Consider the following 130,192-nt stretch of genomic DNA (forward strand, 5'->3'; position numbering starts at 1 on the left):
GCAGGGACTTCAGTAGGAGCAGAAGCAGCTTGAGCCAGGCCAGGGACCCACCCCGGCTTGCTGAGTGGCCTTGGGCAAGTCCTTTGGCCCTCTGGGCCACAGTGTCCCCATTTGTGCAATGAAGGCATCGGGCCACAGCCCCTAGGGGTGCTGTCCTGTCAACACCTGTGGACCCTTGTCCTTGACTTTCTGCAGACCTACTGGAGGCCCCCAAGCCCAGGAGCCCGAGGAGAACTGACAGGCTAGGCAGACGCGGTGCCTGTGAAGGCACCAGGCAAATCTCGGCTCAGATTGGGGGGCACCTGCATCTTAGTGATTTCTTTCTCCCAACCTCGCCCTGAAGTGTTACCCTGGGGTCAAAAAGCTGGGGATACCCATGCCCACTCTCAACTGCTCCTCCTGTCCCCACACTTCACTGACACTTGCTCCACACACAGAATGGTGGAGCTCTGGTCCCCACCCCCTGTCAAAGTTGTGACACCCTAACATGTAAGGCCCTGAATGACCACAGGACCTGAAGCTCCCATTCACAGGACGCTGAGACCGGAGGGGAAAGGACTGGCCCAAGGCCGCTCAGGGACAGTGGCTGGATCGGGGCAAGGACGTGGGGTCCTGATTCCTCGCCCAGCACTGCGGGAGAAAAGTGTGTCAGTGTCGGGGGCGTGGGCCTGTGCAGGGTGCCAGGCCTCATCGGGGCTTGCAGACCAGCCTGGGCTATGTGTGGATCTGGTGGCCAGTGGCCTGGCAGGTTCCTCTGGTATCAGTGGGACACTCAGAAGCCCCCTGGGCCCACTGGCAGGAAAGGAGGCATTTGGGGAGAAGGGGCAGGGCGGAGGGGGCAGCCACCTGGGCTGGGCTCCATCTGCCAGTGCTCAGGTGACAGCCTTGGACCCATCGGGATTCCTCAGCTGCCCTGGGTGCACCTTCCCCAGCGAGGTCTGCCCCTCTGGACAGGACTCAGCCTCTCGAAGAGCCCCCGGTCCCACGCCTGCAATGGACGTGATGCGCTGTGGGCCCCAGGGGCGCCTACAACTGTCCGAAGACATGGAGGCTCGGAGGGGGGAGGCAGCCCCCCTTGGGAACGGGGGTGCTCTTCTGGCCACACTTTGTCTCTAACCCAACTGGCCGCACAGAAGCAGGACAGGCAGCCACCCAGCATGCGTGATTTAAACTTCATGTCTCTCCTGTCCACCGCCATGAATGTTTCTTTCAATTTTGAAGACATGTAGATCTTCCCTCCCAATCATCTGGTTCAGGAGCCAGTACCCTAGTCACAGGCACCGGGGGTTTGGGAAGGGCCAAGCTGACCAGGGCAGCCTAGTGCCCCTGGGGTGCGAGTGTGGGGAGGGATGTGGGGGAAAGACCCGTGAAGGAGCCATGACCTGTCCTGTCACAAAGAAGTTCGTTTGTCGCCTCCACCAGTCCCTCCAGACCAGTCCTTGGGATCTGCGTTGCCACCAGCAGCCGGGGCAACGCAGCCCACAGGAGACTTAGTGGAGCCATAGCCTCTTCCCTGGGCGGGTTTGGGTTTCTTAGGGTCCCGACACTCTGTGCAGACCATAACGCAGGGACACGGGGTTTCTTAGAGGCGCTCCCCAGACCCTTTCCCCTGCCGGTTACAAACCCGGCACAGGTGTGCTAAGTTCCTGCTCCCTGACTGCCTAGGAAACCTACAGCTAGATGAGGGAGAGCTCAGCTCATGAGAAAGGTGGTGACCTGTCCCCCAGGGGCTCTAGCATGGGAGACAGAGTGGGACAAGGACCAAGATGACCAGCCCCGGGAGAATTTTATGCAATGAGGAGATAGCTGAGGGGTGGCTACTTGAGGTCAGAGGGCCTCTCCAAGTGTCCTTGAAACAAGTTACTAGGCAACTACTCATTTGCAGGCGAAGGGTGCACTGCCCGTGGCCACCACCAGGGGCAGCATGGAGCATGGCCTGCCTCACAGTGATGCAATACTCCGGGCGACCTGCGAGTGGCGCTGCAGGCTCAGCATTCGCGCTGGGTGGGGACGTGCTGCCCTGGGGTCCAGAATGTTAGCATCTCCCCTACAAAGGCATCAAAGCCAGTGCAGGAAATGTACTGACCATCTGCCCAGGCAGGGGATAGGGGGAATGCCATCCAAGGGCCTGCGAGGCACCAGGAGTCAGCAGGGTTTCCACTGGTGGACACTGGAAGGGGGACTCCCGGCAGAGGGAGCAGCCTATGTAGGGCCCTGAGTGTCGGTCCTGCCCTGGATGTAAGGAATTTGCTCTCAAGATAGAAACACCTTTCAAAGAGCAAACAAGCTCGGAAACAATCAAGGACTTGTCCCAAGCCAGAGCAGGTGACGTCCCAGGACTTGGAACTTGTGTGCATAAAATATGTAAATACATTTCTGAGCTCTGTTGCTAGGCCCTATTGCCAAGAGCCTTCCACGAAACCCTTTTTATCTTCCATCACCATAGGAGGTCATACTCCCCTCAGAGAGGCCAAATAACTTCCCCAAGGTCACACAGCCTTGCGTCCTGACGGAAGCAAGCCTTGCCCCGTGGCCTGCCGGGCCCCAAAGAAGAGGGGCAGCCAGGTGGAATGCATCAGGGCGGGGCGGAGTGGTCCCAGGAAGGGCTGAGCAAGAACAGCAGTAACTGTGCGCCTTCTGCTGTCTGAAGCAGGGCCATGGGGGCCCTAATGAAGAGTGGGGGGCACTCCTGTGGCTAGCAGGGAGACTCCGGCCCTCATTCTAGAAAGGCCCTCTGATATGCTAGCTCAGCATTTCTGTGTTTACTGGAAATTCCTCACACTTCTTCAAATGGGACCTTCACCCCAGCTTGACGCTGCAGGTGTGTGGGTACTGGCCTCCCTGGGGTCCAGCAGCCCAGCCCTCCCTCCCTCCCCTCCCCTTCAGGAAGCCCCAAGGGACAACGGAAAGCCCCCCACAGAACTGTCAGGACCTGAGGCCCGAGGCCAACCGTGCCCATTTTCCAGATGAGGAGCCGAGGGCTTAGGGAAGGGCAGTGCCTGCCTGAGGACACGGGCAAGCCAGGGCTCCAGGGACAGGAACGGCCGCTTCTTGGCCGCCCAGCCCAGTCACCACAGGGACTGCAGGTGGGCACCTAGCTCCAGGCAGGCACAGGGAGAGCCTGGGGGGAACTGAGTGCAGTCAAGCTGCGCCCCCGCTGGTGCAGTGACCAATGTGATGCTGAGACAGGCAGGTGGCCCGCTGCCCACGGCCCTCTGAGGCCCCTGGTCACAGAGGCTGTGGGAGGAGCCTGGTGCAGGTGGAGGACATACTGGCTTCCCCCTCCTGTGCTGTGGGGCCACCTGCAGATGTGGCTCTCGGCCCTGGGCCCTCACCTGCTACACTAGCCCCGTCCCACTGTGCCCAGGAGTAAAGCGAGGCGAGCCCATGTCAGCACCCTGGGCTGCTGGTGAGCGGGCGAAAAACAGGAAGGGACAAGGCAGGCCCTTGGCGGATGTGACCCAGAGCACAGGGGAACTCCAAATACCACCATCCACCCATCCCCCAACCCCAACACCCAAATGGCCCAAGGGCCTGAACTCTTGTAGATCTCAGCAGACTCCAGCTCCAAAATCTATGCAAGTTCAGCCCTGACTGGTGTGGCTCAGCTGGCTGGGCGTCATCCCACAGAGCGAACGGTTGCAGGTTCCGTTCTCGGTCAGGGCATGTGCCCGGGTTGCGGGTTTGGTCCCTGATTGGGGTGCGAGCGGGAGGCAAGGGACCGACGATGTCTTGCTCCCTCTCTCCCGCCCTTCCCCTCTCTCTAAAAATAAATAAACCAAATCTTTTAAAAAAATTCATGCAAGTTCAATACTTTATTCCATAATATATCTGGGTTTGTTTTTATATAAAAATAACAGTTTTCCCTCAGTTTTTGCTCCAAGAAAACATGCCATGCTCACCCGTGTGGCTTCGTGTACCGTCCCCTGAGCCCCTGTCCTGTCGGGCCGACAACCGTGGCCTTGGGGCTGCCGAGCAGACAGGCTAGGGGGCCGAGGAGAGGATGGCAGGCCCGGGGGGGCGGCAGGGCCCCCCAGGCCCGGCCGGGGGTGGGGGCTGTCAGGCCTGCCTGAGCCGGCTCGGTGTCTGCAGCAGCCCTGGGTGCCGCCTTCACTGTTGGAGGTAGGCTTCCAGCCAGACGTTGCCAGACTTCTTCAGGGACCTGGAGGGGGGCGGGGGAGGGGTGTTAGGGATGCTACTGCAAGACACCAACCCCCCGTCCCCCAAGATGAAGGCTGTGAGTGGCGGTAGCCCCCTTCCCCTGCGGTGAGTGGCTGGGTGGGGCCGAAGCGGTGGACTGGGGAATGAAGCTCCCTTCTTGTGAACTGGAGTGGAATCCAGTTCTGGATTGGAATCTAGATGGGGGGAGGGGTAGAGGCAAGGCCAAGTGCAGGCAGGAGCCACCGTGGGCCTGTCCCTCCCCCCGCCCCCCCCCGCCCCGCTCTGTCTGTTGCCTCCTTCTGCTGGGCCCCGTGACCCAGAGATTTGTCAGGCCTGGCCCCTGTCCACCAGTAAGTAGCCCGGAGCAGTCAGGCAGAGGAGCCAGAAATGTCAACGACTTGTTAGGAAACCCCGGGCCAGGTGTTGTCCCGGGGCCGGGCCGGGTGCCGGGGGCTCGGGGGATGGGGCTGGGAAGGGTGGTGAAGGAGAAGAGGAGTGCAAACACCAGGACGGAAGGAAGGGCGGGCGGCCGAGGAGAGGGAACAGCAGGTGCCACGGCGCTGGGGCAGGAGAGCTCCGGCTGGGGAACCTGACCTCCGTTCCCACTGCCAGGGCCGCCCCTGGGGCCAAGCCCGTCGTCATCCCGCGCCGGGGCAGCTGCAGGCCCCGCGGCTCTGCTCTATCTACTTTGGCTCTCGCCCCATCAGAGCTGTCAGAGCATCTTCCCGGAACCCGATTCCTGCTTGTGCCTCCTCCTCCACTCTGCGGCTCTCCCACACACCAGCACCTGCCTCAGGGCTTTTGCACCGCCGTTCTCCTGCCCAGAATACTCTTCCCCCAGACGTCTCTCTCCCTGGCCATCCCTCTCCCCTCCCCCCCGGCTCTGCTCACTTCTCCCTTCAACACCGGCCACCTGCCACCCTGTGACGGAAACCGTGGCCCCTGGCTGGCGCTCCCCGGCTGCTCTCCGGGTTCCGCCCCACCCGTGGGTTTTATGGCTTTGCTTCTTGCCAAAGCACTGCTCCCTGTCTCCCATTTTCTGTGACTGGCTTATTTTAACGGCTTGTTTTCTGTTCCCCACGCTCGGCCAGGCAGGCAGGCAGGCAGGCAGCATCTCGGCCTGTTTTCCTCACTGGTGTGTCTGCCTGGGCCCGGGGGAGGGGGTGGGTGCGCAGATGCAGGGGAGGGAGGGAGGGAGGCCTCAGGCTTGTCGGGACAGACAGGCTGACGGGAATGGCCTTGTGTGCCAGCTCTCCCAGAGGGACCAGTGTGGGCTCAGAGACGGGGCCGGTGGGGCCCAGGGTGGCCAGGGGCCCCGGGGAGCTGCCATGACCCCTCACCCGACGATGTCCACTAGGGCCGTGAGGAAGGGCTTCACTTCGTAGACGAGCCCGTGCTTGGCACACAGCGCCTGGACCAGCGGTGCGACCCTGTGGTAGTTGTGCCGGGGCATCGCGGGGAAGAGGCTGGGGCGGGAGGGAGAGCAGGGGCTGACGCCTGACACGGTGGGGGTGTGCTGGGCGAACCACCACCCCTCATCGCGCAGACCCCCCCAGGGGTCCCGTCGTGACCCCCCCAGGGAAAGACACACCGCTGCCCCGCTGGGCCCCAGGGCCTGCACTCACTGGTGCTCGATCTGGAAGTTGAGGTGCCCGCTGAACCAGTCCATGAAGAGTGAGGACTCCACGTTGCAGGTGGCTGCCAGCTGCCGGGAGCAGGTGAGGGCACAGGTGAGGGAGGCTGGCACCAAGCCCGGGGCCCACAGTAGCCCCCGAACCCGGCAGCCCCATCAGGGCCCCTTCCCTCTCAACTGGGACCCCACCCACGCCAGGAGGTGCTCCTCCGGCCGCCCCCGCTGCCCACCTGAGAGCTGGCCCAGTCCCGGTGCTTCTCATGGCCGATCTCCTTGGGGATGTGGTTCATCTGCGTGATCCACACGAACCAGTGGCTCTCGAGGACCCTGTGGGGAGGCTCGGGCGCTGCCATGTCCACCTCACCACGGAGACCGGGCCTGGGCCTCGGCTTCCTCCTCTGTACAGGGGGACTGTGGCAAGCCCGCCCCCACTGGAGCCCCCCGCTGAGAGGGGCAGGCTCCCCATCAGGCAGAGCCCAGAGCAGCCCGCCCACTGTCCGGAGAGCCCACCACTCTCGTGTCGTTTGATCCGCCGACAGCCCAGGGGGTCTCTGAGGGTGGAGGGCTGCAGTCAGGGCCCCGGCTGCCTGTGTGTGACCCCACCCCCCGCCCTGCCGTTCTGAACTGCCATACCTGACAGCCACGAAGAGGAGCAGCACCCCAGAAACGCTGTAGAAGGGGAGGTAGGACAAGAAGAAGCGGGAGTAGAAGCTGGCGGCCCAGAGGAGGTCCTGCAGAGAGCGGAGGACACAGGTCTCAAAGCAGCCGGAAGGGGCAGGGCCGAGGTCATCCGTGCCTTCTGCCTGATGTGCCTCGGAGCCCTGGACAGCTCCCTGCCTGCTCCCTGCCTGTGGCCTTGGTTTTCTCAGCCAGGGAAAGGGGCAGGGGTCCTGCCCTGCCAGCGGAGCATGGAAGTGAGGGTGCCATGGAGGGGCTGAGGTGGGGGAATCCCACCCCCAGGGAGGACACCATGCCGGGCCCTGGGGACACGGTTGCTCTCCCCCTGCACGCGTGTACCTCACTGTTGCACGCACACATGCCTGTTTGCATTCGTGGACAGGGGTTGCTCCCTGATGCCCCCGCCTCCTGCCACCATGGCTGTACACCTGGGGGGACCAAAGCAGGGCCCACTCACCCTCCACTGCATGCACACCAACATGTAGGCCAGATTCTCCACCTCGAAGTTCACCAGGGTGAGCAGCGGTGGGCCAACTGCAAGGAGGGCATGCGAGGGCTCAGGCACCGGGCCGGGGGCTGGGCAGGCTGGGCAGGTGGGGTGGGGGCGGGGCTCTGTCTCTGCGGGAACGCCAGTGGGACTGGGTGCCGGGCCCTGCCAGCCAGGGTGAACCCACCTCACCCTCCATTCCTCCCTCAGCATCTGAGCCTGCCCAGGCTGACCTTTACCTCACTGCCTCCCGTGTCCCCTCAGCAGGTCGGGGCCAGCCTTGCATGTCCCCATCCTGTCCCCTCTGGCCACACCCCTTGAGTTCTCGCCCTGCCCACCCCAATGATTGCTCAAAAGCTCTAGAGGCCTGGACCACTCTGATGTGAGGGCAGAAAGGAATGCTGAGAGCTCCGGGCAGGGCTGTGGCCACCTCTGGTCTTAAGGCACCCTGGGCAGAGAGGCCGGCTGGGGCGGCCCAGCCGGGCCTGGAGGAGGCTCGGAGGTGCCAGGGCTGAGGGGTGGCTAACAAGTGCCCCTTCCCCAGAGAGGTTCCGGAAGCTGCTCAGTGTCGGCCGGCACGGGCAGACAGTGCAGGCTCAGGTGTGGTCCCCACCCCAGCCACGTCCTCACCATTGTGGGGACACAGGGACACTCACTCAGGAAGAAGTACAGGTGCTGGTGGTTGTAGGGTAAGTATCTTCGTTTCTTCCTGCCGTACTGCGGAGACAGGCGGTGGCTCAGGGGGGCGGCTCTCCAGGACCCTTCCGCCCAGGCAGGGGCCAGGGCCTGGCTGGGACCACGGGACAAAGGCAACTCCAGATTCTAGCCAGTGGGCCCATCATCGCCAGCAGGCTGGGAAGGGGGGAGGGGGTGCCTCTGGGGTGGGAGTCAGCCTGGAACTAGAGTGGGGGGCTTGGTTGGGGGCTAGGGCTGGGCCACAGTCGGGGGCCCCCGGGGGCTACCAGTTCCCGCTCAGCTGCAAGCCCCGCCTGTGTGTGTCGCTGTGCTCCCCACGAACCTCCACAGAGGACTCCCCCAAGAGGAAGACGGGCGCCAAGGTCACATCCGGGTCCTTGGAGAAGATGTTGGGCTTGGCGTGGTGCTGGAAGTGGCGGAAGTTCCACCAGTGGGCGGAGAAGCCCTGCAGGGGAGGAGGGGTCCTCAGGGGCGGGGCCAGGCCGTGTCCACCCCTCAGAGCCTGCACGCGCGCGCGCGCGGGCAGTCCCAGCGTGGCTCCCCGACTCAGCCCCTCGAAGCCCAGCACACACCCCACCCTCACCTTCAGCTGTCCCATCACAAACTGCTGGGCCAGGTTGTTCCACCAGGACTTCCTGAAAACAGAGGCGTGGCCCAGGTCGTGCTGCAGGTACCAGCTCTGAGCCTGGGGAGAGAGGCAGGCTCCAGAGCCTTGACACCTGGCTCCGGCTACAGGGAACCCCGCTGGCTGCCTGGGGCCCCAGGGAGCCCCACGCCCCCGGCTCACCGGGCACACCCACAGCGAATGCTCCATTCTAGGGACCTGTACACCAGCTTCCTCTTTTCCAGAACACCGGGTTTCGGGAGGTCTGGGGACCCGCACTTCTCGGAGCTGTGGGCAGCAGCCCTCTGGCTCCACGCCCTGTGCCCATCCAGGGTCCAGCAAGGAGCTTCCTCAGCTCATTTAAAATACAGCTGGACCCTCAGGTACACGCCTTATGGGGTCTCCGGCTGGTCGTTTGTTCATTTATTCATTCATTCATTCACTCATTCGGCAAATGCACCCAGAATGTTCACAGGTGTCTGTTGGGCAGTTTCGGGGCTGCAAGACAGTGCTGGGGTCACCTGGGAGACAGCCATGATGAGGGTGGCGAGGATGCTGGGCCCCCAGCCGGAGCCAAGGAGGTAGATGACCAGCCAGGCGAGCACCTCCATGGCCAGGATATGGCCCAGCAGGAAAGCGAAGAAGGTGGGCCTGGCCTCGAACAGCTTCATGTCCTTGGCTGCCTGGTGCAGGGCTCGGAAGTCCTCGACCAGCTGGGCCTGCCAGGGTGAGCGGCCGGTCAGGGGAGGAGGGAGTGAGGTCCCAGTTGCCCCAGAAAACCCCCGCAGCCACTTCGCCCACACCAGGCCCAAAGGCTGTGGCCACAGGGGTCAGAGGGACAAGAGCACTTGGCTTGGGGAGTGACCTGGATTGCTGCCTGGTGGCACAGGCTCCCCTACAAAGGGTCGGGGGTGGGGGGAGGGTACGTGAGAAGCAGAAAAAGGCAGAGTGGGCAAAACCCTTAAAGCACGGCTCGTCAAAATCCTCATTGTACATGGGGGTGCTGGGCCCAGAGCAGGGAGGGTGTTGCCTGGGGACAAGTGCTGACCCAGCCAGCTCTGCGGGGGCCGTGAGCTCCTGGCAGGCGTGCCTACAGCTCTTCCTACGGCTGCCTGCCTGCCTGCCTGCCTGCCAAGGAAGGAATGGCAAAGCAGCCCGGACTCCCGGCTGCCGGGGCCCCTTGGGGTAATGCAGATGGAGCTACTACCAGCCACGCCCCTGCCTCCACCCCCTCCTCCCAGGGCCCTCCAGAGACGGCTCAGCCTCCACCAGGGCCCTGCTCACGTTCTGGGATCCATCCTGGCTGGGCTCCTCTGGGGCCAGCTGTCCAATCAGCAGGGGCTGCAGGAACTTGCGTACAAAATTGAGGTCCCGGTGGAAGGCATGGAAGGCATCCTGAGGAAGAGCAGACAGTCAGGTGGGCGGACAGACAGACAGACAGCTGGCAGCACCCAGAGGCAGTAGACGAGGTGGAAGGACCGTTGACGGAAGGGCAGAGCAGACAAGACAGATGGACGGACCGAGAGCTGGTTGGTCAGCCGCCATGGAAACAGCACCACGTGGTGCTATTTCCCCGAGCCTGCCCTGGTCCTCCCCAGCTGCCTCGCCCAGCACAGGGGGCCCTTCTCCAAACCTGGCTGGGTGCGTGCGTACAAATCTGGGTTTGCAGGAAGGTCTCCCTGGAAGACTCTCGGTGCCTTTCATGACTGGGTTCAACTTTTCCAAAACAGAGCGATCTGGGACGCTTTCTGGAACTCACATGCTGTTCTACAGCATGTAAAATGAGGCCTGGGTCAAGCCGTCACATTGTCCCCGCTTCACAGGCACAAGCACGGGGTAGAGGGTGCGTGGGTGGGAGACCTGTACTCGAGGGCCACTGGGCCGCCGGGCCACTGGGAGGGAAAAAATCAGTGGGGGGCATGCAGACTGAGATCTTGGACGTTTGTTTGTAAGAGACATACTCGAACAGTTCCTTTAAAAAGCAGGAGCGGAAAAGCGCTCCTAAAAAGCGCACGTTTTTAGAAAGGAAGTAAATAAATAATCTAGCATTCTCCGTCGTAGCAGGGGCGGAGGTAGGACGCCACGCAGGTGAAGGGGTTAGAGGAGGAACACGGCACGAAGACCGATGAAGGGCTGGAAGAAGAAGACTCCCGTCAGGAAGGGGCCTGGGCATCTCCGAAGGGTTAGTAAACTTGAACTTGACATCTGGGGCTCGCTTACGCTCCCTGATCTAGTCTGGGTGTAGTGGCCTCATTCCTGCTCACAGTCCTGTAGCTGGTTTGGATCCTTGGGCTTGCAGAGTCTCTGAGGAGCTGGCCACAGCCACCCCGAGGCCTGAGCTGAGCTGAGCTGAGCCAGCCGTGACTAGAGTGGCGTTGTCCCCATGGGCCCGGGGGAGGTGGCAGCTGGCTGCTCAAGGAAATACTTTTGAAGAAGATTGACTGGGAACAGAGGTCTCCCATTGTCTTCTCACTAATGAGCCTACCAGCTTTTGATGAGTGTTCAGACAGCAGTGACAGCTGGGCCCCTGTACTTACTGCCAGACATCCCAGTCCTGGGGGAAGGACCCGCGTGGGCCCCACCCCCCACTGGGCCCCACTCAGAGGCCACACCTGCAGGATGCCCGCTCTCTTACTGGCCCAGGGCACTGGCCCAGGACAGTGGGGGAGGGGGAGTGGGAGCGGGAGGGGGGAGGGTAAGATTTCTGGAGTAAACCAGGCCCTGGGGAAGGCTGGCCTGGGGCCCCTCCCTGGGGTTCCGAACAGAAGAGGGAGCTGTGTGGGCTGCTGAGTGCAGATCTCCCCTGGGAGAGCCTGGATGGAGGGGCGGCACACCTGGGAGGCAGGGGCTGGAGGGAAGATGGCTCTTAGGGCTGTGCTGACCCCACTCATCGTGACCCTGAGTGCATCTATGTGGCCGGGACTAGGCAAATCTGGGGACAAATCTAGAGTCTCCAGGGCCATTGTGGCTCTGGACTGCTAAGGGTTTTTTTTTTTTTTAAGATTTTATTTATTTATTTTTAGAGAGGGAAGGGAGGGAGAAAGAGAAAGAGAGAAACATCAATGTGCGGTTGCTGGGGGTCATGGCCTGCAATCCAGGCATGTACCCTGACTGGGAATCGAACCTGGGACACTTTGGTTCGCAGCCCGAGCTCAATCCACTGAGCTATGCCAGCCAGGGCGTTTTTTTTTTTCCCCCTTAACTTTTTCCTTTTTTGGGAGGGAAGAGGTGGGACGGGGGTGGAATAGGTCTGCCTGAGGCCAGCCGGCAGGGCATGGGTTCTCGACTTCCTGCAGAAAGATTTCACGACACAAGTCCAGGTGATTCTGGGAGTACATATATTAAAGCTGGGGACGGTGAAACGGAGGAAGCGTGTGGGGCAGAAGCGGCACCGGGAGAGCCTGGGCGGTGCTCTGCTCTGTCTCCCTAGAAATGTGGTCGGACAGGAGGGACCCACGCTTGGGCTGCATGAGCTCACTGAGAAGTAAAAGCCACAGTGGCAGAAGCGAGCCAAGCGGGGCTGCTGTGAGCTCCCTGGGAGTCAGGGGGAAAGGGGCCTTGCAGGCGGACGCAGGGGGTAAGCCTGGGACCAGCTGCCAGTGGCCGCTGCTGCTCTGGTTGCCAGTTTCCTGAACCCCGAGATCAGAGGGACACACGCCCACGGGAGAAAGGCATGGGCGTGCTCTACAGAGAGCACCTTTTCCTTAATTTTTTCATTGTAGTGAAACATGCATCGAATTTACCATTTTAACCATTTTTTCAGCGTGCAGTTCAGTGGCATTAAGTGTATTCACTGTGCCATGAGACCATCATCACCACCCAGCTCCGGAACTCTTTCCTCCGCCCACCCGGAGCCCCGCCCACCCTGAGCTGAGCCCCGCCCCCAGGAAACACTAACTCCCACCCCGCCCCCACCGGTGGCATCCACCGTTCCGCTTTCTCTCTAAGTGACTACTCTAGGGACCTCGCAGAAGAGCGAGCCTACGATATTTGTCGTTTTGTGACTGACTCGTCACTTAGCAGGTCTTTGAGGTCCATCTCTGCCGCAGCCCGTGTCAGAATTTCTCGCCTTCTGAAGGCTGCAGGAGTGCTGACTCTGCTTCCCTCTCGTTTCCCCTGCAAGTCCCCCGGCAGCGCGCAGCGCCCGAGGCTCACGCACACAGCCACACGGGCACACTCACAAGGACCCAGAGGGGCACACTTGTCACAGAAATGCAGCCGGCGTCTGATGCGTGTGCCTCCACGCACGTGGACACACCCACCGCCCCACCTCAGCACCAAGACTCGGACACACGGGAGCACACTCAGAGACGCACACGGTCAGAGCCCGAGAGAACTCGGCTCAGACAGACACGGCCCCGCGCACACGTGGCAGGTGGCAGGCGCACGAACTCACAGAGCAGGATGCAGGTGCGGTGGGCACCACCCCAGGATTTCCTGCCTCTCAGTCCTTCCTCTCTCCCACCTTGTGTGTCTGTTCTGGGGCCGCCCCGGTGCCCAGCCGACGCCCGGGTGCTCCGGGACCATGGACTCGAGATGAGGTGCTATGGGAGCGGGCCCGCTTCCCTGCCTCCTTCCCTTCCACCCAGATTCACCCAGGCAAGGCCTGGGGGTTCACGGAGGGAGAGGGCGGAGCCAGACCCATCCAAGGGACCTGCAGCTGGTCCTATCCCTTGGAATGAGACGTGACCGTTCAGGGCCGGGGGCCAGGACTCCGCGGGTCCCTGTTGAGCAGGGCGGCTCCTGGGGCTGGGCGGGCGCCACTGAGCCTGGGCTTCTCGCTCTCGGGAGCCAGCAAGGTGGGTCCCTGGCCTCCGCCCAAGTCCTGATGCACTAGCAAACAGCTCTTTCTGGAACACTGGCTGGAGCCATGTGACCTCGTCCTCTCCGCGCCTCCACTTAAGGACCCAGGAGCCCGGAGGAGGACTCCAAGCGGTTAAGCCACTTATCCAGCTCCGTTTTAATGGAGGCTGGACCAGAACCCAGCCTGCCTCCACAGCTGTGCTTCTGAACACTCGGCAGTAGCCCCAGGGCGGCTACTCTCCGGCCAGAGGGGAGGCAGCGGATCTCCCTTGTCCGGGGCGGGGGTGGTCCTCACCATGAGGCCGGTCACCAAGGACCTGGCTGCTGTGAGACTGGGCTGTGGAGGGACAGGAGGGTGGTTCTGGGGTTTCTTGGCCACACTGATTGAGTTTCAGGGCACGGCAGGCGACCCCCCATCACCCACCGCTGGTGAACTCACAAAACCGTCCTTGCAGGGGCCTGTGTGCGAACCCTGGGCCCCTCCCCCACCCAACAGGCTGAAGGAGGCTCTGGGCCTTGGAACAAAGTCAGGAGTGACCACTGGCGTCAAAGCTGTGCCCCAAACAGACGCTGCTGGCGGCACAGCATCAGGCTGTGCGCACGGCGGTGTCCGCCGAGCAGGGCCTGCAGAGTGGGTGTGAGCGAGAGCACACGAGAGCCAGCGCCCGAGGCTCCACAGCCCACCAGGCAGGGGTGAGTCATCCTCCTGGGAGGAAACAGAGGCTCAGGGGGGTGGGAACGCCTGCCCGGGCCAGAGTCAGCAGGGGCACACCTGGGACTGAAACCCAGGTCCCAGCAGGATAGAACCATAACAATAAAAAGAGCCACCAGGGCCCGTCTTCTGTGATGGCCACGCCCTCCCAGGGTACAGCGACCACCCAGCTCCGCCTGGGTCCCTGGAAACCTGCCCCCCCCCCAGCCCTGAGCTCCCTGTAGCAGCTGGTTAAAGGGCAGTGTAGGGGTGGGGAGTGGCACCGGAGCCAGCCTGTCGGGGATGGAAGCTGAGCTGCCACTTATGAGCCGGGCCACGCAGCCACAGAGGTCACCCCCTTCTGTTCTGTGCCTTCTCATCAGTAAACCAGGAACCACAACCGCCCCTCGCGTGGGCCTCGGGGTGGGGGAGGACCCAGTCAGTGCAGGTGGTGCGCGCAGAAGGGGCCAGGCGTCCGGTGAGCCCCCCCCACCCCCGCCCCCGGCCTGACATGCCGCCTCCTGAGCCCACTCTGATGTCGTGCCCTAGAAGGGTGGGTGGGTCTCCAGGGGTGACAGGGACAGGCTGTGGGACAGTGTATCCTGCAGGTCCAGTCCCGGCCAACCTGAGGCTGAGGGATGAATGAGACACAGTGGGGGTGGGGAGCATGTCTGGCCACACTCTCCCAAGATTCTGGAACGTTCCCGATCAGAAAGAGGGTGGGGCAGGGCTGCTGGGGTGGTCTGGGTCTGCTCCCGAAGCCTTTGCCGAGGAGGTGGCAGTGGGTTGTGGAGATGCGGCCATGCCTCCAAGGACGCCCCGGGCGTTTCTCCCTCCCTCCCTGCCCCGGGGCCGGAAGGCAGAGCGGGAACTCGGCCTTGGCATTCAGATGCTTCTTCCCATCCTCTCCCGGGAACTTCTCACAGGAGGCCAACGGGCAAGCGCTATCAGTAACCCCATTTTACAGATGTGGAAACCGAGGTACGAAGAGGCCAAAGGGCACACATCTCTGGACATGGCACGGCCAACTCCCCGCCCACACAGCAGAGCCCAGGTTAAGGACTGATGCCCTTAGGAGGCTGTCCCGTCTCTCCAGCACGGCTGGTGTCCCTGGTGATAGGCTGGTACACATGCCAGGGCCTTCTCCACCCAGCACCCTGGCCTCACAAGTGTCACTGACCCAGCCGTGGCCCCAAAGTGGCCAGGCCCCCTGGCTCTTGGTTGTCTCTCCACCACTAGGCTCAGTTCTTAGCTATTCCGTGAGAAGCCCGTGACAGCTCAGGACCCTCGGGAAGACACAGGAGGGCTACCAGCACCCACACCTCTGCACACTGCGGTCCTGCCGGGGCCCAGCAACTCTGACTCCTCCCCCAGGGAGGGGGCGGGCCAAGGCAGCGATGCTGGGGAGGGGCTGGGGGTGGGACATTGCAGGAAATGCCTGCAGAGCGCAGACAGGTCACACATCATCGGGCAGCAGGGCTTTCACGGCAGCCAGTGTGATGAGTGGAAGGAGACAGTGTGTGGGCCCTGGACCCAGGTCCCCCAAGTTCATGGCCAGCACCCTCTGGGCCCCGCCCTCACTCCAGAGCCTCAGGATCTGCCCTGCCTCTCCCCAACTCCCACCCAGACACAACCCTACCCTCCAAGCCCTACGAGGAAGGTCCTGTCCCTCAAGGGCCCCCAAGAAGGTACCTTTTTATCACCCACATATTGCCTCAGCCTCTTCATCTGCAAAATGGGCTGACACTACCACCTGCCTCATCGGGTAGTTGTCTGATGGCCACACTGAACTATATCCCAGAGGGTGCCCTGGCACACCTGCACCCAGAGCATCCCTTGCCCTCCGCCCTGGCCACACCTGCCCTTTGGGACCCATCATCTCGTCCCTTAGCCCCCTGCCCTTCTCCCGGGAGGCTCTGCCTTCCCCTTCCCTACTAAGGATCATGTTAAATCTGTATCAGATTCTCCCGGCTTCCCTGCTGTGCCCTGCAAAGCCCCCTTACAATAAAACCCAAGTGCTGCTTCCAAGGACACAGAACCCAGTGGGAGCAGCCCTGCCACCCTATGGCCTAACTGCCTGCCCGGCCCACGGCTCAGCTCCAGCCGTGACGACACCTACTGTTCCTTAAATGTGTGGCACAGGTTCCCATCTCGCAGCCTCCCACCTCGCACTGTGCTCCAGCCAGTCCACCTGCCAAGGAACTCCCTCCTTGCAGAGGTGTGTGTGGTTCACAGCTGTATCTCCAGAGGTGAGAGCAGAGTCCGGCACTTAGGATATAATTCAAGAATGAATGAACGGGCCCTGGCTGGTGTGGCTCAGTGGACTGAGCGCCAGCCTGCGAACCAAAGGGTCGCCGGTTTGATTCCCAGTCAAGGCACATACCTGGGTTTCGGACCAGGACCCCAGGAGTGAGCATGTGAGAGGCAACCACACATTGATGCTTCTCTCTCTCTCTTTCTCCCTCCCTTCCCCTCTCTCTAAAAATAAATAAATAAAATCTTTTTTTTTCTTTACAAAAGAATGAATGAATGGAATAAACAGCTAAGGTGGCTAAGTCACAGTGTAGCACGTGGTGAGGAACATATGCTGTGGGTTCAAATCCCAGAGCTAACTTCTAATTTCCACTCACTTTGCTTCTCTCGGCCCCGTTCCCTCATCTGTAAAGTGGGGAGAATGACGATGGTACCTGCCTTACGGGGGTCTTGGGGACTAAAGGAGAGAGTATCTATCAGTCCGGCTTCGGAGCCGTAGCGGGGGCTCGGGGCCTGGCTCTGGCACCCTTCTGCCCGTGGAGAGTTGTGACATCCTGGGACGGGACACACGGTCTCGGGCAGCGGCCAGGCCGCACCCTCCCTGGCTGGCCTAGGCTATCCATGACTTGTAGACGAACCTGGCCTGGGGCCCAGAGCTTTCTCCCCAGGGTACCCGCTTTGTATCCCAGGATGGCCGCAGGCTGACCTCATGGCACAGGAACTCTGGGAATTTCCTGGCAGGAAGGCTTCTGCTGCCTGGACATGGAAACAGCTGATGGGCGGCCAGGGCCCGTGGAGGCGGTTTCAGGAGCACCACTCTGGCGAGACGGCGGCCCCGCCCCCACCTGTGCTCCAGGACCCGGGACAGGAGGCTGCGGTCTGGGCTTGACCGCACAGGGCACTGGGCTGCTCCGGCCCCCGGACTGCCTGGTGGGCCTATTGTGGACAAAGACTGGGGTCCCCCCAACCCCGACCATGTCATAATCCCTTTGGCCTAAACGGACCAGGTATTCCAGCAACTCCAGTCCAATGTTTGGGGCCTGGAGGAAGCTAAGAGATGGCTTAAGGCAACTCCTTCCTGTTGCAGACACAGGTGGAACCAGACAAGGTCACTCAGCGAAGGAGTGGCTGTCCCAGGGCATTGTGCAGTCTGCAGGGCCCACCCACACTGACCAGCCAGCAATACACACTGACCAGGAACAATGATGGGGCAGCCCTGGGGCCACACAGTTGAGAGGCCCAGGGCAGTTCTCAGCCAGATTGCGGTCTGACCCAGCTCTCCCCATCTTACAGATAAGGAAACTGAGGCTCAGAGGAATGACGTGCCTGGTTCAAAGTCACTCAGGGCCCCCAATGGCTGAGCCATGACCCAGCCCCGGGGAATAGACAGGGAAACTAGAAGCAAAACTTCATTGGTGAGGAATCAATGAGAAAGCTGTCAGATGGAATTCTCAGGGTCAAGAGCTAGCTGTATGACGGGGTTCTCCTCTCTCTGGGGGGCAAGAAGGAAAATGCACTTAATAAATGCTCTCTGGCCCTGGCTGGTGTGGCCCAGTGGACTGAGTGCTGGCCTGAGAACTGAAAGGTCACGGGTTCGATTCCCAGTCTGGGCGTATGCCTGGGTTGCAGGCCAGGTCCCCAGTTGTTGGGGGCGTGTGAGAGGCAACTGATCGATGTATCTCTTACACACTGATGTCCCCCTCCCCCCCTATCTCTCCCCTCCCCCTCTAAAAGTAAACAAATAAAATCTCTAAATAAACACACAAATAAATAAACAAACACTCTGTTGCCATCTCCTTGGCTGCCCCCAGCCTGTCTTACAGATCAGAGGTTGAAAAACGCCGGAGAAGGCACCCATAGGATCCTCAAGGAGCGAGCCAGGCTGGGTGGGGGGAAGGGCCGTGGCACCTCTCACCCCCAGACCCTGACAGTCGTGCACACATGTGCAACGTGCACAGACTGTAGGTGTGCACGGGCAGCGTTCGCACACCTACAGGCCGGTACATGGTCGCACACTCACTGGCCCATGGTCAGCTTCAAATCTGTGGCCACCCCCCGCCGGCCCCTCAGCGCCTCAGGACGAGGCTTTCTGTCGGTGTCGAGAGTTTTAGGAGGTTTCTGACTCTCACCCCGCAGCGTCCTGGGGTGGAAGTGGGGAAAAATTCCTCTAAAACAGTGATTTTCAACCCGTGTGCCGCAAGAATCTTTGACACACACAGTATCTGGCTACTTAGGGATACTGACCTCTTTTCCTTTCGGTTATCAAATAAAATAATAACAACGGCCGCCACAATAGTCATCTGGTGTGAATGAATCAAAATTATTTGGATCAGCAGAAAACGTATTCTCTGGCGCTCCGCAGAATGTCAGTCGTTTGCATGTGCAGCGGGACGAGAGGGGCTGGAAATCTTTGCTTTGAAAGAGTCCTGTGAAGAGCACCCAGCCCATGGGAGAGGGTGAGGGGCAGGGGGCAGGGGGCCTGGCCACAGGAATACTGACCCTCTTGGGACAGCACGCCATCTCTTTTGCTGCCTGAACTTCTGAGCCCCGCAAGACCTTCCGAGTCCGCGGTGAGGCCCGCCAGGCCTTATGGACGGACAAGGGCAGAGAGCCTCACGCCCCAACTCCTAGGCCCCCCGTGGGGGACTTCGGGAACGGGCCTGATGAGGAGTCCCAGTTGGCTGCTCTGCCACTGGACTCCAGCCAGATGGTCTCACTTGGGCCAAACCCCACGCCTCCTTGGCCAAGATATGTCTAGACATGTGCCGGGAAGGGGAAGTCGGGGTCCCCAGGGTCCAGCCTGGTCCTGGGGTGATTGTGCTTCCCAAGGAGGCCCACCCAGCCTGGCTGGCAAAGTTCTCGCACAGGCAGCTGCCAGCCCAGGGGAGGTGAGTCACTGACCCTCACTGACTGACATTTACGGCGGCTCTTGGGCAAGCCTGCATACCTCTGGGCTGGGCTCAACCTTTGCTGCCCAGCCCCCGGCCTCGGACCGCACATCCTTGCCCAGCCCCTGGGGTCTCCGCCCTATCCCTGACACCAGCATGAGGGCCTGGTCCGGGGAAGCCCAGAACTGAGAGGAGGAACCTCAGAGCAGCACCGGGGACCCTCTGCTAGGGCAGGTTCTTTCCGCCATGACACACCCACCTCCGAGAGCCCCTTCCCTCAGCACAGCGCAGCGCCAGCCCAGCCCTGGTCCACGGCCGGATATGCAGACCTCCGTGCGGGGACATGGCCCCCTTACCCCTCATCAGTCCCCTGCCAGTCCATCTCAACTCGGGGTCACCGGCCAGGAGGTCAAAGGTCAGCTAGGGAGGGCGCTCAGGCCCCGCAGGAGAAGCAGGGTACAATGCCCACCATCAGGCCCCAGCGAGCGTCAGGCTCCACCCCGCCGGCGGCGGGTTTCCTTACCGTGGCGTCCTCAGCGCCGAGGTGGCCGATGAGGCGACTGCCCCCCGGGTGCCGCTGTGCCCAGCGGCTGATGTCGTAGACGCGGCGCTCGATGACCAGCCACATGTCGCCCGGCAGGTTGTGCGGGCGGATCTGCTCCCAGCAAAAGGTGGGCAGCGGCGCCCCAAGCCGCGCGGGCCCTTCGCGCGGCCCTGGCTCCCCGCCGGGCTCCGCGACGCCGCCCATGGCTGCGTGCACAAGTCCTCGGGCACCGGGGACCTTTCTGAGATCCCCGCGAGACACGGAAGGGAACGAGGTGGTCTTCTCCGGGGCTCCCTCCGCCGCCACCCGCTCCTCCGCGGCCCCGCCTCGCTGCTGCAACCGCCGTACGAGCGTGCGCCGCTCGGCTCTCCCTTCCGCGCAGAACTTTCCTCCCTTATAACCGCGCCGGCGGCTCGCCGGCCAGCCGCCCCCGTCCCGGCCTCGCCGCCCTCCCCGCGCTCCAATCCCGGCGCAGCGCCTGGGCCCCCATTGGCTGCGGGGTGCTCCGACCGCCGGGGAGGACAGTGTCGAGGCGGGCCCGCCCCGCCCCTAAGCCCGCGGCTACCGCGCCCGGCCCTTCCCCGGGACTCTGTCGCTGGCCAGGGCTCTGTCAACTCGCAGGCTCCAGGCTCGGCGGCGGGGCGGGAATGGGGAGGGACAGGGACAAACACCGACAGCCGGCGTCCGCTGCTCCCGCGGAAGCTCACATCTGCTCCTGATGGGCTTGGAACAACAATGAGGATAACGGGCTTCCTGCCACGCATCCTTGAACATTAAACCTTGAGCGCACAGAGTTGGAGACGCTACCTCGGGGTGACGGGGTGACCGTAAGCAGCCTTCAAGCAATGGGCCACCAACGTCTGCACAAAGAGGCCGCCTTCAGGGCTGAGGGACTGGCCCTGTCTGTGGCCGGTGGTCTTTCTGCTGTCGCGGCTGTAGGGTTGAAGATGTTGAGGGGTGGCCCCTGGGGCAAAAGGAACGGAGGGGCGCTGGAGTTCATAATAGGGCACTACCATTCACTAGGGGCCTGGCTCGGTGGCTTGCTTGTTACTGCCCCTGCCCCCTATTTTTTACTTAAATAAACTCAAGCTCTTTTGACAGTGTTGAGTTTTCTACAAATGACTCCGTATCTATTTGGGATAAAGACCCCTGCTCCTAAAAGTTGATTTCACGACTTGAGGCAGATGAAATCAGGCCAAGGTCGTGCTTCAGGGCGGAGGTGTCAAACTCGCTTGCACATCAGAATTACCAGAGAGCGTGTTAAGGTAGGGCTGCCAGGTGGCCAGACTGGGACTCTGCAGGCTGGAGGGCTGCATTTCCAACAGGCTTCCAGGCGCAGCTGGTGTGCTGGTTCAGAAATGCACTTTGGGGCCCCTAAGTACAGTGGATCCTTGAGCAACGAGGGTTTGAGCTTTGGGGGGTATTTTGTTTTTTCAGTAAACATACGGTGGGCCTTCCACATTTTGGAGTTTCTCATTGGAGGGTTCAACCCACTGCAAATGCAAAACAGTATTTTCTATCCTGGGCTGGGAAATCCCGGATGCAGAGGGCCAGCTGAATCCATTGCTCTGCACCATTGTACATCAGGGACTTGAGCCTCCGTGGACTGGGGTGCCTGTGGGAGTCTCGGAGCCGATCCCCTGAGGATACCACAGACGACTGACGTGTTGGGGGACTCAAAAGTTACACGCGGATTTTTGACTGCAAGGGCATCGGCACGCCCTAGTCCCTTTGTGTACAAGGGTCGACTGTGTATCTCTCTGATGGGCTGACATTTTGTCTTGGTCTAACAGTTTGTAGGACATCATTGTAGCTAATATTGGTGGAATAGGCACCCAGGGCCCAGAGAGACGACTGGGGAGGCCTCTGGGTTCTCTTTGGTACCAGGAACCCGGGCTTTGGTTGCCAGGACAACTGGTGATGCCCTGAGGTCATCCCCAGCAGGACTGCCTGAGTCCTTTTCACTGTGGCGTCCTCAAACCTGCTCCAGAGCCTCTGTGTGTGTGGGGGGGGGGGGGGAGGGGCAGAGCAGAGGGGTGTGACTGGCAGCTGAGGCTGGAGGTCACTCCCGATGCCCCTGCACCCACAGCATTCACACAGGGGCATGAGGGTGGAGGAGGCCGCCTCTTGGAGGAAATAACCCTTCTGCACCAAAACACAGAGATATATACTGATGGTTGCCAAAGGGGGAGGAATAGGTGAAAAAAAATAAACCAAAATACCCCGGGGTGGAGGAGTCCATGCTGGTGCCCTCTCCTCCCGACAGATGTGGGTCAGCTAGCGGTCGGAGGAGGAGGCACCCACTGCCCGCTGCACAGGCCTCTGAGTGACGCAGCTGCACGGCGTGTGCTGCACTCACAACTGTAACTTTGCCCTGGAAAAGCATATACGCTTATGCCAAAAACGTGGATTAAAGCACTAAATATAAGATCTGAAACCATAAAACTCCTTAAGGAAAATATGGGGGAGCCCTGGCTGGTGTGGCTCAGTGGACTGAGCACCGGCCTGTGGACTGAAAGGTCGCTGGTTCGATTCCCAGTCAGGGCACAGGCCTGGGTTGTGGGCCAGGTCCCTGGTTGGGGACATGTGAGAGACAGTCAACTGGTGTTTCTCTCTCACACCGATGTATCTCTCCCTCTCTTTCTCCCTCCCCCTTCTCTCTAAACATAAATATATTTTTTAAAAAAGGAAAACACGGGGCAGAAGCTCCTTGATGTTGGAGTTGGCGACAGTTTTGTGGGTCAGACACCCAAAGCCCAGGCAACAAAAGCAAAAAGGAACAAGTGGGATGACATCAAAGCAAAAAGCTTCCACTCAGCAAGAGAATCCACAGCGTGAAAAGGGGACCTATGGAATGGCAGAAAGTATTTGCAGATCATATGCCTGGTAAAAGGTTAGTGTCCAGAAAGGATAAAGAACTCATACAACTCAACAGCAAAAAAAAAAAGAAAAAGAAAAAGAAAAAGAAAAAGTGAACAATCTGATTTAAAAATGGGCAAAGGAACGGAGTAGACATTTTCCCCAAGAAGACATACCCATGGCCAGCAGTGCAGGTTCAAGATCAGGGAAATGCAGACCAAAAGCACAGTGAGCCATCACCTCACGCCAGTTGGAATGGTTTCCGTGAAAAAGACGAGACGGGAGAGAGCAAGAGTTGGCGAGGACGTGGGGCGAAGGGAGCCCTTGCGCACTGCTGGTGGGGGTGCAAATTGGTGCGGCCGCCGGAGAAAGCCGTGCAGAGAGGTTCCTCGGAAGTTCAAATGAAGCTACCGTGCGGTCTGGCCACCCCGCTTCTGGGTCCGTCCCCGGAGGAAACGAAAGCCTGGTCCCGCAGAGGCGCCTGCGCTCCCGGGCTCGCGGCTGCGTCACCCCCGCACTCCGAACACCGAACACCGAGACGGCTCTGGTGTCCATCCGCGGACGAACGAGGACCGCGGATGTGAGACGCGCTGGAGTGGGGTTCAGCCACCAGAAGAGAAAGACGTCCTGCTGTTGTGACCACGTGGGTGAACCTGGAGGGCCTCGTGCTTAGTGAACTGAGTCAGGGGAAGGCAAACACCGTGTGACCTCACTTAGATGTGGAATCTGAAACAACCGAACTCTTAGAAACAGGGTAAGATGGTGGTTAACAGGCTGAGGAGCAGAGGAAATCGGGGGCTGCCGGTCAAAGGGTGAAAACGTTCAGCTGCACGATGAATGACAGTTAATGCCACAATGCACACTCGAAAGCTGCTGAGAGAGTAAATCCTAAATGTTCTCATCCAGCCCCTCCATGGGGGTGCGACCCTCACCCATCCTCAGCGGCTCCCTGGGCCCTGGGCTGCTCTCAGCTCAGGTGTGAGGCAGCTGGTGGGTCGGGGGCGTTTGAGCTCCCCCTACCCCAGCTGCACCTGGAGAGACCAGGGGGAGGAAGGCCTGTGCAGGGGCCCTTGGAGGTTAAGCAAGGACAGGGTTCAGAGCCACACCGCCACCCCAGGCCCTGCGCCCTGGCGAGGAGGAGGAAGTGGCCGGCCGCCTGCCGCCTGGACTCCTGTCCCCAGGAAGCCTGAGCTGTGTCTCCTCCCCGCAGCAGTCCCTCATGATTTGTCTGCAGCCTTCCCTAGGTGGGTTCACCTTTCTGGGCTGCAACCCAGTGGATCTTGAAACTCTCCTGGAGTCAGGGGGAACTTGTTGGGACCTCCTTGTCCCCAAACCCCTGTCAGGGCAACCGAGCCCTTTCTGACCACTTGGGAAGGGAGAGGCACCACTTGACATTCCTGAGCTGCCACTGGGCCGCTGCCAGAGTGTTGGGTTTAGGGAGGAGGGGGCACTTGCTAGCCAAAAGGCAAGGGGGGGTCTGGCCAGCTGGAGCGTTTTGGGAGGGGGGGTCTCCAATATAGCCCTTGTCTCGGCCTCAGCCTGGCTTCTCCCTACGATGAGCTGCCACACAGGCCTCTTGTTGGACCCACCGGAGTCTCCACCCCTACGGAGCTGCCAGCCACTGTCCTGGAGCCAGATGATGCTTGTGCAGGCCCAGGGCGGAGCGGCTCGGACGGGCCGAGTGGGCGCAGCAGTGGCCCAGGCAGGCAAACATATGAGAACACGCCGGGCCTCCCAGAAGGAGCGGTCACAAAGCACAGCCACACAGAACAGGCAAGCCAGAGCTGCAGCGTTTGGCTCTGAGTTCAAGCTCACCACCCTGCCAGCTTGAGTACTGGTCCCTGGACACAGCTCTTCTGTGAGGTGGGGAGGCAGGGCCCGCAGAGGGATCCAAGGCCGCTGGGGCCCTGCCTCCAAAGGCGTCACCAGCAGGACAGCGCCTCAGCAAGGACGCCCCTCAGTGAAGAGAGGCCGCAAACAGACAGACAACAAGCCCGTGAAAAGATGCTCAGCATCACTGATCATCAGAGAAATGCAAATCAAAACCACAAGACGTCGCCTCACAGCCATTAGCACGGCCATTACCAAAAGGCACCGAGGTAAGAAGTGCAGGGAGGATGTGGAGATGGGAACCCTTGCAGGCTGCTGGTGGGAATGCAAACTGGCACAGCTGCTACCGGAGACAGAACGGGAGGGTCCTTGAAAAATTAAAAATAGAACTGCCTTAGGATCCAGCAGCGTCACCTCCGGGTAAACACCCGAAGGAGCTGAAAGCAGGGGCTCAGAGCGACACCTTGCACGCCGTGTTCACAGCAGCAGCGTTCACACTGGCCAAGAGGTGGACACGAACTGAGTGCCCGTCGATGGCTGGGTAAAGAAAAGGCGGCATAAACACACACAGGGACGTCATGTCGTTCCGCCTTAGAAAGGGGAAAATCCCGGCCCTTGCTGCGCCGTGAGTGACCCGTGCCCGCAGAGAAAGGCAAACACTGCATGACTTCCCCTTCAAGCATCTAAAGAAGATTCCAACTTCCTGCAAACAGAGCGCAGAGCAGTGGTCACCAGCGGTGGCGGAGGGCAGCTCTGTAACGGGTCCGGAGTTTCAGACGGGCAAGGTGGAAAACTTCTGTGTGCTCACCACGCAGACATACTGAACACAACTGCCCTGCCCACTTACAAGTGGTTCGGAAGGTCAACTTGTTTTACTACAATAAAGTAAAGAAAGAAGTGATGCGTGGGGCGAGGTGGGGGCTGCACAGGTTGATTCCTCTGATCTTCCCGACTGTCGGATGAGAGGACGGAGGCCGTGAGAGGGGCGACCAGCCCAGGCACCCAGCCCCGGCGGGACACCCGAGGCAGACTGTGACACGCGGCAGCACGGTGATGCGGTCCGCCACCGTGCGGCTGGGCTCCACTCACTAGCCACCGGCGGTGCTAGCTTTCACAAGGTGGCGACCACCCTGGCGGGTGCGGCTCACTGGATTGAGCTCTGGCCTGTGAGCTGGTCGCTGGTTCAATTCCCAGTCAGGACACATGGCTGGGTGGCGGGCCAGGTCCCCTGTTGGGGGTGTGTGAGAGGCAACCAATTGTTTCTCTCGCACACCAATGTTTCTCTCCCTCTCTTTCTCCCTCCTTTCCCGTCTTTCTAAAAATAAATAAATAAATAAAATGTAAAAAAAAAAAAGAGGTGGCCGCAGTGCCAGGGCCAAGCGGGTTATCTACAAAATTCACTTCAGGGGAACAGCCCCTATGTGGCTGATGTCAGCTTACTGTCCCCTCCTAACTCTGAGGGTCAGATCGCCAAGCTCCTTCAGAGACCCCCCCCGACCCCACCCCAAGCCAGGGTAACAAGGGCGGGGGGAGCTGTCACGAGGTAGAAGTGCAGGACTCAAACCTTGATTCAAACCTGACTCAGCCTCGGTTTCGCCATCTCTGAGAAACAGGGAAGGAAGGGCCTGACTCCCTACCGGGAACATGGCGGGTGTTTAGTTAAGAGTCTAGGATGCTGGTGAACGCCGTGGGCTCTGGGGCTGGGATCATTCCCTCCTGTCGTGGGTCCCCATTTCCTCTGTGGGCCTCTCAGTGCCTCCGCCAATTCATCGGCACAGTGGGGGCCATCGTACCTCCGCAGGTTGCCGTGAGGATTCAACGAGCTCGCTCACGGAGAGGGCTTGGAGCCCGGTGTGTGCTCAGAAATTAATTATTGTCAGGAGACAATGGGACCAGGGTGTGTGTGTCGCCGTCCACCCCCCACACCCCTGGGTATCTCAGCTATTGTCTGCTGCTGATGCGCCCACGTGGGCCTGACAACAGACGTGCCCTCTCTCAGAAGCGCCACCTATCGCAGGGGTGCAGGCAGAGCAGGTGGGGATAGTGGGGCCCTGGGCCAGGCCTCTGACATGCTGCCTGGGCCCTGGATGTTCCTGGGCCAGGGGCACGGGCGCTGGGGGCAGGGGTGGGCAGTACCAGGGCCCAGACCATCACCCTCCTTTGTCCCCCACTGCTACCAGAGTCCCCGCCCATGCTGCTCTCGGGCATCACCCATCAACCCTGCCACTGTCCCTCGAGTGCCAGGCAGCCTCCACGTTTTGGGCTCCAGGCCTCCATTAGCCTGAGGTGGTGGGAGACGGGTGGGGGAGCGGGGGATCTGCCCAAGGCCCTCGTGGGCCAGCGGCCGGAGGCAGCCGTCCTCCCGGCCGCAGCAGTGGCTGGCCCGAGGAGAGGAAGCCGGCTCACCCCTCAGCAACCCCCAGCCTCACAAACACCGGGAGGACTCCAGGAGTCCCCCGACAGCAATCCCTTCAGGATTTGGGTTTAATCTCAGCCACGAGGGCAGGTGGGCAAGGAAAGGATTTGGTTTCATTCCTTCAGATGCCCGGGCCTTGGCCCGAGCCCCAGGGCACAGAGTGAAGGCGCGTGGCCGCCCGGCCCCTACCAACAAAGGCTTCCTTTATTCAATAGAGATGGCGCTACATTCCATTCAGAGGAGGAACCCGGACCTGGTGAGGGATGTGTCCAGGTTGTGCCCCGGTCCCGCGTGGGCTGTGAGGGGTGAGGGGGGGGCCCGGGTCCGGCTCGTCCCACCCCAGTCCTGCACGCAGGGCTTGGCGACCTCAGCCCCGGCCGTCTGCACGGCCGCCCACAGCTGGAAACAGGCTCGGTGTCCTGAGGCCCTGTCTGTGTTTTGCTTTGGGAGGAAGGTGCCCCAGTCCTTCCAGCAGGGGTGGGGGCATGGCGTTCTGGAACACAGGGCTCCGAGAGGGAAGGGGGAAAGTCAAGTGGGTGTGGCGGGGGGGGCTTGACCCATCTTTGGAACTCTGGGGCAGTGCTCAAGCAGATGCCAGTTGGCGTGGAAGTCCCTGCCCGCCTCTCCTAGCACCGCTGCCCCATGGGCACTTAGGATGGCAGGCTCACTGGGGCAGTCCAAAGAGGAAGCCACCTGGGACTAAGGCAAGGGATGGCCACAAGGGGGTGCTGGTGGCCCAGGGCTTGGGAACTGGGGCAATCAGGCCACCCAGCAAGGAGCAAGGTTTCTTTCTGAGAAAATGGTAGCAACAGTGCACCTGCAGGCAGCAGCTCCTGGAACTGTGGGTGAAGTGTGCTGGCTGCCCTGGGTGTCCCCTCCAAAAAAGCCGAGCCCTTGAGGATAGGTCCAGGCTCCTCAGTCTTTGGTGTTTTCTAGAGCCTCCTGGTGGCTGCAGTACCGCTGGGGAAGAGAGAAGGGTCATCTCACGAGGTCCTGTCTGTGCTGGGATGGACGTTTGGTACCGGCTCAGTGCTGTCTCCACGGCCTGGCCATTTGTCCCTCTGTGCAGTGTCTGGCTCAGGGCTGGCTTCAGGGTCCTGTCTTCCTGTCTGTCTGTCAGACTCCAGGTAGGGACTGGCTCCCGCTCTGAGCCCCGCTCCGGCCTGGGCCAGGTCCTAGGTCTCCTGGGGGAAGAAGCCCAGCTTGGCCAGTGACATCTCCTTCCGCAGCCTCGTGATCTCCCAGAACATCGGCTCTGCTGCAGGCAGACAGAGAGTGGACAGCTTAGTGATAGCTCAGCGTCATCTCAGGCAGGTGGCCCCCTCTGCTGGCAGCTGGCTGGCACTCCAGGGCTCCCCACTTCCCCAGGACAGAGGACCTCGGTGCGTGGTAAACCTCTCTGAGGCTCCCAGCCGAGGTCTGGCGAACTGCTGAGCACACTCGAAGGGTCTGTGCTGTCCTGGAGGAGGCGGCAGCGACGGTCACTCCCACAGCCTGACACAGACACACGTGTGCACACTGCCACACACTCACACACGCTTTCCAACCTCACCTCGCTGGGACCTTGAGCAGGGAGCAGGGCCACGGTGTCAGTTCAGGTACCTGGGAGGAGGCTGCCCCTCAGGGCTTACCACCTAACCTGCCTTTGGCCTTCCAGAGGGACTTGACCCCCCATGTTGGGGAGGAGAGGCTCAGACTCCAGATTGGTTCAGGAGAAGACTCATCGGGGGACAAAGGTTGGAGGAGTGGGAAGGTAGGCTTTGCAGAATGGGGGGTGGGGACAACAGGTGGATGGAGGACAGGCTGGGCAAGGGCTCAGTGGGAGGCTCTCACTCAGGGGGCCATAAGGAAGCCACACGTGGAGGCGAGGGGACTCCCAGGGGAGGCCCCACATGCAGGTCTTCAGAGGCCAGGCCAGTAACAGGGAGCTGCCCCTGAAGGCTGCAGGGCAGGGAGAGGTTTCTGGGTGGGGGCAGCAGTCAGAGCCAGGTACAGCTGTGACAGTGGCTAGCCTTTCTGGTAGGGCAGGGCCCAAGAGGCTCCTTCTGCGGCTCATCTCAGCACCAGGAGGCCTTCCAGCCCTTTACTAACCCAGAGTCTCCCCCCTCTCGGAGTCCTGGACTGAGACAGGGACAGCAAAACCCTCTTTGGGTGATCCCCGCGCTGCGCGCCAGCCCCATCCCTCTGAGGCGCCGTTCCCCCGCTGGCCACCAGGGGGCGCTCACCGTCCTGCCGCACCAGGCCTTGCTGGATGTAGCGGATGTAGGTGAAGAAGTTGCACACAGCAGTGATCTGTGGGAAGAAGGCGGGAGGGTGTGACCGGCCGGTCCTCAAAGATGGGGTCCCTCAAAAGCCGGGGCAGACCAGAGACCAGCTCAAGAAGCTCGTGTCCTGTCTGATCAGAGCCAAATAATGCTCCCTGAAATGAACAGGGCTGGGCCGTTGAATTCACAGCAGCAGCGCTATTACTACTTCTAAGAAAAAGAATGGCAGCAGCTAATATTTAATCAAGTCCACGCGTCCAGCGAGGCAGGCATGCTTATCGTTCCCATTTTACACGTGGGGAAAATGGAGGCTGCAAAAAACGAAGCCACCCAACAACGACTGGAGGCCACAGGGCCGAGAGCAGCAGGGTGGGAGCAGGAAACTGGGCGGTCTGTTCAGAATCTATGCTCCCCGCACCCCACCCCAGGCCCTGCTTGCTCTGGGTGCTGCAGTGCCTGGCCAGCTGGGCTTCCACCGCGGGTGCTCTGTGATGCCAGCACAGACAAGGGGATCAGCAGTGGCTCGCCAGGCCCAAAGCCCCCCGACCGGCCGGAGGCCTGCTCTGTGCCAGGCCCTGCGTTCAGGCCTGGGCCCTGCCATGGCGGCTCTCATGCTGGGGAGAGGGCACGGCAGATGCCTGCAGGGGCCCCATCACCCCGCTGTTGGGAGTGTTGGCCATTAACTCCCCTTTGCCAATGATGGACTGGGGGCAGTGCAGGGGGCAGTATGAAAGGCTGGCTCCACTCTGGGCTGCAGCCAGACTCCTGCGGAGGCCACACCCTCTTTGCTCCACACCCCCTCACCCCCCAGCCCCTCTGCCCTCACTAGCTCCTGAGACTCACACCAGCCTTCCCTTAGGCTCTGCGTCTAGGGAAACCCGCCCTGAGAGAGGCGGGAGGCAGCTGGCAGCTGCGCCCACAGCAGCCCCTACGGAATGTCCAGCGCTCTGGGGAAGGGATGTCCAGCGTGTGGGACACACAGTCTGGGGAGTGGAGGAAGCTGCAGGGAGGAGGCGATGCCCTTGCTGGGCCCTCAACCCACACAAGAGCCCTTGCCAGGGTGACAAAGTGGGTGCAGGGGGGTTGGTGGCCTGGGCAAAGGCAGGGTGGTATAAAGGAAGTCCAGGGTGGCTGGGGGAGTGGGAGGGGCAGGGCGGGTGTTTCCCAGTGGCCAGTGGGCCCCCACAGGAAACAGAACTTTTTTTTAAAGATTTTTAGAGAGAGAGAGGAAGGGAGGGAGAAAGAGAGGGAGAAAAACATCAATGTGCAAGAGAAACATCAACTGGTTGCCTCTTGCATGCCCTCAACTGGGGACCTGGTCCGCAACCCAGGCATGTGCACTGACTGGGAATCATTGGTTCATAGACCCACACTCAATCCACTGAGCCACACCGGCCAGGGCTGGGGACAGAACTGTTGTCCCTGTGGACTCTGCACTACTTGGTCTCTTCAGGTGGGGACCGCATCCTAAAACTTCACACCCTTCTCATCGCCCATGCCAGCTCTGCCCAGCACAGTGGACATGCGGGCCTGGAGGGAACGAAGTTCTGAATGCGGCTCTGCCAGGCAGGGGAGTGTCTGGCGCAGAGCCTTCTGCTGCACCCTGGCCGGGACTAGAGAGGGGTACAGAACAGGGTTCTGGGCACAGATGTACACAGTGGGGCTGCAGAAAAAAGAGACTGGATTCAGAAGGGGGAGGCCCCAGGTCAGCTGGGTGGCCCCAGGCACGCCCCTGTCCTTGCTAAGGCTCAGGTTCCCTTTGGGTGAACGGGAGCCCAGCTCCACCCCGGGGGCATTCACCAGGGCAACGTGCTCAGATGCTCTGCGGAAGCTGTCAGGACCAGACAAGCTGCCCTCGCTGACCAGTCGGCTGCCCAATGACGGGGCCATCTGCCCAGTTAGTCCCCATGAGAAGCCCCCAGCAGGTCAAGGGCAGGAGACTTTCCCTCAAAGAGGGCCTGTCCACACTGTGTCACCTGTGCACCAAGCTCGGAGTTTTCCAAACACATTCCTTTTTGTTCCTTCCAGTCCCATGAGGGGACAGAGGACTGGGGACCGCCCCACCCTTATCCACCAGCTTGGTGAGGCCCCCTGACCCAGCCTGGGTCCCGGGGCAAGAGAGGGCAGAAGCTGGGAGGCCTGGAGGACCCTTGGCACCCAAGGCTGACCCTCGGGCTTGGTGACAGACACCCTCGGAACCGTCTCCAAAGCCTGGGGCTGTAGCCCAAGCTGGCTCAGGAGCCCCCAGCTGAGCTCTAGCGTCACCCCCTAGATTAAGAGAAACAGCAGAGGTGACGGCTGTACCTCCCGTGATTACATTCTGGCTCGAGAGAAAACGGGTGCCTCAGTCCTTTGGCCACAAAGGGACTGAATTCTGCCAATGGTCATGTGTGTTTAGAAGAAGACCCTGATCTCCAGAAAGGATGCCGCCACTGACACCTTGACTGAGGTCCAGGAGACCCCGAGCGGGGGACCCAGCTAGGCTGTGCCCAGACTCCTGACCCAGGGAGATGAGAATGAAATGGGTGTTGTTTTCAGCCAAGAAGTTTATGGTGATCTGTTACACAGCGATAGCACACTGGCATGCATACCTGGCTTGGCTGTGTGGCCCGAGTCAGTCTCTGCACATCTCTGGGCCTGCCCTGGGGGTCAAGGCCTGGGGCTCAGAGTCCCAGCCCAGGAGGCCCCTCAGGAGCCCAGTGACACTCCAGATGGATGACTCACCCTGGCCCGGGAGGATGGCGAGATGTAGTAGTGGCTCTCGGAGTCCCCGAGCCGGATTCGGTGGCGACAGACACGGGCCAGTCCGCTCAGGGCACAGGTGCTGGGGGGGAGGGGGAAGCAGAGGGGATCATGGGGGCCAGCTGGGGCTTGCCGGCCCAGCTCACACAGGGAGGGTGCAGCAGCCAGGAGGAGGCTCCGCGGGAGGGGCAGGAGAGCTTGGTCACCTGCATGCCAGGGGGGACCAAAGTCTCACCTCCTATAGCCCCTAAAATGCCTCTGCTGCTTTACTGGGCCCCTCAGACCCAGTCACCCCTCCCCCCACCTAAGCAGGAGTCCACTCTCTCCGCCACTTAGTCACCAGGTGTCCAGGCCAGGCCACACCAGCGGGGCCCTTCGACTGGCTCCCCTCAGCTCCTTCCAACCAGCCCTGCCCCTGCCCCTACCATGGGTGCAGGGGTTCCTCCAAACACCCGCATCTGTCTAGCCCATCATCTTCCCCTGCAGCTTACCCACCACCCAAGACATAGCCGTGGAGAATCCTGAGTGAGGGAAGGTTTAACAGGCTCCTTGGCTGGGGGACTTATCAGAGCCTTTGCCGCCTCCAGGTCCACCATGACTCTCTGGTTGGACCATGGAACCTTTTGTCAAGGACACCTTCTGGGGCATCTTTAGATTTGTGAAACGCTGGCCTGCCTAGCAGCTTAAAGCCCAAACCTCATCTGAGGACCTTTACACTCTGGCCCCCCCACACCCTCCACCGCCTCAGTCCCGTCTCCCTGCCCAACCCGCAGCTCCCCGAGGACTCGGCGGGGTTTCCGTGAATGCCCCAGGACCTCATACGTGTACTCATTCTGTTCCTTCCGCCTGGAAGGTCTTCCCTGCCCGGCAAACTGCTACTCGGGGGCTTCTCTGCGAGCTGCCCTGCTGCGGGGAAGTGCTTCCCAGCCTCCGCCCCCTGCTCCACCCTGGCGAGGGTGTTCTGCTCCAGCCTGCTCAGTGCCGGCTTAGGGGCAGGAAGGACCAGATCACAGGGCTGTTGGGTTATTTATTAGCAGAAGGCAGAGCTGGCCATGGACGGACATCACCTAAGGGTCAATCAGGGCCCGGAGCCCACTGTGGGAGAGAGGGGGAATTAAAAAGGGACATGTGTCAGGCCTGCCAGGAAGAGGGAGACCCCCACTCCTGGACTCCCCGGAGAGCCTGGGGGTCCAGGACGAGGGGCAGGATGGGTCGGGGCAGAGCCAAAGATGCCTCCTTGCCCTGCATGAGGGCAGCCACTGTCCCTCTTCTGCCAGGTGCCCCTGTACGCCTCTGGGTGTACACCACGCCCTGCCCACCCTTGGGAACCACACCAGAACTCCCTCGGGCAGGCCTGAGGCTCAGCCCTCCTTGGCCACCCCCTCAGCAGAGTCAAGATGCAGGAGGGGGGCTTTCTCAAGTAGGCAGGAAGGAGCGGACAGAGCGAAGCTTACTTGGTGCTGCCGTATTCGACCGCAGCCACCTTCACTGTGGGCGGTGTCTGCGAAGCCACGGGCTCGATGGTGAGCGTGTTGTCCTCCACGGCAGCCCGAACCAGCGCCGAGAGCTGCGGCAGACGGGGCGGCGGGTGCGTCGGTGAGGGAGGAGCCCTGGCTGGGCTGCTGGGCGGCTGGGCCCAGCGGCTGGCTGCCCTCGACCCCAACTCACCTCCTGCATGGTGAAGTCCAGGCAGGGGCCCACGTCCTCCCGGTACACCCTTTCTAGGAAGGGGCTGTTCTTGTCCCAGGTGGGTGATTCCCTCCAGGCCTGAAACTCTGCGAACAGGGTTGTGTCCACCTGTGGTGGAGGGCAAGCGGGGAGGGGCGATCAGGGCGGTAGGGACCAGCCCGGCAGACACAGGCAGAGCTGAAGAAGGTGGGGGCTTGGGAGGATGCAGGGCGGCCCGCAGCATGCCGGTGGGCCTGTCCCCAGCAGCCGGGCAGGAGGGCTGGGCCCCCAGGAAGAACTCCCTTCTTCCCTTTGCACCAAAGCCTCTCAAACACAGGTTTCCCTTCCGGGTGTGTTTGCAGTTTCCTGGCACTGCCGGGTTGCAGACTTGGGTCCTGGGCCTCGTCCTAAAGACCCACCCCCACCCTGCAACTGTCTCCGTGAGGAGGAGGAGTTGAAGAGTGATGCTGCGGGTGCTCACAGGCACCCCCAGTCACGCACAGGCACATGCACACAGGGGGGAACACACAGCGGCTCTGAGAAGCCCCTCCCTGGCTGGGGTGGGGTGGGTGGGGAGGGCATGCTGAGCGAATGAGGCTGTGGGGCCAGAGGGGTGGCCCCTCCGCGGAGCCATTACCTGCCGGGAAAAGGAGAGAGAGGTAGCGGAAGTGGGGGCTGCCGGCTGCTCCCCGGGCGGGAGCTGCCAGGCTGGCTCGTAGGTGAGGTGAACCGCCTTGCTGGGGACCACACAGAGGAGCAGGGAGAGGAGCGGGGGCAGCCCGGGCTGGGCGGGTGGGGCCAGGGAGGCAGACAGGCAGACAGACAGGGGGAAAGAGACAGACAGGAGGAAGCAGATATCAGTGTCCGGCAGCAGCTCAGAACTCAGAAGAGGGACCAGATGCCCGGGCTGCACCTCCTCCCCAGACACTCCGCAGGTACAGGTACAGGACAGGAAGGGGCTGGGGGCAGCCTGGGCGTCAGAGACCCCGGGAAGTGGAGTCCCACCAGAGCCCTCGTGGGCACACGCTGGGTACAGCCCTGAGCTGCCCTTCTGACACCCACGTCCCTTCCAGTCCTCCAGAGGGCCCCCGGAGTCCCTCTTACCATGTGAGGAAACTGAGGCCCTGACAGGTGTCCCCGTGGCCAAGGATGTCATAGCCCATTGTCCCACCGGGCCCAAGGACTGCACGCACCCAGCTGAGGATGGGGAGACAGCCCCTCAAAGGCCATGCTCGAGAGGGTGCCGAGAACCCTCAAGTCCCGGGGTGTCACAAGGTTGAGCCCTGGGCCTCGAGGCTGTGGCCTCACCGGGCCCAGGTAGCCCCTCCCAGTACAGCTTCCCCAGGCCCAAGGAGTGTGTCTCTCTGCAGACCCCCGAGGGCAGGCCCTCAGGCCCAAGGTCAGCCTCAGGTGCAGAGATGCCATCTACTGCCTGGAGGGGCAAGGGTGGGGCACCAGGCCCCCAGACTGTATGCCTGGAGGCTGAGGGCCAAACGTCTCATATGACGGGAAGCCTGTCCAGCCCTCATGGCCAGAGAACACAGAAGCCCAGAGAGGGCAGGACAGGCTCCAGGTCATACAGTGTCGGTGGCGGGGGGGGGTAGGGGAGGGCAGGGCAGGTCTGGCTCCCAGCAGGCCCGAATGCCTGGCTGACAGTGTCACTGTCTCCCTTTCCTGTGTCCACTGCCTGCCCGCCGCCCCTCACCTCTTTGCCCTCCTTGTCCGGTGTGAGAATGTGGCCAGCAGCGGGGCACACGGCAGGGCACAGGGTGCTGCTGGTGCTCTTGTGGCGTAAGTGGCCCTTGCGGGGCCCGGCCTTGGTGGGGCTCAGCAGCTGCGGGTGGAGCTCGCGGTTGGGAGAGGCTGGCGTGGAGGTGATGACCAGTGTCTTCAGGGCTGTCACCTCCGCCTGCAGCATGTCGATCTGGCCAGAACGAGACGGCGGCCCACCTTAGCCCAGGGTGGACGCCTCCCCGGCTGCCGCCACCTGCCACCCCACTCAGGACAGCAGCAGCCAGCCCCTGGAGCAGCCTGTAAGCTGGGGACTGGGACACCCGTTTCAGGTACAGGAGCTGAGGCTCAGAGGGGAGACCTGGCCCGTCTGAGGTCCCACCGGAAGCCAGGGCTGCCTTAGATGCCTGTGTCGGGGAGCTGGCTGGGCCTGCCCGTGAGGGGCACCCCGGAGCCAGGAACCGCCCAGCCCCTCTTTTCACAGACGGACGAATGGACACCCATAAAGTAACCAGGAGTCACCTACCCAGGCTCACACAGCCCAGCAGAGGTTTCTGCTCTGCAGATGGGGTGTGGGGAGGGGCCAGAAATGACGATGACCCCAGAGGGCATCCTCCCAGCCTCTAGGAGGCCCCAGAAAGGTCTCTGGGCCACAGCGGAATTTCAGTGGTGTACTCTCCGCCCCACCCACCTGGGCCCTGGGCCCTGAGCCCTGGTTAGCGGTTAGCCCATCGTCCCTGGGGGCCCCACTGGGCCCTGCCAGGGTCTGTCTGACTGAATAGGAAGGTGTGCGGGAGCTCTGGACAGGTGGGGGCGGGGGCTCACCTTGCCCCGAGCCTCTTTCAGCTGCTTCTCTGACGCCGCCTGCTTCATGTTTGCTTCTCGAACCATCTTGTGGGCTTCCTGGGGAGAAGCCATGGTGAGCAGCCGAACCACCCCCCCCAGCAGGCCCCGTCCCCAGTTGGCCCCCCAGGTGGCCGGCCACTGTACCTCAAAGAGGCTGGCCGTCAGCTCCTCCAGCTCCTGCTCCAGCTGCTCCCGGACTTTGGACAGCCGCTCACACTCCTCATCCTTCAGCTTTAGCTCCTGGGGGTTATGAGGTGGGTGGGTGGGTGTCAGCCCCACAGGGGCCCCCAGGCCTGACACTGGGGACAGCAGGTCCCCTGCCCAGGCTCCACGCCCCAAGTCATCTTATGGGGGCCTGAGCTCGCCTCCTCTGTTGCTCTACTTCGTGAGGCTCCTACCAGAGGGTGGGAACCCTGCTATCGATCCCTCAGAACTTGGAACAAGCTTTCAGAGAAGCCCGGACAGCTACAGGTCATTTTGGGAGAACAGGTCTACCCTTTGTTTGGACCTCCCCCGTGCCCCACGCAGGCTGCGGCAGGTGCGTGAGCTCTCCAGACGTGGGTGAGGGCCCGCAGCTCCCCCAGGCACCCCGCCCGGAACCGCACCTTCTGGGCTTTGTGCAGCTCCTCCTTCAGGAATTCCGAGCCCTTCTCTCGGATCTCCATGGATGAGCTGCGAAGGCGCGACACGTCCAGCTGGGCGGCTGCCGGGCCCTCCTGGCCGGGGGCCTCCTCCCCTGCAGGGGTCTCCGCTAGGCCTCCTGGCGGTTCCCTGAGGCTTCTGCAGGAGCCCACGCTCTTCCAGGAGACGGGGACAGCTTCGAGGGGCGGTGGGTGGCCCTCGTCCGGGTGGGGCTGCCTGGGAGGCAAGCGGCCAACAGAGGGTGAGGTCTTGAGGCCTAGAGGGCTGTGCCCAGGGACCAGCCTGGGCCTCGGTGGCTGCACCTGTATGATAGGGCACTCCCAGTGCGGCCACCGCCAGGGTTGTCCCAAGGGCAGAATGACCGAAATTGAAATCTCTTGGGAGAAAGGGACTTCCTTCATTCCTGTTTGCTCCCCGCCCCCTCCAGGGCTGTGTGGGGCACACAGCAGTGCTCCACTCGGTCTGTCCAGCAGGTGACCCAGCGGTCAAGGCATCAGAGTTGAGAATCTGAGTTTCCACTTCATCAAGTGTGGACAATCCCAAGGGTCCTACCTCAAGGGTCACCGGGGGCACAGAGAGGTGCCTAAAACCTTGGCAGGCAGAAGGCACTTACGTGGGAATTGCCTTTGTTGTTATTGTTCATGTAAATTGCATGCAAATCTTATGCAAATGAAGGACAGGCCAAAGAGGAAGGACCAGCCAGGGCAGGCAGGAAGATTCTGCAAACAGCCAGGCCAGGCAGGCTCACTTCCAGTCCCCCTGGATCTGTGGGGAGCAATCCCAGCTCTCCCCAATCTGCGGTGTGACCTCACACAAACACCCCTGCTCTGGGCCCCAGGACCCTCCTCCCCTGGGGGCCACCAGCCTATGCTGTCCCCTCCTTCGGCCAATCCTCACTCCAGCCTTTGCCTTCGAAGCAGACCCTGGGGACGGAAGGAGGAAGAGGGGGAGGGAGGGAGAGGGCTTGGCCAGCGGTGGTTTGTGCCAAGACAGCACCTCTGGACTCGCTCACTCAGCAGAAGTTGGCGGCTCCTGAGCCAGCAGCTTCTGAGCGGCAGTGGCTGGGCTGGGGGTTGGGGGGGTGGGGATGGGGGGCTGGGCCAGGCCAGTGATAACAGTGAGGAAGTGGAGGGGAGGGGGCTCGGGGAGGCCCACACAGGAGGGAGGAAACACAAGACCCGAAAGTCCTGGACTGCTGAGGGGAAAGTGTGAAAGGACAGGCTGGGGGCCGGGGGCCTCCTGCTTGTCCTTTGGACTCTGGGACCCTCACCAAGCAGCCCCTCGGTCTCAGTTTCCCCCTAGGGTGACACAAAGGGACTGGACACCAAGGGACCCCAGCAACGAGCCCATGCCTAACCCTTCACGTGGCCCCGTGCAGCCGGCCAGCCCGGCCCGGCCCAGCCTGCCCTCTGCTTTGGAACTCGCCCAGAGAGTGGCCTCGAGGTTTTTCCGGCCGGGCCCTGCCTGGCAGAGATGCGGGGCTTTGATGAGTACAGTGGGAATACACATCCGTCACTTCATTAATGGTCTGTGTGCCGGACAGGCATCCTCCCAGTGCCCTTGTTTGGGCAGCGTCTCGTTGGAAGGGGGTCCCTGCGGCATGAGGGGCTGCCTGCGGTGGTGGCCCTGGGCTGGGCTCTGGTGCAGGGGACTCACGCTCTGCCCGAGTCTACAAGGGGTGCTCTGCCCGTGTTACTCTGCTTAGAACCCTCAACAGCAGTCATGGTATTGTCCCCCTTGCACAGGCCAGGGAGGGGTCCCAAAGCTGGCTGGTGGGCAGCAGTGGGGGGGCAGGCGGCCAGGTCTCCCGCCCCGGCCCTGCAGCTGCCAGTGGGTGGCGGTGTGAGCGGTGGGATCAGTGCTGCTCTGGAGGATCCCAGACCGCTGGGCTCAGGGGGAGGAGCCCCTCGAGTCCCCTCCTTGGCTGTAGCAGGGAAATCTGACCCAGTTCTCACCCCACCCGGCTTCCCAGCCTCTGCTCAGGCCCAGAAACTGCCCCCCTCCACACCCCCAGGAGGAAGGGCCAGGGCTGGGGGAGCTGTAGCTGACGGCAAAGGCAGCGTCCGGCAAGCCCAAGGCCACGCGGGGCTCTGACCTGAGGCACATGGGAGCCCGGGGGAACCTCTGCAGCATCCTCCCGCCTGCGGTCAGGAGTTAGAACCTTCAGGAGGGGCACTAGGGGTCAAGTGAGAAGGCCCTGGACACGGCACTGGGTTAGAGGCGTGCAGTCCGCAGCCACATTTGGCAGACCCCTCCCCACCCCCCCGCACCCATATGCCTGCCCAGGCCCTGGGTCGTGCAGCTGACACCGAAGGTTCTGGAGACTGTCCCCACTGGCAGTCTGGAGGTCAGGGGCTCGGCCCTCAGTTGTGGGGGGGGCAGCTGGCCCCACCTTGGTGTTGCCCGCTGTGAGAGAATGAGCAAGAGCCATAGGCCATGGGTTGGGGCTGACCCACAGGGACAGACAGCGCAGGGCACAGACGGGACCCCAGGCCCCAGACACCCAGGCTCCCAGCGTTCCCTCTGCAGGGCCCGCCCCGCCACGTCTCACGCCGCCTGCCTGGGAGAGGAGGGCCGCCGGCCCCTCCCGCAAGGGCCGAACTTTGTCCACTAGTGTGGTCTGGGCCTCTGGCCACACAGGGAAAGGCTTTAACTCTCCTGCTGGCCCCAAGGGCACAGGCCGGGGGTGTGGCCAGCCAGTCCCCCATCGTTTCCCCTACAGGCTCCCACTTCAGCTCACTGCCGGTGGGGGCAGGGGGTGCGGGGGGACCCTCCTCTGCAGCCGGAAGAGACAGAGAACCCTGGGAGGCCTGAGTCAGAGCCTCTGTGGTCCCTTCCCCGCCCCTCCCTCCCGTGGGAAGGCCCCATGTGCAGATCCCAATGGCAGAAAGTGTGGGAACGGCAGGACCACCCTGTGGTCTCCAGCGGTGCCCTGCCTGGGCCAGGGGTGCGGGCACTGGAGGGGAGGGAAGGCCTCCCCTGTCCTGGGAGGGCAGCTCTAATCCAAGACCCTCTGCCTCCCGTTTCCAGGCTCTGAGGCCAGCTAGCTCGGGCACTCGGCAACTTCAGACTAAGGAGGGACCCCAGGCCCCACGCTCCTAGGCCCAAGGCAAGCCAGGACACTCCTCCCCCACGCACTTCAGCCCCCAGACCGCAGGCCCAAAAACCTGGCGAGGAGGACACGCTTTTGTCTCAGGTGAGCACGGGCTGCCACTTGAGTTCTTCCCTAGTCTCTCCCTCAAGTCCAGCCCCATGCCCTCTGCCCAAACCTCCTCAGTCCCCGTTCCCTGCAGACACCGAGTCCAGCATCCAGGATACAACGCTACCGCGGGCCACGGGGAAAGGGTCTGCTCAGGGGCAGGCTCAGATAGCAAGAGTCAAGGTCGCAGGTAGGTGGGGGCCGTTTCCTAGGGCCCTTGGCAGTTCATACAGGAAAGGCCCTTGGGGTCACTTCCCCTGGAAACACACGAGGGCGGGGGAGGCAGGCCCCGGAACCTCACTCCCCATCCAGGCCTGCCCAGGAGGGCCAGCAGGGCTCTCGTTTCCATCCTCAAAAAAAGGGCCACTGAGAGTTAAGGCCCCGGACTCCACGGTCCCCAGTCACCCAGCAGCCCCCTGGGTGGTCCACAGGCTACCCGGCCAGGTCCACAGGCCAGTCCTTGGGTCAGAAGGGCCCGACCAGGGTCCTGTGTGCCCCTTTCCAGCCCCGGCCAGGCCTTCCTGCCATGAGGACTTCCTGCCCCTCAACCTCTCCCTCCCTACCCACCCCCTACCCACCCCCTACCCACCCCCTACCCACCGGCGCCCAGATGGCCTCTTTGAGCCCAAGACCCCTGAGCCAACGGGGCACACACGAGGGGCTCATTGAACAGGCGAGGGTGTTGTCAGCAAGGGGAGCTCCAAAACTGGGGCAAGAGGAGGGGGACAGGGAGGGCACAGGGCCACTCTCCCTCCACCTGGGGCCACCATGCCCACCGTCCAGCTCGGCTGATCCAGCAGCGGAAACCACTCCCCGCACCAGGGCCCAGAGCTGGGGCAGTGCTTCAGATTGACCCTCCTGCACTCAGTAGGCCCTGGGGACACTGAGGCTGCTGGTCAGGCGACCCCAGCCCAGGGGACACGGAGATCCCAGGAAAGATTTCAAGTGCTGGCTCCCGGGCCCGCCCCCAAGCCCAGCCAGGCTCAGCGTGCTAAGAGGGGCCGAGGCACCAGCTCCCAACGCAGCAGCACGTTGGAATCCTGGGCCCCTGTCGCACACCCACGCCAGCCCACCGCGGCACTGGATGGCGGCGTGCAAGGATTGCGGCGGCTGCGTGCCCCGCCCTCGACACCCGAATCCACACGTGTCACTGTGCGTGAACCACATTACGGCACAGCCGTGAGAGGCTCTCCTCATCCCGGTCTGAAACCCTTGAGGCACCGAGGGTCAGAGAGGGAAGAAGGCACCTCGGCCGGAACACAGGGCACGGAGGCGGCAGGATGGGAAGTGCACCCGGAGAGCTGGCGGCAGTGAGTCATGTGACCTGTCACCCAGAGAAGCTCGCGGGGAGGGAAGGGGATGAATGGCGCTTTCGGAGAAGTGAGGCAGGATGCGGAGTGGGGGGGGTGAGGAAGTTGGAGATCCTGCCCAAGTGGCAGTGCTGGCGGCGGGTTCCACCCAGGGCAGCTGGGCGAGCCAGGCAGGCCCTGAGCTGGCAGGCGACACACGGGCACCGATGCCTCTGAGAGGGGGGCTCGTGGGACCACCAGGGGCTGGACAGGGGGACAGAAAAAACTGAGTCGCAACAATGAATCGAGGTCATCGAAAATCAAGGAAAAGGTGAAGGAGGGGGACAGTAATGACAGGAATGAGGAACTGGGAGGGGGTCTTTCGGGGAAGGGGACGGGGGGGGGGGGGGTGGTGGCTGAGGGAGCAGCCGCACGCAGCCTGAGTCAGATGAGGGGAGGGGGGCTCCAGAAGAAGGGGCAGTGGTGTCACACACGGAGCCGAAGACCAGGACTCCAGGGGCGGGAGGGGGTGGACCTGGGCAGCTCCAGGGACTGCGGAGCAGGTGTGTGCATGGGAGGCGGGAGCAGCAGCAACACCTTGTAGGAGAACGTGGACCAGGAGGGGGCAGGGGGAGGGAAGAGCTGAGAAGGGAGGCCAGAACTCCAGAAGCAGGCGGGCCAGGCCAAATCTCTCCCAGCCCCAGCCCCAGCCCCAGGCCCGCCAGTCCAGCCCAGCCCTGGTGAGAAAATCCAGCCCCGGGTCCCCGCTGAGAGCCGGGACCAGGCCCCAGAGGGCAGGGGCTCCACCCTCCACTGGTGCAGGGCAGGGCCCCCAGCACAGGGCCCACACCCACCTGCTCAGTACTAGAAGCATCTCACACCCCGAGACCTCAGACGCCCAACACGCACACAGTGAGCACCTGCCACGGGCCGGGCACTCCACCAGCCCCGCTCCGCCTGGGCTGCACAGCCTCACAGAGTCCAGCAGCAGCAGCAGCAGCTGCAGTAGGACCTTTCACGCGGCACTCCGATTCGTTTGGTTCCCTTTCCCCAAGCCCGTCTGGGCGCAAACCCTGTGCTGAGGCAGGGGGGTCCAGGGCAAGCGGGACTCTGATGAGGGCGAGTCTCGCATACAGGTGTGCTGATTATGGGACGGCAGAAAAGACCTCTACCTGTTGAGAAGGGGGAGGTGGGAATTCATGGAGGGCTTCTAGGAGGAGGCAGCAGTAAGGGTAGCACAACCCTCTTTTTTCCTGCTCTTGACCCTGGAGCCCCAGGCCATACTGTCTCAGGGAAGCATTTATACAAAGATCTTGCTTCCTGGCTTCCCAGCAATGTGGTCAGTTGGCTCAAATAAACTTATAAAAATAAAAAATAAAAAAAACTGTCTCAGAGCGATAGTCTCCTGTGACTTAGGCCTTATAGACACCTGCCACAGGCTCACACTCCGTAGAATAGCCACGGCCCAGAGCAGGTGAGTGACCTGCCCAGAACCACACACCTGCCTGCAGCCCCTGAGCTCTCTTGCACCTCGCTTGCCTGCCGCGAAAACACAGCCCCCATCCCTGGGAGTTTGGGGTGGTCCCCTCTCATTTCCGGGCAGTCCCTCGGAGCCTGGCCCTCCCTAGGACAGGTACGATGAGTCCCATCTGTCAGATGGGAAAGTTGAGACTAAGGGGCTAACACCCATGTCAGGTGGCTACCTCATGGCAAAAAAAAAAAAAAAAAAAAAAAACTAGCCCAAAGCCCAATCTCTGACCTCTGCTGACCAAGTGCCAAGTGCCCAGCACAGTGTCGGCTGCAGAAGCACCCGAGATGCTGCCCTCACGCCCATCCCCTCAGAGCAGACTTGGTGCCCCAAACTATGGACACGGGGCACTGTGGCAGATGGGGAGGGTGTGGCCCCATTTGGGGGGAGCTGCCCCTGGGCCCAGAGCTATGGCCCGTGCGCAGGAAAGAGGACCCACCTGAGCTCCTGCCAAGTCCCACCACCTGGGACCAGAGGAGCAGCTCTGGGCCCAGGGCCGGAGGTGTGAGCTAGCACTGTGCCATGGCCGGTAACGGCAGACACCCCAGAGAGGCGCCTCAGTTCACCTCACAGGTAAGGTGACCCCTCATACACACAGATACATCGACCCCTCCTCCCAGATTCCTCCTGGTCCAGGATGGAGGACCCTCAAGGTACAGCTGCCCCAGAGCTACGGGGGTGGTGGTGGACACAGGCACAGCAGCTTGTCAGAGTTATGAGGGCACGAGTGACCCCAGCAGGGTCCCTCCAGCTGCTGCGGGTGCTGGGTAAGCTCCTAGGACACCAGGTCCCCAGGGGGTGCTAGCAGCTAGGCCCCCAACTCCCCAGGTGCCCAGCTCCTCATTCGGCCCCCTCATGCTTTGCGTCTGCATTTAGGAAGCACCTACTTCGTGCTCCGCACCCGGCTGGGCCCCAGGGACTCAAAGGTTCATGAAAGAAGTGAGACTGTTGAGGATCATGGGGGGGTCAGTGTGGCAGCCTGGTCCATCCAGAAGGTTCCTGGGAATATGGCAGGGAGATTGGACTGGGGACCGTCTCCAGAACCACGAGTCGTCTCTTCGATTCTGTCCTCAGAGAAAGTGTCTAGCCCTAACCGATATGGCTCTGTGGGCCTGGGCGTTGTTCCACAAAGTGAGGGGCCGCTGGTTCGATTCCCGGTCTGGGCATGTGCCTGGGTTGTGGGTTCTGTCCCAGGTCAGGGAGCATACAAGAGGCAACTGATCGATGTCTCTCCCTTGCACCAGTGCTTCTCTCCCTCCCTTCCCCTCTCTCTAAAAATAAATAAACATCATCTTATACAAAGAGAGACAAGCACAGAGAGACAGAGCCCATCTGGTAGCACCCAGCCTTGTCTGTCCCGCCCTGGCTTGGACGCCTCCAGGGAAGGACGTTCTTGGGCCTGGATCGCTCCTGGCCCCACAACCTGCTCGTCTCACCTAGAGGCCCAGAGAGGGAGGCCACACTCTCAAGATCACACAGCAACCCCGCGGCTGTGTCTTGCCTTGGGCACACCCGACACTGCAGGTCACAAGGACTGCCCTCGCCTCTCCAGGGTACCACCAGCTCACCTCAGCCACGTTCTCCCTAAACCCAGTCTCCTTCCCCAGAGGTACAACCCCAAAGCAGACCTGCTCTGCTCCAGGGTTCCCCCTTTAAGAGTCTCTGGCCTCTCTACACCTCACTTCCACCAGGAGCCCATTCTCTCAGCGCCCCTGCCTCTGGGGGTCAAGCCTGTCCCTCTCCCTCACCCCGTTTCAGCTCAGGCTGTGCTGAGTGCCACAGAGCGCAGTGGGTCTGGCCTGTATCGGAAAACTCTCCAGCTCCCCAGCCTCCCCAGGGGGGCTGCAGCCACTCCCCAGCTCTGCCTGGGAGCCCCGTCCTGGGACCACCCAGCTGGCCCTGTTCTGCACAGGAGCACAGCCCACGTCCACTCGGGTCCAGGACCTGGTCTTTCCCCGCCTGGGGAAAGAGGAAGTGTTTACCCAGCCCCATGGGAAGACCGCAGCCTTCCTGCACATAGGGGCAGGGGGCAGCCAGGGCCAGGGACCACCGGAGAGCCAATGAGCAGATGATATGGGTGCTGGAGGTGAGGCGGGGCGGGTGCGGGGAGCCCACCCCACACCTCTCAGCCCTGCCGCTCCAGGAGCCCCAGATGGAGGCTCAGCAACTTTCAGGCACCTTTGGCAGAGACCCAGCCCCCTCTCCCCAACTGCACTGCTTTCCAAGGGTTCTGCGCGGGGCTACTCTGGGCATGTACCCCCGGACTTACTGACTTGCACCCCTCCCCCCACCTCACTTGCTCTCCAAATGAGCTAGCAGGAGTTGGCGCTGTCACACAGGGGCGGCCTGCCACCCCCCTCTCACACTCCCAACGCCCAAAGACTACCCCCCCTCGCCCGCACCGCTGACCTCTCCCCGCGGAGTGTCCTTCCATCTCTGTTTGAGAGTCGGCTCTCTGGTCCTCGTGCTACAACGGGCTTCTCCGCCGCAGAGAGGACTGGGGAGCCGAACACCCAGTCCTGTGGGTACAGACTCCGCAGGGATCCCTCACCCGCCCAGCCCGGACGCAGCGGGAGGCGACCCTGCTCCGAGCCGCGAGCGCGCCTGGACCTACCCGCTCCACATCCCAGAGCTTTGGGGCGCTCGGGCGTTTGTCCCCGCCGCCTCAGAGATCTCCTAGCACCGCGTCCCTGCCGTGTCCCCGCCGCCGCGGACTCCACCCGGGGCCAGCCGGCCTGTCCCGCTGCCTGTCAGTCCTGGCCGCAGTCCGTCCGTCCCGGACCCCAGCTCAGCCCCTACCCTGCCCTCGGGGGTCACGTGGCCAAGGGGGTGGCCGGAGGACACATGCCCGGCCCCGCCCCTCCGCCTGCAGGGCGCAGAGCTCGAGCGCGCTCCCGGCCCAACCCCACTCGGCTGCTCGCCCCGGACAGTCCGACTGCGGGAGGAGCCCGATCCCCATCGTCCTTGGCCAGCAGCGCTCAGACGCTGCCCGCTGCGCCCTCTCTCCGGTCACCGCCTCCCCGGCACGGGCGCAGCACCCTCTCCCGCCCACCCGGCTCAAGAACCTGCATTGGTTACCGGGCTTTCTGCTCCGTGATCCTTATCGATTGCCACTCTGGGTCAGCAGACACCTTCCAACCCCCTCCGCAGGCCTTCTGGCCATCATCACCCCCTCCTGAGCTCCCTGCTCCGAGTCCGTCCCTGTGCAACATTTTGCCTGGTGGGGGGTGGGGGACGGGGCAGGGGGCAGACCCCAAAACAAGTCTTCTCCGCCTTACTCTCTGGGTACTTGTCCCAGGCAGGACCGACGTGTGGCCCATCTCCAGCCCCAGCCTCTCGTGCCTGTGAACAGTCGGCGCCCAGCCTTGCCTTGGCCACTGTCTTCTCTCTGGAGGAAGGCACCCACCACGCCCACACACCTGCCGGGTCCCACATCTGCAAAACCTTTCCCCTGCATCTCAGGCTGTTGGCCTCCGGGTACCTCAGTCTCTCCGTGCCTCTCACCTACCCTAGGCTCTGACCTCAGCTTCAACTCAGGACTGGTGAAAATGTAACCAGTCCTTCCCTTCTCTCCTGCGGGAAACTGTGCCTCCCACCCCCCACATCTAGAGGAGGACTGGGAGGGTTGGAAGAAGGTACGTCCCTTCTGGATGCTGCCAGCACTCTGGACACTAGTTCCAAGCCCACAGAGCCAGGGTCCCTCGGCTTGCGTTTGTCAGGTCTTCATCTGGGGACACATAGGTATTTCTTTCATTCATTCGTCCAACCACCCTTTCTGAGCACAAACTACGGACAACACAAGGGCTGTGGACCCACAGGAAACTGCGAGACACAGTCTCTGTCCTCCTGGGGCTCCAGGATGGTGGGGGGAGGGGGTACGGGACATACTCTCAAGGACCTCCACTTCTAGGACCCCCGCTTGCCCAAGGCACACCTACCTTGCTCAGTGAGTGATATCTTTGTTCAAAACAGAAAACAGTAGCCCATCCCTCGGTGGGCACAGCCCCCGCCACGGCTCAGGACGTGGTGAGTGGACAGACAGCAGGCTGCAGGTCATGCCTGCTCCGTGGCTCCCTCAGCCCGCACCTGTCCGGTGAGCAGCCCGGGGCATCCCTTCCCACTTTCCAGGAGCTTTCTGCCCAGGCCTCCCGTGCCCTTTGCTCTGCAGGGGAGTTGTTTCCCTGACTGCGGACAGACACCCGCTCCTTCCTGGCGCTCTGTCTCCCCACCCCACCCAGCCCGGCCCAGCGCAAGGCCTGGCGGAAAGCAGACGTCCTCATGATCGCTGACTTGAACCCTTCACCAGAATAACTCTTGAGCATCTGCTGCTTCCTGGCCTTTGCTTTGTTCACTTTGTTTAGGGGAAGGGGGAGAAGATGACTCAAAAGGAGCTCAGGACAGGACCAGGCAGGAGATCAGACCTAGTCCAAGGCCGGCAACCTGGGCTGGTGGGAGATGAGGGGCGGAGGGTGTGCCAGGTCGGGGCCGTGGCTCCAGAGGAAGAATCCTCAGTACGGGAGGGTTGGGGGGGGCGCTGTGGAGGCCCTTGAGTGAGGCCTCCATGGGTAAGTGTGGGGTCACCATTCTGGGAGCATGGACACCCCAATTACCAGCCAAAAATATTCCAGCATCTATGTATCCAGTTTCCTTGCACTCCCAGGTTTCACTAGCTTCTCCCACAGCCCCATAAGCTCTGCTCTTCAGCTGAAAAGGATGGGCTCAGAGAGGGTAAGGAAACTGCCTGATGTCACACAGCCAGGGGTAAAAAGGCTGAGACCCCTTATACCCGTTTTCTGAAAAGACAGCCCAGAAACCAGAGGACTCACTGGAGGCTGCAGCTGCATGCAGCCATGTGACTACTAGGTGCCTAGCCTGCAGGTGGAAAGGGAGAAATGAAATAAGGTGTGTCTTCTGCCCCCAAGCCACTGGCCTCTCCAGATTGCCCCTGCCCCCAACCGGTTTCCCTGGCCCTCCCCATCCCCAGCTTCCGCCGCAGTCCCTTGGCCGGAGGGAGACGTGGAGCAGAACCGCCAGCCTCCACGACCCGGGCCCTGACTGTTCTCCGTCTGCTGTGTGACCCAGGATGAGTGTCTTCTCCTCTCTGAGCCTCGGTCTCTATGTCTGCGTAACCACCAAGTGGAACAAGACCGTCAGGGCCACCCCCCGGCGCTGACCTTGTAGGAGGCTCATGAAACTCCTCCCAGTTCCAGGCTGGCCCCCTGCCCAGAAGCTGGCTACTCAACCCCTCCCCCAGACCCCCTACGGAGCAAGATCTCCCCTCCCTGTCAGGTCACCGGCTCACCTGTCTGGGTCCCAGGGCTCCTCTCCCAGGTCGCCCTCGAGGGCAGGGCACAGACCTGACGGGGCGTAGCGAACGGCCCCCGAGCTCATCACCAGGTACACGGGGCATTTTCCTCGGGCCGGGCACCTGGTGCCTTCCTCAGCGGGGTTCATGCCTGCAGGGCCAGGCCAAGCGTCCCTCCGGAGGCTGCCGGATGGGCAGGTGGCAGAGCCTTCTCCCTACCCCCAGGCTCACACTAACCTTTGCTATCTCGAAGAAGCAGCTGCCTGTGAGGGAGGAGCCTCCCGGACAGGAGTCTATCTCCTTAGAACCATAATTATTAACTCCAGTGGCTCAACAGGCAGCAGCAGAAAATTCTGGGGCCCTCCTTCCTAGGCCTCGAAGGGTGGTAGGAGCCTCGTCTACATGCCCGGGGCCCGGGGCTTCAGCTGGGTCCACAGATGAGGCCGCCTGCTCCCCCCTCGCCCAGGTTAGCATGTTGGAAGGAGGCTGCCCAGCCCTGGCTCCAGCACTCGCTGGCTGTGTACGCTTGGGTAAGGCTGCCTGCCTCCCCCTCTCTAATCCCTGACCTCGATATCCCCTTCAAACCTTTAACCACCAGCAAAAAGGGACAACTCAGTGAAGTAGCTAAGAACACAAGCCTGGCCCTGGCCGGTGTGACTCAGTGGATTGAGCACCAGCCTGCAAACCAAAGGGTCGCCTATTCGAATCCCAGTCAGGGCACACGCCTGGGTTGTGGGCCGGGTCCCCAGTGCGGGGCGGGGGCGGGGGGGGGGGGGCTGTGTGTGTGAGAGGCCACAGATGGATGTTTCTCTCTCACATTGGTGTGTCTCCCCGCTTCCAGACTGTGAACCCCTAGACCTGGTAGCCTCTCTGTGCTTCAGTTTCCCCAACTATGAAATGGGATTTCACCCTCGATGGCACAGCAGGCCGGCTGCTGTTGCCCAGATATGCCCTACAACCTTGCCTTCCTCTCATTAGTCCCTCTTTCGGCAGCCTCCACCCCATCCCGCCCTGCTAATAGACCTACCCCCTCCTCCTGGGAGCCTTCCCTTGCAATTTACTTTCTTCCTGTGCGGGCAGCGGGCTCCAGCCCTCAGACACACGGTCTGCCCTGTGTTACGACAAGTGCCCCACGGTGCCGTTGGACAACCCACAAGCCCCAAGTTACCCCACGGGCAGAGGCTGGCCCCCCCACTCATCACCAAATCCTCTGTGTCCCCTCGCCTGGCACACAGCCAGCCTCAATCCACCCTGGGGGGAAGGGGTGTTGAATGTTTCACCCTGCCTCATTTGGCCAGAATTCGAAACCTAGTCCTGCCATTCCCTGGCTGTGTGACCTTGGGCAAGTCACTTCACGTCTCTGGGACTCAGTTTCCGCATCCATAATATGGGGACAATTCTCCCCCTGTGACGTTGTGAACGGCTAAGAAAGTAACCTTTGTGACGCGCCTGCCACGGTGGAGACTGGAACGAGCCTTTCCTGTCCCCTGCACCCCTGCCTTCCCTCTCCTTTCCTGTCAGCGCCCGAGTTCCCGCTGGGGAGAAGCTGCCAGTTCCTGACTAGCAGTCACACCCCGCCCGCCCACCCGCCGGCGGATAACAATATCTTCCACTCAGGCTTGGGCTTCCCAGCTCTCTCAGCCTAACGCAAACCAGATGCTGGCCTCCCTTTCCTGGCGATGAATTTTCCATGGCCTGCTCCCACCCCCTTCCTGTTTTTGCTCCTCACGGATCCCCCTGTTACATTCCTCGGTGCCCCCACCTCCCTCTGCAGGGCAACCTCTGGGCCCACCTGGAAACAATTAATAGAAAACAGGATGTGTGGAAAGGGGGTTCTCCCCGTCACCCCAGTGTGGCAGGAGGGGCAGTGGCTCAGTCTAGCTGGTGCTAAAGTGTTCGACACACAGTCCTTCCCCTGCCCAGCCCCAGCCATCGGGGGGAAACTGAGTCACGGGTGCTTTGGGAACTGTGTAGAAAATTGCCGCTTTCTGGGCATTTAGGCGCAGCCAGGGCCGAACGGGGAGCCGTGAGGGTCTCGTCCTTGGCTGTGACTTCTTAGAAAAGTCGGGACCAGAAGAGGCCCAGCCCCTTCCTGTGCAGGTGAGGAAAACGAGGCTCAGGGGTTTGTCCCCGGTCACGCGTGAGTCGGAGGCAAGAGGCCGCCAGGTCCGAGCCTGGCTGCCAGTAAAAGCTGCCGCCCGAAGTCGAAGTCACAGAGTCACCTCCGGGGTTGCTGTCTCAACGTCATTCCCTCCCTCCCCGCCCGCCAGCCCCGCCCCAGCGAGTCTAGTCACGAGGGGAGGCTCACAAGGCTGCCTGCTCCGGGCTGCTCAGCCGCGTCCCAGCCAGCAGCCAGGCGGGAGTCTGATGCGCACCTGGCCCAGCAAACCCGGACCTTCCCCTCCAGGGCCTTGGGCAAGCCCACCAGTGCCAGGGCGTTGTTGGGGGCTCTTCCTTCACCCTCTGGGCCCTGTGAACCCCCTCTGGGCATCCAGACCTGCCCCTCCCAGCGAGGACTTCGCCAAGTCCAATAGCCTGAGGGCTCCCCGAAGCCTGGCTTCTGGCCGCCCCTCCCTCTGCCAGCTGTGCGGAGTGTTTGGACAACTGGATGGAATGTTTTGCAAGGAGAGAGTCCCCCCTGGGTCTCTGAGCTCAGATTTCAGGAGTCAAGCAGAGGATGCTGGCTTCAGGAGAAGGGGAAGAGGCTCGAGATGTCGAATGGGGGCCTGGAAGCTCTCCTCGCAGGACGGACCAAGACACTGCCCACCCAGTCCCGGGGTGGTGGGGAGCTGGCGTGAGGCCCGGACCCCTGGAGCAGGGACAAGGAGGAGGGCGGAGGCAGCTGAATGGTGTCAGATGGTTGACAGGGCCAACCTGGTGAAGTCAGGCTCCGGGGACGGCCCGGGCTCCAGGAAGGGCCCGGCCCGGGACAGCGCTTTGAGAATGTTAAGCTCCCTGATAAAGACGGTTCTCTCTGCCACCACCTCCGTTTTACACGTGGGACCACCAGGGCCCAGAGGGGCCAGGCACTCTCCCCAGGTGGGTGTGCAGCTGGGCCGGGATCCAGGTTCCTGATCCTGACCTTGCTTTTCTCACTGCCCAGGCTGTCCCCACTCCTCACTCCCGGCCCCAGACACACAGACACCCAGCCAGGGAACGGTCATCGCCCTCGCTCTCCCCCAGATGACCACGACTCTGGGGCGGTGCTCCGGGTTCACAGAGAGAACACACACATGCTGAGCTCCCCGCCAGCCCCAGCCCACTGGTGGTGACCCCGAAAGCCAGGGTTCACGCATCATCCCCTACTCTGGGGCCAGAGCTCCCCCAGATTCTCTACCACAGCGGCCCAGGCCTCCCCGAGTCCCTTGAGTAGGGCTGAGAGGCTCAAGTCCTTGACCCAAGTGCATGCAAGGGAGTTTGAGCCTCAGTTTATGCACCTTAAAATTGGAGGGTTACCCTTGCCGTACTCTACTTGTGTTTGGGGGTGCTGCCGGTGGGGGCCAGGGGGTGTCAGGGGGCCCCTTTGGGGACTTAAACATTTCCTGGCAACAAAGCCATTAGAGCTCACTTTCATTCACATGAGCAAAGGAGAGAGGAGATTCCTTCGGCCCACACGGGTATGGGAGTCCCACCAAGGTGCCCGGGGGCCCGGGCTGGATTCCAGGGGTGGAACCTATTTGCTCACTCCCAGCTCCCAAGCAGGAGCGCTCAGGCACATGATGGAATTCCAGAAGCATCCAGACCTTCAGGGGCAGATGTGACTAGAGGGGGAGGGTAGACATACCCTCCGGGGCCCAAACCTGGGGACTCTCTTCCAAATGGCAGAATGCGGAGTGGGGCTGGGACCACGCCCGGACATTTACATTTGAGGTCAGACTTAGTTGCCCCTGGCAACCACCAGATGTGGTCCTACATCGCCTTCGGTTCTCCTATGAAAGATGAGGAAACTGAGACTTAAGGAGGGATTAAATAACTTGGCAACAGTGAACAACGGATGGAATTGGGATTTTAACCCAGGTTTGTCTGACTCCAAAACTCATATTCTTATCCCTCTGACACTGCCTTTCTTGGGAGGAAGGGGAAGGTGAGGCTCTTTGGGAAAAGGAGGGCTTGAAGAAACAGCACAATTTAATTATACAGACACGAAGAAAATAGAGATGGAAGGTGGGCATTCTCTGCAGAGGGGCCATCAGGAACAAAGGCTTGGAGTCGGGGCAGAGACGGGCACAGACACGGAGGAGTCAACCCTTCCCTTGGCAGAGCTTCAGCCGAGCTGGGGACAGAAAAGGAAAGACTGGATGGGCAGGCTCAAGGTGAATCATGAAGAGCCTCAGAGGTCGACTTAAAGAGTGTGGACTTTATTCTGAAGGCTCCAAGGAGACCTTGAGCAGAAGAGAGATGGGATCAGAGCCCTGCTTTTGGGAGATAAAATCGACAGCGGTGTGCATCGAAAATACACGCGAACACTTACTAACTTCCAGAGAGGAACCGACTTCCTGAACTTAGAAGCATTCAAAGAGTCCTCAAGAGAAAAATCAATAGATCTGTTTCCTTTAGAATTTAAAACTTCTCGAGCCCTGGCTGGCGTAGCTCAGTGGATTGAGCGCGGGCTGCAAACCAAAGTGTCGCAGGTTCGATTCCCAGCCAGGGTACATGCCTGGGTTGCAGGCCACGGCCCCCAGCAACCACACATTGATGTTTCTCTCTCTTTCTTTCTCCCTCCCTTCCCTCTCTAAAACTAAAAATAAATAAAATCTTAAAAAAAAAGAATTTAAAACTTCTTTATGTTCCTCCATTCTCCAAAAATTAACAAAAATTAAAAAGCGAATAGCCTGGGGAAGATATTCCCAGCAAACGGCAAAGTGTTAAGATCTTTAATGTATAAAGAATTCACAAAAGCCAAGATGCAAAAGACTGGGCACTAAATTAGTATGTCCATCCATTCATTTGTTCATTCACTCAACAAATATTTAATGAATACCTGTGCCAGGTGCTGAGGACATAATGGTGGACAAGACAGAGTTTCTATACTCGTGATGTGTACTGTGTGGGAGAGGGAGTAGTGAAGTAGGAGGCATTCAGACATCTCGCTACAATGCTTGCAGCAGGTATGGGGATGGGAAGTCCCCCAAGGAACTCTGAACCTAGATTTGAAATCTAGGAAATGTTCCCCAGAGAAGGGTGTGGGAGTAGGAAAGGGGGACTATGGATGGAAGTGAGTCTGGCAAGGGCGCCAGGGGCAAGATCACATGGGACCTTGTACACTAGGTCAGGAGTTCGAACTTTGTGCTGGAGGACAGCAGGGAGTCATGGAAGGGTTTCAGCGGGAGTCTAATGTGATCAGATTTGCCCATCCAAAAACGACATGAATGTCTCCTGTGTGTGTGAGTGGAAAGGACTGAAGAATTTCTGCCTTCAGTGAGGTGGTGGACTCGGAGCAGTGGGGGACTCTCCTAATACAGGAAAAGGATGTCCTGGAAAGAGAGGCCATGGTTCTCCTAAGCCCTGTTGTCTAGCCACATCTCCAAAAATCACTTTCCAGCCCACAGAGGAACATGAGAATGAAGCTGGGAGGTTGGCCAGAAGGAGGAGGGTGTGTTGACTCTTGGGCAACTACACTGAACCGGGCCCCTCAAGGAGGGCTGAAGTGTTGGTGGCACCCCCTGGCTCTTGGCAGAAGCAGAGGCAAATACCCTTTGGAGGAAAGTGCCCAACTTTACGTATGAAGGATTCCCATTGGTTAATATGAATCAATGAGCTCACAATCAGATATCACCAGCACAGGAGGAGGCTAGCCACTAGAGTAAGAATTAGCTGAAATGATGCACAACAGATTAACAGGCTATAGGACTTCAGACATTCAGGTCCTTATATAACGTAGAAAAGTCATGTATAAATTTAAGATAAATAAACAATAAGATACTATCAAGGAGAACCAAGAAGATTTTTAAAAAATATTTAATTTATTTATTTTTAGAGAGGGAACGGGGAGAGAGAGAGAGAGAAATCAATGTGCGGTTGCTGGGGGCCATGGCCTGCAACCTAGGCTTGTACCCTGACTGGGAATTGAACCTGCGATGCCTGGTTCGCAGCCTGAGCTCAATCCACTGTGCTACACCAGCCAGGGCACCCAAGAAGATTTTTAAATGGCCAAATGATTGATATAGATATATAGATACACACATACACAACAACAACAATGGGTTAGACTAGACACAGCTAAAGAGAGCATGGGAGTCCTGGAAGATATGGTTAAGGAATTCATCAGAAAGCAGCACAGAGAGTGATACACAGAGATGGAAAATATGGGAAAGATGTTTAAAAGGAGGTACAGAGCATAGACTTATAAGGTCTGTAAAATCCAAGAACATAAAATAAAGCATGGGAGGGTGGCAATATTTGTCTAGTAGATACAGAGTTTGGGAAGAGGAAAAAAGTTCTGGAGACAGATGATGATTGTGGTTGCACAGCAATGTAAACTGTACTTAATGCCACTAAACCGTACCCTTAACAATGGTTCAGATGGCCTTGGCTGGTGTGGCTCAGTAGATTGAATGCTGTCCTGTGAAGTGGAAGGTCATCAGTTCGATTCCCGATCAGGGCACGTGTCTGAGTTATGGGCCCGGTCCTCAGTTTGGGGCACATGAGAGGCAACCCGTAGATGTATCCCTAACACATGGACGTTTCTCTCCCTCTCATTCTTCCCCCCTTCCCCTCTCTTTAAAACTAAATAAAAAAACCTTTTTAAAAAATACGGAAGAAAGGTAATATATTTATATTAACAACTGGACTTTAAGAAAAAAGCCATTATTAAGGGCAGAGATGGCCACTATGCAGTAATACGAAAATGTTGACAATGTTTAGTAAAATAAAAGTTAAATTCACCAGAAAGATGTAACAATTTGAAAAGTAATATGTGCCTAATAAAATAGCCTGGAAGCATTTAAAGCGAAAATCAATAGAGCTATAGGGAAAACTGGATAAATCTGTAATTACGGCGTGAGGTGTTAACAAATCTCCATCAGTTATGAACAGAGCAGGGAAACAGAGCGCCAGGAGCTGGCTGCAGCAGAGACGTCCAGCGTCGGCCACAGCGGCTGCACCACTGAGCTCTGGGTCAAAGCTGCCTGAGAAGCCATGAGATGCCTGTGTTTCCTTCCCCACTTCATGCCACTGAGCACCTCCTTCTTTCCAAGTCCAGCATGAGATGGGAGATTTATCCTCTGAAGACGGTAAAACAGAGAGGCTCTGGGCCAGTATCTGACTGAGAGGATGAGGTGATGGCATACAAGTTGAAAACAGAGACCCCCAACCCTCTTCCCTCACTTGGCAGCCAGGCCTTTACCCTTCAGGCAGCAGCTTGCACGAGCCTTCCCTGAGGGACTCTGGCCACCCCAAGAAGACAGAACTAAAGACCTTAAGACTAGATTTGCCCAAGAAATGCCCAGGAAGAGCACCATAGTGTGAAGCTCAAAGTCATCATGCTTAAAGTTTCCCATCAGTTTTAAGCTTCCGTTCTTAGCAATGAGTAGACAATGAAGGAGAACCTCTTATATGACAGCAATCGAAGCTAGTAAGCAGAAAAAAGCAACTTTCAAGAAACAGAGCCTCAGAAAAAAACTATCATCAATATCCTCAGAGAGAGAAGAGAAAGTATTGCATTCCTGACACAAGAACATGCTTTTCAAACAAGTAAATATTCAGAGAACAAAAAGAACTCTTGGGAATTAATGTTTTTTGGAAAGGATGGTGGCAGAAATAAGAACTGCGAAGAAAGGTTGGAAGACAAAATCGAGGGAATAGGTCTCAAGATAAACAAAAACGAAAGAAAACTAAAGGATTAGAAAATTGGAGGACAAATTCAGGAGATTTAATATCTGAAAAACAAGGATTTCAGAAAGAGAGAACAGAAAAGAGTAGAGGGAATAAGGCATCAAATACATAATTTGAGACCGTTTCCTCAAACTGAAGGAAATGGTTTGTCAAATTGAAAAGGCCCACCTGTGCCTAGCAGAGCCAGTGAAAATACTAAGTGAGATACATCGGTGCACAATTTTAGGAAGCTGGGGACAAAGAGACAATCTTACCAGCTTTAACACCCTTAGCATCCAAGGATCTGGAATCAGAATAGACTTGGATGTCTCGGGGCGGGGGGCAACGGAATCAAGAAGACAATGCCTTCAGAATTCTGAAGGAATATTATTTTCAGCCTGGAACTCTGCACCAGTCAAACTATCGTTCAAGTATATAAGCCGGTCTCAAAAAACGTCACTCTCATTGTACTCTTTCTCAGAAACTACTGTAGGATGCACTCCAACAAAAGGAGGAGTAAACCAGAAGTCCCCCTTCCCCGCTGCACAGGTTAGGAGACAGGAAAGCCACCATAGAACAAAAGGGAAGAGAACCTTCTGGATGATAGTGAGGGCAGATCTTGGGACCCTGCACAGGCAAAGAGGAGAATTAGTCCAAATTGGAAGAGAGACGGTCGAGAGGTCGGTACGCTGAGAGTAGTCATGACCACACAGCTCTGCCACCATCAGTTCGTGTGCCGTCTGTACCATCACCTTGAACTCGTGAAATATCACAGGGTGTGTTCAACCAAAACAGAAGAGTAAACCACAAGAACGAAAGACAGAGGACACAGGAAAACAAGGAGCCCAACCTGGGACAATGGGAAAAATTATTCCAAGGACGAGAGCAAACTCCCTGGACAAAGACTATGCAGCCGCAACAGCAGCACGGAGAGCAACCAGCCCAGGTGGAGAAGAATGATGGGCATTAGAAATGGTGTCTCTGGAAAGTCATTGGAGCTGATAGATCAACTAACGTGATTGAAGATATTGGAAACTGTGGGAAGAATGAACAGTAGGTAGATACAAAATGAACAAACAAACAAGAAAATTAGAAATTTTAGAGAAAACCAAAAGTAGAAAATATAGTTTCTAAAGTGCTCAGGAATGAATAACATTTGAATAAGCATAAAAATGTAAAGGTCAAATATTTCCTTAGTCTTCTTGTCTTAACCCACAATGGTATCAGATAACTAAACCCTCATCCTCCAAATAAGAAGTCAATAGATTAGCCCTGGCTGGAGTGGCTCAGCGAGCACTGGCTTGTGAACCAAAGGGTCCCAGGTTTGATTCCCAGTCAGGGCACATGGCTGGGTTGCAGGCCAGGTCCCCACTAGGGGGTGCATGAGATGCAACCACACATCAATGTTTCTCTCCTTCTCTTCCTCCCTTCCTCTCTCTAAAAACAAACAAACAAACAAACAAACAAGCAAGCAAACAAAATCTTTAAAAATAAATAGAAGTCAATACATTAAATGATTATTAAAAAGTTGTCTGCATGCTCCTGCTACTTAGAAGATAATGAAGATGCCTAAATCCCAGAAGGCACGGCTAGAGGGGGCTGGAGAGGAGCGAGCGGTGGAGCAGTCAATTGCTGTTTCATTATAAGCCTTTTTGTAGAGCTTTGGTGGAGCATTGACTTTTTAAATTATATATGCATGTTACTACTTTGACAAAAATCAAAATTAATTTTAAAAAGAAAAAAGAGAAACCCAACAAGGATGTCTGAGAATAAAAAAATATAAGCCAACATCATCAATTCTAGGCGCCAAAATTCTACATGCAATTATTAGCACACTGAACTTAGCAATGAGTATGTAAGAACAGACATATAGACCAATGAAACAGGACTGATAGTTCAGAAATAAAGCCGTATGTCTACTGTCAATCAGCTTTCCATGCGAGTGCTGGTGCCATCCAATGAGGGAAGACGGTCTTTTCAACAAATGGTGCCGGGACGACTGGGCATGTGCACCCAAAGGAACGAAGCTGGACCTTTACCTCCCAGCACATACAAACATTAACTCAAAATAAGTCAAAGGCCTACATGTAAGAGCTAAAGCTGTAAAAAATTTCAGAAGAAGACAGAAGGGCAAAACTTCATGACCTGGGATTTGGAAAGAGTTTCTTAGAAATGACACCAACACAGAAGCAACAGAAGACACAATCGGTAAACTGGACTTCATCAGAATGAAAAAACTTTTGTGCCTCAAATGGCCTTCTTGGGACTATGAAAAGGCAGTGCATGGAATGGAAGACGATATTTATAAATCACGTCGTACACCTTGCAAGGGTCTAGGATCCAGAATATGTAAACAGCCCCTACAGCTCAACAATAAACAATTGGAAAATGGGCACAGGACTTGGACGGACTTTTCTTTGGTGGAGATACACAAATGGCCGACAGACACACGAGAGGTTTCATGTCATTTGCCGTAAGAAAAATGCAAATCAAAGCCCCACTGAGACCCACTGCACACCCCCTAGGACGTCTGTATTTAAAACAAAAACAGGAAAACGACAAGTGTTTCTGAGGATGTGGGGAAATGAGAACCCTCACACGGTGCTGGCGGGAGTTCGAGCTGGCACAGCCGCTACGGAAAACCATTTGGCTGTCCTTCGAAAAGTCAGCCGTAGAATCACCATCCGACCCAGCAATTCCACTCCTGGATACGTTCCCCGAAGAACTGGGGACAGATGTTTAAACAAAACCTTTACCTAAAGGTACAGTAATGGCCTCCCAAACGGAAACACCGCCTGTATCCCAGGGGTTGGCTCTGACGAGGAGATGAGATTGTTTTTAACAGGGTCCAGTGCGCGGCCTGGCACCCAGTGAAGGCTCAAGATGGGGGGGGGCATTGTCTTTTCTCCTCTCCCCGCCCCCACCCCCAGAGTGCTAAGCACAGCTGTGTTCAGCACGTGGAACTGAAAGCACAGGAACGTTCTGGAATAGTAAAGAGACACCCCGCTCTGACTCAGACAGCGACCTCCTCACCCCGCCCCGCTGCAACTCTGATTCCGGGGACTTGAGGCAAGCCCACTTCTTTCTCTAGGCCTGGGATTTCTTTGTCTGCAAAAGGAGCAGCTGGAGGAGAAACCATGAGGAAAATTCCCATTCTCTCATGGCAAGCCGACCGCTAGCATGCCCATTCGACAGATGAGGAAACCCGAGGCCACGCTGACTTGTACTGAATGAGTGACAGCTCCGGGTCTTCCCACACCCCGTGTGTTTCTCCAGGAGAAGGCCCACCTGTGACGCCCCTTCTCCCCCTCATCTGCCCAGGGGCCCTAGTTCCCAGCAGGCAGGGTGGACGGGGGTAGGGGACGTGGATGGGGGTAGGGGACGTGGACAGGGTCAGTGCCTCACCTGATTGGCCTCACTGGGGCAGAGTCCATGGCAACACGGCAGCTCGGGGATCAGCGTTCTCCCCAGGCTGTGGTTGAATCCTTGGGCCTTGAGTCTCTCGTTGGACTGGCTCTGGCCTAATCCATGCTATTCCATTGTCGCCGGTGGGACTGGGCTCGGTGAGGCTGGACCCAGCCCCGTCCCAGCCTCTCGCTGCCTCTTCTGGTCCCCGTGTCTTTCTGCAGGAGCCAAGGCTCACGAGCTCATCTCTTTGAACACTGAGTCTGTCTAGCCCGTCAGAGGTGAGGGTTACCTGGCCCGGCGGCACAGGTGTTGTCTGACTTGCTTCCAGGCCCCAGGCCGGCAGTACCCCTTTCCTCCCCTGTCCAGCTGTGCCGAGTCCTTCCTTTTCTTTCTTGGCTTCTGCCCTGTTTATTTTGTGTTCATCCCAAGAGAGGGGTGTGGGCTGACGGGTGCCCTATGCAGCACCTGGAGGCAGCCTCCAGGCCTGGCTGGCCCACCCCAGGGCCCCTGCCCACTGCCCCCAGCCACGCTGGGTCCCCTCCAGCTGAGGCAGGCCCTGGAAGGGCACAGTGGCAACCTTCTGTGATGATGCTGTTGCCATGGTGATCCTAGATGAGAAGGTCATAGCATTCTGGCTTTGGAACTTCCACCTACCTGCCCAGCTCTGGTCTGCCTGCCCCAGACACGGCTCTCTGCTGGGGCCCTCGAGAGCATGGGCTGTGCTGCAGGTCTCCTGCAGGTTTCCTCCATCCCTTGAACCTCCCTTCAACCCCAACAGAAACCACTACCCTAACCTGTAAGGCTCCACCCCTCTGCAGAGGGGAGTGTGGGTAATGGAAAGGGCACAGGATCCAAAACAGAAGGCCATATTCCAGTCCCAACCTGGCCCTTCACAGCTGTGTGGCCTGGGACAAGGCAGGCCTTGCATTTCAGCACCCTTCTCTGTGAAATGCGAACAATAATGCCGTATCGAACCGTTGCTCAGTAATTCCTCTGTGACATTTCATGGTCTATTCCCTTGATATGTAATGCCCCTCCATCCTTCTCAGCTGAGACGAACTCCTACTCATGCTGCAAGACCCAGTTCAAATGCTCCCTTTGTGAAAGTTTCCCTGACCTCAGCATAGTAGGCACACACATTAGGCCTTGATGTTCTGTGTCAGAGTTATTTGTCTCCCCAGTTTTTATTTGACTATGAATTCTTTTTAAAATTTTATTTTTCAATTATAGTTGGCATCCATTATGATATCAGTTTCCAGTGTACAATGAGACATTTCTATAACTAACAAAGTGATCACCCCATAAGTCCAGCACCCACCTGGCACCATACATAGCTATTACAATATTATTCACTATACTCCCTGTGCTGTTCATTAAATCCCTGTGACTATTCTGTAACTGCCACTTTGTACATCTTAATCCCTTCACCTTTCCCCCACCATGCCCCCCAACCCCCTTCCTTCTGGCAAGCATCAGTTTGTTCTCTGTATCTATGAAAAATCATATAGTATTTGCCTTTCTCTGTCTGACAATTTTTTTAGCATAGCGTCCTTGAGGTCCCTCCATGTCACAAATATTTCATTCTTTTTTATGGCCAATTAATATTCCCTTGTGCATGTGCACCCATCTCCTGTATGCACGCATCTATGGAAGGACACGGGTGTTACTTCCACGTCTTGGCTACTGTAAATAATGCTGCAGTGAACATAGGAATGCATGCATCGTTTGAATTAGCCTTTTGGATTTCTTTGGATACATTGACTACGAATTCTCAGAGGTAGGCACTAGCATAGTCCCAGTTTGGGCATTAGGCGGTTTGTTGAATAAACTGCTTTGCGAATGGAGGGCAGAAGAGGCCGACTCTGACCCGGTCCTGGAAGGAGTCAGTCCTGGGGCCCCCTGTCCCAGCCTGACGGGTCGGCCAGGGCTCGTTGTGGCTTTCCTGTGTGCCCGAGCTGTCCTCAGCCGGCTGGGAATGTTTTCACAGCCGAGACCCAGTGGGAGATGCCATGGCTTGTGCTTAGTGCTGGCAGGGCGCCCGGAGCACCCAGCTGCTCAGGGTGTTCTGGCGATATCCTGGGGCCTCTAGGAGGGGAAGGGGGCCTGGGGCAGCACTGCCGGTGGGTACTAGTGGGACTTTGGAGATATTGTGAAGAAACCCTCAGTTCAGGAGAAAGGGTTAGGGGGGCACTCCAGTGTCTGCCGGCTCCCTTCCATGGCTCTACACCTCCTGGTCAGGGTCAAAGAGACAAAGGAGCCATCCAGGGCCAGATCCAGGGTCCACACAGATTCTAACCAGTGCAACACAGCCAGGATTCTGGGGCTCTAGCGCCAGCTGGGCAAGGGCTCCCTCCAGTGGACACCATGGGGGAGGCAAAACCCAGAGACCCCACAAAGGCTGGCGTTTCCTGTATTCCTTCCTTCCACTGAGAGAGTGAGCATTTCTGCTCCAGGCGTGGTGCCAGGCCCATGTCTCAGCTTGAATTAAAATACATATTTATTAATCATCTGCTGAGTGGGAAGCTCTCTCAAATGTGTGTCGGGGTGGGGGGAAGACGGAGTACAAGGCAGGGAGATACTCCTTCACAGCAGTGGTTCTCAACCTGGACTGTCTATTAGATTTGCCCGGGGACCTGGGAGAAAACACCAGCACCTGGGCCCCGTCCAGGCTAAAGGATTCTGCAGGGGGTGTGCAGATGCGCCCCGGGTTTGCAGGCAGTCCAGGAAAAATTGACAGGTGGCCAGGCATGTGAATCACTGGGTTTGGAAGAGTTGACTAAAATATTTCTTGTCTAGCCTCCTCACCCGGTTGCTGAGGTAGGTGGTGCTGTCCCATTTTGCAGATGAGGAGACTGAGGTTTGGGTGACCTTTCCCTGGTTCAGTTAAGGAGAGTGATGGGAAAGGTGTTTCCCACATCCCAGTGTGACCATCGGCATTTAGCTGGATAAAGGAAAGAGAGAAAAGGAACTAGACGTTGAGTTTAATAAACTGGGGAGCATAATCCTGTTTGCTTGCTCACCCAGGGAGCTGCAGCTTCACACTCCAGAGGATCACAGCATTTCTCCGCGGAGGGGATTAACACTCTTCCCTCCCCCTCTCTGGCATTGATAGTTGGTGGGGCACAGGGGGCGCTGCTAGACCACAGAGGCCTGTCAGTCTAACTTAGGGGTGGACCTATGAAAGCCCCCAAAAGTTTGGGAAGTCAACTGATTCTTCTGAGAAAGCACCTGGTGCATCTCGAAGCTCTTGGTCATAACCTCAGCGGAACAAAGAAGTGCGAGCACGCTCTCTCTCTCTCTCTCCCCCTGCCCCCAACCCGGTGATGCAACCGCCCTGTTCCATCTAGCGCTCTCTCTCCCAGGAGCACGAGACCACGTGAGCCTAGCAGCTACCGGCGGGGCCCGCAGCAGATGGCGTGGGCTCCAAAGGGACAGAGCTCTCTCTCTTGCTCTTGACTGGCACTTGCTCGCTGCACACGCCTGTTCTCTCCGTGTGGCCCTAGCAGCCACGTGGCCCACAGCCGCACAACTTCACACGCAGGCTCTAGGGGGCAGCCTGAAATGGACTACAGCTGCAAACACACACCAAGCTAGCCGGATGCTGCACTGCACTGAGCTTTAATATGAAGCAGAAGCTCTGGATGCTGGCTTTTGTCTTGGCCTTGCTGTGCACACGGTCGGACTTTTTCCATGGCAGGACGGAGGCAGAGGAGACGCTGGGAACCCAGGGGCAGCTTCCATTTCCACAAGAATAAACCATCCTGCCACCCTACAGTCTTTCGTGCATGGGTCCTTGGATGCCTTCTTTGTGGTCACAGGGAAGAATCCAGTTGAGACCAGCTGTAGCGGGAGGCAATGACGCAACAAATGCTCCTCCAGGGCTGTCGCTGCTCTCTGAGAGACTGCCTCATGTGTCTGTCATGAATAGAAAGAAAAAAAAAAGCCCTGGCTGGCATAGCTCAGTGGATTGAGCTTGGGCTGTGAACCAAAGCATCGCGGGTTCAATTCCCAGTCAGGACACATGCCTGGGTTGCAGGCCACGGCCCCCAGCAACCACACATTGGTGTTTTTCTCTCCCTCTCCCTCTCTCTCCCTCCCTCCCTCTCTCTCTCTCTCTCTCTCTCTCTCTCTCTCTCTCTCCCTTCCCTCTCTAAAAATGAATAAATAAAAAAATCTAAAAACAAAGAAAAAGAACAAGGTCATTGTGAAAGAATTGTAATTTTTTCTAGGCATTAAATTATAGAGGCAGAAATGGCATGCATGAAAATCACCTGCAGTCTCAGCATTGTTACACTTAGGAGTATGTCAGAGAGAGAGAGAGAGAGAGAGAGAGAGAGAGAGAGAGAGGAAGGGGGTCTGGAATTTATTTTCAGGTTCTGTAACAGGGTGCAGCCAAGGGCGGGGGGTTTCCAAATAGGGATTTGTAATGGGGTCCAGAACTTGGTGTCCAGGAAATATTAGAAGAAAATATATATAGGATGTGCTCACCCCCACAAGTCTGGGCTGGGGGGATGGGACACATGGAGCAGGGCCATTGAGAAGAGCTTGGAGGTGGTTGGCTCCACACCACAGGGCCACAGCTGCCCGGATTTACTATGGCAGCCTAGTAAAGCTGGAAGAATGTGGGAATGCTGGCAGGTGTGGCCAATTGTGGGAGGAGTCGGAAATGGCACGGCAGAGGAAGATTGGCGCTGGGATTTAAACCCGGGCGCGGCAGCCATGCGGCGTCTCTTTGGGACCACGCAGCTTGGGCAGAGAAGAACCACGAACTTTTATTTCTTTTTCTGAGATATGGTACCCCGGACTGGGCAGAGGGGAAAGAAAGGACTTTGCATCTGTGGGTGTTCTAAAGGACTTTGGGATCTGAATGAAGACATTAAGTCCTTACTCTTAAGTTTATATAACTCTTTAAATAAGTAATCCCTTTTCACCAATTTCTGGCATTGAGAGACATCTTTCCCTGGCAGTGGGCAAGGTGAACCTAGTATGGGGTGGGGGACCCCTGGAGTACAAGGGTGGGTCCATTTGGTAATAGTATATCGTGCCCCGCCCCCCACCCGAGGTCTGCTCTGTAATCATTCGAGATCAAATTGTAACTCAGGGCTTCTGGACGTGCGGTCAGAAGATCACTGGCATCGTGACCCCACAGTGCTCATTAGAAATGCAGTATCCCAGCCCTGGCTGGCATAGCTCAATGGATTGAGCATGGGCTGCAAACCAAAGCATCGCAGGTTCGATTCCCAGTCAGGGTACATGCCTGGGTTGCAGGTCATGACCCCCAGCAACCGCACATTGATGTTTCTCTCTCTTTCTCTTTCTCCCTCCCTTCCCTCTCTAAAAATAAATAAATAATTTTTTTTTTTTTAAAAAGACAGCATCCCCTCCGTCACAGAACCACACTCCGGAGAAGGATGCAGAGAAAGCCACACATTTAATAATTGTCCCCAGCCCTTCTTATGGCCACTGAAGACCAAGTGCCACCCCTGTTTTAAGCTTTCCCTTAACTTGAGAGGAACATATCCTGGATGCACCACTTCCAGTGGCTGAGGAGCGTCCTCGAGTATGGACTGATGCATTGAAATGTGCAGAGCCAGCTGCTGAGACATGAACCAGCCGCCCTTGGGGACCTGGGTACTCGCTCGCATTTCTCAGGGGCTGGCTGGGAGCCAGCAGCAGGGTCACCGTAGCCGCTGTGTCATCGTGCACCAGGCCTGGCCCCCACACAGCAGCCCCCTGCCCGCCTTCTCCTTCCCTAGCTCACAACCAACCCCCTAGGTCCAGTGGCCCAGTCACAGCCTGAAGAGCTGATGTCACCAGCAGCCAATCAGAGCTTCTGGCTGGTGTACGCAGAATTCTGTCACTCTTACTGAGGTGATGGAATTCTAAAGAGACGCCATCTTTGGAGATGGGGACACTGGGGTCTAGAAAGGGTCAGAGGCCCACCCCCTGGAGGCAGAGCCAGGACTTCCAAGCGTGGCTCCTGGAGCCACCAGAGCCCCGAGGGGCTTGGGCAGAGTCTCCCCACCTGGGGACAGCTCTGGCCCCCCTCCCCACAGCCTTCCCTGGGCTCAAGGGTCAGATGCGAATCCCTCAACCTCTGGACTTTCGGGCCCCCAGAGAATGGCAGGAGTGGCAGGGCCCATGGTGGAGGGGTGTTGCCGGAAACGTCAGCCCCATGCCCTGCCAGGAAGGAATTAGAGGGGTCCTGGTGACTGTGCTGGCTACTGCTTATGGGCAGATTATGAGGAGGAAACACAAGGGCCCCTTTGTGGAGGTGACGGTTTAGGGAGTCAAGTGACGGCTTAGCACCCACAGGGCCAGTGCCAGCCCCTAAGTGTAGGCAGGGACACTGGCCACAGAACCCCAGAGAGTCCCACCAGTCCAGTGGCCAGACGGATGCTTTTGAAGGGTCACCCGACCAGCCTGGAGCTCTGCCTGTGAGTAGAGGTTGCCTGGGGCGGGCTGTGCTGGGGCCTTGAGGGTCGTCGGGATGGATAACTGTCCCAGCACACGTGTGTGTGATGCATACGCACAGGCAACACGTGTGCAGGTGTGTGGGTGCCTGTGTGTCTGTGCAAAGGCCCTGGGTGGGGAAGAGCTTGGTGTGCGCTAGACATAGAGAGAGAGCCAGTGGGGCCGCATCAGAGCAAGTGGGGGAGGGTGGGCGTCACCCGTGGCTCCTGTAGATTTTGATGGGGCAACTCCTTTGAGAGCGCAGTAGGAGCCGCCGCTCTAAGGAAGGACTAGGCAGTAAACAAGCAGACAGTCTGCAAGATACAATTGCAAGCATAACATGACTGAGGGCTGTGTAGGAACATTGGGCAAGGTGAGAAGACAGGAAGTGTGGGTGGCACTGGGACGCGATTTTCAGGTAGGGGTGGTTGGGGACATTCTTTCCGAGGAGGTCACCTGACGTGGGGATGAGCCACGGAGTCAGCTAAGGCAGAGCGTCCCCCAGGCGGGGAGATCAGGGGGTGGAAAGGCCCTGGGGCCACCCTTCAGGAAACACCTCTGCCAGCCCGGCTCTGTTCTGGGCTCTGGGGACAGGACGGTCGGCAAGGCTGAGCGAGCCTCGTACCAATTCTTTCTCCAGAGTGGGCTGAGGGAGCTTGGGGAGCGTGCAGAGGACTGGCCCCAGTGTGCACTGTGGTCATTGTCCTTGTCATGCAATTATAAGGGCACAGACCGAGCTATGTCTTCCCTGCCAAGGCTGTGGGCGGTCTCTGGGTTCACTTCCGACCTCTCCCAGGCAGTCAGAGCTGGCAGGGCCGTGCAGACCACCTCACCTCCATCTCGGTGTCCTGAAGGAAGAGCTGAGGTCCAGAGCAGGGCAGGATGCTAGCTAAGGGGACACATGAGTTCCAGACAGGCTCTGACCAAGGCTCTCGCTCTCTCCCAGTCTCCCCATCGGTGTCTGTATCCGTCCACCAGGACCCAGCCCAGTCAGAGCCTGACCATGACCGTCACCTACTCAAGCCAAGTGGCCAATGCCCGCTTAGGCTCCTTCTCCCGCCTGCTGCTGTGCTGGCGAGGCAGCATCTACAAGCTGCTCTACGGCGAGTTCCTCATCTTCCTGCTCAGCTACTACGCCATCCGCTGTATTTATAGGTACGGGCAGCCAGAGGGGCTGAGGTGGGTCCTGGGAGGGCTGCAGCTGGGGCTCGGAACTCCTGGGACACCTCCAAGCCACCCAGGGGGCCCATGCATGGGAGACTGATAAGGCTTAGCTGAGCTTGTGGCCCAGCCCCGGGGGGGTGGGGGGGCTGAGTGCTGGGGAGGAGAGAAAAGGAGGCAGACTGGGAGGGAGCACCTCGGACACCCATCCCTCCAACCCGGGGCGGGTCCCGGAACCCAGGCCTCACCTGGGACCCCACAGCCAGCCTGCGTTCCTGAATTCTGCCCGCCCAGGCTCACGGGTCCAGACGGTACTTTTTTTTTTTTTTTTTTCAATAACGATGTTTATTTAAACAATAAATATAGGACAGGACCTGGCTGGTAGCTCAGTGGATTGAGCGCGGGCTGCAAACCGAAGTGTCGCAGGTTCGATTCCCAGCCAGGGCACATGCCTGGGTTGCAGGCCATGGCCCCCAGCAGCCGCAGATTGATGTTTCTCTCTCTCTCTCTCTTTCTCCCTCCCTTCCTTCTCTAAAAATAAACAAATAAACATTGTAAATATTTAAAAAAATAAAAAAACAGTAAAAGGAAAGCTTTAAAAAATAAATACATATAGGACAGCTATAATCACAGAATATATGATAAATATATGACAGCATTTTAAATAGAAAAAGCATTAATGACGGAATAGATCGAAAATATCAAATACATAAAAAGTCTTGTGCTCATAGTGACAGTACTAATCACAGAACACATTGGTTTCTTTTGATTGTTACCAGGGCACTAATATAGGTTTTTTTTTTTTTTTTTAAATTAGGCTTTTTTAGAGCGGTGTCAGGTTCACAACGGAACTGAGCGGAAGGCACAGAGTTTCCAACCCCCCCCACCCGTGCACACACAGAGACTCCCCGTTATCAACTACCAGTAGCACAGTGAGCGGTACATGTTACATGAGATGAGCTCACGTGGACACACATGTCATTATCACCCAAAGTCCACCTCACAGTCATGAGGGTTCGCCCTTGGTGATGGGCACTCTGTGGGTTTGGACACACGTGCGACTTCCATCCCCCATTACAGCGTTGTGAACACCGGTTTCACTGCCCCAGAATCCCTCCGCGCTCTGCCTATTCAATCCTCCCTACCGCACGTTTTTTCAAAGACCGAACACCCTTTGTTTCAACCTACTTAAAAAGAACAGCAGCAACTGCCCTTTGGATCCTTTAAAAGGAGCCCCAGGAAATGGTGGAACTGGCAGGGCCCATGGCGGAGGGGGTCTCTAAAAGGACCCCCTCCAGCGGGACCTTCCTTCCTCCACCTCGCGGAAAACCTCCCCGGGGACCTCCTTCGGCCACGGGAGTCTTCGGCGGTCAGGGCTGCCAGGGAAGGAGCCGCCCCGGGCTCAGGCAGTCCGGGCTGGAGCGGGGCAGTAAAAGGGACTGGGAGGCTGCGGGGCAGCCACACGTCTACCCCGCGCCTGGCTGGACCCCGCGCGGTCTCGGCCATCTCCTCCCCCACCGCTTCCCCAGGATGGCCCTCACGGAGGAACAGCAGGTGATGTTTGAGAAGCTGACTCTGTACTGCGACAGCTACATCCAGCTCATCCCCATTTCCTTTGTGCTGGGTGAGCTCCCTTCTGGGGGTGTGTCTAACGTCGGTCCCCATGGCTGCTGGGACCACGAGGCGCTGGCGGGGGTGGGGGGGTGGGGGTGTGGTCGGCCTCTGGGAAGTTCAGGGAAACCGGAGACTGCAGCCAGAGGGGCCGGCGTTAGACACTAGGAAGGATTCCTGCCGTGAGCACTCGAGACCTCAGGTTCTGAGGGCAGCGCTGACATCATGGTCCCCGGAGCCTCCGCGCAAGCGGAATGGGATGGAGGGGGAGGGGGTTTGCTCTGCCTGATTTCTGGAATGGACGGGGACGGGGGCGGGGTACGGGAGAGGTAATTCGAGGCTTTCTGCCTCCATGCGGGGCTCTGATGGCCCTCGCCGCCCGCTGGGAGCGCCTTCCAAAAGAGACGAGGCTGGACCTGCTCCCGTTTGAAAGAAGAAGCAACCGAGGCGTCGCCCTTGCTAAGGCTCTGGCCGCAGCCTGGGCCCTCGCCCCTCGCCCCGCGCCTTTCCTGCCCAGGTTTCTACGTGACGCTGGTCGTGACCCGCTGGTGGAACCAGTACGAGAACCTGCCGTGGCCCGACCGTCTCATGAACCTGGTGTCAGGCTTTGTGGAGGGCAAGGACGAGAAAGGCCGCCTGCTGCGGCGCACGCTCATGCGCTACGCCAACCTGGGCAGCGTGCTCATTCTGCGCAGCGTCAGCGCGGCGGTCTACAAGCGCTTCCCCAGCTCCCAGCACCTGGTGAAAGCAGGTCGGCCGGGCCCCCCACCCCCGGACCTGGGAATGGGCGGAGCTGGGCGCCCCTGGGCTGGGGATTGGGTGGGAACCAGGGGGTCGAGGCCTGGAGGCCTGAATTGGCCCATGGAGTTAGGCACCTGAAGGCAGGGCCAGGCCAGGAAGCTACCCTAGGAGGATAGGGGTTTGAGGTAGGCCTAAGGACCCCTGGGGGTAAGGGAAGAGCAGGGATCGTGGAGTGGGGTTGGGGGCCTTGGGAAGTAGTGAAGAACTAGGGCCCACCTCTCTCTGCCACCCCGCACCCTGTTCTCCTGTACCCTGTGTTTCCAGGCCTGCACATCTGCGACCTCGGTCTCTGGCCTTTCCTGACCGGGTCCTGGTTAATAAGATAGACCCCTCTCATGTTCTCAGCCCCAAGCAGCACATAGCAGGCACTCAGTAATTATTGTTTGAAAGAAGGGGGATGGGAAAGGAGCTCCCAAAGTCCCTGTGGGTTCAGTGGGGCCTGAATCCTGGGGCCCCCTCCTGCGGGTCTCCCCACCCACTGCTTCTTCTCTCTACCCCGCAGGCTTCATGACCCCTGCAGAACACAAGCATCTGGAGAAATTGAGCTTGCCACACAACACGTTCTGGGTGCCCTGGGTATGGTTTGCCAACCTATCTGTCAAAGCGTGGATCGGAGGTCGAATCCGGGACCCTGTCCTGCTCCAGAGCCTGCTGACGGTGAGCCCACTATGCAGATGGGGCTGCCGCAGAGCAGGGGGGGCTGTGCCCCAGGTGGAACAAGGCTTCTCACAAAGAGGAGGCTTGAGCCCCTGAGGGTCTTCCCGGAACTGCCTTGGGATAGTAGGACCTTTTCCAATAGGATTCTACAACCCAGTGTGGCCCTTCCCACAGTCCCCTCCCATCCCCTCCTGAAAGGGAGCCTCTGAGAGTCTGGGTCCTTTTTGACAGATGGAGAGGCTGAGGCACAGGGGGGTTAAATGAGTTGCCTATGAAACACACATCTAGGGCTGGACCGTGAACACCAGACCCTGGTACCTGGGGAGGAGAGCCTGGGAGGGCAGGTGCTGGTCAGAACCCCAACCCTCCCTCCTGCCCCCCAGGAGATGAACACCTTGCGTACGCAGTGTGGTCAACTGTATGCCTACGACTGGATCAGTGTCCCGCTGGTGTACACGCAGGTGAGGGCAAGGCTGGCGAAGCTGCCCCTTTGGGAAACTGAGGCTGGGAGGTCCCAGGAAACAGACTGTGATGGGAAGGACTCACGTAGAGGCTGAGAAAGAGGCTCGTCCTGGGAGTGGGGTCTGCACTGTGCAGGTTCTCTCTAGGGCCCAGTTTGAAGAGTCCAGGCTCCTGTCTGGTGGAGGCCGGGGGATTTTTCCCCCCTTTAAGGAGGAGATCACAGAGACCCAAAATCACAAGAGCGTGTGAGTCAGAGCAAGGCCGTGTCCCCCAGCCTCGGGAGCTTCCGGACCCCAGGTCCCCCCCATCTGGCCCATTCCCACCACCTCCTTTCCTGCCCAGGTGGTGACCGTGGCGGTGTACAGCTTCTTCCTGGCTTGCCTGATTGGGCGGCAGTTTCTGAACCCGGCTAAGGCCTACCCTGGCCACGAGCTGGACCTCGTTGTCCCTGTCTTCACGTTCCTGCAGTTCTTCTTCTATGCTGGCTGGCTGAAGGTGAGCCTCCCAGGACCGGGCTGGGCTGTGGGTGTGGCCAGAGGGGTCACGGCCAGCCCGGAGAGGAGGGTCCCCAGGGTAGAAGGTGGTGCACTGGGTCCTGACCATGGTGCTCTAGTCTCCCCACCTTTTTACAAAGAAACTGAGCCCCAGAAGGGGGCGGGACCTGCCTGCAGACTGAGTCTGAGGGCAACAGTTCACCCAGGGCCTGGACCTGGGCAGGCATGAGAGGCACCGAGGAAGCTCGGTTGTCTGCCTGTTCGATGGCAGACATCCTCAAGAGCGGGATGCCCACCTGCTTGCCCAGAACCAGGGGCCTGCACGGAGTAAGAATGTCAGTGGCAGGCCCTGCTGGTGAGGCACCTTCTCATTGTCCCTGGCCACGGCCATGCGGTCCCAAATTTGTTCCCTCTGCTTAGCAAAACAAAAGTCCTGAGGCTCACTCAGCCCGGCCTCCACCCTTTAGAAGACAGATAAGCACCGCCTCTCTTTACTCAAGCTGTGCCTGGTGGGAAGGCCCCTGTCCCCACCACTAGTGGCTTTTCCAAGGATTCCTCCCCATCACATGCAATGCTCCTTCTGACAGGAATGCTGAATGACAGTGCGCTCTCCATCTCTCTATCATTCCACCCATTTCCCATCCGCTCTCCCTCTCTTCCTTTATGTTTTGATGGTGGTGGTGTCTCCTCCTGCCCCCTCCCTCCTGTCTCATTCCTGTCCATGACACACACACACACACACACACAGCTGTTCCCTCTCCCCCTCCCCCAGTTATCTACAGATCAAACCAGACCACACCATTTTGCTGCTTGAAATTCTCCTGTGGTGCCCCGGTGGCTCGCAGGATGTCCACTTAAGCTTAATGCACTGCACTCGCCACCACGGTGGGGCTTGGCCAGGAGACCTCAGAGGCTAGTGCCCAGGAATCTGCCTGCCTGCTCTACCCTATAATACAGCGCAGCCTCAGCATTAAGTCTGTTGCATTATAAAATAATGAGTAAATGGGGTGGGAGGGGGGAAAGGATTGGGATTAAAAAGGAGAAAACTGTATTTGAACAATGATTAAAATATAAAAAAAAAGTGTTAACAACTTTAAAAAATAAATAAATAAATAAAATAATGAGTAAATGAATGTTTGCACACATGAGTGAGTAACTGAATGAATGAATGAGTAACTGAACTAATGAATAGAATCATGCCACTGCAGGTGAGATGAAGTGAGGGGAGATAAAGGTGGCGACTGGGTTGAGTATAGCTGTGGGCATTCGGCGGGTGCAGGAGGGCTGGCTCAGAGGAGCCAGAAAGGCCCAGTGTCCCGAAGGCAAAGGCGATGTGTTTGGGTGCTCCCATGTGTGGGTGGCTGGAGCCCTTACCCAGCAGCTTTGGAGACAATGGTCAGGCAGGAGGGGCACCTGGGAGAGGCTGAGGGGGTGGAAGTGCCAGGAGCGGAGGTCTAAGGGTGGGAAGCAAGACTGCAAGGGTTCTCCCTGAGGACTTCCAGAGCCTCACCTCCCCCCAAGGTGGCAGAGCAGCTCATCAACCCATTTGGGGAGGATGATGATGACTTTGAGACCAACTGGATTGTCGACAGGAGCCTGCAGGTACGGGGGTGGGAGGGAGTCAGTGCCGTGGACCCTCCCCAGACAGGACCTAGGGAGGGAGATGCCCAAACTGGACCCAGGGAGGGGGGCCAGAGCCCTGACAGGGAATTGCCTCCCCTCTCCCTCCCCCGTGAACCATTCACTCACAGGGTTCTCACCCCAACTTTTGAGGCTTCAGGTAGGGGTAAGTCTCTCCGTTTTGCAAGTAGGGAAACTGAGGTCCAGAAACACAGAAGCGACCTCTCCAAGTCACCTGGCACGTTCATGGTCCTGCCTGGGCTGATCTTTCTGTGGGACTTCTGCCCCTGTCCCGGGCGCCCAGGTGTCCCTGTTGGCTGTGGACGAGATGCACCAGGACCTGCCCCCCATGGAGCAAGACATGTACTGGAATGACCCAGAACCACACCCTCCCTACACCGCCGCTTCTGCCCAGTCTCGCCGACCCTCCTTTTTTGGCTCCACCTTCAATATCAGGTGGGCAGTGCCAGGGAACCATGTGGGTGGAGAGAAAACCCCAAGTTCAAGGGCCAGGAACTTAGAATAGCCTACTTAGTGCATAACTGGGTGCTTCCTAAGCGCAGGGCGCTATACTAAACTCTTTATATATATATTAACTGTTTTTTTTTCTTCCCAATAACCTTGGTTTGTTATCTCCAGTTTTCAGATGGTTAATTCCAGGTTCAGAGAGGTTAAGGAAGTCGCCCAGCCCGCCGCCACATAGCCACTAGCACATGGGGGCCAGGCATGTCTGGTTCGCCTGCACACCTTTCACTCTTACCTGGTACTGCTTCGGGGTTCCCTGGTACCCTCAGTCTGAGCCCCTGTGTCCAGAGATGGAAACCGGGGCCCAGAGAGAGAAGGGACTTACTGGAGGGCAGTCAGTGATCAGCGATCAGTTGGGGTGTCAGGACCTGGTTCCTGACTCCAGTCCAGAACTGCTTTCTGATAAGCCACAGTGTTTGGGAGGGAGTGGTGGTGGGAGGGGGTGGCCCTGCAAAGGATGTGGGGGCTGGCAGGAATGCCCAGCAGGAGGCTGGGTCATCACAGGTACCTTCTGGGTAGACCTTGTGCTACAGAGTAGAGGCCCCAGATCACCCACAGCAGCCAAACTTGCCCCCACACATGGGTCCCGTCTCCCTGATTTGCTCAGAATCCCCTTTGAACTGCTGCTGGGCCACAGTGGGCTGAAGGGCCGCCCCGGACAGCGCTCTCCTTCTGGGGTGAGAGTGGGAAGCACTTGGGTGCACGTCGGGGTCCACACCATCAAGGTTTTCTTCCACAGTATGAAGCTCTGCTCTCTTCTTGTTCTTTGAAGAACCGCATATCCTATTAAGCACTAATTAGAATTAGTTAGAGTTCCCTAGTTTGCGTGAACAAGGTTTGGGGAGATGATCAAAGGAAGGCTTGCTTAGGTCGGAAACATGTCCAGAGGTTGCCTTCGAGTTCTATGTGGTCTGTACTCCAGCAGCTGAAGGCTGGGGAGTCGGAGGGGAAGTAACAGAAAATACCAATGCATAGGCCATGCCTCCGAGGAACCCACAATGTAGTGAGGGAGCGCAGACTCTGGACATGCACTACAGGCCCTGGAGGCCTGGGGAAAGGACAGGACATAGAAGAGAGGGCACCATTGGCCACCTGGGAGCTAGCCTCTAGCTGGGCCTGCAGCTGGGCTTGAAACATAGGAAGAATTTGGACAAGGGCAAGGCCATACTCCAGGGTAGGCAGGCTTTCTCTTGCAGAGTAAAGGCCTCGGGCTCCCAGGAAGCCAGACTTCTGTCCTTAGGGGTGCTGCTCCCTAGTTGGAACCACAGATCCCTGGCTTGCCCAGATCTCTCCTGCGCTTCATCTAACCACCACTGCCTGGGGACTGGTAGCTCAGATTGTCTGGAGTGAGGCGGGTCAAAGGGGAGATGATGAAGAGGAAGCCCTTCAGTGCTAGGGAGTTAGAATGTTAACAGGCAAGAGGGAGCCATAGAGCAATAGTTTGGTGAGCTGGGCCAGGAGGAATTCATCAGGAGGTACAGGATGGATCAGGAGAGAGGCGAGTTGGGGCATTGTGAAGACCAGTGTGTGTCCTTGACCTTGAGCCAGAGGGAGAGAGAAGAAGGAGGGAAGGGGAAGTAAGGTCCAGTTCAGTCCTTTGTCCCCCCTACTCAACCCACAGTCTCCTGCTTCTTTGCAGTCTGCATAAGGAAGAGATGAAATTCCAGCCGCATCAGGAGGAAGAGGAGGAGGAAGGTGCTCACAATGGCATCATTGGCCGCTTCCTGGGGCTGCAGTCCCACGACCACCAGCCCCCCAGGACAAGCTCAAAGACCAAACTACTGTTGCCCAAGAAAGAAGTCCTCCTCCCTGAGGGCCAGCCCGAGAACCTCAGGGGGGCCAGAAAGAGCCCCAGGGACCAGGACGATAGCAAGGCCTGGAGGCTGAAGGGGGAGGAAGCCTTTATGTCCGCCGCGCTGTACGGGCGGTCAGGCTACCACAGTGCCCCACAGACACCGCTCAGCTCCGTCCCTATGGTATTCCCACCGGCACAGCCAGCACCCTCAGGTCTTTGCAGGGTCTCTGGCGCAGACAGCACTGTCAAAGGCCAGAGCCTTCAGCCTGTGACTCCTGGGGCCAGGAAGAGCTTTGACTCACTCCCAGCCTTTGCTGGGGCCTCAATGGAGCGCCTGGAATTGTGTCACGTCAAGCGGAAAACTGTCGAGTTTAATCTGACGGATGTGTCCGAGGCCCCTGGAAGTCACCTCAGAGAACCACATGCACAGTCACGTAGCAGCATACACACCACACTCAGAGATCATCACGATCCTTACTGGGACTTGGAAAACAGGTGTGTCCTCTACCCAACCCAGAATCAGCACACTCTCTCCTTGGACACCTCCCCACCCTCCCTGGCTTCCCTTGCTGAGCCTACCCTTCTTCTATGATTTCCATGTGGTTCCGTCACCCCCTGAGAATGCTAGGCCTATGCCCAGCAATGGCTTGGGACATACACTTGGGCCTGTAAGCATGGGCCCTAAGGAAGTGTTGGGGGCTTTGCTCATTTCACTGAGAGCCTGACATTGCCAGGAAGGAGTCCCTGGCACCTGGGTGAAGGAAGATAAAGCTGCAGGAGGGATGCCAGAGGAAGGGCTACCAGGCCAGGCTGCAATGGGGAGATGTTACCACTGGATCTTGCTCAGTGTGGCAGGCACAAAATCACGGGGCAGAACTAGGGGCTCTAGGCTGTAGCCCCCAAATTCAACTCACGCTCAGGCTTAGCCGGGGATGTGTATACATGCTCCTCTAAGACCACTCAGCAGCCCTGAAACTCCTGCAAAGGGTGCCACACCTTTGGGAGCTGGCAGATGGTCATGGTGAGGGCATGTAGGTCCTTTGGGGTATCTTCTGCTTCAGGGATTGCAACAGGCCTTAAACATGCTCCTCCTACTTCCTTGCGGTCAATCCAAGCTGTCACCAAACCACCAGGTGTTTCCCTTTATTCCATCTGCTAGACATTCAGCCAACTATCCATCTACCCCACCCCACCCCGAGGGAGGGATGTTACTTCCTATTTCTAGACTCCCCAGCAGTTGCTTCTGTGGTCAGAACACACAGCTTAGATGCAAACCCAAAAGGGCTGCCATCTCTCCTGCTTCTAGACCTAGAGAGAAGCCAATCACTGTGGCGTGTTTGGGAGGGTCTTCACGGCTCTGCATTCTCCTGACGCTAGTTGCTGGTTTTCACTCTTTAGTGTCTCAACCTTTACTCCTACTGCAGCTAATTCGGTATTGGAATGAAGTGATCCTCCACATTCATGTGAATTTTCTCAAATTTTCCACAGGGAGGAAGCCCATCCCTAGCCCTTGGGGAACGCTTTACCAGCCTGGTCCTTCCTGCGCGTACACCAGCGGGACACTGATCTAGTTGTAGCCATGTAGCCGTCCACACGGAGAAGTGTGTTCCCGTGACAGCACAAGTTCAAGTCAGCTCGATGGGCACCAACAATCATTAGCTTCAGGACGACTTTTGTACATAAAAATAACAGAAGCTGGAACAAATCACTGGAAATGTGGAATTCAAAACCAGGAGTCTTTGAAGTCCTGCCTGCACTCCACACACCAAAGCCTCGGTATCTTTTTTCACACTTAGGAGTTTAGTTTAACGAAAGGGTGATTAATAAACTAAGGATTTGCACAAATACAAATTCTCTTAGGCGTTTTGTTGTCATCGGTATGTGAGCCCCTCCCCCAAGAATTTGAAGACAACAGCTGGGTACCAAATTACTTTATTTGAAGGGACGGTACAAATGAAGGACGTAAGTGGATGATTGGTACAAGTTATAGAAAAGGTAAAGGTGACTCCGACATGCACGCACTGCTTTGGTGACCCGGGAAGTCACTCCCGTGGTGGCGGGAAGGCAGCCTGAGGCTTAGCTGTCTGCACTGTCTCCCAGAGTGTGCTTGTCAAAGAGATACTCGGCCATGCCAGCTCCAGGGGCCCCCAACCTGCGCAGGTTGGTCACGTGGTCACCCAGCTCTTTGATGGCTTTCACCTGCTCATCCAGGTAGTGAGTCTCGATGAAGTCACACAGCTAGGGAAAAAACGGGGAAGAAAGGTATCGGTCAACTTGCCCAGCCAACTAAGGAAAACGAGTTCCTCCCTGGTTTACTCCCCGGTGGCGAATACTTACATGAGGATCGTTTTTTTCAGTGGCCAGCTTGTGCAAGTCCAGCAGGGACTGGTTCACACTTTTTTCCAAGTGTAATGCACACTCCATTGCATTCAGCCCATTCTCCCAGTCATCGCGTTCTGGTTTCTGAAGAGGAGGAAGTCAGGTCAATGCACCTACAGTTTCCACCAAGTAAATAAACCATGGCAATTCAGCAGGTACCTGCTATGTATGTAACCTTTCAACAAAAGGAACATTTAAGTCTTCCTCGGTAAGTTTCCACCCTTGACAAATTTAACACCCTCGCTCATTACAGTTTGCCTATTTTGGCTTAGACCATGGGCATAAGGAGCACAAAAGCCAAAGTCTCATCATTTAAAAAGGAAAACTGCTAGACACCGAGTGATACCCGACACCCGAGGACTGCCTGATAAATTGGGTAGCATGCCATCCCTAGGATCTTCTGTTCACCTTGATATCCTGGAGGAAGATCCGGCCGCCTCGTTGGTTCTGCAGCTTCATCAGTTTCTCAGCATGTTCCCTCTCCTCATGAGACTGGTGAAGAAAATACTTGGCAAAGTTCTTCAGGGCCACATCATCGCGGTCAAAGTAGTAAGACTACATAAAAGAGGAACACGGACATGTTAGGGGCGGGTTGTGTTCCTGGATTGGTTTCTGTCCTCTAATACAAAAATGAAACCTGATACTTCAAGTTGCAGTGGACTACAAGGAACCTTCAGAATAGCACGGGAATTGCCTCCAGTCTGAACCATCTTCAGGAACGGTATACTGCAAAGTTTTTAGAGCCAGTGTCAAGTTTCACGGGGGCGGGTGCTGGAGTATTTATCCTGCACTGTTAGCGCCTTCTCCCCTTCCTCCCTGATAAACCCATCAAAGGTGTGCTGGCCAGCCTGCAGGCAGACAGAAGGATTTCTAAAATTAACCCACTAGGCAAGGCCACAACTGCAAGCAGAGCGAAGGTAGATAAATGCTACCAGTAGAAAGCAAAAATTTGATTCTAGTTTTTTAGACATTTGCTGTATTCAGGGGTTCCTGAAATGAATGGCAGTCACAGAAACCCACACCTGTTTTCAAATCCATCTGGAACACGCCTATTCTCGGTTGCTTTGCACAATCCTAAAATAACTGAAGGATTTTGGGAAACGGATCTCACCAATTATAGGGAAAAATCCCTTGTCCAGTAATGGTTGGCGGATTTTATCTAAGAACTGAGAGTTCAGTGAGAAGGTTACAATTCTCAGACACAAAAAGGATAAAGAATTAATTACCCAGGCACTAGGGTGTGTGAGTAAGACAACTTGGGGTCCACAGAAGGGGAGATTTCTACAGACACGCTTCAGTTCCAATGAGGCTTAAAGATAAGCAGAGCTGAGGGGTGGAGACAGCTGCGCGGCAGTGATCGGCCCACGAGCCCACGGGAGATAAGACACTTTGCACCAGCCCCCAAGGTTGCTATTTGACACCATTACCCAGCAGGCTCCGCCATGCCCAGGGGGATGGGAGTTGGACCTCTCCACCCCTTAGCTGAGCAAACCAAGGGCCTCAGGGGCACGTGATCAGACTCAGCAGGAGTGGAAATGCAAAAATCCACCTTCCTAACTGCAGAACTAACTGTACAGTTCCTAAGCGACGCAGTCCCAGGATTTTCAGAAAACGGACTCTCCCTAACTATAAAATGGTGCACAGAGGCGGCCCTTGCCTATGAGGAAGCCCTCCCAGGAGGCAGTCGGAAAGGGCGAAGTGCCCAGAATTTCTGCGCAAGACAAGTCTCGAGATACTTGGAGCAGCCTTCCCAAGCATTGGGAAGCATTTTCCCAAAGGGCGCACATGGGTTGGCGGGGGAAGGAGGGCAGGAGACCCCCACCGGTAGCCACAACCTCTGCCCCATCCCCGAGAGGCTGCACCCGCCCTGCCACCCGGGGAGACGGCGCCCGGCCTCACCATGGACAGGTAGACGTAGGAAGCGTAGAGCTCCAGGTTTATCTGGCGGTTGATGGCGGCCTCCGAGTCCTGGTGGTAGTTCTGGCGCACCTGCGATACGGACGTGGTCATGATGGCGGCTGAGGACAGGCGGCTTCGCGGCGCTGGAGCGGTGGCGGGGACCTCGGGGTGGTCCGAGGGCGCGGTGAGGAGGTGGCAGGAGGATGGATCTGGGCAGCTGGCTGGGATGGGGGTGGGTGTCGAGCGCCGGGTTCCGTTCAAGCACTGTTGAAGCAGGAAACCACGGCGACTCTCGGCGAAGACTCTGGCGCAGGGGCCAGCCACCCCACCTTTATAGCAGGAGCGGGCGTCACGCCCGCCCCGACCAATCACGCCTCCCGCCCGCGCGTCGAGCGCCGCCCCTTCTTGGGGGAGCGCGGGGGCTCCACCCCGTTGGCGTCGTGGGGGTGGGGAGGCCTGAGGCCGTGTTGTGTGCGCCGATCGCTGCAGCGGGTGATGGCTGGCCTCTGTGCTAAGCGCTTGCTGGGGAGGGGTTGTTGACCCAGCTCGGATCCCGGACCCCAGTGGCGTCCTGGGTCTTGGAACCCACGGGAAACTGTCCCCGAGGTCCCTAACGGCATTCTAATGCTGTGGGCCTGGGGCCCGTTCATCAGAGCGGCAGAGCAGCCGTTACCACACCCCGGTATTGCAGATTAGGAAAGTGGAAACAAGGGCCCTGGGAGGCCGAATGAGTCTGGATGGGCTGGAAAAGAGCGAGGCGGCGTGGGGGCTACGGCCATCTGGGATCTGCCCCGCCACCTTTTGCAGAAAACAAATATGGCTCCTGGGCACTGCAGTGTATGCAACAAAGACCGGGCGGGCGGCCTTCCCCGAGGGAGCCATGGGGGTGAGTGAGCCACCTGGGTTTCTGAGAAAGTCACTGGTGGTGCTTAAAACTGAGAGATCGGAGGTTAGAAAAAAAACAGAGAAGCGACTTGGATCTGAGAGCCGACCCTGGGTGGCTATTTTGAAATGGCCTCTTTTTTTTCAAGCACGACAGGCACCCGGGACCCTGAGGGGCAGGTCCAATGCTGGTCCGATGCATGTGGCTTACAGCTGTGTCCCAAGCCGGGTGTGAATTCGTGGGTGGCAGAACTGGAGCTAGGCTGCATCTCCCCAGCCTGCTGGCTTCAAGGTTCACTATTCTTAGCCAGGTTCTTCTGCACATAGGTGGGAGGCTGCCCAAGGTCCCTTCCGGGGATGCTCACAAACCTGAAACTGGAAGCTGGACTTACAAATCTTAAAAAAAAGGCGGGGGGAATTTTATGCAAATATTAAAACAAGTTGCTGATGGAATTATGGCACTTGATTCATTTCAAAATGCGCATGTATTACTTTCAGGAAAAATGTACTGGGGATAGGGCTACAAGAGAGTCAGCAGAAAGATGCCAGGAGGAGAGGCGGTTGCCTTACTCAGTCTGGGATCGTTGGTCAGGAAGGGCTTCCAGAAGAAAGTGACCCTTGGGCTAAGTTTGAAGAAGAAGTCAAGGGACGGTGAAGTGGGGGAGGAAGATGCAGGAGGAAATTCCAGGCAGAGAGAACAGTGTGTGGAAAGGTGTGGAAAGGCATGGTCTGCCAGGGTACCTGAAGAAAGTGTGTGGTCTAGGAGTCATGTTGGAGAATGCTGGAAGGGTCATGTAGGGGCCAGGTCAGGAAGGGCTCTGTGCCGTAAAAAGGACTTAACGTTCTATTCTGGAGGACGTGGGGACACTACGGGACTTCTTGCCAGGGAGATACTACCGGCTTGGATTTGTTTTCAGAAACCTTACACTGAATCAACCCCCAAAACTACTAGGATATGAGTACAGCAAAGCCATCAGTGGCAGAGCTTTTCTCTATGACAATAACCACCCATCACAAAATGCAATGAAAGAAAACCTTTCGTTTATATTGGCACCAAAAGCTGAAAGTACCTAGGAATAAAGTTCACGAGAGATGTGAGAAGGAAACTAAATGTTTATTGCTGGACAGGTGAGAAAACTTGCATCAGGGAAGAGACACCATGTTTCCAGACAGCCAACCCCAGGTCTGCAAAGATGTCGATTCTCCTAAAATAAACCCATGACTTCAGTGCAATTTCTATAAGATGAAGTGGTGTTTTGGAAACGTGACAAAATGATTCCAAAGTTCATTGGGAAGAGTAACTGTGTAAAATAAATGATAAGCATCGGAGGGTAGATTTGCCTCCTTGGTATTATGAAAACAAAACAAAACAACTAAAGTCCTGGGAGCGGCTGGTACTGGCACAGGGGGAGAGGCCACAGCAGTGCAGGGCACGGCCCTACCCGCATCGAATGGGAACTTGGTAGATGCGAAAGTGGGATTGCAAATTAGGGAAGAGAGAGTGGGTTCAACAAATTATGCTGAAGCAATCGACAGTCATGTGGAAGAGAATGACTCACTGTACTTCAAAATATATTTCAGATGGGTTAAAGATTCAGGCCTTAAAAAAAAAAGCCCATAACGTTACTGGAAGAATATACAGAAGATGATCTTAGAATTTGGGGGTCGGGAGTATTCTGAGGCTGTCAAAAACCATAAAGGGACAGTGGGCAGTTTGGGCCAATTAAAAATGAAAAAGCTGTAAGACGAGAGATGCCATCCGCAAGGTTAAAATTCAAATGGCCAATTGGATTGATGGTGTTTGTAGGCCGTGCACACAGTGAAGGCGATAAGCACAGTACATGTTCATACGTGTAAGTCACACCTTTCTGATTGCCGCCCCTACTCCTGCACGCACCGTAAGCTGCCTGGGGGCAGGCATTGCTTCCGTCTTCATCCTGGACTCCCAGCACTTTGCAAGGTGCTCGTTGCTTGGTGCTCAGTATTTGCTGAATGAACAGATGCTTTGTGTGATTGAATGTGGAGGCTGGATTAAGGTCAGGCCGGAGGGCTGGGTACTACTGGTGGGGAGGCAAGAGCCCTACTTCCCATTGAGCAGAGGAGACGGAAAGCAGATTTGAGAGACATGGAGAAGTCAGAACAGATGGGATGAGGTGGCTGACTGGGTATCGTAGAGGGTGGAGGTGAGGGGTGCGAGGTGGGCAAGAGAGCCCCCAGCTTTCTTGTCTGGGCTGCAGCTGGCATTGGCTGAGACGGGGAGCACAGGAGAATATGCAGCTTGGGGGGAAGGCTGTTGGGGAAGGCCAGCTAGGTTTTGGACTAGACGGAGCCAGTGTGAAGTTGGACCCACAGGAATGAGGTGGGTCTGTGGCAGAGGGCGGTTGGTTAAACACAGTGGCTGCTGAGAACGTCAGGGCAAAACTAAGGGACAGCTTGGGCTGTAGAAGGTCGCTGGGGGAGGTTGTCTGGGAAGAGTGAAAGGAAAATCTCAAACTGGGGTGTGTGTGTGTGTGTGTGTGTTTGCTTAGGCCATTCCACACCTTCTGGGAAGCCAGCGTGTCAGAACTGGCAACTCCATGCTTCTAGAGTCTTCTGAAGCAGGGGCCTAGTCTTCGGACTTTTGTTTACCAGGATTCTGCCTGCTTCCCCTCGGGCCCCAGCCCCAGCTCCTCGTGACTCTGAGGAGGCGGGGAGTTTGGCGGGCCTCCTGGGACAGCCAGCCTCGGTGGGAGGGGCCACAGGCAAAAGAAGAGCCTGCGGCTTGTTTCTGTAGGACGCTGGCTCCGCGGGGCCTGGGGGCTGGAAACTGCTGTCCCACCGTGACTCAGCACTCTGCTGGTCTGGAGCGGCTGGGCGCGGGCTCCGAAAGTGCTTTGTCAAGGAGGGGCGGAAGGCTTGGCGGGCTGTGACTTAACTGTAGGGCCAGGGAGGGAAAGCACCCCACCCCCCTGCCGCTTCCTCCTGTGGCTGGCTGCCCAGGCTGGACCAGGAACAAAGGGGTCTAGATCACCAGGCCCGGCCCCACGCTGGGTTTTTGCTGGAAGGAGTGGGTGCCATTTCCCTACCCATCTATCTATCCCTCAGTGCTTTCTGGCCTTCGAGGGCGTTTTCAGCAGCTGTTGGGTCTCTCCCTTCTAGGTACTGGGCTGTGGGTTACAAGTTAGGGTTCCACCACTGGGAAATCACAGCCACTCAGAACGTGGAGGCTTAGAAAGGACGGCAGTGTTTCCAAATCACCGTGTTTTACAGAGATGGAGGTGGGAGCCCCATAGAAGGCCAGGGCTCGCCCAAGGCAGAAACCCACGCTCAAATGTAGGACTGGGCCCGTAGTGGAATATGACACGGTCATCGAAGACAAATTTGTTGCTGGAACGTGTCTGTGAAATGATGTTACGTGAGAAAGCAGAGCCCAGAGTGGTTCATGTGGAGCTGGTTACGCTGAAGGAAAACCATAGGACTGGAAGCAAAGGGGAGGATGCTGGGAGAGAATGGACTGAGTAATAGTGTTTTCACCGAATAGCTGATGTTTCACATGTCTGGGATTTCCCCGGAAGTTGCGTGCCAGAAATAAGGGTTTAGGAATTTGAAAATTGAGGAAAAACAAAACAACGCTGAATGAGATTTAGGTACATTTCTGAATGATGCAACCATGATTCAGAGAACTTGTCCTTAAGCCATTTTGTGAAAGCCCATGGGGCAATGCAGGCTCAAAGTGTGGGTGCTCAGGACCCCCCTTTTCCAGTAGGTTAAGGTCAAATGCCTTGACCTGGGGTGTTGGGCAGTAGCAGAGAATGGGAGGCCTCACCGCCCGCGTCTGTGGGAGCTCCCGAGGGCACAGCCCCACACCCGCACCTCTACCAGGTCACACACCCTGACCGTTTTCTGCTCGTCTGCCTGCCCGCTGGACTTTGAACTCCCTGTTACGCTGTGTCCCAGACCCTAGGGCAGCCCAGGGGCCCTTCCGGTTCTTCTGCTTGCAGCCCTCCAGCCGTCCTCTGGGGTCCTCCTGCCCTTGTGCCCTCATGCCCGGTGGGATATCTGGTGTCTTCCTCCGGACTGTAGGCCCCCGGAGCTCAAGGATCTTGCCTTTGCTTCTCCTGCTGCGTCCTTCCAAATGACCTCCTGGGTATCTGCCCACATTCTAGGCACTTCAAAGAGGTCACCTGGCCTTGCTGAACTTTGATTCCTGTGTTTATTTACAGTGTCTGGAACCAGTCCTCCCCCATGTTACCATGGGTGTCCCCCCCCAACTTTGGGTGTCCTCATCACCATAATTCAGGTTGTATCTTGTGACCTAGTACCTGGACACATGGCTTAAGCATGTCACACAGTCCGGGCTCAGCCATGCCCACCCTGGCCAGATCAGGAGAGGCCCTGCTCAGCAAGGGCGACATGTGGGGAGCAGTGGCCAGCAGCCTCAGAAAGAGGGCGAGCCTCGGGAGGCTGTATCAGCAAGGGCAGCCCGTTGTCTGCTGGTGACAGGAAACTTGAGGGAGAAGCTTGAGCACTGGGCTGCACAGAGTTTGGGGGTAGAGACCCCAGCTTTCTTGTAAGGGCGGGGGGAGGTGGGGAGGTGTGGTGCTGGGGAACTAGACCCAAGAGGTCAGCAGCCCTGAGGTTGTGGGGGGAGGAATAAAGGGCAGCTCAGGGCTCGCCCACCTTGGAGGCAGCAGAAGGAAGCAGCTGCAGTGAGCAGCCAAGTGACTCTTCAGCCACCATTGAAGGTCCCTGGTGTGCAATCTGGGCGAGTTAGTTTCTCTGGCTAGGCCAGCCGATGGGGCCCAGTAGTCAGCCGAGTGGAGTCCTCAGTGTCCCATGAGAGGGTCAGGACCCCCAAGACCTCACTGTTAGCCTGGGAGAGGCCCCGGTCAAGCTCCTTAGCCCCTGCCTGCTCTGCCACCTGCGCCTCTCCCCGATCTAACTTGTCTCCAGTCTGCGCTCTCTGGCCTTACAAAATGCACAAGTAAGCGCGCTGCTCTGCCTCCCACTCTCTAGGCCTTAGGGATGGGAGGGTAGCTCTTCCTTGTGGCCCCAGGCCCTGCCCACTTGTGGGCCACACTCAACCGGGTCTCCCTTTCCAGCCAGTCCCTGCGGCCCAGCAGCGGGTCCCCTCACACCTTGGGACTCGGCACAGCTGGTCCCTCTGCCCCTCTGCCCCACTGCCCTCCCCTGACTTTTCTGCCTGAAAAGCAACTGGGCTTTCAAACCCAGCTCACATATCCTCCCGAGGCTTCCCTTGCTCCCCCTGCGGAGTGGAGGATTTCCATCCGTGTGCCCTCCAGCGCTGCCAAGCTACAGCGAGCTACGGTGACCTGTTATGCACCTGCCTCCCACACTGCTCGGGGCGGGGGGGGGGTGTGCCTGTGCCCTACTCCTCTTGGCAGTGCCTCTCCCTTCCCCAGCTCAGGACCCAGCACAGCGCCAGGGTCACGGACTGCCGGGAACCACGTGTCAGATTTCCTCTGAGGCCCAGCTGTCGCCGTCCCTGTTACTGAGGGATGGGCCTCCCCCCCCCCAAACCCCTCCCCCCCCCCCCCCCACCTCACAGCTTTGCTTTTCCCATCTTAGGTAAGACCAGCTCTTTCTCTCTCCCACGTGGAAGATGCCGAGAATGCGTCTTTCGGGGGGTCTGAGGGTGGTTTCCCAGCAGGGACCTGAGGACGCTGTGACTGGCCGGGCCACGGGGACAGTGATGCCACGGTCACGGGCTCTCTGCTGGGAAGACGGGTTCCCTTCGCCTGCTCCCGCGGCCAAGGGAGTGTGTGGGAAGTCAGTCACAGGGGGCGAGGGAGGAAGTGTAGACAGATTGATTCTCCCTGCCCAAACACATGCCCCGTGGTTCCTGGAGATGGGACTAGCGCCTTCTCGGAGCCATGACCATCCCACAAACAGAACATGCCAGAGATGTCACGCAAAGCAGGCTGACACCTCACCATGGCCGAAACGACACCACCTCTGAGGAGGAGGTGGGGCAGGGAGCCTTGCTGAGCAGTCTCTCCTGCTCAGAGGAGGAAACGGAAGGTCAGAGGGGTTCAGTGACGGCCTCGCCTGGGGTTGCGCAGCCAGTAAGAGACAGGGGTGTGATTCAGACCCCGAGTCTAATGGTGGGATTAGTTAACTTCCCGGATCTGGGGCCCCGCTGCATCCACTGCAGTTCTGAAACTCAGCACTGCTGATGGTACCTGACCAGCAGCCATGGGCCCTGGCGGACAAAGGTTTTTGAGATTCTTGCTGCCTGGAGGCTGAAATATCCTTGCGGGTGGAGAAGAGTTCCTGCAGCCCCCAGTCCAAGCGAAGTCCAGCCCAATGTCCCAGAAAAACACAGTTTTCTTGGCAGCAGGACCTTGGGGCTGAGGCACGCGGGCCTTGTGCCCTTCAGAGTCCGGTGTGCTGTGTGTGGGTCTGCTCGAGGACCTGTGAGGGGCCCCGCACTCAGGTTTTGGGGGCTTGCCGGCCATTTGCTTAGCTTCTTTAGAGAAATGTCTATTTAAGTCCCTTTTAAATTGGGTTATTTGGGGGTTTTTTTTTGTTCTTTATATATTCTGGATACTCACCCCTTATTTGATATAGTTTGCCAATATTTTCTCCCATTTGATCGTTTGCCTTTTCAATCTGGTGATTATTTCCTTTTCTGGGCAGAGCTTTTACGTTTGATGTAGTCCCATTTGTCTATTTTTGCTTGTTAACTGTGGTTTGGGGTCGTAGCCAAGAAATCACTGCTCGTGTCATGAAGTTTACTCCCCATGTTTTAGGTCTTGTGTTTAGATCTTTAATCCACTTTGAGTTGATTTTTGTATATGTCTGCTTTATGCCAGTGCCATACTGTTTTGATCACTGTAGCTTTGTTATATGCTCCACAATCAGGAGACGTGACACCTTCTGCTTTGTTCTTCTTGCTAAAGATTGTTTTGGCTATTAGGAGGTCCTTTGAGACTCCATATGAATATTTGGATTTTTTTTTCCATTTCTGCAAAAATGGAAAAAATGCCATTGGGATTTTGATAGGGATTACATCGAATCTTTAGATTATTTTGGGTAGTAAGAACATTTTAACAATATTAAGACTTCCAGTCGGTGAACACAAATGTCTTTCCATTTATTTGTGCCGTCTTTAATTTTTCTCAGCAGTGTTTTATAGTTTACAATGTGCAAGCGTTACACCTCGTTGGTTAAAAAAATCACTAATTTTTTAAAAAAACCCTTTTATCATTGAGAACTTGCGATACTCACCAAAATGTAGAGAATAGTTCAGTGAATTTCCGTGTACATATTGCCCGGCTTAAGCAATGACCAGCCAGTCACCCTCGTGTCTTCTGAATCCCCATCCACTTCCCTGTCCGACCCTGGATCATTTCGAAGCAAATTCCAGACATTATATCATTTCCTCTCTCAGCCTTCCTGTGTGTATTTCTAGATGGGAATGGCTCCCCTTTTGAAACACACCCGAGAAAATAATTTCTTAATAACATCAATTTTTTAGTCAAATTTCATAATTCCTTACTGTTCCACATATGCCTTAAAAAAAAAAACCAAACCAACCCTAATTTGTTTGTCCGAATCAAGATCCGAACAAGATGGGCAAAGGCCGGTACGTCTCTTCAGACTCTTTGGATGGGTGTTCCCTCCGCTTTCTGCCCCGCCCCCCTGAGCACCGCCGTGGCCTGGACCTTGCTGACTACATCTTTGTGGTGGTGTTTACCGTGTTCCTCTGCCCCCTAAGTTTCTTGTAAATTGGAAGTTAAACCCAGAGGCTCGATCGTATTTTGAGGGGCACATCTTTTGGCAGAATTACCGGTGGCATGATGTTCTTTCATCAGGAAGCACATAATGTCTGTTTGTTGTTCTGCTCGTCAGCCACTGTGGGTCTGCTCACTCACTGGGATTCGCAAAATGGTGACATTCAAACCTGTCCTTCCCTGTTTGGCCGTTATGTGGACCGTCTCTACCGAGAGAAACTTTCCCCGGTCAGCTGCTTGGTTGCCCTGAGGCATAGTTCTTAAAGAAAAGACAGAATGAATACCTGATCTTTCCTCTTAACTTACTAGTGTTCTGAATACGCCAGTTCTCTAACATCCACCAAAGGTGACCAAAGAGGTTTTTTAAAATCATCATGAACTCCCGGATTTAAACGTCTATGACACGTTTCCATGAGCTGCAGTTATTATCTGGTTTGACTTCAGCCTGTCTGCCTGTGGGCCCAGTGGCAGCTTGTCTCCCTCACCTGTGACGTCTGTGGTACATGTTTTGCTTTCTGGAATGAGGGGCTGTTTCAGGCTCACTTTGTACTTGCGCTCCCTCTGTTTTGCAATGAGCTGTTTCTCCAAGGAGCTCTGGAGAAAGTGGTATTTAGAGGCCACCAGCTGGGCTCTGGAAGCACTCGTGGCTTCTGTGTTGTTCAGTCACACTGGGACTTCCCCGGGAACAGAGATAGGACTCGTTTAAAAGAAGAAATACGAGTTCATAGTGATCCTTTCCACTCCCGTTCAGAATTTTAGGGTTTTTGCTTAACCTTACAGCTTTTGTATCTGACTCGCCATTCTCCCCTGCCCCAAAGCTCAGTTCTCAAGCACACCTCTGTAGTTATTTAGTTACATTTTTTCTCCGTGGGGTACTCAACCGTCTTAGAGGAACAATCCCAATACTACCACCAAACAAGCATTACTGAAAACTGCTTAAAATTTTGCTTTTGCAGTTTTCTTCTGAAAGTAAACCTCACGAGAAAGATATAGTCAAATTAATGTGGGCTTTTTTTTTTCGTTTTTATTTTTCTATCCTCACCCAAGGACATGCTTATTGATTTCAGAGAGAGGGGAAGAGAGAGAGAGAGAGAGAGAGAAACATCCATGTGAGAGAGAAACATCGATGGGCTGTCCCTTACATGCGCCCCGACCAAGGCATGTGCCCTGGCTGGAAGTCGAACCCACGACCTTTCAGTTCCAGGATGATGCTCCGACCCAGTCTCACTGGCCAGGACAAATGGATGTGTTTTCAAGTTACTCGGGACATTTCCTGTCTGTGTGTTTATGCTACTGACTCATGATTCAGGACCACCTACTTTGTTTTGCTTTCAGTTTTTAGGAACTGCTTTTTAAAATTTAATTTAGTTTTATTAATTATGCAAAATACGCACACGGTCAAAGTCAAATCTGTAAAGCAGGATATGTTTTAAAGGGATCCAGCATCAACTTTTCCTCTACCCCGTTCCTTCTTTTTGTTCAAACCACCATTATTTATGTTTTAATTACTTAAAAAAATCTACATTTTATCTTTCTTTCTTAGATAAACAGTACTTTATACACACTCTTGTCCACCTCGTGTATTTTTGTTCGCAGTGTGTCCTGAGGATCACATTGTATCAGTATGTAGAGGCCTTCCTCCTTCCCTTTATTTGTTTAGTTGTGGTACAGTACATAAACACACACATAAAATACGTAACCTAAAACTCACAGTCTTAAACATTTTGAAGTGTACAGTTCAGGGCCATAAAGTACATTCACACTGTTCTGACCTTCACCACCATCCGCGTGCTTATTAGGACTATTTCCATAGAGAAAATCAAGCCTCCCCTAGTCCTGGTGTCTGCCGGAGGAAAGAGCGGCTGGCGCTGGGGTGTGGAGCCCCTGAGCTCATCTGTCCTACCCCTGAGGCCCCCCGGCATTTTCTGATACAGTGAAATAAACAAACTGTCATGAGCCCAGCCAGGGGCCGGCAGCTCAGAGCCCAGTGGGAGAAGGAAGCGGCTTGGGGCTGAGTGGAGACCTTGGGTGAGGGCGCCAGGGGACCGCTCTGGCTGGTTAATGAGTTACCTCGTCTGGCTCCACAAGTCCTGGGAGAAGAGATCAAGGCCCTCGGCCCTCAGCTGCAGGGGGTATTTTGGGCCTACGTTGCCAGAACAACTGTTTGGATTTGTAACTTCTCAACAGATTTGTGTCCAAAGAGAAGCAAGTTGAAGCTCTTGCGCCCGGACAGGAAGTTTCCTCATCTCCATCCTGGACATGCGGGCGTCAGCAGTCTGAGCGCAGTGACCAGGGCATCTGGCTCCAAGAGGTGATGAAAAGGGAACACAGGGCTGTCTCCTGAAAGCTCTGGGCCCCTGTGGAAAACCCAGCGGTGCCCCAGCCATGAGCCCTGCTTGGCCACAGCGACACGCAGATGGAGGAGATTCCCCGCCTCCGTGATCACCTCTGTGAGGAACCGGATGAAAGGGGAGCGGGTCCTAAGAGATTCCCCAGAGAGCTCCCTGGGTCTCCTGGTCTGGCAGTTCAGTGTACCCCGGGACTCCTGGATTTGCTGTTTCCTCAGCCCCGAGGTTCTCCCCCCACATCCTCCCTGGACTCGTCTTTAGTCTTCCCCTGCCCCAGAATGAACCACACCCCTCCCCTGGGGCCTCTGCCTCTGCCACCCCCTCTGCCTTCGACGCCCCTGTCCCAGTCCTCTGCAAGTCCTCCTCGAACACCTCCATCACACCCTTTGACTCTGACGGTGCTCCTGACTCCAGCCACATCCCCCTTATCTCCCTACTCCGTTCTGTGGTTGGGCCTTGTCTCCACATGCCCTTGGCAGGCAAGGACCACCCCCATCTTCCCCTCTGTGTCCATAGCAGGGCCTTAGACAGAGCTGGGCATCCGTGAAGTGACTCAGAGTCAACACAACAGGATTCGGAGGACCCGAAGCTCAGGAGGCCACAGCCCAGGGCCTGCCGCAGGTCTCTGGGTGGCAGGCAGAGCTGGGATTAGAACCCATGACTCCACTCGAATCCTTCTGCTTCCCAGTCCCGACGAGGGTGCATTTTCTACCCCACTCACGTGGTCTCAGTGTTCTGTGATTCTGGCTGTCAGCCTTGTCGGGGTTGTCACACCTGCTCCCCCGGGGTCGGAAAGCTCTTTGTGTGTAACGTTACTACCCTTGACCCACGGCCCGGAAAACTGGTGCACCACAGCCCCCAGGAACATTGGGACACACACACATTGCAGAAGGCTCAGAGCCAAGTGCGTGGGATTTCCAGAGGAAGTGAAAGCTTGACCTCAGCACCAGCCAGGACACCCAGGCCAGCTGGCCACAGCCCCTCCCCACAGCCAGCTCTGCCCTACAGCCCAGAACAAGTGTACCTCCCCCGAGCCAAAGCTCAGGAGCCCCTCAGCGGACAACAGAACTGGGCCCCCTGTCGGTGCCACTGGACGACGTGGCCCCGGGGGTCTGGGAGGTCTCAGAAGGACTGAGGCCTGGCCGTGGATCTTGCACTTAGAAAACAAAGAGCCACCCCCGAGTCTGTTTCTCAAATGAGCCCTAGGGCAGCCAGGAACGGGCAGGACAGGCCAAAGGTGAAAAGCCAGCCGTTCCTGGACAACTCGGAAGCGGTGTCATGCCTGGTCTGTAACCGGAGCTGAGAAAGGACGTGCCCACCGATAATAATTTTGAACAAGAGTCAAGGCAGCAGCTGGCCTGCGCCTCCAAAATCCAATCTGGAGAAAGAAAACAGTGCCAAGAATGATGGTATTCAGGCCCCCTCTCCTGCTCACTCACCCCCTCACTCTCCGAAATAACTCTTCCCACCCACGGGCACCAGCCTTTTCTGCCCCGTGACTGGTGCGTGGGGGCAAAGGGAGAACAGGCTGCCTGACTGTGTCTGGCTGGCTGCAGTTGCAGGTCATGGAGTGCAAGGGGGTCCAGGTTCAGAGTGATGCTCCCCAGACGTCATCTGCCAGTCAGTCCTTTGGGGTCTTCCGTTAGCTCCCACCCCAGGGGACCTAAGCTTTTTCTCTCCCTCAAAGCACACAGCTGAACTCAGAGCCTTTTCTTCGAGAAGGCTTATGGGCGTGTGTGTGTGTGTGTGTGTGTGAGAGAGAGAGAGAGAGAGAGAGAGAGCTTCCCCAGGGGAAGCGACTCCCCGGCCAAGACCCCGTTGAGCCCGTTTTCGCCTCTCGGACTCGGACAGGTGGCTGGGATGGCGAACAAGCGGCTTTCACCCCGTGAGGGGGGGCCCAACGAACCCTAGACTTTATGTATGAAGAGTTGTGTCTTTATTCTTCCTTGTTCAAACTTCAGTCACCTCCAAAGTACTCTCCAATCCATGCAATACACCTACGGAGGCCTTTTTTCCACCGCTCAAAACAGTTTCTCAGCCGGTTGATTTTGATGCCTTTTAGGGCTTCTGCCATTCTTTTGATTCACCTCTTTCACATGGGCAAAATGTTTCCCTTTGAGGACTTTTTTTCAGTCCGGCAAACTGAAAAAAAAAAGGTTCATTTGAGGTAAGATTGGGTAAATAGGGAGGGTAGGGCACAGGGGTCATGCTGTTTTTGGTCAAAAACTACGGGTTGCTCAGTGCGGTGTGGGCAGGTGCGCTCATGAATCACCCATCATGAGATGGGCAAATGTGTTGAAAGAGTCTGCAAAAAAATTCACCGAAGCTGAACACAGCCTCTCACAACAGCGCCAGCTGGCACACAGATGCAGATGGGATCCTAGAACACTCACCTAGCAGGGAAGCCTGTACTACCAGGGGCCTGCGCTCCGGAAGATGACTGTGTTTTGGGAGCCCCTCCTCTTGCACTGCAGGGCGATGGCGAGGAAGGAACCACCAACACACATAGCGACTTGGATGAACCTCAAAGGCCTTACGCCGGGTAAAAGAAGCCGGTCTTAAAAGGTTCTAACTAAGCTTCCATTTATATGAGGTTCTTGAGGACCAAACTGAGGGGAGGGGCACTAGATTGGTGGTTGCCAGGGGTGATGAGGGGGGAGGGGCGAGGGAGAGCAGGAGAGAGTCTCAGAGATAATGGAACTGTTGTGTGTTCTGATTACGGTGACCGTTACATGAATCTATACGGATGCTAATTGGAAGGACTGTACACCAGAAAGGCTCGATTTTATTGAAGTGATCATTTTTCAAATAAAACCCTGAAAAGTTAATGATAATAATAACGGCTGCCATTTGCTTCCCACACGCCCAACTCTGTGCTAGCTGCAATACATCCATTATCTCTCTTTTCTCTCTCCAACGGCCCACTTGGCATTCAGGTCATGCAGCTTGCTCCAGGCCATGTAGTAAGTGGCAGAGCTGAGACTTGAACCCGTGTCTGTCTGACTCAAGAGCCTGTGGTCTAACCACTGTGCATGGGTGCCCCATTTAGGGGCAGGAGTGGGAAATGATACCAGAGTCTGAGACCCTGGCTTGGAGAGAGCGCCAGAGAGAATCAGGTTTTCTTCTAACGAAGGGGAACTGCCAGGGGGGTGAGGGAGGGCTGGCCCCGGTAGTGGACGGGCCCACAGGGTTGGATTTACAGCCTTCCGCTTCAGATAACTCTTGGAGACCCAGCTCCGCTTCTCTGGCTCTGCCCCAGGGTGGGGGGGGTGGGTGGGTAGCTGAGTGAAACCCTGTCCACGAGAGGCTACGCTCTGGAGGAAAACCAGGGTTGGACTGTTGTCCCAGAAGAAAGAGTTCGTCCACCGGCACTGGCAGAGCCAGACACCGAACTCGGAGCAATATCGACCGTTTTATTATGCACGGCGGCACCCGAGAGAACGGGAGCCGGGGCTAAGGCTCGAAAGCCTGAACTTCCTGATGGCATGTAGGGTGCAGATGACACAGGGCACAACCACGACGCGTCGCGGGGTAGGGCCTCGGGGTCACGCTGTGAGCTCATTGGTTGGAGGTAAGGTGAGGATAGTGAATCATTTCTTCAGGTCTTTTTTTTTCTTCAAAGGTTGTATTCATTTTATTTTTAGAGAGCCGGGAAGAGAGGGAGACAGAGAGGGAGAGACACATCGATGGGCGAGAGAAACGTCCATTGGTTGTCTCTTGTGCGTGCCCTGACTGGGGACCAAACCAGCGACCCAGGCCTGTGCCCTGACGGGCAGTTGAATCAGCCACCTTTTGCTCCGAGGGATGTTGCTCAGCCAACTGAGTCACACCCGTCAGCGTCGTTCCTTCACGTCTTGAGGGCGGTTCCAAGGTCTGTTGTAGTGTCCCTCTGTCCGGTTTCATGGGAGAATAGCCAGGGGGCTGTTCCACCTTGAGTCCGAGGAACTAAAAGATAACTCGGGTCAAGGTGTTCTGTTGAGCCAGCCAGAGGCCTGGACTGCGTGGTTATCAGTCAGGTCCCCGCTCTTGTCTTTTGCCGTCTTGAAGGTTGCTGATTATGGGGCGGGGGAGAGGGGGGGCTAGGTCTCTGAAGGACACACACACACACGCACACACACGCACACACACACAAAGAGAGATGGGTTTCTAGAGATAGGATTAAAACTAAATTTAATCAAGGTTGTAAGGAGCCTTGGTTTCACTGGTTGCAGCCTTCTGCCCCCAGGCCAGGGGTGGAAACGTGGGGATTTTTCGATAAAGGGGCAGTTCTTCTTCCTATTTATATGTCCCATAGATGGGCTTCTTCTCCTCTTTTTTTTTTTTAAAGATTTTATTTATTTATTTTTAGAGAGGGAAGGGAGGGAGATAGAGAGAGAGAGAGAAACATCAATGTGTGGTTGCTGGGGGTTATGGCCTGCAACCCAGGCATGTGCCCTGGCTGGGAATCGAACCTGCGACACTTTGGTTCACAGCCCGAGCTCAATCCACTGAGCTACGCCAGCCAGTCTTCTCCTCTTTTGTTACAGTGTTTCATCCGTTGGCCCAGGCAGGTGGGTGAGGGACCACTGACAGGCTGCCTGGGAATCAGAATCAGTGAGGCTGTCCCACGGAAGGGCCTGGAACAGTCTGTGCTCACTGGGAACGGGCTGTCCCTGGGCTTCTCAGAAACACAGTAATCCCGGGTGCTGAGGGGCAAGTGTCATTCTGGGAAGTTCCCACCCAACAGGTCTTGGTGAACGGAATCCCGAACCCCTGCAGGGCTGAGAGCCGCTCAAAATCACGAGGCTTCCCAGCAGTCAGGTATGGTGGGGGGTGGGGGCTGGGGGAACGCGGAAACGAAGGTGAATCAGAGGAAGATCCCGCCTTGGGCAAGGCAGAGTTAAGGGAAGGGTCCGAGTTCCTAGGCCCTGCTGACCTGCAGCCAGCTCCCTCCAGCCAGCTTCCTGCTGGGGGTGGGGGGGGGTGCACCACGTGGCTCAGGATGGTGAAGGGGGCAGAGCTCAGAAGGCTGGGAGTCCGGCCTCTGAAAAGTGTGAGTTCAGCTCTTTCACACTCCCCGGGAGGCTGAGCGGCTGGGAAGTTCCCATCACTTGCCTCCTGCCTTTCCTGGAACTCTCTGAAGAGCCAGGCCAGAAAGGATCTGCCCAGGGGTCCCCGGAGCTGCAAATCCTCTCTCTCCCTGCCCCCCTGCACTGTCATCTCCCCTTGGGGTGACAGCCTTCGGTGACGGTGACGACAGTAACAGGAGTAGGGTTGGGGTTGAGTGACTGTCATCAGTGTCCCAGGCAATGTTGACCTCCTTGCCTTACCCGAATTCTCTCGACAAGTCTGGGGGGTATTCTGTTGGTTTTACGGGTGAAACGGGAGCGAAGAGGCCGAGTAACCTCCAAGGAGTGGCAGGGCCACATTCCTTCCTTCCGAGAGGGCTTGTTGCCCTCTCACCTGTTTCAGGTAAAATCCACACTCTACACGGCCCACAGGCCCATTAGTGGGGTCTGGTCCCCACTAATTCTCATCTCCCTTTAATGTTTTAGCCAAACCGCACCCCCGGGCCACCCTTTGCCTGTGCTGTTCATTCTGACTGTAAACTCCTGGCCCCTCACTCCTACTCTTCTTCTTTTTTTTAAAGGTTTTTACTTATTTATTTTTAGAGAGAGGGCAAGGGAGGGAGAAAGAGAGAGAGAGAGAAACACCCATGTGCGGTTGCTGGGGGTTATAGCCCGCAACCCAGGCATGTACCTTGGCTGGGAATTGAACCTGCGACACTTTGGTTCACAGCCCGTGCTCAATCTACTGAGCTATGCCAGCCAGGACTATTTATTTATTTTTAGAGAGAGGGGAAGGGAGGGAGAAAGTGAGGGAGAGAAACATCGGTCAGCTGACTCTCAGGGACCGAACCTGCAACCGAGGCATGTGCCCCGACTGGGAATTGAACCGACAACCCAGTTGCTTTGCGGGGTGACGCCCAGCCACCTGAGTCACACCAGGCAGGGCCCCATTCTTCTCTGCTAATCCCTCTCAGGGCCTCCAGGCTCAGTTCCTTCCTGTGGACACACATGTTAGAGGTATAGCGAACATCTCATGTGGGAGGCCGTCCTACCGACCTGAACTTTCCTGTAAGTTTGAAATATTTCATAACTAAAACTTAGACGACCATGCATGTCCATCTGCAGGGCACTGCGGTAAGGGAAATAATGGCCTCCCCAAATGTTTGGGTTGTTCCTTATCCCAGGACCTGTGAGTATCTGACATTACAGGCAAAAGGGACCTTGCAGATGCAGTTAAGTGAGGGGTTTCGAGACGGAGGGGTTAGCTGAGAGAGGCAGGCACCTGAGAGTCAGGAGACGAGAGTGGAAGCTGGACTGTGAGTCCAGGCGCATGGGCAGCCCCTGGAGACGGGAGGAGTCAAGGAACGATGTTCCCCTGGAGTCTCCAGAAGGAACGTGGCCCTGTTGGCGCCCCGGCAGCCCCTGTAGGACTCGTTTCAGACATCGGACGTCCAGGACTGCAAGATAGGAAACTGGTGTGGTTCGAAGTCACTGAGTTTGTGGCAGCCTGCAGCAGCAGCCATAGGAGATGAAGGCAGGCACAGTGAGCAACTATGGTGTTGGTGGTGATACGGTTCCTCAAAGCAGGAACAGGAGGCCCAGGAGGGCACGGCTGGCCCTCCCAAGTCCTGACTCTCCAGCTCCTTGCTTCCGCTAGAGCCAGTCAGCTCTCTGACTTCAGCGGGAAAGTGAAGATGCCAAAGGCCAGTGGAACCAAGAGCCCTGACCTGCGTGGTCAACATGGAAACCCCGTCAAGGCCTCAAACACCCAGTTCCTCCGGCTACAAGACACAGGGTACTTCTGGTCCAGGGTTTCCTGCGTAGGCCTTCTCTTCTGGGTCGTGCAAATGAAAAGACTGATTTTCCAGCAGGTGGACAACCACCTGCTTCTAATCAATCCCTCATACTACTGCCTCAATGTCCTTGTTCTCCTGCTGCCATGGAGGTTGCTGGTCAGAGAACTGTGGCTTCTGAACTCCAAGCCGACTCACCCACCCTGTGAGCACCCAGGCTGCACGATGTGGGTTCTGTGGGAGAGGGGATGGGATCCTTTTGGAGAGTCTGGCCCCACTCACCTGAGGAGCTTACAGTCCAGTCGGGGTACGTGCGACATGTACCTGGACAGCCGTAGAACAAGGCGGGACGTGACTGTAGCAGGGGGAAAGGGGTCTGAGATTCCACACTTACTAATTCAGTTCCTTGTTTAGGCTCCAATATCATTTCCTGTCTGCCCACTTAGGCTCCAGACACCGACAATATGGTCCTTTGTCTTGAAGGAGCAAAGCGCCCAACGAGAGAGACAAAAACATGGGCCACTAAAAACCTCACTAGCAATACCCAGTGGCACTGGGAAGGATGGGAGTGTCCTTGCCTTGCTGAGACAGGGACAGGACTCAGAGAAGAGAGAGCAGGGACCGCTGTGCAGGGGAGGTGGCCTCAAGATCTTGAGCGGGGAAAGGCATGGTGGCATTCTCAGCCGTGGGGGTACAGTCAGAGATGTGGGGGGGGTGGAGGACAGAATGAGATGAGGTATGAAGGGGCTGACAGAAAAGGTGCTCGCAGGGATGGGCGGCTCAGGAGGGGCTGGCATTAGCCAGGTTTTGTGTTGGGAAATAATCTATGTCTGTTAAACCCATGACAAACCACGTGTCCATTTACTGGCATATCTGTGTCCCCGTAGAACCTGCTCAGCCTTCCCTGGCAAGTCTGTCAGGGCAGTGGGGAGCAGGGACTCAACAGGGAGCATTTGTCCAGGGCACAGGCCCTGAAAAGACAAGATAGGGAAGAGACAGCCGACAGGATGGGACGGTCTTATAATTGAATGTGCTTGCTCTGGTTGGGTAGCTCTGTTGTTTAGAGCATTGTCCCAATACGCCAAGGTTGTGGGTTCAATCCCTGGTCTGGGCACATACAAGCGTCCACCAATGACGGCATAGATAAGTGGACCAAGAAAGTGATGTTTCTCTCTCTGTCTCTCTGTCTCTCTCAGTCTTTCTCTCCCGCTTTCCACTTCCTCTGTAAAACCAATCAATAAAAAAAAAAATGTGAGGGGGAGGGCTAACAAGATGAACTCAAGTGATAAGGGTGAACTGCCAGGGCTGAGGAAAGGAGATTATTCCCAGGAAATGAAAGCGACACCCAGAAGGAGTCAGGTGCAGGCACCTTCCCTGGAGACGTGATCTGAACTTCAGCAAGACGCAGCCAGGACTATTTTGTTGGCGGTTGCATAGTGGGAGGGGGCTGCCCCCTCCCTTGATTCCCAGATGGGAAGGTGGGAAGAAGGTAAAGCGGGGCGGGGGGGGCTGCCCTCAGTGTGGCTGAGCCTCTGTGGAGGACAGGGGGCAGGGGCAGGGAGGGAAGGAGAAACAGCATTGCACAAAGCCGGCACCATATGGGTTTAGGATGAATGGTCAGAGAAAAAGAAGGGCTAGGAAAGGAAAGGCAGATGCAAGTCATTGAGTATGAGAGGGACAATGCAGAGATGAAAGCTGGAGGCAAGAGAGGAGGAGGGGAAAGCATGAAGATAACGAACCGTAACCAAGATGGGGTACAAAAAAGACCAGCGCGCAGAAAGCACAGGGTCTGAGGACAGTGGGTCCTGGGAGAGAGCAACAAAGGCCCCAAAGGCAGCGCAGGCTGCACCCAGAAGCAGGTCCCCAGATCTGGTCACACAATGGGGACCGAGAGCATCTTCCAGACCCAGTGACAAGCGCCCTGCTGCCCAGCTGGGCCGGGAAACAGGTCCTGCGATCAATGGAATGTTCCCTGGACACAGTCTCCACACACCGCAAGCCTGAATGAATGAGGAGGCCTTTCTCTGTGGGGTGAGATGGCCAGAGGGTTTCACGCCAGCAGGGATGGAGGTAACCAGGCCACGGAGGTGAGCGCAAGTCTCCATCGAGGTGATTCTGGAGCCTGAAAAGTCAAATGGCAGCATCTGGTACAACAACACAGAATATAAGTCAGAGCCTAGTCCAGTTACTTGTATCATTTCTTAAAAAAAAAAGATTTTATTTATTTATTTTTAGAGACAGGGGAAGGGAAGGAGAAAGGGAAAGAAATATCAGTGTATGAGAGATACACAAATCAGTTGCTTCTCACATGCCCCCAAATGGGGACCTGGCCCACAACTCAGGCATGTGTCCTGACTAGGAATCGAACCAGTGAACTTTCAGTTTGCAGGCCGGCACTCAATCCACTGAGCCACACAAGCCAGGGCTGTATTGTATCATTTCTGATAGTTGCACCTGATCTGGACGAGAGTGTCATGTACCTTACAAGGGACAGTATGATGTGGTGGCTGACATGCAGGCTCCATGCTCTACTGACCTGGGTCCATGTATCTGCTCTGCTACTAGCAGAACCTTGGCCTCAATGTTGTGATCTGTGAAATGGGTACAATGATTACGTGCACCTCATAAGGTGGTTGTGAGTATCAAATGAGAGCATACACATTAAGACCTTAGAACAGTGCCTGGCGCATAGAAAGTGTTCACTCTATGGTAGCCATAATTATGATTTATCGGAGTTCATTAACCCAGGAAGTAGAAGGAGGCCCTGCGATGAGGGAGGAGAAGTAACTTCTGAGTCAGCTGCACGCATGGGCTGCCTACTGAAGCCGGGGTGTTGGGTGTGGCCCTTCCTGGGGATCCACAGCGTTTCAGAACCCAGAGCCTCATCCGTTCACAGCGCCTGCTCTTGGGGGGATTATGCCCTGGGATCCCAGCCTAATGGCTCCTCTGCCTCGGAGATCTGTTCTCCAGTCTAGCAGTTGGACATTTGAAGAAACAAAATCAAGTTTGGGTTCTGTTGCTTGCTAGCATCGTGACCTTCTTTGTCGTCAGTTTCCTCCTGTGGCTCAGAGAGCTGATGCGAAGATCCGGGGAGGAAAATGACTCAGGACAAGCAAGGCTGGGCCCGGAGCAGCACCATGTATAAGCCCGTTTGTAAGGGGACTGCAGCCCCACCTGTGGAAGACGCCCTCGAAGGTGATAGAGAAAAGAGCTGCAGGTAACATCTCTGTGAACTGGAAGCGAAGAAGTGCTTCTTAGAAAAAACTCCAAAAGCACAGTTCGGCACGAGGCTCTGCATGAGTGTGATCCCTCCAAACAGACGACACAGTATAATATAGTGAACAGGTACCAGATTAGGAAAAGGTATTGCAATATCTGAAGCCCCAAAGAAACTAATATCTTAAATATGCAGGAACTCATGCATGTCAACAAGCCAGAGAGAAGATCCTAATGGGAAAATGGGCAAAAAGTATGAATCGGTAATTTTCAGAACAAGGAAACTAAAGGAGTAAACAAATAAGTGGAGAGATGTTTATTGGTTATAAGGTAATTGCAAATTAAGCCAATGAGGCATTCCTTCCCACCTATTTGGCAAAAATGTTTAAATTGAATAATGTCACGTGGGTTAGGGACGGGGAGTTATACGCTCCCTATATTACTGGTGGTAAATGGGGAGGTGGTGTGGCCATTCTGCAGATTCTATCACCTGTCTATCATCTGTCTGTCTGTCTGTCTATCTATCCATCCATCCATCCATCCATCCATCCTGCAGTCTCTCACAAAGGGGCCTAAGGACACATACAAGAGGTTGGTCATCATAGCACAGGGCTGCTTGTGGAGACAGGAAAGTGAATACAATCGGGGCCCTTCCATGGGGGAATGGGTGGGTGAAGCATGGTAGCTGCCTTCTGGGTCATCACACAGCCGGGAGAAGGGGGCAGATGTGCAAAGCCATGCAGGTGGATTTTCCTAACGCCGTGCTGGAAGGAAAGGGGCAGCCTCCTCACTCACCTGAACATATCTGACGTAAAGATAGAACACATGCAGAGAAAACAGCCACCTGGAGTTCCCGAAACACAGACGAGATCATACATGAAACCCATCAGGACGGTTGTTTATAGGGGAAAGGACAGTGGGAATTCTAATGAAAGGAAATGGCTATTTAAAAAGGGGGGCACAAACCAAGGATTTAGCACAGAAACTGGCATGCAGTAAGCACCCCCGAAGTCTTAGCTATTGTGACTTCACTAGAATAGTCCAGAGTCAGAGAACACTGTTTCCCAAGCACATGTTAAATTTATGAGGAGGCAGGGTCCAGCTAAAAAGCAAAAACTTCCACTCTGTGAGAAACAATATCTAAAGTATAAGAAGAGCCACAACCTGGGAGAAAATACTTGCAATAGGCACACCTGATAAAGGCTATGTCCAAAATATAAATATAAATATAAAACTCAACAATAAGAAAACAAAAAATGCGATTATAAAAAAATGGACCAAAGACTCGAACAGACACGTCACCAGAAAAGATACACAGATGGCAAAGAAGCACACGAAAAGATGCTCCACATCATACATCATCAGGGACATGCAAATGAAACAGCAACGAGATGCCACTACACACCTATTAGAATGGCTGGAATCCAGAACCCTGACAGCACCAAATGCTGACAAGGGTGTGGAGCGACAGGAACTCTCATTCGCTGCTGGTGGGAACGCCAAGTGGTGAAGCTGCTTTGGAAAACAGTGTGGTGGGTTTCTTACAAAACTAAAATACTCTTACCATACAACCCAGCAACTGTGCTCCTTGGTATTTACTCAAAGGAACTGAAAACTTACGCCTATGTCCATACGAACCCCTGCACACGGATGTTTATAGTAGCTTATTCATAGTTGCCAAAACTTGGAAACAACCAAAATGTCCTTTAGTAAGTGAATGGATGCATAAACTCTGGTCCATCCAGACTAATGGAATATTATTCAGTGCTAAAAAGAAATGATCTATCAAGCCATTAAAGGACTTGGAGGAATCTCGCCCTGGCTGGTGTAGCTCAGTGGATTGAGCGGGGGCTGTGAACCAAAGGGTCGCCGGTTCGATTCCCAGTCAGGGCACATGCCTGGGTTGTGGGCCAGGTCCCCAGTGGGGGCCACATGAGAGTCAACCACATATTGACATTTCTCTCCCTCTCTTTCTCCTTCCCTTCCCCTCTCTCTAAAAATAAATAAAATCTTAAAAAAAGACTTGGAGGACTCTTAAATGAATATTATAAAGGAAAGAAGCCAATCTGGAGAGGCTATGTATGCCATGATTCTAACTATATGACATTCTGGAAGAGGCAAAACCGAGGAGACTTTGAAAAGGCCAGTGGGTGCCAGAGGTAGGGGAGGGAGAAATGAGTAGGATGAGCACAGAGGCTTTTGGGGACAGTGAAATGACTCTGTACGACACCATAGTGGTGGATACATGCCACTGCATGTTTGTCCAGACCCATTCAGGGTGGGGCCAAAGTAGGTTTACAGTTGTGAGTGTGAAAAATAATACAATAATTAATAGATAATAATGCAAGAATAAACTGTGTTCCACATACACCACCAGGAGCGGACCCAAAGGTGCATTAGGAGCTGGGAGGGATTACGATGTGTTCGTGCAGGTTCCTTATTGGTAAAACTATACCATTCCGATGGGTGACGTTGATCATGGGGGAGGCCGTGCGTGTGTGGGGAGGGGCAGGGGGTGTCTGGGAGATCTCTGTACTTCCCTCTCAATTTTGCTGCAAACCTAAAACTTCTCTAAATAACCGAAGTCTTAAAAAAATAAAAGGAGGCAGTGCCCGGACCTGCCTTGCCTTGGCCGTTTTCCAGGAGCCTAGAAGGGAGCATCTGGTGATGGGTGTGTCCCGAATGGCCGCACACAAGCTGGTTAGTGTCGGAGTCACCGGCAGGACGTTCTGGCCCTCTCCCGAAAGGTCAGAATTAGGGCCAACCACACATCTCCTTTCCTACAGAGAACTCAAGCCCCAGATGCCACCTAGCTGTCCGTACGACACCCGCCTCTCCCCACCGCCCATCAGTGGGAGAGTTGTTGAAATCGGAATTGCAGGCCCTCACTGTTGAGTCTGGAAGTTTCCACCCCAGTCCCCGACCTCTAGGAGGGGGAGGCGCCTGTAGGGTTTGTGGGCCCAGGAGGGGCAGCACTCTTCCAAGTAAGCCGGGGGAAGTGAGTCAGCGCCTCGCCACGGCGGATTTCAAAACAGAAGACACTGCAGACCTCACGGCGGGAAGAAACCCATTGGACGGTGTCGCTACTACTTCAGAAGGGCTGAAGTCAGCAGAGCCGTCGGCAGTCAGCAGACACGCACAGGACAAGACGTGACAGGCTTTGTTTTGGCCACACCCCTCTCAGGCCTCACGAGTCAAGGCAAAGCGAAGAGCCCAGACAGCATGACTGGCAGAAAAGCGACCGTTTCTTTTATTGTAAATTTCACAAAGCCACGTCCTCAACACGCAAGGCGGGCCTTCATGTCACTGGGTGCGCAAAGACCGAGTCAGCTTCAGGTCAATGACCCTGCCCACGGGAAGCAGCCTGCCTGGCACACGTCTGTGCCTCAGGAAGCCGCCGCCCTGTTGCGTCCTTGGCTCTCCGGAACGTGCCTCTGCTGCAGCTCCTCCTTCACTCTCGGGGGCCACAGGCCTCCTGTCTGAACTTCAGGGCAGCAGTGGTCAACCCTGGTTGCACAGTAGCATCACCCGGAGAGCTTTCAAAGATCCCAGTCTCACCCTGGCTGGTGTGTCACAGTGGATTGGGTGCCGGCCTGAGAACTGAAAGGTTGCCGGTTTGATTCCCAGTCAGGACACACACCTGGGTTGTGGGATGGGTCCCCATTTGGGGGCGTGCAAGAGGCAACTGATCTATATCTCTCTTGCATATCAATGTTTCTCTCCCTCTTTCTCCCTCCCTTCCCCTTTCTCTAAAAATAAATGAATAAATAAAATCTTTAAAGATCCCAATCCCGGTCACTGACCCCAGAATCGCTGGGAGCTGGTGCAACATCAGCATCGGTTAAGATCCCCAAGGTTTGAGCAGCACCCACTTTGGAGTCCTGCTTAGAGCACATAATCAGTAAAGATTCATTAAACAGAGCATGAAGAGGGATTCCTCCAGCGGGGGCCAGGGGAGGCCCTTGTCCTGGGCATTTCACTGGGACAGGTTACAAGTGAGAATCATCTGCCCAAGGCACAGGCTGGCTGGTCCTCACGTCCCGTGGGTCCCACGGTGAAGTGGCTTTGCTGAAGGCCCAAATGGGACCCAAAAGCCTCCAAACTCCATACTCAGTGGAGCCTTAGCATCGCTTCTCTGGGACCTGCCATTTGCCCGGCGTTGCTGTGAGGGGACCCCACAAGGACCCACTTCTACAGCTCCATTGGGTGAATGGTGAGGGCCAGGAGCTGCAGCCGGAGTTCCAGCAGAATCGGGGAACCTCTTATTTCTTTTCCCCCTACTTTCCCTTCTAGGCTGTTCCACGGTTCTTTGGGGTGTGACACAGACAGGGTTGTATCTGAAGGGGGAAAGGTAACTTACCATAACTGAGAAGGCACGAGAGGAAGCCAAATGTGAGCTCTACCTGCCAGGGTTACGGGGCCCACAGTGATTGTCGAATCCTCCGGGGCTCTCCTCTCCAGAGAAAACTTCTTGATAGCTGAGACTGAAGGTAACAACAGTGAACACTTCTTTTATTTTTTTAAGTTGTGGTAAAAAAACACACAACATAAAACTTAACAATTTTCATCATTTTCAGTGTACAATTAAATGGCATTCAGTACCTTCCCGTTCTTCTGCTACCCCCACCACCATCCACCTCCAGAACGTTTTCCATCTTCCAAAATGGAAACTCTGAAAAATAAAATAAGATGAAATAAAATAATAATAAAAAAATAAAATAGAAACGCTGCCCCCATTACACAGTGAGTCCCCATTCGCTCCCCAAGCCCAGATAGCCACCGCTCTACTTTCTGTCTCTATGGACATGACTTCTCCAGGACCCTCAGACAAGTGGAATCACATAGTCTTTGTCCTCTCCTGTCTGGCTTACCTCACTGAGCACACGGTTTTTGAAGTCCATCCATGCTGTAGTGTGCGTCAGAATTCCCTTCTTTTTAAAGGCTGAATTATGGTCCATTGTCTGTGTAGACCATATTTTGTTTATTCATTCGTCCAGGGCAGAGACACCTGGGTCGTTTCTACCATGTGGCTATGAGAGAACTGAGCCTTTCTGAGCACCCTGTACGTGCCAGATATTCTTCGGGGCACTTCACCTGTATTCACTCATTTCGTCTTTCCAGCAGCCTGTGGGGTAGGTTCAATCATCACCGCTGTTTTTCAGAGGAGGAAACTGAGGCACAGCGAGGTAAAGCAGCTCGCCTGGTCACTCAGCGAGCATGGAGTCAGGACTCCAACCCTGCGTCTGGTATCCAGGGCCACCCGTCTGGGATTATCACAGCAGGAGCGGACTCAGCCACCACGTGTGCAAGTCATTTTACAGATAGGAACTGAGGACGTACAGTGTTCAATGACTTGTCCCATAGCTACAGAGACCATATTATTTGAACCTCCTAATCAAGATATATAGTTTCATATTTTTAATGTGTCTTGGTAAAAACAACAACAACAAAAAGTCAAGCTGGGAGGCGTAATTTTAAAAGGACCCCCAAAGGCCAGTGAAACTGGCTCATCTTGAGGGTTTGAAATGGGGTCTCCCAGACAGAGCATTCCAGATGAGCTCCGTTTTTCCGGAGAACCCAGGGGTATCCCTCGAGCTGGCATGCAAGTCTTACATAGAGATCCACCAACCTTGGCAGGGTGAGCCTTTTCAGAGTGACAACTCCTGGCAAAAGTGAGTCACAGAAGGAAGACAGGCAGATTTCTGCTTTGTCACGACCTGGGACACAGCCTTCGGTCCCCCAGGTCACAGCCCAGCTCTGGGCCCAGACTGGTCTTATTTTCTGCCTTGGCACACGGGGAGACTGGGGAGGAGGGGAGATGTGGACGTAGCCCAACCCGTTCCCCTCCAGGGAGAGCAGAGCACTGTCCCCTGGCCGGAGAGGACGAGGACATGCTCATTCCAAGGGTTCCCTAGTCAACCTTCCCACCTGCAGGTTTTATACTCTGTGTCACACTTTGCAAAGAGCTTCCATTTCCATAGCAACCGTCCCCCCTAGTAATTCCTCTTTGGGTTCCTGACAGCTAATTTCATTTTGCACCTTGTTGCCAGATACCTTCTAAAATGGAGTTTGGTCATGCCGCCCTCATCCTCAGACACCCACAGTGGCTCCCCACTGCCTGCAGAGTCTGCGCACTAATACCCCTGGCATTATGTGTGCCCCATCACGGAGCCCCGCATTTCCTTGCCAGCCTCAACGGCCGCCTTCTCCCTACACGCTAAGTAAGACACTCCACGCGCTGCCGGCCCCCACTCGATGCCTCTCCTCTTGGCTCTCCGGCTAAGCCCACTCCCTGAAGGCCTCTTCCTTGTACACCTGCCCTTCCTGGCATTTTCTGGTCAGAACTAGCCACTCCTTCCTTAGTGCCATCACTGCAAATAGCCTCTGAGTCGGCTCAGCCCTGCCGACGCCCTGCCTTGGATTCCTGGGAGGTCTTTGCAGCCTTTCCTCTACAGACAATGAGTAGGTTCCTCAAGGGCACTGACCATGAATTCACCTTTGTGAATGGCAGAAACCCAAACTCTTCTATTTATAGACAACACAACACAATATCCTCCCTGGGTATAGCATCCTTTCCTAGCCACCTCCTCTCTATCTGTTTTTTTTAACATATCAATGTTTCTTAAAAGGAGATGGGAGGAAGCTGACGTCAGCCGAAAGTCACCCCATGGCGAACACTGTGGCTGCTGTCGGCGTGAGGCACTAACCTGGCTTAGAACAGAGTGAGGAAAACGGTCGAGAACCACCGCTGGGCAGCCACACTGCTGGAAAGAGCGGCCCTGTTTTGTCTCAACCCATAATATGGGCATATAAGACATCCTGCACTAGGGATTAAGTAAGGCGTCTTGGGGACCTCAAAGGGCCAGTGCAGAATGACAAGAGCAGGTGTTTAGCAAATAGAGAGGTCAGAAGAGGCCATCTCTCATCGGAAAGGCATACTATGGGCTCAGCCCATGGCAGATGGGATGTGGGCCCTGCAGAGTTGCCAAATGCCTTTCTCCAGGGTGATCCCCTCAAAGCAAAACCCAGCACAGTTGTCACACTCAGCACGGCCGGCAGCATTGGCCTTGTTGGGTTTCAAAGTCTCTCCTTCCTTGCCCTCTCCTCCTTTCCCTCCGCTGGCCCCTGTCTCAATCCCCTGTACTTGATTGTCTTTTTGAGTCCCACTCACATGAGTGATATCCTGGCTCCATCTGGGGATACTGTCCCCAGACAACTCACTTGTGGGGCCTCAGCTGCTACCTAAATGCAGAAGAGGCAAGCTCTGGTCTATGCTTTTGAGCTGCGGATTAGAATTTCTCACTCCTAGCTAGACGCCCCCGGGATGAAGGAAGAAATGTTCCTCTACCCTCAAGCTTCTTTCGGCTGCTCTAATAATTAGACGTGAGAAAGATTGGCAAGAGAAAAGAAACATATGTATGGGAGCCCCATATACATGGAGACCGACCTTCACGTGCATGAGAGGTTCAGAGACAGGAGAACGTGTGTCTATGAGACATTCTGAGCTGGGGTTAAGCAAGGTGGCTGGGGGGTTCCAAGGGCCATTGCAGAATGCTGAGAGGAGTTGTTTAGTAAATAGATAGGTCGAAAGAGGCCATCTTCTATTATGGGCAGGGCCCCTAATTCAAGTTCTCCTAGGTAGTTGAGGGAGGGGCAAAAGTTTCTCCTGAGTTCACAGCTAAAGTTGCCTTTAGCTCAAAACAATCCGAATACCACAAAGGCGCATCTTAGGGTGATTCATTCTGAACCCTGACGCCCCAAAGTCACCTCAATTTTGTTCCTAATACTTTAAAAAATCCTCACCCAAGGATATTTTTTTTCATTGCTTTTAGAGAGAGAGAGGAAGGGAGAAACATCAATGTGAGAGAGATGCATCGGTCAGCTGCCTCCCACATGTGCTGGGACCAGGGATCATACGTGTCCCAACTGGGGGCTGAATCTGCAACCCAGTTATATGTTCTGACCAGTAATTGAACCCATAGTCCTTCAGTTATGGGAAGACACTCCCACCAACTAAGGCACGCCAGCCAGGGCCTAACTGAGACTTTTATTGGGAGAAATAGATATGCATTATTGACTCCACTGTCTTCACCCCTCTGCCTCACTGTGGGCAGAGTATACACCCCCACCCCTTGATGTGGGTTTGGCCATGTGACTTTCTTTGGTCAATGAGGTAGAAGTGATAGTGTGCCTCCGTTAAGCCCCTGATGTTGCCATGGGAGGAGCTCCCCCTAGGTAGCTGCAGCCTCCTGAGTCTGGGTGGAAATGAACACCCATGGGGCAAAGGTGCCCCAGCCAACATGCAGCCCAAAGTAAGAACCACGGAAGTGGAGCAGAGCCTCGGGCCCTGCTGACCCCCTAAGCTGTGAGAACACAGGCTTGCGGTTTGACATCACTGAATGCTGGGGTGGTGTGTTACACAGCATTATTGTAGCCATAGTTAGCCAAAACAGTCTTACACAGAGATGACGTGTATAAAATACAGGTGCGCGAGTTAAAATGAGTTATTCTGTGAAAACCCACATAACCATCACCGAGGTCAGGAAATCAACACTGGTCAACACCTCAGAGACCTCCAGGCGCCTCTGCCTGGTCACCACCTCCGCCCTCAGCCCTGCAGGTAATCACAGCTTTCACGGTTGGAACGTTTGATTTTCTACTTTTCTTCGTAGCTTACCATCCATACATGCCTCCCTGAATTAGATGTGTGTTTGTTTTTTATCCTGATGTGACTGGAATCTTCCTGTTTGCATTGTGTGTGTGTGTGTGTGTGTGTGTGTGTGTATACACGCTGTTTTATTTGCTCAGTATGGTATGTAAGAATCACCCCAATTACTACATGCATTTATGGTTCGTTCACTTCCATTGCTGTGTAATACTCATTATCTGAACAAACTCTTGATGGGTATTTCACATCTCCAGCTTTTCATTATTACAACCAACCTTGTGTCATTCCTACATATCTGGGGCCGACAAACTTTTTCCATAAACAAGCAGATAGTTAAAATTTTAGGCTTTGTGGCCACATATGGTGTCTGTCACAGTCTTCTTTATTTACAAATAAATCTTTAAATGCTTTTAAAGGTTGAAAAGCCATTTAAAAATTGGAAAACTAGTTCCTAGCTCTGGGGCCTTGCAAAGAGGGCTTGGGGGCAGGACTTGGCCGGTGGGCTGTGGTTGGCTGAGGGCTGCTTCCTGTGCTCCCTGGCGCATGCGCACAAGTGCTTCTGCGGGAGCATCCTGGCTGCTCACAGGGTTTGCGCGTCTTGAGCCTCCCAAGGTGATGCCCAATCTTAAGGGCAGTACGCAGACAAGGGAAATTTCATCTTCTCAGACAAATGAGTCTGTGGGCTCTGGCTTCACAGAGAGAGTGACCTTCCTGCTGTCCCCGTGGGATATGAGTCCTCTGCCACTCCAACCTTTCCTCCCTCTCGTTCCAGAGGGTGTGGTGAGCGGTGCCCTTGTGAGTCTGGGTGCCCATCAGGGGGAACCAGGGAGGTGGCACCGGGCAGCCCAGCACAGGGAGTCACACTGGGCCTTGAGTCAAGGTGGGGAGTTTGGATTCCATCCTAACTGGAATCGAATACCAATGGGGGCGGGGTCTGAAGCGGGGTGCCGACAGGCCCGAGCTCTGCTTTAAAAGGAGGCTTTGGCTGCTGAGAGTGGATTTTTAGGGAACAAGAGAGGAGGTGGGGAGACCAGAAGGCGGAGAAGGCCACTGCAGGAGTCTCATGAGAGGGGTGGGAGCTGTGGCCCAGCGGCCTAAGCCAGGCCTTGGCCTCCGCCGGCGTCGGCCACCCGGCACTTCCGCGCTCCTCCCGTTGCACATCCTGTACCCCCTTCCTGCCCCAGTCCTCTCCCCTAACCCAGGGAGCACGGTTCAGGCAGCCTGTCCACCGCCCATCCTTCCCTGGCTGGTGTCGCCCCCAGGCTCCCCCAACAGGCAACTAAGTGGCCCCACTTCCTACAAGTTCATAATCAATGTGATACATACCCTAAGTCTGTTTCCTCAGTGAATTTCAGGCAGCTCTCATCTGTGGGATCTATCTTTGCAGTAGTCCCATCACAGGCCACTGAGTGGCATTGAGAGGAAGGAGGAGGAGCTGAATGCGTGGCCAGGCACCCAGGGAGGGAGAGAGGCAGGGCAGATTCCTTCCTCACTGTGGTGGGTGACAAAGCAACTGAGGGCCCTGCCAATGAGCCTACAGGCAGGACACCAAGAAAGAGACAGTTAATCAAGTGGCTGAGCTGCACCAGACGGGGTGGAGAGGCTTTTGGAGTAATTGGCACCCAGGCTGTGCCCAAGGGAGCAAAACTAGAGGCTCCCAGGCTTGGGCCCTCCCTAGAATGGAAGCCCAGAGCATACCTTACTGTTGCTTCACAAAGAATAAGCCTCTCGTATCTCTCCTCCCACCACATTAGCGGTTGTTACAGCCACCTCTGCACCAAGATAGGCCTGGAGGCACTGCTCCTGCTCCACGTGAGTTCTTGGCACTTTTCCTCCCTGTTCCCTAGATAAGTTGCAACACCCAGAGATAAATGAACTAATAAAACAAGGTCAAACCGTCCAATTAGTTGGCTATTGAGATTCTGGAGAAGGAAAAAGGGAGGCTAGAAAAGCTGAGCTGGGTAGAAGGCTGGTAGAAGTTTAATCAAGTTATTTGTTTGTCTTGCTTTTTGGCTAGAAGGTGAAGGAAAGTACGCAACAGTATAGGACTGGTCAGAATGACCGAGGTCTTTCTAGGTAATGAACGCAGCTTAAGTGACTCAGGTCTATATCGGCGCAGAGTTATCTACCCTCCCAAGGGTTATATAACCAGAGACTCTAAGAGCACCCTTGGTGTTGCCCATAATGTCGAGAATGGCAATAAGGAAGTTGCTTCAGAATCATCAGGATCAGCCAACCAGGGTGATAACATCGCCGGTTACAACCAGGGGAGAAGCAGGAACTCTGCGTACTCAAGGAGAACAGTTAGTGCCATCCTGACATAAAATGAGACAGATATTCCCCGTCTGGGATGAGGGGGAGCCTGCTCCCCACCCCCATCTGTAGGTCAGCCTGACCTGCATGGCACACTCCCTGTATATTCCCAGCAGAGGAAGAATGCGGCCAGCTGGGAGGTACAGCTGGGTTCTGTGCTCCCAGAAGAGACACCCCGTGGCTCAGTGGGTTGGGCGTTGTCCTGCAAAGGTTGCCAGTTCGGTTCCTGGTCAGGGCACGTGCCTGTGTTGCCGGCTCTGTGCTCTGCCCCGTCAGAGCTCCTGTAGAAGGCAGAAGGCAACCAATCGATGTTTCTCGTTCACATCAATGTTTTTCTTTCTTTCTCCCTTCTCCTCTCTCTACAATAAAATCTAAATTTAAAACAAAATTATTAAAAAAAAGAAGAGACCTCCCCCTAGAGTAGAACCTGGGCAGCTGCCTGCAAGGTGGAACAGAGCCTTGTTGCATCACCTGCTTTCTTTCTAGAACACTATCTTGCTTCCTTCTTTTTTTAAAAAAGATTTTATTTATTTATTTATTTTTAGAGAGGAAAGGGAGGGAGATAGAGAGAGAGAGAGAGAAACATCAATGTGCAGTTGCTGGGGGCCATGGCCTGCAACCCAGGCATGTACCCTGACTGGGAATTGAACCTGTGATGCTTTGGTTTGCAGCCCGTGTTCAATCCACTGAGCTACGCCAGGCTTCCTTCTGTTTATACGCTAAAACTCTCTTTTTCTGGGAAAAAGTCTAGGTGGTGGTTTTTCATTTTCAGAAACCCTCAAGGAGCAAAACGAGCACGTAAGGCCTAGAGGAGAAACAAACCAGATGCTCCGGCAGCTCCCTCAGGCCGGGCCAGTCCTGCAGGAGGCTCAGAGAGTGCTTGGTGGACGCCGGGTGCTCTGCTTATTCGCTTAGTAGGTATCAGTGCGGTACGAGCACAGCCCGACACTCCAGCGAGCCTCTGCTCACCCAGCTCATCGTCCTCCTCCAGGCTGGCCTGACTTCCTGTGTTCTCTACTCAACCCCGCCCAGAGGCCCAGGGTCATTGTGGATTACTTCCTTCCTTCTCTTTTGCTCTCCTCCCCTCTTCACCATCCCAGCTCCCCTACCACCTGATCCGTCACCAAGTCCTCTCAGTCTCATCTTCCACAGCCTCCAGGGCAGAAGGTTGATAACGGGTCACTCCGGGTGTCCTCATACTATCCTCCCTACTTGTGTGCGAGTCTGAATGTTCCTAAAGCAGAAAGTGAAATTTCACAAAAGAGAAATCAACTTGCTCGAGTTGGTCCCGCTGCCAGGACGGCTCCTTTGCCATCGCTTTGCCTCCTGGTGGTGCCCTGCTGAGCTCCGAGTCTCCAATGGCTCCGTCTCCACCCTGCCCGCCCCCCCCACCACCCTTGGCTTGACAGACGTTCTTCCCTCATTGCTGAGTGTAGCTGGCGGCAGGGTTTCCTCTTGCTAGCCAAGAGTTTCAATTGCTTTTAATTGAAGGAGTTACCAGACATGAGACATGGATAGGCAGTCTGCCAGGCATGCTTTTTACCCCAGCACTGGGGGATCACGCCCGGGTTCTAGGCGGAGCACAGCTACCAGCCCGGCAGGGGGACAGGTCCAGTGAGGAAGAAATGCACAAAAACAGCCCCAGCCCTTGGCCAGTGCTTCCACGTTCAAGGAGATTTGAAGATGTTATCATCTCCTTTGGATCTCAAAACAGACCCATGGGGAAGGGAGGGCACATTTTAAAGTTACTTCAGCCAGTGCTTGGCAAGGAATAAAATGAGCACCTGCCCCGACCCCCTCCCCTGAGGAAGACCCACACGCGTCTGGCTCCAGCAATTTACCGGGCCCGCCTCAGCTGACTCACTTGTCTGAAACGCTGTCAACTGCCGAAGCCAACGGAGAAGAGGAGAGGCTTTGTAGGAAGAAAAGCAGGCACACATGTCAACTTAGGAAGACGTATATTTAAAGGCATGTGTTTTTAACCACACTGCAGGAAAGGGCTGATTCTTTGGAAGTCCAGCCTGACGTGCACAGAGGTGAACTGATTTGTCCACAGTGATTCTTCGTACTAACTAGCAGGGAGAGTACCTGGTCATAGTAGCAGGAGAAAATGCATCTTCTGCATCAGGAGCAGCAAGAAGGGCTTTCCTTTATGGAATCCCTACAACCACCCTGTGATAGGAGTGTGTCCTGTATAAACAACTGTGTCCTTCATATAGATGAGGATACAGGAATGAGTCGCTGCTCCGATGGACTCCATGGCCCCTGGCCCTGTGATCACCACATTGTACATCCCCCAGCTGAGCCAGATCCTTTCCCAGTTGCAGTTGGAGCTGGGGAAACACTCAGATTCCTGCACAGGAGTCTTTTCCATTATGCATTCCCACCATTCTCGCAAATGGTGGCTAGGGCCTTTCCCAGCCCTGGGAGAGCGTGACCAGCAAATGCAGCCTGTGGGAAACTCTGCAGGTCTGTCACAGAGAAACTGGAGGGATGGGGAAGCTCCGGGGGAAATCCAGACAGGAAGGAGGCCTAGGAGACACACCCAGTTAAACATGAAGAAGACGAAGTAAACCAGAGTGCCTGGTGTGCATGCCCGGGTGGTACAACCAGAAAAAGCTCAAGTGTGTAATTCCTGTAGAAGTCAGGGGTCACTACTATTTGGGGGAGGGAGGGGCTTTACTTGGAGGGGGGTGGACCCAGAAGGGACTTTGGGGAAGAGTTCTACTCTTAGATCTGGGTAGTGGCTACAAAGGCGTTCACCTCGCAGTAATTTATGAAAGCCATACATTTGTTTTGCATGATTTTCTCTACCTGTGCTATATTTTATTTTTAAATTCATTTTACTTTGGGGTGTGTACTTGTGTTTTATTTGACAACAAAGTGATTTTAAGAATTCATCCGAGGCCAGTCCAGTTCCACCACATGAAAGCCGCCCCTTCCAGTGTCACTCGTCCATCCCAGCTTTGACCCCATCATGGTCCACGCAGAACCCTCCCGAGATAAACCAAGGCCCAGGTAGATTCATTCTAAGCCAAAGCGTGTGCACAGGCAGGCCTCTGTGTGTGTGTGTGTGACACCCAGTCACATGTGTACAGCCTCCCTCACTTCTCAGATTATAATTTATGCATTATGACTCTTCTTTCAAGTTCAAGTTCATTGCTCTTGTTGGCCACTTTCAATCTTGAATGTCTACAGTTGAGGAAATCCACCCTTAGTCTTAACTGTACAGAAGGTGCTCACACCCTCAGTTTGCCTACTGATTGATCTTCCTTACATGGCACGGAGAGAACTTCTCTCTCTGTTGCTTGTGCCAACTTTGTTACCTGATCCTCTCGTGCGCCTGGTGTTTTTTCCACAGGTGTGCCCCCTTGCTCTCTCCCTTGGCCCTTTTCCTTTCCTTTCTTTATCCTCACTTCTTGCTTCACATACATATTTGCTCCTTTCTGCATTTGAAAAGAAAGTGGGGGAAAAGTCCTTAAAAGGCAGCAGAGAAAAATGGCAATAGACAGACCTCCCACCATCTCTGTCCTGGCCACATGGGGCCCCCCACTGGCCCAGTGCGGGAAGGTCAATGGTCCGGGCTCTCCGCCCACAAAGAGGCACAGGTGGGAGCAGAGGCGGTACCCTGTTGCCTTCTGTAGTCCTGTGTACCCTGTGGAGCATTTACAGAGTCTCTTCCCTTCAACAGGTGAGAAGAACCTTGTTGCAAAGGAGCACAGAGCTCCTCAGCAAAGCCTGGGCAGGAAAGATAAAGTGGAAAAACCCACAGTCAAAAAAGGGAAGGAAAACAGAGTTGTGGCCTTAGAAAAGGGCAAATAAGTGCCTGCTATCCCCTGACACAGCTGCTGGCTCCTACCTACGTACTAAGGGGCTCTCTCCTCCTCTGGTGCCCAAAAAGGACAGAGGGCAACCTTCTTTGTCCAGAGCCAGTTTTTACAGACTAAGCAACCGTGAGGTCATTGCTTTTCCCTTGAGCCTGCTGTTTCTCCTGCCTTCTTGTGAGCTGTTTTCCCCCCTTGGTTTTTCTCTACCCCCATCCCTCCCCACCTTCGTGCGGGAAGGCCCCGGTGAACACCGCCAGACCCGGGTGTGCGGCGACAGCTGGGGCACAGGAGGAACTGAGAACGAAGCCTGTCCGTTCCGCCATCCTGTCAGTTCCCCTCCGAGCACCCGGTCATTTTGACAGTTCTGCGAGCACCAGTCAGAGCACAAGGCTCGCAGACCCTGTCCCCAGTTGTCAGGCTCAGGGGGGGCACTGAGGTGATAGGAGCTCGAGACTGGATTCGAGGGACTGCAGATGGGTGTGGACAGGGCCAAACTTACGTTCCGGCCTGTGTCACCTTGGGGCTTTCACAGGTGGCAAAGTCCCCGGGATCGCTCAGATGCCCCTGTTGCCGCTTTGTGACCTCTGTCTGCACAGTGAGCCTGTCCCTGTTCCCCACTGTTCAGTCAGTGAGTGTGGGAGGAGCAAACTTCCCTCTGCTCTCAAGGTTCTGCTGGCTGGTCTAGTAATCAAGTAGACACGGGAGAGGTTGCTATGAGAAAATAAACACATTGAACACACACATATGTATGGGAACCCTGCCCACACGAGAGTTAGAGACTCCACCCGCCCCAGAGGTTCCAAGATAGAAAGGGAATTGAGACATGTAAGACATCCTCAGCTAGGGATGAGGCACTGCATCTTGGGGGCTTCTAAGGGTCATTGCAGGATGATGAGAAGAACAGAGGTGAGTTTGTTTTGCCCTGTAAATAGGTCAAAAGAAACTATCTGATAATCTCTCACTGTGGGCAAGGTCCTTCATTCAAGTTGTTTGAGGTAGTTAAAGGGAAGGGTAGAAGTTTCTCTTGAGCCTAAAGCTAACATGCCTTTAGGTCAAAGTAATCGGCATACCACACACAGAGCACCTCTCTGGGATAACCTATTCGGAACCCCCACAGATGCCTACTTGCTGAGTACCTGACCTTAACACTCTACAGACTGCCGTGGGCGACGCCAAGAGGTGGAACAATACATTCCTTCCCCTAGCTCTCAGGTGGCGGAATATGTCAAACATGTGGGAAATAAGCACGTCCTGGTTTATGCGGCTAATTTAGCATCAAAGTCAGCACACAATGCATGCCCACGAAGTTCAAAAGAATTTGGGGAGTGTATTACTGTCCTGGGGCTGCCGTTTTTTGCCCTAGGGCTGCCATAGCAAATACCACAAACTGGGTCGCTTCCAACAGCGGGGATGTGCGTCTCACGGTTCTGGAGGACAGAAACCTGAAATCAAGGTGTTGGCAGAGCCCGGCTGCTAGGGCTCTGCGTGGGAGGGTCCTTCCTTGCTTCTCCCAGATTCTGGTGGCTCCAGGCATGCCTCGGTTTGTGGCAGCACACTCCAGTTCTGCCTCTGTCTTCACAGGCGCCTGTGTCTTCTCCCTTTCTGTGTTCTTTTTTTTTTAAAGCTTTACATTTTTTAATTAAATTGATATATTAGTGAATATTAATTTTATTGATATATATTTTCTTTTTAAAAAGATTTTATTTGTTTATTTTTAGAGGGGGAAGGGAGGAAGAAAGAGAGAGAGAGAGAGAAACATCAATGTGCGGTTGCTGGGTGCCGTGGCCTGCAACCCAGGCATGTGCCCTGACTGGGAACCGAACCTGCGACGCTTTGGTTCCCACCCCACGCTCAATCCACTGAGCTACGCCAGCCAGGGCCCTTTCTGTGTTCTTATAAGGACACTCATCATTGGACTTAGGGCCCACCTGGGTAGTTCAGGATGATCTCATCTCAAGATCCTTAACTTAATTAAGTCTGTAAAGACTGTTTTTTCCAAATAAGGTCACAGTCCCAGGTTCTGGGCACAGACATATCTTTTGAGGAATCTCACTGCCAGTGAGATTCCTGAGGTTTTGGAAATGCACTTTCATTTTTCATTCATTCACTCAGTCATTCTTGTTTCGCACCTGCTATGTGTCAGGCATCGTTCTAGGTGCTGGGAATACAGCAGTGCAATCTCTGCTGTTCCTGGAGTTTCCATTCTAGGGGTGATAGGGTAACTAAAGAGTTAAAGATTTTCTGTCCAGTTAGAGTTGATAGGCGTAAGTGATTGATGCATGTGGAAAGCTGTTTTTCCAGGAACAGGAATACGTGACTTGCATGACTCAGGGGGTCAACAAGCAACTCAACGTTTGTGCCCCAGAGGGTCTGAGCCATCGTGTTTCAGGGAAGGAACATCCAGTGATGAAGATAAAGACTTGTTGAGCCCTGACTGGTGTGGCTCAGTGTGTTAAGCATCATCCCATGAACCGAAAGGTCGCTGCTTCACTTCCTGGTCTGGGCACGTGCCTGGGTTGCAGACCAGGTCCCTGGCTGCGGGTGTGCAAGAGGCAACCAATGGATGTTCCTCTTGCACCTTGATGTTTCTCTTTCTCTCCTTCTCCCTCCCTTCCTCTCTCTCTAAAAATAAATAAAATCTTTTTAAAAATTGTTGATCAGTAGATAAAGATGTAATAGGAAAAATCACTGCTGGACTGCAACTCTTACCTGATTAACCTTTTCCCCAAATGTCTTACCTACCATTTCCTTCTTTTTATGAAAAGGTTGGCTTGAGATGAGATGTTAAGATGACTGTTAGGGTACACAACCCACTGTCTTCTCAGACCGCTTGTATCGGAATAAAGTACCCACAAAGATTCATTCAATCCTTGTCTCTACTTATTGGTTCTGGTAGTGACAGGCAGCACAAATGCTGACTTTCCCGATTTCAGGGGGAGGAGGTAGACAATACTGTATTAGACAAATAAACAAGAAAATACTAAAGAATGCTAAGGGCTATAAGGAAAATGCAACAGGGACATGTGATGGAGGGACACCTTTCTGCAGAGGTGTGTTGGGAACCGCCCTGACGGGTATCAGAAGCTGAAACCCCCGCCTAGGCTAAGGCTGAGGGAACGCCCTTGGAACCGTAAGCCAGCAAGGAGACAAAAGCTTATCTCCCTGGCAGGAATGCTGCTTCTGCTGCTTTATTCATAACTGAACCCCAAAAAGCTTGGTCGGTTAGCCAAAGACGGGTAAGATTGCCCACGGGGGGAACGACCTAAGACAGGCACGGTCACTTTGGGAGGCCCCCCAAAAGAAGGATTTGGGAGGCTGCAGCAAAAGGGGGTGATGGACCCTCGCTCCTCGGCTTTGACATAGCCTGAGTCCTCATCGTCTGGGAGAAGATCTCCTTATCTCTTGGTTGCCTTAGTTCCCGTTCTCCACCTAAGCCTGAAACAATGACAGGGTGGTGCAGCTCTGTGCTGAAAAGGGCAGATTTCCCGGGTGATCAGGCCTAAGAAAGAACATGTAAATTCCTGTGAAACCTTCTTTGTTTAGAATGCTCTCAGTTGAATGAGAGGGGTCCAAGGAGGAAGTTAGTTTGTTCTTCAAAGTCTTACAGCTCTTTGACCCCGACTCAATAGACAGGCAGAGTTCCTTGTTTTCTATGGTTCTTTACTTCCCCCTAATGAGTACTGTACTTTACCTGAATTATTATGCAAAATGAGCCCAATAAAAGCAGGTATGGACGGTAAATCGGCACGCTCCTCACTAGAGGGGGTGGCCATTCCGTCCCTACTTCTCCACAGAAACTGGTCTGTCTCTGTGCATGTTTTCTCTCGCGTATTTTCGGCAAGCCATCCGCAGCGTTCCGTGATCACTGCTGGCCGGTGACCCATGCATCAGAGGTGAAATGAGGCTGAGGTCTGAATGGCAGGAAGGAGCCAGCATGCAGGGGCCTGGCCAAGGAAACAGCAAGAGCAAAGGTCGTGAGGTGGGAACAAGCTGAGCATGTTCAAGGAGCAGAAAGATGGCCAGAGTGGCTGGATCATGGACAGCGAGTAAGAAAGTAGCAGGAGATGAAGCTGAAGACGCAAATTGCAGTGGATCACATGGGGCCTGGGGTCCAGGTAGGAAGCTTAACTTGTATCCCAAGAGCCAGAAGAAGCCATTAGGTTTCAAACAGTCCTTTGACATGAGCTAACTTATCATCTGTCTTCTGAGAGGGAAATGGGCTGCAGGAGGGGAAGGGCCTGTCAAAGTGGTCAGGAGTGTGGAGGTTACTGCTGAGGTCATCAAAGGGGACAAAGGTGGCTTGGAACAGGGCGTGGCTGTGGAGATGGAGAGGATGATTCCAGAAGTCAAAAGTCTTCTGCAGGAAGAGATGACGAGACTTTCTGATAGGTTGATCTAGTGGGGTAAGTAAAGGAGAGAATCAAGAATGGATCTTAGGTTTTAGAAGCAAGCAACTGAGTTTCTTCCTTTAAAAACAATTGTGATGAAATTCGCATAAAACTTACCATTGAAAACACTGTTACGTGTACAATTTGGTTGCATTAAGTACACCCACAATATTGTGTGACCGTCACGACTGCCCACTTCCAGAACATTCCCGGGTTTGTGTTTTGTGTGTTGCGCCGTGGGACCAGCCCTCAGATTCCGTGGAAAGCAAAAAGCACAGGGGCTGTGTTGGCGGTCTGCACCACTGCACAGAAAGCCCACTTCTGATGGGGGACCCCAATACCCCCGGTTCTTTCCCGTGGGCTTCCTGTCATGGAGAGCGTGACAGCATGTTGCCTTTTTCTTTCGATTTTGCCTCAGTGAAGCCTAGGAAAAGTCCTGAGCATGATGCTAATGAAGAACTTGCCTTTGACCTTGACTAGGACGCAGGCCCTGATACCCTATACTTCCTGACGCCTCTGGGCACAGGTGCAGGAGAGTTCTGAGTGCAGCAGGGATTGCAATCCTTTTGACATTAACCTGCAGCTTTGTTCCCACTGGTCCACAGGGAGAAATCGGTTACAGAGAGGTCGACGGAAGGACTGCAGGCTGGAGTGTTCTGACATTTCCCACTGAAACCCTAGAGGGGGTGGGACGGAGACTGCAGAGCCCAGCAGACCAGGAGGGAAGAGTAGGGACCTGAGGGGTGGAGGCCGCCCGGTTTGCAAAGAGACCTTGGCCTTTAACAGCTGCCTTTAGAGAGGTCTCTAATGACTTGAAACAACAACGGCAGCAAAGGCCACCTAAGGAACTCACGTTGTGTAATGGTAAACGTGTTATATTAAAATATGATGGTAGAACTAGGAACTCAAAAGGAGGGTTGGAATAAAAATTGATGGAGACTCCCGGAAAGTAGAGACAAGGACAAAAGAGCCTTGGGAGCTTTGAAAAAACAAACAAACAATTTCTGGTCCTTTTCCCAGAATTGAACTCTTAACCTTTGGGGTGGAGCTGAGACATCTGGATTGAAAAGGACAAGTCCTCCAGGAGGCCCTAACATGCAGCCAGGATTGAGGAACGCTCTGCTAAGGTTAAAGCAAGAGTAGACCGGCTGGGGCGTGTAGTGCATCATCAGCTATACTGGCCATTGCTCGTGTTCTGTAAAGTGATGGTAACTAAGGTCCTTCCAGTAAGAGAGCTCCTGCTTCACATCTTTGAAAACACAGGGCATGGTTACGCCAATGAAGTGATAAGGAAACCCTGCTCAGAGCTTTGGATGACTAGGGGACGTGCCTACAGCTCAAGCAGTGGGGTACTGCGGTGTTCCTCCCCGCCATCTCTGACTTCTGGCCTCTCCATTTACATACATTGCTTCTGTCGAATGTGCTGCACTCCCTGGCATCCCTGGGCAAGGACACTGGCCATGTTTATGGGTCTGTGCACCCTATACGGCTCCTATCTGGACTCTAAGCTCACCCTCAGCTTAAAGAGAGAGATTCACCATTCACTTGACTTCTCCCAGAATTCCGGGATCCACCATTCCCATAAGCCTGGGCTTTCAAAATATACAGAAACACCAGACGAAGGGGGGCTGAATATTGACCAATGAGGTAGTCCTCAAACGTCAATGGACCACTGGGAATTTGTCAAGTTCATAAAGATGTACATGTTCCTACCTATGTGTCGAGGAGCAGGTAAGATGCTCTAAGAGTTTCAGAAGTGCAAGGCAGGGTTTCTGCTCATTGGAGGCACCGAGACTAATGTCAACGAGGCAAGGCTTATGCAACTCAGTTGTCGATTATCCTTAGAGATGTTTAAGCGGTTATTTTAAACAAGTGATTCATTTGGGTTGGCCCCTCAACGAGAGGTGGGACATTTTAACAGCAGTGGAAATGGTTCTGAGATTATACTTCAGAACCCTGGAATGTGTGCATCTGTATTTCAAGGGGCCCTCCAGAATAATAACCTCACCTGGAGCGGCTTCCTCATCCTCACGGACCACAGGAGGAAGCAGACAGAAAGCTAACCAGTTCAGTTCACGGGTAGACGATGGAATGTCACATAGAAGTGCTGAACCAAGTTAAAACTACACAGGGAACGCATGGGAGGGGAAAGAGTTCACGTCTTCCACTTTAAAACAACATACTGCCTCTCTTTATAATTGCATGTCAAGTGGAGCGTCTGATGATTACAGTCGAGTGCTGTGGCCCTCTCACTCGCATTCTCTGCGGAGTGCTGCCCTTGAACATCACTGCTGGTCTCTAAATGGTCATCGGCGGGAAGTGTCACTGCAGCTGGTTCTGCCTAAGAGACTTAACCAGGACGTCACCAAAATACAAGGTTCAGACAAAAGACTACAGGAGAGTATTCGACTTCGCTGGGAATCAAAGAAATGTATTCTAGACACAAGCTACTCGTTGTATCTGTCCAACTAATAAAGATCCTGAAGCAGGATGATGGCTACATAGGTGCTACATAGGCAAACGTGCACTTTCATAGATTTCCGGTGGGAAACAGCAACTAAAACAAAAGCCCTCCTGTCCTCACGCTCCAGAGTGTCTTGAACTGCAGTGAGCCACCCGCAAGAAGGAAGTTCGTAGCCAGCGGAAGTGAGACGCCTGGGGCAGTAACATGCACACACACATGGGTGATCAGAGAATAAAAGGTGGTTCGGGCACCACGAGGGCACCTGTTTCTGGAAAAGGACACAGGAAGGGTAAGTGACATGAAGAAACAGGGCGGTGGTGTAACCAGAGGCCGAGAGCCTGGCGATCAACCTCTACCTCTGTTTGCCCCCAAGTTCCCATGATGAGGATGTATTGTTTTAGTACCTTCTTTTACTTTCTGTTTTATGTTAAAAAGTGTTGGGATTATGTCAAAGTCTAGTGGTCAGACATCTCACCTGTTACGTAAGGGGACAAGAGTCTACGTCGCAGGGACGGCTGGACTGTGCACAACAGACTCCCGAAGCATTCCAGAGCATCCCCAGGTGCCTCACAGCCTGCCCTCGTGAACGTGGCTAAACTTACCTCTGGGGAAAACTGTACTACGCTACCAGAGCTTTAATAGCAAAAAGAGCTAAAAAGTTGTTTAGGATTAGATTTCTCATTTCAATGTCTTGCCCCTTTGGGGCCTAATTTCAAGCTCGGGAGAGAGGTTGTGGCAAGAACCTCTACGTCTCCAGCAGCTGTGGTTTCGTGGTTTCCTGTTTTCCTGTAGGTGAGGAGCACACAGTGTGAGGGCTCGGGGGTCCCATGAATGCCCCCACTATCCAGGGAGAGTCCTAGATTGACTTTTACCTGACTAGTTGAAGAGAGAGTCTTATAAGAGACAGCAAAATGCAACAGTGTCGATCAAACAGAACATAGGAACAGCCTTATGACCCAAAATGTCATAGGACTCATACCCTAAGTTGTACCAACCCAGTAAATCCCACCAAGGGCTCAGGTGGGGTGTTTTTCTTTCTTTTTTTTTTTAAGTATCTTTTCTCAGACAATATGATGTAGGATACAGATAAAGCGAGGTGTGAGAATGGCTGTGACAAACTTGTGGTTCTTTACAACCTGATATCTTTTAAAAAGAAGTTGCAGCATTATCTGAGTGGATAACGTTAAGAACCGTTTGGGGTCCTGTTAAAACTACAGACTGGAAGTAGGCTGCTGCCAAAAAGCCACTGAGTAAACGAAAGCGGAAATTCTGGTTTCTCAGAAAAGCAGAATCTCAGTTTCTCTTTTGGGATTATGACCCTCTCCCTTCAGCATTCGCTCCCGGGCCCACACAGCTGTTACAACCTCCAACCATCTGCCTCTGACTTAACTTCCACCTCCCTGGTCCAGCGAGTTTGTGTCCACAGAGGGTAGCGTTCTCTACACCTTCCCCATCCCTTTCTACTACTTCTAGGGCATTTTAGGCCTGAGGAGTACTTTATCGTACAGGAACAGAAGTTACAGATGTTCTCCTAGGAAGTTCTTTGGAGGTTCGGCTTTAAAAGAGGTTACTTTCCTTCCCTTGCTGTTTTCTTACCCAGCTTGGAAATCTTCAGCCTCCACCATCTCTTGAAAGGAGCCATTCATAAGCAGAAGAGGTCTTTTGTGAAGGAACTTCTGTCGCTTTGGCTAGTTCCTTATAGTAGTGGTTCCCGGGATGATCCGTAGGCTGGATTCAGTGGGCGGCAAGGATTTTACTGATTTGCACAAAGTGAGAGAAATAAGAACAATGCGAGAGTTTTTCAAAAAGGAATTTATTTATCTCACTGTGACGTACTCTGAGATTGTGCACTCTCTACTTTTGCATTGAAATGTCTTTTCTTTTAAAATAGGAACATCATGAAAATGACAGGTTTAAAATAAAAGTGTGCAAAATATAAAAAAAAAAAAACCACACTCAGTAACATTAACCTAATATAGATGGCCCAAACATTTTTGTTAATTTTCCTGTTTTGTGAAATCCCAAAGTCCAGAGAACCACCATTACAGAGGATTTAGCCAGAGATTTAATTTGAGATAATTGATTTAATGATGCAGGGGTTCAGCATGACTCACCCCAAGATGTACCACTGTGGCCTGTGAAATTCCTTGAACTGAAAGACAACCAAGACTCTGCAGGCTCACGAGAAAAATGCCTCTCCCGTCAAGAATTTAAATTAGGGGGCCTTGCCCATAATAAGAGCTATCGCCAGGCAGAACTTTTATGACCAGCCTATAGGGCAGGGCGAACCTCTAATTATTGAAACCTGCTCTTCTTATTGTCCTTTGGTGACCTTCCTCCTCTCTGAAGCCCCAGGGCCGCCTCTCCCCTCTGTAGCCCACGGGGTCACATGACCCTCATTTTCCCTTTCTGTCTGTGGATCTCTCGTGTTTGGGGACTCTGACCGTCTCCTGAATGTGGCGTTTCCATATAGATTTGTATGCACATGTAATTGAATTTGGTCCTTTTCTCTGGCTAATTTGCCTCTTATTTATTTGACTATTAGACCGGCCAGAAGAACCTTGAGGGTAGAGAAAAGTTTCTTCCTCCTTTACAATGGGATTTCATTGCATCTCTCTCTGAGGAGGAAGGCTTTGAAGAACGCATCCTCACATTCAGAAAGTTGATGCCCTTGGAAGCAACCCAGCTGTCCTTCAGTAGGTGAATGGGTAAATAAACTGGGGTCCATCCAGACTGGGGAATATTATTCAACACTAAAAAGAAAGGGGCTATCAAGCTGCGAAAAGACACGAAGGGAGCTTAAATGCATTTACTAGGCGAAAGAAGCCAATCTGTAGAGTCTATATACTGTATGAATCCAACTATCTGACATTCTGGAACAGGTAAAACTTTGGAGACAGTAAAGAGGTCAGTAGTCGCCAGATGCTGGGGGCCGGGAGGGGTGAATAGGTCGCACACAGAGGATTCTTAGGGCAGTGAAACTAGTACCCTGTGTGACGCTATTGTGGTAGATACATATCATTATACATTTATCTAAATTATAGAATGCACCATGCCACGAGTGAACCCTGCTGTAAGCCGTGGACTCCGGGTGATAAGGAGGTGCCATATGAGTCCAGCAGTTGTAACAAACGGACCGCTCTGGTGATCGATGTCGACAGCAGGGAAAGCTATGCATGCGTGGGGGTGGGAGGTATATGGGACATCTCCGTACCTTCCATTTAAGTTTGCTGGGTACCTAAAAATGCTCTAAAACATGGGGTCTACTTAAAGAAAAAAAAGAAAGCCAACCTACTAAGCATAATGTTTAGGTAGAGCCACTGTGAGGAGCAGGGATCACCGGCCAGACATGCTTGAGACCAGAACATCAGGCCGTAGGCCTCCAGGAACTTCAGAGACCGCCTCTCCTTACTGAGTGGAGAAACTGACTTCGGTTGTTTCCGGTCCTGGTGCAGCCATTCGCTTGCGGTAGCCACTGACCACCCCGGTCTGTGTCCTGAACTGCAAAGAGCCCTCCTAGGCCTGAAATTCTGTGACTTAAGTCAATGATCTCCAAGTTCAATATAGTAGGAAAAAATGATGGGTTTTTTCATGGGGAAAAAGGGTCAAGTCTGGGAGAATTCAGACAGGCAGACAGCAGCAAAACACTCATTTTTTGCTTATTGCCAAAAATTTGGACATGACTTACAAGTTATTAGTCCAGAGTAGCTTGCTTGGTATTTAGGGGAAACCTAAGAAGAGATTCCTTATTTCACCACTACACCCTTTTTTTTTTTTTTTTTAACTGACATCTAGTTAAGGTGAGGCATTTTTTCTTAAGGCAGTGGACCCAAACGCAGACAGTTACTGCCTCCTAGTGGACACAGCATAGGGCTGGTCTCCAAAGTCAGAGATTGAAACAGGATTTCCCAGCTGCTGCAAGAACTCATGTTTAGAGCTGGAGGGGCCGTAAGAAGCCAACTTTTTCACTTCCTTTACATTGCAGATGGGGATCTTGAAGCTCAAAATCATTCACTGGGGTCCAGGGCCATTTGTCCCAAGTCTGAGCCCATCCTGCTATATCGCACTGCAGCTCCCTGGGCTGCCCGGACTCCGCCTGTTTCTGCAGACTTCCTGAGTGCTGGGATCTGCTTCACCTGCGGCTGGGAAAAAAGATACCACCCCGTGTCAGAACTTTGGTTGCGGGAGGATGCCTCAGACACAGCCATGTGGCCTAATAAGGCAAGCACACAGGGGGAACGCCATGGCACCCATGGGTTGTGAAGGAGGAGACAGGATGTGCCAGAGTTGCTAGCAAACCACCAGAAGCCAGGATGGAGGCCTGGAACCGGTTCTCCCTCACAGCTTTCGGCAGGGACCAGTCCGGCGGACACCTTGATCTCGGACCCCTCTCCTCCAGGACTGTGAGACAATGCTTCTGTCATTTAGGCCATTCTGTTTGTGGCACTTGGCTACAGCAGCCCTAGCAAACTAACTAACAGAGGCTCTGTAGCGCTTTCTCTGCCAAACACCTTCCAGCTGTCAATCACACTTTGATTTTGCAGAACCAAATGAAGTTGCCACTTCTTCAAGGCTGCCGACGACTGTGAACTTTCAGAATGTGGAAAGGACCACGTGAGCTTGGAACCTCAGAGTTATGAGGTGGAAGGAACGCAGTCCAGGTACACTCATTCTGTGCAGGAATTCCTTATTCAACGTCTCCTTCAGCCAGGCACAGAAGAGACTGCTGCACCACAGGGTGCCAAGAAACCAAACGAGGTTCTGTAATAGAACAGAGACTTAGAATGCTGTGGACGGTTAACGTGCTCCACCACCTCCAGTGCTTGGAGCTGCAGAGAGGCGCTCCTTACAAACCTTGAAGTGAGAAAAATGGGATTGTCACCTGTGAGCTTAACGCCGAGAGCACTTACGAGGCATTAGAGTGGAGACGTGCAAAGTCACCAAGCAAAGCAAAAGGAAAGTCAGAGCAGCAAATGCCTCTTATCCAAGGGCTGTACAGGGAAGAATGAGTCTGAGCCAGCCAACTTCAAGTATTCCCTGTTCCGAAGGAACGGTTCTCTCTTAGGTGGCGACGGATGCAGGGAGTACGGCATACCTCTTGTATTTCTGATCCCACTGGCAAGACTGTTCCTGTTAAAAGCTGGATGCATCAGTCTATCATGGCCTCATGCCTGCCTGCCTGCCATCCATCCATCCATCCATCTCTCCATGCTGATTCCATTCACAGGAAAACCCCTGTGGTGCATAGGGAACCCACTTAATTATATCCAGGCTAATTCTGGCTACTCCACACAGTGATTCCTCGTGCTAAATCCTCAATAAAAGAGGTTCTATTATGAATTCATTCTGTGCCCTGCTTATAAAGGAGACCACACAGACCTATTCACAAAAGGGTTTTAGTTCAGTGATTTTATCCTTCACTGCAAGTTGATGAACAGGCACTTTTAACAGCCTTCTGTCTGCGCGGTTTTAGTTGGTATCAGAATTTCTCAGCCATTATTATCATAGGGCAACAAGAAGAAGGAGTGGCTCTTGGAGATTTTAACACCTAGCACTCCCCCCCCCCCAACAAATAAAACAGGACAGAGGACTGCTGCTACCAGCTGTGTGGAAGGGACTAGTACAGAATTAGCCCTCCCATGGTAAGCAACATGTGAAATGAAATTTTAAAAACTTTAGGAAGAATCAAGATTTAAGGTCTAACTTTAATAAATATTTTAAGAAAACAGTCACTTCTGAATCACCTTTTTTAAAAAAAAGATTTTATTTATTTATTTTTAGAGAGGGAAGGGAGGGAGAAAGAGAGAGAGGAAAACATCAATGTGTGGTTGCTGGGGGCCTTGGCCTGCAGCCCAGGCATGTGCCCTGACTGGGAATCGAACCTGCGATGCTTTGGTTCGCAGCCCCGAGTTCAATCCACTGAGCTACACCAGCCAGGGCCTTGAATCATCTTTTTGATGTACAGAGACCACCCTCAAGGGCACCATAAACTTCTTAAGATGTGCAGACTACCAGCCACACTGTCATTGCTGACTTCAGTATTACTTTTCACTGCGGCTTGGCACACCACGAGTCTCAACATCATTTCAAGTGCCACACATACAACTGTACCACATTTTTTAAAAAATTGCCAATGTATACCCATCATGCCAAAACAAGAAAAGATAATTTAGAAGGTTGTGCTTTTTTTAAAAAAAAGGTTTTATTTATTTTTAGAGAGAGGGGAAGGGAGGGAGCAATAGAGGGAGAGAAACATCAGTGTGTGAGAGATACATCGATTGGTTGCCTCTCGCACATCCTGTACTGAGGACCTGGCTCAAAACCCAGGCACCTGCTCTAACTGGGAATTGAACCAGCAACCCTTCAGTTCACAGGCCAACACTCAATCCACTGAGCCACACCAGCCAGGGCTAGAATGTTGTGCTTTTAGGACACAGCAAAGTGTGAATTAGTTTGTTCTTTAATTAAATGGCAAAGCATTGTTTATTATGCAATGACAGCAGCTGTGCTGAATGAGTGCAGCGCACCTCAGCACTATTTCAGGCTAAGCATATGACCGGAGTATGCCCAATGATCCACAGTGATTAGAAAAAACAGAACATTTAAAACATTATGTCTCATCACAGCAGACTTTCTTGATGAAAATAAAAAATGAAAATTCACCTGCAACCCAAGTGAGTTTCCTAGTGCCTTGTTTGTTCACCAAGCAAGGGAAACTATTGTGGGTGAGTTAAGTACATCGTGTTTAATTGCAGCAAAGTAATGTGTCCAGAGAAAATAAACGTGTTTAAAAAATATTAGCCTTTTAGCGAGAACAGTTGCTCAGAGAGCTGAGGGCACTGGGAGCAACATCAGCAGCTCTACGCCAGGCCCAAATGCCCAGTCCATCCACATCTACCCCCTGGAACCTCTCCATGGGACCCTTATTTGGAAAAAGGGTCTCTGCAGATATCACTCAGTCAAGGATCTTGAGATGACATTGTCCTGGCTTATGAGGCACAGAGGAGAGACACACGGAAACAAGAGAAGATGATGATGAGGAGGAGGCAGAGACTGGCGTGATACGACCGCAAGCCAAGGGATTCAGCAACCACCAGAAGCTGGTCATGAACAGACTCTCCCTGAGGGCCTCCAGTGGCAGGGTGCCCTGCTGACACCTTGATTTAGGGTGTCTGGACTCCAGAAACACAAGAGAATTCATTTCTGTTTATTTAAGCCACCAAGGATGTTATAATTTGTTGCAGCAGCTCCAGGAAACTAATAATAGTAGTTGACTGAAAAACAAGTCAAATGACTTTTAGTGGTTTTTCTTGGCTCTAGGTGAATGGACAGATGGCACTAACACTGCCAGCCGTCTATTTGCAGAGTTCCTATGGCACTCTGTGACGTTAGCCCACAGCTACTGTCATCATCACTAGGGAAAAACTGAAAGCCTTCCATCCAAGATTCGGAACAAGGCAAGGATGCCCACTCTTGCCACTTCTTTTTAACATAGTAATGGAAGTCCTATCCAGAGCAATTTGACAACACAAAGCAATAAAAAGCATTCAAGTAATTTTATCTCTGCAGATGACATGATAATACATGTAGAAATTCCTAGAGATTCAACAACAACAACAGAATCCCTGTTAGAACTAGTAAACCGATTCAGTAAAATTTCAGGATACAAAACCAACATACAAAAAATCAGTTCCATTTCTATACCAAAACAATGAACAATCTGAAAAGGAAATTAAGAAAACAATACCATTTGCAATAGCAACAAAAAGAATACAATACTTACAAATAAACTTAACCAAAGAAGTGAAAGACTTAAACACTGAAAATTCGAAAACATTAATGATGAGAATTAAAGAAGACTACAAATAAGTGGAAAGACCTCCTGTGCTCATGGACTGGAAAACAATATTGATAACATGTCTTTACTACCCTAAGCCATCTGCAGATTCATTGCAGTCCCTACCTAAATCCCCATGGCATTCTCTACAGAACTAGAAAAAGAACCCTAAAACTCATATGGAACCTCAAAATACCCCAAATAGTCAAAGCAACCTTAACCAAAAGAACAAAGTTGGAAGCATCACACTTCCTGATTTCCAAATATATTACTAGGCCATAGTAATTCAAAAGCACGGTAGTGTCATAAAAACAAGACATACAGATCAATGGAACAGAATAGAGAGCCTAGAATTAAACCCATGCATATACAGACAACTAATCTTTGTTGGGGGTACCAACAAAGATTACCAATCTTTGGGGGTACCAATATACAATGGGGAAGGGACAGTCTTTTCAATCAGTGGTGTTGGGAAAACTGGGTATGTCTTTTTTTTTTTTATATATATATTTTTTAAGGTTTTATTTATTTATTTTTAGAGAGGGAAGGAGGGGAGGGAGAGAGAGAGAGAGAGAGAGAGAGAGAGAGAGAGAGAGAGAGAGAGGGAGAAACATCAATGTGGGGTTGCTGGGGGTTATGGTCTGCAACCCAGGAATGTACCCTGGCTGGGAATCGAACCTGGGACACTTTGGTTCCCAGCCCGCACTCAATCCACTGAGCTACGCCAGCCAGGGCGGTATCTGTCTTCTTACACCACTCACAATTAACTCAAAGTGGATTAAATACTTACATATAAAACCCGAAACTAAAACTCCTAAAAGAAAACATAGGGGAAAAG

General features: G+C 55.2%; 4 protein-coding genes across 9 annotated transcripts; 1 reads left to right on the forward strand and 3 right to left on the reverse strand.

Moving 5' to 3' along the window:
- Positions 1 to 3,796: 3,796 nt before the first annotated feature.
- Positions 3,797 to 19,827, reverse strand: FADS3 (fatty acid desaturase 3). The gene is made up of 12 exons (XM_028516276.2): positions 19,418 to 19,827; positions 9,544 to 9,654; positions 8,781 to 8,978; positions 8,239 to 8,340; positions 7,978 to 8,100; positions 7,616 to 7,676; positions 6,930 to 7,006; positions 6,428 to 6,525; positions 6,025 to 6,121; positions 5,787 to 5,866; positions 5,502 to 5,627; positions 3,797 to 4,162 (listed from the first exon to the last, which is right to left on the reverse strand). The coding sequence occupies exons 1-12, from the start codon at positions 19,640 to 19,642 to the stop codon at positions 4,111 to 4,113; spliced, it is 1,350 nt and encodes a 449-aa protein (XP_028372077.1). The 5' UTR covers positions 19,643 to 19,827; the 3' UTR covers positions 3,797 to 4,110.
- A 6,899-nt stretch (positions 19,828 to 26,726) lies between these two features.
- RAB3IL1 (RAB3A interacting protein like 1) lies at positions 26,727 to 47,991 on the reverse strand. 6 transcript variants are annotated; one of them, XM_028515956.2, is made up of 11 exons: positions 47,755 to 47,991; positions 36,400 to 36,652; positions 35,939 to 36,034; positions 35,774 to 35,851; positions 34,923 to 35,141; positions 33,855 to 34,001; positions 33,218 to 33,346; positions 33,004 to 33,116; positions 31,532 to 31,631; positions 28,769 to 28,835; positions 26,727 to 27,801 (listed from the first exon to the last, which is right to left on the reverse strand). In XM_028515956.2, exons 1-11 carry the CDS (start codon positions 47,904 to 47,906, stop codon positions 27,719 to 27,721), a joined length of 1,437 nt encoding a protein of 478 aa, XP_028371757.1. In that variant the 5' UTR covers positions 47,907 to 47,991; the 3' UTR covers positions 26,727 to 27,718. The 6 variants fall into 6 exon arrangements, with proteins under 6 accessions (XP_028371757.1, XP_035885454.1, XP_035885455.1 ...); XM_036029561.1 differs by lacking the exon at positions 33,855 to 34,001 and having other exon boundaries at positions 31,532 to 31,628; positions 47,755 to 47,989; XM_036029562.1 differs by lacking the exon at positions 33,855 to 34,001 and having other exon boundaries at positions 26,727 to 27,798; positions 47,755 to 47,989.
- A 17,049-nt stretch (positions 47,992 to 65,040) lies between these two features.
- BEST1 (bestrophin 1) lies at positions 65,041 to 76,407 on the forward strand. Its single transcript, XM_028515077.2, has 11 exons — positions 65,041 to 65,414; positions 66,409 to 66,585; positions 68,121 to 68,215; positions 68,720 to 68,953; positions 69,506 to 69,660; positions 70,044 to 70,121; positions 70,465 to 70,617; positions 72,138 to 72,218; positions 72,541 to 72,692; positions 74,401 to 75,051; positions 76,045 to 76,407. Exons 1-11 carry the CDS (start codon positions 65,374 to 65,376, stop codon positions 76,061 to 76,063), a joined length of 1,836 nt encoding a protein of 611 aa, XP_028370878.2. The 5' UTR covers positions 65,041 to 65,373; the 3' UTR covers positions 76,064 to 76,407.
- Positions 76,408 to 76,472: 65 nt separating this feature from the next.
- FTH1 (ferritin heavy chain 1) lies at positions 76,473 to 79,169 on the reverse strand. Its single transcript, XM_028516907.2, has 4 exons — positions 78,835 to 79,169; positions 77,344 to 77,490; positions 76,894 to 77,019; positions 76,473 to 76,794 (listed from the first exon to the last, which is right to left on the reverse strand). Exons 1-4 carry the CDS (start codon positions 78,943 to 78,945, stop codon positions 76,633 to 76,635), a joined length of 546 nt encoding a protein of 181 aa, XP_028372708.1. The 5' UTR covers positions 78,946 to 79,169; the 3' UTR covers positions 76,473 to 76,632.
- Positions 79,170 to 130,192: the final 51,023 nt, after the last annotated feature.

Source organism: Phyllostomus discolor, chromosome 6 (assembly GCF_004126475.2).
Source record: "Phyllostomus discolor isolate MPI-MPIP mPhyDis1 chromosome 6, mPhyDis1.pri.v3, whole genome shotgun sequence".
In the NCBI taxonomy this organism is placed as follows: Eukaryota; Metazoa; Chordata; class Mammalia; order Chiroptera; family Phyllostomidae; genus Phyllostomus; species Phyllostomus discolor.

Excerpts from the sequence above, each read along its gene's own strand:
- FADS3 (XM_028516276.2), bottom strand. The coding sequence starts at position 19,642 with ATGGGCGGCGTCGCGGAGCCCGGCGGGGAGCCAGGGCCGCGCGAAGGG. Across the intron at positions 9,655-19,417 it reads TCGGCGCTGAGGACGCCACG|GATGCCTTCCATGCCTTCCA; the intron begins GTAAGGAAACCC and ends GCTCTTCCTCAG. Across the intron at positions 5,867-6,024 it reads GGGACTGGGCCAGCTCTCAG|CTGGCAGCCACCTGCAACGT; the intron begins GTGGGCAGCGGG and ends TGCTCCCGGCAG.
- RAB3IL1 (XM_028515956.2), bottom strand. The coding sequence starts at position 47,906 with ATGAACCCCGCTGAGGAAGGCACCAGGTGCCCGGCCCGAGGAAAATGC. Across the intron at positions 33,117-33,217 it reads TGGACTTCACCATGCAGGAG|CTCTCGGCGCTGGTTCGGGC; the intron begins GTGAGTTGGGGT and ends CGTCTGCCGCAG. Across the intron at positions 28,836-31,531 it reads CGCCATCCTCCCGGGCCAGG|ATCACTGCTGTGTGCAACTT; the intron begins GTGAGTCATCCA and ends TTCTTCCCACAG.
- BEST1 (XM_028515077.2), top strand. The coding sequence starts at position 65,374 with ATGCTTTTGAAGGGTCACCCGACCAGCCTGGAGCTCTGCCT. Across the intron at positions 66,586-68,120 it reads GCCATCCGCTGTATTTATAG|GATGGCCCTCACGGAGGAAC; the intron begins GTACGGGCAGCC and ends CCGCTTCCCCAG. Across the intron at positions 72,693-74,400 it reads GGCTCCACCTTCAATATCAG|TCTGCATAAGGAAGAGATGA; the intron begins GTGGGCAGTGCC and ends GCTTCTTTGCAG.
- FTH1 (XM_028516907.2), bottom strand. The coding sequence starts at position 78,945 with ATGACCACGTCCGTATCGCAGGTGCGCCAGAACTACCACCAGGACTCG. Across the intron at positions 77,491-78,834 it reads CCTACGTCTACCTGTCCATG|TCTTACTACTTTGACCGCGA; the intron begins GTGAGGCCGGGC and ends TCTTTTATGTAG. Across the intron at positions 76,795-76,893 it reads CTGAAAAAAACGATCCTCAT|CTGTGTGACTTCATCGAGAC; the intron begins GTAAGTATTCGC and ends TTTTTTCCCTAG.